The following is a 106,541-nucleotide window of genomic DNA, read 5'->3' on the forward strand; positions in this document are numbered from 1 at the left end:
ATAAATCAGAGGTGTCCAACCTGTGGCTTTCCAGCTGTTGCAAAACTACAACCCCCAGCGTCCCCTGTGTCTTTTCTGTCCATGAACTCTTGCTGTCACATCAACAATATCACTATATAATAAGGTGAAGCTACATTTACAGGGATTGATCCAGCTTGTGCTGAAATACCTACAAGACATGAGCTTCTCAGCAGAAACATTTGTCATTTTGGTCGGAAGTTATATAAAAGGTATCACGAGAATGAAGCAGTGAACTGAAGACAAGGGCAAGTGTCACCATTCAGGTGTGACAAAATGCCATATAAAAAGGTCGTATTCATTGCAAGTCAAACAAATATGGTGGCAGGGAGATAAATGCAATCTTAAGGCAGGATACGTCACAATAAGTTTATCATTTTAATACTGGAAAAACCCTATAGATAAGTTTTTCTAATTTTGTCCTCAGCCCATTGTCAATAGTAAACTAACTGGTCTCTCTGGAAGCACCAACATTCTTCTGTATGATCGTATTGGAAAATATAATCATCAATATTCCCAGCTCTTTAACCCCCTGTGAATACACAAAGACAGATACATGTATCCAAATGAGACCAACTGGCTGTAGAGTAGATGGGTCGAAGGTGAAAAACCCTTTACATTTTCTGCCATTAAACTATTTAGTAGTCGAAATTAATCATTTCATTATTCAGATAGGTAAAGAAGGAAGGTTAATGATTATCTAGAATAAAAGAGTAACCATGTCATACAGCTTAGATACACTAACTAAATAGACATATAGAAACAAAGTAGGACGTCGGTTGTAAAATGCAATATGTTGCAAAGTATCAAACTTGTATTTCCTGGGCTCTTCATACCTAGAGATTCAATGTAGACATTTCAGTCATGTACATGCATTTGATAAAAAAAGAAAAAAAGTCATTTTTAGTATCCCCCTCGTGTTAATGGTCATATGAGCCATCTCCCACCATTGGTAGAAGTACTGATGTTGAGTAATGATCTCTCGTCGACTTCTGCTGCCAACTCCATATGGTGTTAATATTTTTATTGCCCTAGACCAGCAGGAAATGTAAAATATACCCTGTCAACTACCTAGACCACCAGGGATTTGGAAATTCTGAGGAAAATTGGCCCTGCTGTAGAGCAGTTTTCAGAAATGTGGTCATCTTTGTGGCAAGCCCTGGTGGCAGTAAGATTTGGAGACTCTTTTGTTAGAGAATTCCCAGGGTGTGGTTCTCGAAATTACCTTTCAATGTGATACCTGAATACCTGAGATGAAGTATCAAATAAGAATTCAGAGGTCAGAAGTTAAAGGAGAAGTCAAAAGTTGTCAGTCACATATCATATTAAAATCCAAAGCCAGGAACAGTACAGCCGTCAGTTAGACTACATAGCTCAGGACTTGTATGTCATACCAACATATGCAAAGAGAATTGCCAAAGGCGATAGGAGCCCGTTTTTTTCCCCAACTACTTTTGACTGATAGAACTAGTTTAAATATATAAGATAACTTTATTGCTTAACAAAGGACATACAACATAAATTTTAAAATGACAATGCGCGCTAGCAAGTAAGGTAAGTGCACTGATAATCCTATGTATAATTGAGACTAGGCAAAAACCTGATTCAAGTGGTTTCTACTAGGTGTCAGCGACTAAGTTATGAAATGTTCAATTGTATTTGCCAGCTAAGATAGCATTGAGCTAAAAGAATTAATACAGCCCCCCTGACATGTTTCGCTACAGACGTAGCAACTTCAGAGGTTTTGGGGCCCTTAGAAAAAACGGGCTCCTATTGCCTTTGGCAATTCTATTTGCATTACTCTAGTTTTGTGCTCGCCAACTATTAGGGTCTCTTGTACAGTTTTTCAGTCATACCAACATATAACACCAAAAGATGTTAGGCAGGGGGTGGGAGCATGTATAGCTTTTGTATAATAGTCCAGGGGGACTCAAACTACACCCCTGGTCATGGGGAACAACAATGTATATGTCATTAGTGGCTCATATTTTGCCCTTCTTGACTGATACTGTGGTCTTTAAATTTGTGATTGGGGGAGTCTGACTAGGATACACTTACCGATCGGCAGGGACACCAAGGATCTTATCCATGTGGCTGTGTCTGGAATTGCAGCCCCAGATCAACCACATTCACTTGCTGTACTGAAGTAAAATAGTATGTGTGGCTAAAAAAAGACATACGTCCATCCAATTCAGCCTATTCTTCTGCAATGTTGATCCAGAGGAAGGCAAAATCCCCCACGAAGCAGATGACAATTTACCTCATCTTTAAGAAAAAAATCAAAATCTGGCAAATCAGAATAAATCCCTCGATCAACGACCCATCTTCAGTAATATAGTATCCATAATTTGTAATATTATTACACTCAGAAAAGGCATCCAGACCCTGTTGAACTCTTTCTGTAGATTTATCAGGAAAACGTCCTCTGGCACAGAGTTCCATAGTTTAACTGCTCTTACAGTAAAGAATCCCATTCTATGTTGGCATAGAAGCCTTCTTTCCTCTACATGTAGAGGATGCCCCTTTAAAATTACAGTCCAGGGTATAAATAGCTCATGAGAGAGACCTCTATATTGACCTTTGATATATTTATACATAATTATTAGGTCACCACTCAGCCGTCTTCATCTAAACTAAATAACCCTAATTTTGATCATCTTTCTATGTACTTTAGTGCACCTATTCCGTTTATTACTTTAGTTGGCAGCCTTTGAAACCGCTCAAGGTCTTTTATGTCTTTCTAGTGCACTGGTGCCCGAAACTGTATACAATAGTCTATATGCGGTCTTACTAGAGATTTATAAAGTGGTAGAACTACATTACTGTGAAAAAGTTTTAGACAGGTGTGGAAAAATGCTACAAAGTAAGAATTCTTTCAAAAATAGAAGTGTTAATAGGTTTTTGTTTAGCAATTAGCAAAATACAAAGTGAATGAAAAGAAGAGAAATCTAAATCAAATCAACCACCCTTTGCCTTCAAAACAGCATCAATTCTAGGTACACTTGTACAAAGTCATGGATTTTGTAGGATTATAGTCAGGTGTATGATTAACCAATTATACCAAACAGGTGATAATGATAATAATTTTCATATGTAGGTTAAAACACAGTCATTAACTGTAACAGAAACAGCCATCTAAGAGGCTTAAAACTGGGTGAGGAACAGCCAAACTCTGCTACAAAGGTGAGGATGTGGAAGACAGTTTCATGTTACAGCTCCACCATGGCAGGACTGAGCACAGCAACAAGACACAAAGTACTGCATCAGCAAGGTCTCTCCCAGGCAAAGATTTCAAAGCAGACTGGGGTATCAAGATCCGCTGTTCAAGCTCTTTTGAAGCACAAATAAATGGGCAATATTGAGGACTGTAGATGCAGTGGTCGGCCAAGGAAACTTAGTGCAGATCAAAGACACATCATACTTACTTCCCTTCGAAATCGGAAGATGTCCAGGTGTACCATCAGCTCAGAACTGGCAGAAACCAGTGGGAAGCAGGTACACACATCTGCAGTTCAGAGAAGTCTGACCAGAAGTGGTCTTCATGGAAGAATTACGCCCAAAAAGTCATACATTTGACGTGGAAACATGGCCAAGCGCCTCAACTATGCAAGAAAACATAGGAACTGTTTTTGTTGGCTCCAAACATACAGTCAATGTCCTTAAGAACTATCTTCAGGGTATAGAAGAACAAGGAGCCCTGGAAGTGATGATATGGCCCCCACAGAGCCCTGATCTCAACATCATCGAGTCTGTCCGGGACTGCATGAGGAGACAGAAGGATTTGAGGAAGAGACAGAAGGATTTGAGGAAGCCGACATCCGCAGAAGATCCGTGGTTAGTTCTCCAATATGTTTGAAACAACCTCCCTGGTAAGTTTCTTCAAAAACTGTGCGCAAGTGTACCTAGAAGAATTGATGCTCTTTTGAAGGCAAAGGGTGGTCGCACCAAATATTGATTTGATTTAGATTTATCTTCTGTTCATTGACTTTGTATTTTGTTGTTGAAAGCATTCTTTGCAGCATTTTTGCACAACTGCCTAAAAATGTTGCAGCAGCTGCCTGGCACTGGTTGCTACAGTTAAGTTTACTGTCAACTAAAATTCCCAAGTCCTTTTTCATGTTAGTTTTACCCAGTGATTGCCCATTTAGTATGTAAAAAAGACAAAACGATTAACCTATCAGTATGTTTTTGGGAGAAGGGAGGAAACTGTAGTACATGGGATTACCTAGCCGTCATCAGATCACTAAAAATAACTTTATTAGTGATATTTCATTTTTTAAAGGGGTTGTCCACTTGAAACAATTCTTTCTGGTTAAAAGAATCCACTAGTTATAAGCTAATCTCAAGGTGTCCCACTGCTGAGACCCCCAGCAATCAACTGTAATTTGTGGGGAAACCAGGCAACAAGTGTTCAATTTCCCTGCAGTGCCACCACAGGGGGAAAAAGGCATTACACAGTTCCAATTTAAATTAAAAGGGTGTTGATCAAAACTCTTAAAGACCTGCTCTTGTGTAATAAGACATACAGTTGGAAGATATATTAATGTACAATCCCTTTAAGGAGATTTATAGTTTTAGCAACCCAATTGGGCCACTGCAGTCACACGTGCCAGTGGAATCACTAGATGTCTATTGGTTTCAATGGACAATAGTGGTCTTCAGCTGCTTGAATTGGCTCTATGGCTAAATGAAGAAGGGGTCTTGATCAAGGAACCTCCCTTTAGTACCTCAAAATGCCCGACTAGTGCTATTTAATAGACCATAGAGCTGCTATAAACAGACTCTACGGATGAAGAAAAATAGTTCAACACCTACAAGGTGATTGACAGACACCACCATTGGTGTAGAGACAGAAGTGGAAGTGTCCTCTGAGTGGAAGAAGCTGGACCATAGACATCCGCCTCTATCTTCTATGCATTGTATTTTCTTTGGACGGGTATCAATGAAAGTAAGGCTGGGTTCACACGACCTATTTTCAGGCGTAAACGAGGCGTATTATGCCTCGATTTACGCCTGAAAATACGGCTCCAATACGTTGGCAAACATCTGCCCATTCAATTTGAATGGGTTTGCCGACGTACTGTGCCGATGACCTGTAATTTACGCGTCGTCGTTTGACAGCTGTCAAACGACGACGCGTAAAATGACTGCCTCGTCAAAGAAGTGCAGGACACTTCTATACATTATATGCAGGACACTTCTTTGGACGTAATTTGAGCCGTTTTTCATTGAATTCAATAAAGAACAGCTCTAAATTACGGCCGTCAATGACGCCTCGCATAATGTGAGGAGGAGCAATTACGTCTGAAACGACGGAGCTGTTCTCTCCAGAAAATAGCTCCGTAATTTCAGACGTAAATGCAGTTTACGTGTGCACATACCCTGAAAGAAACAGAAATATTGCCGTGGAGTTCAGATCAAAACCTCGTCACCTATAACATTTTAATCTTTTTGCCTCTCTCGTTCACGCCAGTGAATTTTCCAGCTGAATCAGCAAATGTTAATTATTAAATGCACATTAGCGAAAATCAATCCTTCATAATCTCCTGTGTGCTATAGCTCAATATCACAAGTAGAGGGGATTTGTCAGGTTGCTTTAAGCCGCAGGATTAGAAATATATTTTATCATGAAAGTAACCCAACAGAGGTGGACATACTGTATAGCCGGGGCAGCTTATTCAACTGCACAGGGGCTCGGAGGCACTAGGGGGCCCACTCTGCGTTCAGGGGTTTTTAAAACAAGTATTGCACTTCTCTCGTCCGCTTTATTGCCCATACTCTCGATGGGACTCTCATAAATTAGTTGCGGGTATGCAGGTGGTAGGTTGCCCACAGTTTGTCTGTGCCTCTGGGTCTCAGGGTCATTGTCATTTAGGTAGGACTTGGCTATAAACATTTGGGGCACATTCACACGTGGCGGAATTTCAGTGGAATTCTCCAGCGGACGTTTTTTTACATTTGTTTCTATAAATTTTTAGGAAAGTTAGTTCAGACGTTGCGGAAAACTCCGCTGCGGTCCATAGGCTGCGGTGCAGAATTTTTAGTCCGCAGCATCCACTGTCTGTTGCGGAGAAGAAGCGGAATTTCACTGCGTATTTCAGCCATTGCAATGCAAAAACTGAAATCTGTGGCAAGTCCGCTGTCTTTTCTGCAACGTCTGAATTACCTGTCAAATATGCAAATGTTGGTGCCGATTCGTTGCGTAATTGCCCCGAATCTGCACCAACATTTGCAGCGGAAAAACTCCGCCACGTCTGAACGTGCCCTTGCAGTGTACCTTCTATACTTGTAATGCATTCATATACAGGCAGCAATTATAGTGTAAACGCTAGCTGTCAGGTAGATGGAGCAGGATGTAGTGCATTGTACAGCGTACCATTGCTTAGAAGGGCGTGGGAAATCTGTACTATAATTACAGAATACATACAGCAAAAAAAAAATTCACTTCACAGTATACATGTATAGCAAGATGTGAAGTCTTTTTCTCCAAAAACGATTTTGCATATGGCATAGATATTATTTCATAGAATGCCGTCTGGTCTCCTGATCTCCTTCCTTTCAAGCCTACGGAATAACATTGTTACTTGGACTCTCCTCCCCACTTTCCATGTCCATATCCCCCAATGTCACTCCGAATGTGCTTCCTATGGTAAGTAGCCGTAAGGAGACAACATATATAAAGAGAGGGACTAACATAGGAGTCTGCACTGTGCAGGGATGATCTCTTCTACTCTACACTACGGAGTACAGGCTTATATATTTCTATGGTGATGTCATTGAGGAGGAAGGTCCTGGCAGGGCATTACCTCGACATCTCCTAATACAATGTCATCCGAAATCAGCAGAGCTCAAAGTCTAGAACAAAACTACTTAAAAACATACCCAGTGATTATATGGTCGGGAGTTACGGAGACAGCGTAACCCGCTGAGCTGTAACGCGTAGCATGCGAGCTATGCTGTTTCCGTAACTACCATTCAGTTCTATGGGGCTTACGGAAACAGCGTAGCTCAGCGAGCTACGCTGTTTTCTCCTTCATGGTCGGAAATTAGCCGGAACACAAAGAGGTAGAACAGGGTTTAGGGGGTGCCGTTCTGGAAATAAGTGTGGGTCTGATGATTGGATTGGCTGTACATTATGTAAAGAAAACGCAAGAAAGTTTATACTTAAACAGGTTTATTATATTTTGTAAAACAGTGAATGAGTTGTTTTTAGGCCACTTTCTTACTGGTCCTCTTGAAAGTAACACCGCCAGCATCCGAAATCTGAAATTTAGAATACAAGATATGAATATTAATATATCTATTATATATTTTTTTGTCTCTACTTCAATAGGGCATAGCTAAGATCAAGGATTTACAGCTTAGACTACATGCTGTCTTATCAGAGGCTGTGGCTGCTGCTCCCCCATACTTTACACTGAAGCTCTACTGTATAAGCAAAATTTCACTGCAAGCTCACCAAACAAACTGATTTTCATTACAATAAAGATAAAATAATTCTGAACTACAAATAAATAAAATTATTCTGAATTTGGCACATAAAATGTCTACATCCAACTACATATGAATATTGGATCCAAATAAGTTGGGCTTCCCTTCTAAAGCTGCCTAGGTGTGTGGCTATGCAGATTTTTATTTCAGCGTAAATACTATAGATCTGCTGCCACATGACTATAGAAAATTACATAAGGTCACACTCACTTCCACTAGTTTTCCTCCAACAATCTCGGATGAATGCTTGTATTTGCCAAAGTCAACGACTATCTTTGATCCATCACGGTTGACGGTCGCCTGTATAAAATTATTGCAGAATTAGTCATTGCTATTTAGAGAATTATAAAGGTTTGAAAGCCATTGGCAGGATAGTAATTGCAAATCTACGGAGTGAGCAATAGAATGACACCACACGAAGGATGTAAAAGGAACTGCATGCAATTAAAGCATGCTTTTTCCCACCTAGAATGGATGGTTTATCTGGGTCTATGCAGGGGCGTAACTAGGAAAGACTGGGCCCCATAGCAAACTTTTGACTGGGGCCCCCTCCCCTGGGTGTCACACAACCCCCCCCCCCTTGTAGATAGTGCCTTTTTTACAGCCCCCCCCTGTAGATAACGCCATACAGCCTCCCCTCTGTAGATAGCGCAATACATCCCCCTGTAGAGAACGCCATACAGCCCCCCTGTAGATAACGCCATACAGCCCCCCTGTAGATAACGCCATACAGCCCCCTGTAGATAACGCCATACAGCCCCCCTGCAGAGAACGCCATACAGCCCCCCCCCTGTAGAGAACGCCATACAGCCCCCCCCCTGTAGAGAACGCCATACAGCCCCCCCCTGTAGAGAACGCCATACAGCCCCCCCCTGTAGAGAACGCCATACAGCCCCCCCTGTAGAGAACGCCATACAGCTCCCCCCCTGTAGAGAACGCCATACAGCCACCCCCCCCTGTAGGGAACGCCATACAGCGTCCCCCCCCTGTAGGGAACGCCATACAGCGTCCCCTCTCCCAAAAAAATGCGACCTACAGTGTGTCCTACAAAATACATGTATCCCCTCTCCACAGGATCTCCACAGGACAGGGGATACATGTGTGATCGCTGGCATTGATAGGGAGAACGGGGGACTGAAAGTCCCCTGAACTTCTCCATGACAAACCTCTGACTTCCGGCGTCTGCGCAGCTCAATAAAAATGAAAGGAGCGCTGGTCACGCAAGCACGACCGGCGCTCCATTCAGTTCTACGGAGCTGCCGACACAGACCCCGGAAGTCCGAGGTTTGTCATGGAGAAGTTTAGGGGACTTTCAGTCCCCCGTTCTCCCTATCCCTGCCAGCGATCACACATGTATCCCCTATCCTGTGGAGATCCTGTGGAGAGGGGATACATGTCCTGTGGAGAGGGGGGGGGGGATACATGTCCTGTGGAGAGGGGATACATGTCCTGTGGAGATCCTGTGGAGAGGGGATACATGTCCTGTGGAGAGGGGGATACGTGTCATGTGGAGAGGGGATACATGTCCTGTGGAGAGGGGGATACGTGTCCTGTGGAGAGGGGATACATGTCCTGTGGAGAGGGGATACATGTCCTGTGGAGAGGGGGGGGGGGATACATGTCTTTTGCTCTATTTTGCGCCTTCAGGACCAGACACCGTTTAGCTATTTTTAGCACGTGTTAGTTAAATGGCTATAACTTTTTTATTTGTTGGGCTAACTACGTGATTTTTGCGACGTTTTTTCCGTAGACAATGCAGGTTTCATTTTTTATCGTTTTTATACACACCTTTTTTGCTATTTTCAAATTTTTATTCATAAAGTTTGAAATAATAGTAAAAAAATAAGCTTTTTTACATTTCAGCTGTTTTTTTTTTTTTTTGGTAATAACACTTTTACCCTAAAATAGACCTTTTATTTGTGATCGTCATTGTCTACCGTAAATTTTAATATATTACATGTCTATATTAGGGTGATTGGGTCAGCGCTAGCGTTACAACAATGATTGGCGGGGGGGAACGTTTTTGTTTTGGGGTGGGTATTTTATGTGTATTTATTATTTAAATTTTTTTTGCACTTTACTTTATTATTACTATGGTCTGTCCCCCAAAGGTCAAAGAAGACCTTTGGGGAACTTTATATATATTTTTTCTTTCTTTTACACCATGTTTTTCCACTGTAACTGGAGCTGCACAGCAGCCCCAGTTACAGGGGAAATCAGCCCTCTCATAGTGACGATTGTCACTAATAGGGCTGTGCTGGGTCTAGTAAGACCCAGCAACAGTCTGCCACTAACGGCACCCGGCGATCATGTGACCAGGAGGTCACCGGGAGGAATAGAGACAGCGCCGCTGCTGCTGTCTCTATTCCTGTACACAGCGCGCATTCAGCGCTGTGTACAAGTGATCAGAGAAGACAGAAGCAGCGAAAGCTGCTTCTATCCTCTCCTCGGGGTCCCCGGCAGTCACTGACAGCCGGAGACCCGACATTCAGCTGCCCGATCGCGCGGGCAGCAAGTTAAAACCCGAGCCGTAGAAAGTCTATGGCTCGGGTTTTAAGGACCCTGACCGCTGGCCGTAAAAATACAGCCAGCGGTCGGGAACCAGTTAATGGCAGAGCGGGGAGATACCTCCCTGCTCTGCCATAGTGTTCAGTGGCGTCCCGCTGTAGCGGCCATAGCGGCTGCTAGCGGAGCCTCCGGCCATGGCGGGGGCCCGTGCCGGCGGGCGACACGGGCCCCCTCATGCCGCGGGCCCCGTAGCAGCCGCTACTGCTGCTACGGCGGTAGTTACGCCACTGGGTCTATGTGTTATTAAGAGCTGTTTGATTTATTGCTTTATAGAACTAATATATAGCAAGGGAGTAAAATGCTGTACAAATAGCAGTAAACCATGATGCCTATAGGCTATGAGTGGTATTACATGCTATTACAGGGGCTATAGAATCAAGAATATGCATTATTAGAATATTATATAGCTACTATAGAGATTTGAGCATAGCGTAATAAAGTACAACGCCACCTGTAGGTTTTTAGAGGTACTGCATGGAATGAATTAAATTACGGAATCCTAGTGTCTTAAAGTGACAGTAGGATAAAGGGCCTGCTAAAATGAACTTATAACAAGAGTACTTTCTGCTTACCTTAAATTTCTTTCCACTCACGGTTTCCATGTCACACTCCTTTCCTATCGTGAATTTGTTGGTCATGGTGTGGCCGGGGAAGATTTGGGACCATGTGAAGTCATCACCATTTTGGACTACTTCAGTGGTGAATTGGAAGTCTTTTCCTCTTTGGATGGTATCTGCTGGGATTCCTGTAACCGAAAAAAAATGCATGAATTATATGTATACCTGTATATTACATAGGGCTGAAACAAATGCCAGCTTGCAGCAATGTAATGGTATCGGGCTAATGAATGAATGGATGGCATAGGTCATAACCTGAGTGCCCTACATCATTCGATGGCATCCTGTGCCTCACACGTTACTATTATAGATGCCATGGTTCATCTGACAGCTCTTTCATGCTGGAGAGCTTTACTCCTTCCACTATACAATTACACAGATTACCTCAGGGTCGTTCTATAATAATTGTGTAGACAAAACAATCTGATGTCAGAACCTGAGGATTATACAGAGATAAGCGGTGCTACAGAGGAGCTGCTTATCTCTTCAAGCAGAAGCAGTCTGTCGCAGATGGCTATGCAGGAAGTTCTCTTGTGTCAACCACTGACATGTTGTGCTCCTTCTCTCTTTAACAAGAGGTTCTTCAGCAGCTGAAGTATGTATTAGGTTTCTGTCCCACCTACTGCAGGGTTATGTTACACCTTCCCTCAGCTGCTAAAAAAACAACAATATTATAACACACACCTCAGCTGCTGCAGACCTTCTTTTTGAATAGGATAAGGATATCGATCAATGGAGGGGAATCCTCCCCATACCCTTTATAAAGATGTTCCGCAGCAGCTGAGAAATGTATTATAAGGAATAATGTACCACCTACTATAAATCATAGTTCAGTGACTTGTATGAATGTACCGATCCATCGATCTTGTCTTACCAATGGTCTGCATGAAGTTTTCATAGTTCTCCTGGCTTTCCACCTCGTACTTTCCAGTGAAGCTCATGGTTGTTTGGTTAGATGAGAATGAATAGACTAGGGGAGAAGGTGAGTAAAGAAGAGAGAAGATACTGAGATGAGGAGATCGTGGCTTTTTAAACCATCTTACCCCTGACCCCTCCCTGGTGTCATTTTGCAATGACCTCTGTGGTTGGTCCAGCTTGACCAATCCGAGCAGTGCAAAGTGGTGATTCACCCGCCCCGATGTTATTGAACTATAGATAAGCTCTGGAGTTTATTGCCCTGAAATTCTCCAGATATTCAGAGACGGTGGAAATTTCCTTTTTGTTGTAGTAAATCATAATGTGATTTCTCCGGAGTGACTGAAAGGAGTATAATGAATGATGTATCAGTCTGAGCAGCACAAAAATGGCGCAAATCCATCCAAAAATATAGGTCAGAAAGTGTACCTGAATAATCAATATATTGCTGCAATTTTTTTTCCATAAGCAAAACAATTCATTATTTTTTTTGCTAGGTCTCCCTCAAGTGCAAATTGTAATTGGCATGATATTTTCCTACATATGCTGCAGAATCGGGACATTGTAATTAAATTAAATATCCCATACAGACAACACCATGGATATATGACCCCCTACAAGTTTTCATTTGAACAATAATCACCAAGTGTCATGATTTCTGTTTTAAGAATTAAGATTTACTAAGAAAAATGCACCAAATATCATATCAGCCCGAGGCAGCTTCAGGGCGGTTCGCTCCTTGTTGGCTAGCTGCAGTGGATCGGCATTACGGGGGTCGGCAAGGCAGTGGACCATGTCTCTAGAACTGAGTAGTCCAGGAGGGGAAGGGGAGTAGCGCTAGTGTCGGGGAGGCGACGCTGTTAGTGTTGGTAGACCTGTTCAGCTTGGTCCTCAGATCCAGTCTTAACTCCACTTGGGATAAGGAGGGAAATTCTTCCTTTTAAGGGCCGATTAGTTAATGCCTTATGGGTATTTTTTTTCCCTCTGGATCAATAGGAGTAAAACAAAGTTGTTCTATAGTTTACCTATATCCCTTCCCTTTTTCCTATCCCTTGGTTGAAATTGATAGACATATGTTGTTGTTTTTTTAACCGTACTATGTAACTAAATTTATAATGTTTTGGACACTTTTTACATCCACCGCTGCAGTTTTGAAACAATCTAGGAATAGTGGCATGGCTAAAAAGTTATAAATTGCACCATTTTTTAGTGCAAAAAATTGTACGAGCCATGAGGAAGAGATTGTATATAATATGTTTATGTATCCTAAATTCAGGTTACCAACAACTAACATTATAATAATTTCCTCACATTATTTTGGTGGGGGGAGTTCTTGTTCCTTTCATCCGAACACATATTATTACTCCCCACTGCGTATAGACATGGTGTCCATATTCTGCACTGATGAGGGCCAGCCTGACCAACATTTGATTCCCAAATCTCAGGACATTGTAAATCTAGTCCACATGGAAATGCCCAAAAACTTGAATTTTTAAATACCAATTAGTATAATCCTGGCCCTTTTGTGGCCTGATTCACAGGACTGTCCTGCGTAAATTGGGACTGTTGGCAGTATGGAGGGCTGTAGAGCCTGAAACAGCTGAGCAGTGCGATACAGAGAGGTTCTGGATATTTTTGGAATTTGAGCAGCAAATACCATCTGTTTAAGTAATCAATGATATAATTTAGGGATGATATAAAATAAAATACTTTTACTAAAAAAGAAGCATTAATTGTAAATCTGTTAGAAGACCAAGAAACATTTTGAAAGGCACCCAATTAAAATCCCAATTAAAAATTATTACAAAGGAAACCAAAAAGGGGATGCTAAAATAATCACTGCTCCTGTGTCAAAGTAATGGGAAAATAAATTGAGATAAAATAAATAATCACATATCTCACATGGAAATCAGGGAATGACCAAAAATAGTTCCACTATTGAGTGTCCTGCAGGGGCAGGGCTGGGCCAATTCTCTCCAGATAACCCTTTTTATAATATCTATCCAGCCGCCTCAGGATCAGATGGCCTAAAAGCAGTCCTGTACGCCAGTGTCATATAAAGAAGAGAGGGGCCCTAAGGCAGTTATCAAAATAGGCCCTCCATAAAGGTGTAAGGTTTGGCCAGCTGGGACTGATGGGCCTGGTTTTTGTCTCCCCTCCCCACACTTTCCATGGCCCTTGGGCGAGTAACCCGCCCCCTTGTTTGCTAATAATATAGTTACTTTGGAGAGGTTAATCCCTCATATGTTCTCATGGTTGGGACCAACCAAGGCAGGGCCCCATCTCTCCAAGGGCCCCATAGCAGCTGCATTATTTGCTTCTATAGTATGTATGTCCTTGAAGAAACTGTAGCTCAGGATAAGTAATTACTCAAGTTACTCAACTTTTTATGTAGACTAATTCCATAGCTAACAGTAAAATGGTGTTCAAAGGTGAACATACTCTAGACGAGAGTCCTAAATTAGGGCATTGAACAACGGGTTATCTACAACCGACAACCCTTTTAATAGTCTGTTACACAGCATTGGTCCAAAATAGTAATGGGCCGTAATGGGACAAGCACATTTGACCCGGACACTTGATACAGACAGAATTTTCAGACATAAAAAATTCAAGCAAAGTTCAATCACTCCCTTGTGAGTGCTCGCACACAGCCGCTCCTACGTGTCAATAGCCTTTCTATGAAGTCCTGCCAAAATCCAACTGATAATAGGCGCCCATTAAAACTGGGTGTCTGAGAAGTGGGTGTGTGAGCCATAAACGCACTAAAAAGAATGGAGATCTATACGATAAAGTAAAGATAAAAAAAGTCAATAAATCTTCTACCAAAGATACACATATTGTTATTCCTTCCCTACACGCGCACCTCTATAGGGGACTGAATAAATAAAGGAAACAATGGGGAACATACACACTGAGAATAGGAACTTCCTACTGATATTGATTCGGATAGGTAAAACAGACACTATTATAGTCATTGCTGAATCTATCATTAACTCGTTCACGTCTCAGTGGCAAGAAATTGTTTTTGTTTATTGACAAAGCTGGCCTCACACGGGCCGACATTTCTACCGGGAAGTATAAGGGGGCGCTAAAGAGTGCTTTTGCCCATCAGATGTACTCGTTATTTCTCCATGAACATTTAGACCTTGTTCACACGGCGTTAAAAAAAACGATGTGTAAATGCATCAAAAACGCTAGTGCTTTTTAAAGTACAGGCGTTTTTGCTGTGTTTTTGGTGCGTTATTTGGGCGCGTAATTAGGACTCCCATTGACTATGAGAATGAGGCGCATTTTCAGTGCGATTTCCACACATTTTCCGTGCCAAGTATTAACCTGATGCTTCTTTTTTTACACTACGCGTTTTTTAAACATGCGAGCGTAAAAAACAAAACGCGTTGTATGCACTACAATGCGTTTTTTCATTGATGTTAATGGGAAGCTAAAAGCATGCGTTTTTGGCGCGTAAGACGTGGAAAAAATCCGGCGAATATATGCCGTGTAAACAAGGCCTTACAACATCTTTCCCTTTTATCATGGGGAAGGGAGCACCCCGTCGTGCTACCAGCGACACTGGCACAGCTGGCGTTCAAGGATCGGCTAATGTCTTCCGAATAGTTGGCATTGGTAAGACATCTGGCCAGCATAAAGGGGTGTTCCAATCTGGATGACCCCTACTTAGAATGAAGTAATCAATGATCGCTGCAGGTCGGACTTTTGTAATGCCCAGCAAAGGGAAAACACCGTTGTTACACCCAGACACTTCCACTTCACAATAATAGCACTTACAATTGACCGGGGCCGATCTAGCAGATCACAAATGTCACAATCTGACTTGAGTGAAAGGTGGCATCCTATGACGTGTAAAGTCACTGAGCTCTTCAGTATAACCAATACTAATAAAAAAATTCTCTATGGAGATTGCATGACTGTGTGCTTGATTTTATGCACCTGTTTGCAATGGGTGCGAACGAACACCTGAACCTTAAAGAGGACCTGTCACTAGGTCATATAAGTTGAACTGGTTTACTGACCTGAATAGCGCTGTCTCCCTAATTCCAGCGCTGTTGTTTTTTTACCTGGACCCCTCCTGTTCCCAGAGATATTGGCCACTGTTGTGTTGGCTCCCTAAATGCTAAATCTCTGTAGTTAGCTAACAGGGCTTGAACTACCCTCAAACTACCTCGTGCTGATTGCTCAGCATCAGAGGCAGGGAAACTAGCTCCACCCAATTGGCTAACTACAGCAAATTAGCATATAGGGAGCAGTGGGGCCCTTGGCGATCAGACAATTATTTTCTATCCTGTGGATAGGTTATAGTTGTCGCTTCTGGTACAACCCCTTTAATTGGTGGTGGGAACGGTGGTAAAGCTGGTCAATCAAGATTACACACGTGAAAGGAGTATAGGTACAGATAAAGGAGATCCTAAACCAAGAAGGATCTCCATTTATTATGGAGCCCTACTGCCTACTGTATGACACTGCACAGTATAACATACTGGATGTCATACAGATGTAGCCATTTTTATCTGGACTCTTAACGCATTAGGCTGAGTTCACACGTTGCGGATTTCACGCAGATTTCCAGCGCAGATTTTGCACTTTGCAATGCAAACGGGTGTGATCTGCGTCAAACCTGCAACAAAATCTGCGACAAATCCGCAACGTGTGAACTCAAATACACAGTGGCGAGAAACTTTATCTTGACTTTTTCAATGACTTTTTAATGGCCTTTGTTGTGTGATATCAAGTTATCAGAAGAGTCAAGATAAACTTGGCTACATCTGTAGCACAGTGGAATATTATATACCCAAAGCATTATTAAAGAGAAGACTAGCCACATCGATCCTAAATCCTGTTCCCACAGTGTTGTTTTTTTAATGTGGAAACCGAATTAGCATAAGCGCCAAAATATGCCCCAAATCTCCCTCCATTCATTTTAATGGGAGTTAGAGGCTTATTTTCCCGGGCAGTTTTTGCCTGCTCGCGAAAAAAAAAAACCTCATGCCCTATCTTGGAGTGGTTTCCACCAATGAACCTCTATTAAAATCAATGGGAGGTGGTAAAAAAAATGCACCGTTCGTTTAGAGCAGTCTTTGACCGTCAAAAAACGTTTGCATTTCAAAATCTGGCTTAAAAGTCCAGAAGGAGTTTTGAGAAAGATTTTTTCTGCTTAGCAAAAACCGCTGCGAGCACCTCCCCTCAGGCTATGTTCACACGGCTTATTTTCTGCCATTTTTCATGCCGTAAATGCCCCGAAAAACGGCTGAAAATATGGAAACTAAACATCTTCCCATTGATTTCAATGAGAAAAACTGCACTTTGTTCCGACGGGGTGTTTGAAAAAATGGCGCGTAAAAAAGCGCCTCGTAAAAAGAAGTGCATGTCACTTCTTGAGCCGTTTTTGAGCCATCTTTCATTGTCTCAGGGCATGTTCACACGGCTTATTTTCGGCAGAAAAACGGCAGAAAAATCGGAAGCAGAACGCCTCCAAACATCTGCCCATTGATTTCAATGAAAAAATTGGCGTTATATTCCGGCGGGCTGCTTTTTTACGCGGCTTATTTGAAAAATAATAAAACGCCCACGAAAAAGACGTGCATGTCATGTCATGGCATGGCAGATGTTTGTAGGTGTTCAGCTTCCGTTTCTTCAGGCGTTTTTTGAGGCGTATGCGCCCCGAAAAACGCCTGAAAACACAGCATGTGAAGGGGATGTTCACACGGCCTATTTTCAACCGTTTTTCTGGCCATAAACGCCCCGAAAAAGGCTAAAAATGCAGGGACTGAACGCCTACAAACATGTGCCTATTGATTTCAATGGGAAAAACTGCGTTCCGTTCCCACGGGGTGTTTTTTACGCGGTAATTTTTAAAAACGGCTGCGTAAAAAAACGCCTCATAAAAAGAAGTGCATGTCGTTTTTGGAGCCGTTTTCCATTGACTCAATACAAAAACAGCTCCAAAAACGGCTGTAAAAAACGCAGCAAAAAGCGCAAGTTGCTTAAAAACGTTTTTTATTAAGCGTGTGAACATACCCTAAAATTCTCCTCTCTGGGAAGTAGGCAGGTAGTGGTGCTCTGGCGCTCTGAAAACCGCCATGCTGAATCGTGTCGAGACAAAGAAAGAAAGCGTTAGTTTTCCGTAAAATAATCTAAAATTCTGATCGTCTAATATTTATTGCCGCATAAAGACTGTATAGCCGTGTTACAATCCTGATGAGAGAAGGGTCATTCACTTTGTTTTATGAGTTCATGAACTAGTGGTGGATGACAGGCTGCAATAATAAACTTTATTCTGGTAATTTCAGCAGTTGCAATGGGAGAAATGCACTAACCTGGTACCTCAGTGAGATTTACAGCTGTATAAGTCTACGCAGTCAGCCGTGATGTCATTTAACGCTAGGTCACCAGTCAGATAAGAAGCCAGTTTGCCTGTCCTCAACCATAAGATAATGAAATAATATCATTTATGTATTAGAGACAGGTTTGGTCATTAAAATGGTAAAACATATGGTCTGACAAATGTGATTTGATACAACTGTGTAGATCGCTCCTTGTCCCCATTGGTCACGCAACATTTCATATAAAATATCGTTTTGTTAAGTGTCTATATTAATAGGACCCGTCCTCTCCTGACATGTCTGTGTTAGTAAATACTTGAATTCCCCATGAAATAACAATTCTGGAACATCTTATGTTGGAACTTTGTATTGTGCAGTTCCTCTGTTATTCCTCCTAGAAATGTATGAATTTATTGACAATTGGGTGTTACCATTCCCCTTGACAAAGGAGCGTGTCCCTACAGTCTCAGTCTGTCAGCACTGATTGGACATTGTCAGTCAGTATAGGGACACATCCCCAATTGGTGACACCCAGTTGTCAATTTAAAACTCTGCATTATGTGAGGCCTCTGTTATTCCTCTTGGAAATATATTTTAAAAAAATTGATGACAGAGTGTTACCATTCCGCTCGTAAACGTTGTTCTACACAGTCTAACACCTCCAATCTGTGCTGACACAGTGAGACAATGTAGGGATACGCCCCATGGACAGTGGAATGGTAACACCCAGTTCTCAATATATTTATACATTTCCGGGAGGAATGAGAGAGGAATGGCCCGAAACATAGTTGTAAGAAATGCATCAGAATTGTTATTTTATGGGGAATACAAGTATTTACTAGAAAGGACATGTCGAGAGAGGTGACTCTATAAGGTCCTATATAAGGAGTTGTCTGAGACATGAAATATATTGGAATAATAGCAGGAACCTGCAGGAAGTCAAAATAGAAATACTGATTAATACAGGGGTGTACTCAGCAGTCACCCCAAATTATTCTGGAATATAGTGCCATACAATTCCCAGACATCACTGCACAATGCCCAGAGAAAAGACGTATACTGTGCCAAGAAGAATAGCACATGGAGCACATGTGATTTCATACAGCAACCTGATGAAGAGTGTAATACAGTGCTCATATAAACGATGCCCAACATGCCACCTTGGTGCCATACATTGCCCCTATAGGACCATACAGTGGCCAGAAGTACCCATATGTAAACACTGGGAGAACATACACACAGCATAAGGCTGACACCCTGGTTGGATTCCAACCCAGGACCCCCGTACTAACTACTGAGCAGGGGCGTACATGCCATTGAGACAGACCATGTGACTGGCATAGTCCTGTGCTGGTTGGTCCTGTGCTGGTTGGTCCTGTGCTGGTTGGTCCTATACCATTTGTCACTGGGTGGAAAGAAACTGTGCAGGAGCCCAAGAGGGTAGGAAATTGGCCCACAGGTCATAAAAAGGGCTCAGAAGCCCTTCTGTCCTAGATGGGAAAAATTGGCACCTAAATGGCGGAAGCATTTTAATCTTTGCTATGGGGCCCCCTCTTTACTATGTACGTCACTGCCACTCAGCCATCATACTGACCCCTTCCCCAGTAATTCCCCAGATATAAATAATGAAATCAGCCTCAAGATCAGCTGACATATTGCAATTAAGACATTGAGAAAGTAATTCAATTAATAAGGAGAAATGACAAATGACAAGTCAGACTGTGGAGATGTTACACCGCCACCGAACAAGAGGCTGTGACAGAGTGACGAGCAGCTGATCATAGTAACACGACATGTCATGCTACGAAGGTGTCAGCAAACAGTGTGGAAATTTGTCACGCTTACATATTAAAGTGACACGTATGAGGGATGATCTCACATTCAGTAAGAAAGGAGATGCGTATACATATAAATGCGTTACTTCTGTGTTGGAATTACGTCTGAATTTTTTAAAATGACTATCTAATACCTTGAGGACCGAGCTCGTTTTTTTTTTTTTAAATTATCTTCGCATTCCAGCGGTCTTAACTTTTTTTTCCCCCTTGTTTGATTTGTATGAGGCTTTTAAATTTAGTAGGTGCCATTTTTTGTTCCATTTGCATTACCAATTAATTTATTTTAACTTTTATTTTGATAAAAAATGCAAAAAAAGCTATTCTGCTGCAGTTATAATTTTTTATTATTATTACAGCATACGCCGATTCATATAAATGGTGCCATGGATGTATTGTCCAGATTGTTACAGTTGTGACGATACCAAATATGTGTATAATATTTTATGATTCGGGACTTATATTTATATAGTTTATTTATTGTAAAAATTCCTTTTTTTATTCATTTTACTTTTTTCTTTTTGTCCCATAGGGGTATTTTAGTTTAGATTTTTAACTATAATATACTGGCATATATCTTATACATTAGCCTGTGTACTGATAGTAAACAGGAAGTTGTTAGGGTATACCTAAGTATGGCCTAACAACAGGAAATATGGTGAGACAGCCCTGGGGTCCTTCAATGGACGCTGAGCTGTCTGCCCATACTAGGTATGAGTCTCGATCGCGTCACAGCATTGATCGCGTCATTAAAAGGATTAATTGGTGGCGATCAGAGGTTCCTCTGACATCTGCCGATGGGACTACATTTTCAGACGTACCACCCTCGCCAAATTAGTGCAGAATTAAAGGGGTTGTACCATAATTTACAATTGTCACCTATCCACAGAATCATTGATAATTTTCTGATTGCTGGGGACCCCAATGATCAAGAGATCTGGAGTCCCGAACCACCCTTCCCTTCCTCCTCCCTGCTCAACCGCAGTGAGGAGGGCTTTGAATGGAGTGGCGGTCAAGTATGAGCGCTGCTGCTCTCTTCAAATGGACTGACGGAAACAGCCGAGTACAGCGCTTGGTTGTTTCCGTCAGTCCCGTAAACAATGAATGAAGCGGCAGGCACATGCTCGACTGCAGCTCATTTCAAGCTCCTCCTCACTGGGGTTGAGCAGTGAGGAGGAACGGGGTTTCGGGGATCCCAGTTCTCGTGATTGGTGGGGGCCCCAGCGATCAGACACTTACTACCTACCCTACCTATCCAAAGGTTCCAAGTGTGATATTGGGGGGGCAAGCTTGGAGTGAACAAGTCATCCAGGCCAGTGGCGCCCCCTTTAGTAATGACAGGTGCACACTGCTAAGGCCGGCCCTGATCACACTGCTATGGAGACCGGAATTGGCAGGGGACTTTTGTCTACATAAAAAAGATCCTTTATGGTTCTAATACCCCCTCAAAGATGTTATTGTGTGTCGAATATTGATTTAAGAGAATGGTGAAGGTCTGGATCTTAACTAGTTGCCGATGCAGGACAAGAATACTCGTTCTGAGCGGCGGTTACTTCGCGCATTAGGACTTTGCGCATTAGGACGCGCTGTAATACACCGCCGCAGCCCCACTCTAACGTTGGAGAGAAGAGAAACCTCTTCTCTCCGCCGTTAACCCCTTGAATGCCGCGATCAAAGCGGATTGAGACATTAAAAGTAAATAAGAGGAGGGGAAACTGCACTTTGATCGTGTCACAGAAAATCCCTGTCACGCGATCAAAGCCCATAACTTGTATGGCCAGACAGCCTAGGGTCAATTGAAGGATCCCACGGCTGCCTGACCATATTTCCTCTTGTTAGGGCATACTGAGGTACGCCCTAACAACTGCCTATGTAGAATCAGTACACAGGCTAATGTACTGCCATATAGATATATGCCAGTACATTACAGTTAAAATCAAAAATCAAAATAAAAAATCCCCCCATGGGAGAAAAAAAAAAGTTAAGTTAATTAAAAACAAAATTATGGTAAATAAAAAAAATACACAGAAATACAAGTTTTTTACAATAAATAAACTTTTTACAATATAAGTCCCAAGACATGAAATAATAGAGACATATTTGGTATCGCCATGACCATAACAACCTGTACAACAAATGTATAACATTATTTATGATGAAAAAATGAATAATAAAACTGCGGCGGAACAGCTTTTTTTCTGCATTTTCGCCAAAATAAAAATGTATATAAATGAAGCGATAATATATTTGTACCAAAAAATGGTACCTACATAAAGTACAACTCGTCCCGCAAAAAATAAAGTGTCATACAACTACATCGTACAAAAAAATAAAAAAGTTATGAGCATCGGGATGCAAAGAGGGAAATATAAACAAATTGTTCTGTCCTCAAGGCCAAAATTGGCCGTGTCCTTAAGGGGTTAAAAGTAAAATCTGAGGCAGCATTCTAAGCAAAAGGCATTCATATTAATGTTCTCTGACGCTGACCCGTGCCTGAGCGCTCTTTCTTTCTGGAAATCAGTGATGACCGAGACCACAGACTTCACCAATATGATTTCTCATTTGTATCTGTCACATATCAGAAGATCATTTTGTCTGAATTTCCCTTCAATGAACATGAATTTGTAATAATAAAATAGAATTTCCCATTAGATTTGCTACTTATAAAACGAGAAATAACATCCTTCGATTATAGGTCATATTTTTGCCTCGTAATCTTCCCTGTGCAGAACCGGTTACTGACAATCTATTATATTCAGTATTTTATACTTTGCAGGAGAATAAAGTGAATGACAAAGTAATGCAGCAGATTTCATCCTCCTAAAAGTCAGATGTGTCATAACGGATACTTCCATCCCAGGTTCAAAGATTACTCCTCTAGACGTGGGGAGAGACGTGAATGAGCTGCTCTGTCTGGAGATGAAGGAAAATGCTTTTTAATAAAAAGTTTTTAATACTTTATGAAATGCCATAGAAATCCTGAGTCCTGCACACTGTGTTTATGGAAACGTCAATTACAGGGGGCCCCATAGATCACAATTGCGCATGTATCATTGCTGAGTGATGACAACTAGAATTTATTTCATTCATCTTGATATATACATTCACCTTTACCAGTTTTTTCCTGTGTATGCAGCACTCCCTCATCTGGAGGAGTCTATAGCTGTTTTCATCCTCATCCTTCCAATAAAATAGAACTATTGAACTGCTAAAACTATTGTGACATACAAGCAGAAAAAAGGAAGGAGGGTAGAAATGGGATAATGCAGCTCCATAGTGGGTAGGGGGCCCACAGGCCACCCAACCCCATATCTACCTTGTATGGGCCGAGATTACGTCATAGGGAATCCATGGGATGCTAAAAAAGGGACATCTACCCCTTTGATCTACCTCTTCTATGCCGCAGCCATCACTGAAGGGGTTAATTGACGGAGATCAGAAGTTTCTCTGATCTCCACTAGAGCGGGAGCCGCACTCTTTTTTCCAAAAAATGTTCAAGCCGCTGGCGCCGTACTAGTATGGGCTACGTGCCAACAGGTTAATGGAGCAATTTCTTGAACAGTGGGTGGCTGGGAGCGCTGTTGGACCTCCTCCAATCGTATTGTTGGGGCATATTCTAGTGATATGCCATAACATTATAAGATGGGAATTGCCCTTTAAGTTATTAGAGCAGAATACCGGTTTGGGTAATATTGCAATTTGTTTTTACCAGTGGTGGCTGCTTTTTAGTTCTCCTCTATTAGGGCACGGCTATGTACAGTGACTACAGCTTAGCTGCATGGTTTTCCAAACTGCAAGGGAAGTCTGTAGTAGTCTAAATCTTACTTCCTGTCTCAATTGAGGCTTAGGCTTCTGCTCTATCTAACACCATGCTTTACACTGCAGCTCACTCTGTTCAGGTTGGCTGCTGTGTATATGCACAAGCCCAGCTCCGTAGGAGGTTAGTATATGTTACAATGATTTCCATTACAGGAAGCATAGAATGATTATGAGCTACAAGCAACTAAAATACTACTGAGAAAATAAGGTAAACAGGTAAATGCAACTGATATAATGAGCCTCGATAAGGGATAAGTATGGAGTTGTTGTAATGACAGGGGGGTAGGGAAACAGACAGTGAGCCCTAATCTACCCACCACTCAGTCCCTGCCTACTTGCAACGACCCGCCCTAGGCGACGGGGTACAACTGGGCGATGGTCCCTACGCTCAGTAGGTGCACGACAGACAAACGGACAAGGGGACACAAGCAAAGGGAAATGGGGCAGTTGCCCACGGCAACACCGTGAGCAACAAGAGAGGTGAACGAGCCGAGTCAAACCAGGAATGTACGAGGTACCAAACGCAGAGCAGCAGAGTAGTCAGAAAGCCGGGGTCAGTATGAAGCAAGGTCAAATAGCTAGGAGCTGCAGCAAGGCCAGGAAACCACACGAGAAGAATCACAAGCAAAGGAGGAACAGGAAAGGCAGGTATAAATAGACAGAGGGCGGAACTAGCTCCGTCTGGCCAGGCTGCGATAGGCTCTCCCACTCCTAAGCCTGCCATCCTGAGTGGTGGAAGATGGAGTCAGTCTCAGAGACATAGAACCAGGTGCAGACTGATTACCCATGGGCGTATACACAGAAGTGCCTGGCAGATCCTTTACAGTACCCCCCCTTTTATGAGGGGCCACCGGACCCTTTCTAAGTGGACCTGGTTTATTGGGGAAACGAAGGTGGAACTTCCTGACCAATACCCCAGCGTGAACATCCCGGGCGGGTATCCAAGTCCTCTCCTCAGGCCCGTATCCTCTCCAATGGACCAGGTACTGGAGGGAGCCTTGGACCATCTTGCTGTCCACAATCTTGGCCACCTCGAATTCCACCCCCTCAGGGGTGAGAACGGGAACAGGAGGTTTCCTCGAGGGAGCCCAAGACGGGGAGCAGCGTTTAAGGAGGGAGGCATGAAACACGTCGTGTATACGAAAAGATGGGGGCAACTCCAGTCGGAAGGAGACAGGATTGAGGACTTCGATGACCTTATACGGCCCTATAAACCGGGGAGCAAACTTCTTGGACGGGACCTTAAGGTGCAAGTTCTTAGATGATAACCACACCAGATCCCCAACCATAAACAAGGGGTTAGCAGAACGTGTTCTATCAGCCTGAGTTTTTTGTATACTCTGGGACGCCTCTAGGTTCTTCTGAACCTGGGCCCAGACTGTGCACAGTTCCCGATGAATGACCTCTACCTCGGGATTGTTGGAACTACCAGGTGAAACGGAGGAGAACCGTGGATTAAACCCAAAATTACAGAAAAAGGGGGAGACCCCTGACGAGTTACTGACCCGGTTATTAAGGGAAAATTCGGCGAGGGGAATGAATGAGACCCAATCATATTGACAGTCAGAGATAAAACACCTCAAATATTGTTCTAGAGACTGATTAGTCCTCTCAGTTTGGCCATTAGTTTCAGGATGGAAGGCAGAGGAGAAGGACAGATCAATCTCCAACTTTTTACAGAAGGCTCTCCAAAACAATGAAACAAATTGTACCCCTCTGTCCGAAACAATATTGACAGGGACCCCATGGAGACGCAGGATGTGTTTGACAAACAAGGTAGCTAACGTCTTAGCATTGGGTAGTTTCTTGAGGGGCACAAAGTGGCACATCTCACTGAAGCGGTCTACTACCACCCACACCACCGACTTGCCTTGAGATGGAGGCAAATCGGTGATAAAATCCATGGAGATATGGGTCCAAGGTCTCTGGGGAATGGGCAAAGAACGTAGTAAGCCCACTGGTCGGGACCTGGGAGTCTTGGACCTGGCACAAACCTCACAAGCGGCGACGTAGGCCTTAACGTCTTTAGGCAACCCAGGCCACCAATAGTTTCTGGCAATGAGGTGCTTGGTACCCAGGATGCCTGGATGACCAGATAGTGCGGAGTCATGATTTTCCCTAAGTACCCTTAGCCGGAGTTGCAGGGGAACAAACAGCTTGTTCTCAGGAAGGTTCCCGGGAGCTGAACCTTGATCAGCCGCAATTTCAGAGACTAAATCAGAATCAATAGAAGAAACGACTATACCAGGAGGCAAAATACAAGCAGGATCTTCCTCCGAAGGCGGGCTGGCCATGAAGCTACGCGACAGTGCATCGGCCTTAATATTTTTAGACCCAGCCCTATAGGTAACCAAAAAGTTGAATCTGGTCAAAAATAGCGCCCATCGAGCTTGTCTCGGGTTTAGCCTCCGAGCAGATTCTAGGAAAACCAGATTCTTGTGATCGGTAAGGACCGTTACCTGGTGCCTAGCCCCCTCCAGGAAGTGGCGCCACTCTTCAAATGCCCATTTAATGGCTAAGAGTTCGCGGTTGCCAATATCATAGTTACTCTAAGTGGGCGAAAACTTCCTGGAGAAGTAGGCACAGGGACGGAGATGGGTGAGGGACCTGGTACCCTGGGACAAGACAGCCCCCACTCCCACCTCGGATGCGTCAACCTCCACGATAAATGGCTCCATTTGGTTGGGCTGGACCAGCACCGGGGCAGAGATAAAGCACTTCTTAAGGACCTCAAAAGCCTGGACAGCCTCAGGAGGCCAGTGGAGGAGATCAGCACCTTTGCGAGTGAGGTCCGTAAGAGGCTTAGCGATGACCGAGAAGTTAGCAATAAATCTCCTGTAATAATTAGCGAACCCCAAGAAACACTGTAACGCCTTCAGGGAGGCAGGTTGGACCCATTCTGCCACAGCCTGGACCTTGGCGGGGTCCATGCGGAATTCGTGAGGAGTGAGGATTTGACCCAAAAATGGTATCTCTTGCACCCCAAACACACATTTTTCGGTCTTAGCAAACAGTTTGTTTTCCCGAAGGGCCTGGAGCACCTTCCTGACATGCTCAATGTGGGAGGACCAGTCCTTGGAAAACACAAGTATGTCATCAAGGTACACTACAAGAAATACCCCCAGGTAATCTCTTAAAATCTCATTTATGAAATTCTGGAAGACCGCCGGGGCATTACACAACCCAAAGGGCATGACGAGGTATTCTAAATGACCTTCGGGCGTGTTAAACGCAGTCTTCCACTCATCCCCCTCTTTGATGCGGATAAGGTTATACGCCCCCCGTAGATCAAACTTAGAGAACCATTGGGCCCCCTGGACTTGATTAAAGAGATCAGGAATCAAAGGAAGGGGATACTGGTTCCTTACAGTGACCTTATTCAAGTTACGGTAGTCAATGCATGGCCTAAGACCACCATCCTTCTTCCCTACGAAGAAGAAGCCAGCACCTACCGGAGAAGTAGAGGGGCGAATGTAACCCTTGGACAGGCATTCCTGGATATACTCTCTCATGGCTTCACGTTCGGGACAAGAAAGGTTAAATATCCTACCCTTCGGGAGCTTAGCTCCTGGTACCAAATCGATAGCGCAATCGTATTCTCTATGAGGAGGTAACACTTCGGAGGCCTCCTTAGAGAAAACATCGGCAAAGTCCTGAACAAACTCAGGTAGCGTGTTCACCTCCTCAGGGGGAGAAATAGAATTAACAGAAAAACATGACGTCAAGCATTCATTACTCCATTTGGTAAGCTCCCCAGTATTCCAGTCAAACGTGGGATTATGCAACTGCAACCAGGGAAGGCCTAAAACCAAATCGGACGATAATCCCTGCATCAACAGTACAGAGCACTGCTCCAAATGCATGGAGCCAACAAGGAGTTCAAAAACAGGGGTATGCTGAGTAAAATAACCATTAGCAAGGGGAGTGGAGTCGATACCCACTACCGGGACAGGTTTAAGCAAATCAATCAAAGGCATAGCTAGAGACATAGCAAATTCCACAGACATGATATTAGCAGAAGACCCTGAATCCACGAAGGCACTGCCGGTAGCAGACCTACCACCAAAAGAGACCTGAAAGGGAAGCAAGATTTTATTAAGTTTCATATTTACGGGAAATACCTGTGCGCCCAAGTGACCTCCCCGATGATCACTTAGGCGCGGAAGTTTTCCGGCTGCTTATTCTTACGCCTAGGACAGGTGTTCACTTGATGTTTGTCATCCCCACAATAGAAGCAGAGACCATTCTTCCTGCGGAACTCTCTACGTTGACGGGGGGACACGGAGGCCCCGAGTTGCATAGGTAGGCATCATGGGGGAGTCAGAGGGGAAAACACAAAACCGTTCAAGTTGTCGTTCCCTGAGACGTCGGTCAAGTCGTACCGCTAAAGCCATAACCTGGTCTAAGGAGTCAGAACAGGGATAGCTAACTAGCAGGTCTTTCAGGGCGTTCGACAGACCCAACCTAAACTGGCACCTTAAGGCAGGGTCATTCCACCGAGAAGCTACGCACCACTTCCTAAAGTCAGAGCAATACTCCTCCACAGGTCTCTTACCCTGACATAAGGTCACCAGCTGACTCTCGGCAAAGGCAGTCCTGTCAGTCTCGTCATAAATGAGTCCGAGAGCAGAAAAGAAACGGTCAACGGAGGAAAGTTCAGGGGCGTCAGGGGCCAGGGAGAAGGCCCATTCTTGGGGCCCTTCCTGGAGCCGGGACATAATTATACCCACCCGCTGGCTCTCAGAACCTGAGGAGTGGGGCTTTAAGCAAAAGTAGAGCTTACAACTCTCCCGAAAGGAGAAAAAAGTCCTCCGGTCCCCTGAGAACCGGTCAGGCAACTTGAGGTGGGGTTCAAGAGGTGAGGTGAGAGGTACAACCATGGCAGCGTCAGGCTGGTTGACCCTCTGAGCCAGGGCCTGGACCTGTAGGGAGAGACCCTGCATTTGCTGAGCCAGGGTCTCAAGGGGGTCCATAATAGAGTGAGGGACCAGGGTAGCCTAGGTATATGGCTTGTGATTATGTAATGACAGGGGGGTAGGGAAACAGACAGTGAGCCCTAATCTACCCACCACTCAGTCCCTGCCTACTTGCAACGACCCGCCCTAGGCGACGGGATACAACTGGGCGACGGTCCCTACGCTCAGTAGGTGCACGACAGACAAACGGACAAGGGGACACAAGCAAAGTGAAATGGGGCAGTTGCCCACGGCAACACCGTGAGCAACAAGAGAGGTGAACGAGCCGAGTCAAACCAGGAATGTACGAGGTACCAAACGCAGAGCAGGAGAGTAGTCAGAAAGCCGGGGTCAGTATGAAGCAAGGTCAAATAGCTAGGAGCTGCAGCAAGGCCAGGAAACCACACGAGAAGAATCACAAGCAAAGGAGGAACAGGAAAGGCAGGTATAAATAGACAGAGGGCGGAATTAGCTCCGTCTGGCCAGGCTGCGATAGTCTCTCCCATTCCTAAGCCTGCCATCCTGAGTGGTGGAAGATGGAGTCAGTCTCAGAGATATAGAACCAGGTGCAGACTGATTACCCATGGGCGTATACACAGAAGTGCCTGGCAGATCCTTTACAGTAGTGCTTTAAAGAGGCTCTGTCACCAGATTATAAGTGCCCTATCTCCTACATAATCTGATCGGTGCTGTAATGTAGATAACAACAGTGACTTTTATTTTGAAAAACAATCAATTTTGAGCAAGTTATGAACAATTTTAGATTTATGCTAATTCGTTTCTTAATAGACAACTGGGCGTTTTTTAACTATTTACCAACTGGGCATTGTACAGAGAAGTGTATGACGCTGACCAATCAGTGACCAATCAGCATCATACACTTCTCATCGTTCCAACCCAGCTGGTTCCACTGCACACACAGCGTGATCTCGCTGTGAATGACAGCACAGCGTGATCTCGCGAGGTCACGCTGTGCTGTCACTTACTCACACATAAACTTTACCAAAGTGTCTTGAGAGTGAATAGACATTGCCTCCAGCCAGGATGCAATATATATTCACACTCCCGACACTTTGGTAAAGTTTCTATGGGACTTAATCACAGCACAGCGTGATCTCGCGAGATCACGCTGTGCTGTCATTCACAGCGAGATCATGCTGTGTATGCAGTGGAACCAGCTGGGCTGGAACGATGAGAAGTGTATGACGCTGATTGGTCACTGATTAGTCAGCGTCATACACTTCTCTTTACAATGCCCAGTTGGTAAAAAGTTAAAAAACGCCCAGTTGTCTATTAAGAAACGAACTAGAATAAGTCTAAAATTGTTCATAACTTGCTCAAAATTGATAGTTTTTTTAAATAAAAACCACGGTTATCTACATTACAGCGCCGATCAGATTATGTAGGAGATAGGGCACTTATAATCTGGTGACAGAGCCTCTTTAAATTGTGAGGTGGACTTTTAACTGAATGTTAAAGGGGCTGTCTTGTTTTTTTTAAATACCATATTAGGGAATTCTGAGTTAATAGGGGGGTGTCCACGGTTCAGGACCATCATACCATCATCTATAACCTAGAGTGAAGAGCAGCTACAAAGAGTGTCTCTCTCTATGGAGGACTTAACATGTCTGTGAATTACAAGGACAGCCCACTGATTTCAATGGGCACTGTGTAACGCTTTGTGTCACCTGTGGTGGTGCTGTGGGGAAATTAAATACTTGCTTTCGAATCCCCCCACAGATATCACCTGAATGCTGCAGGCCATCTGTAATTTTTTAACACTCTAAGGTTATATGGGATTTCTTATAATAACTAGCCTAAAACAGTTTACAATTTTCTGTACTTTGTGTCAGCAATCTTATTGAAAAATTGCATTCAACTGCACAGCAAATACAGACAAAGTAGCGTAGCATATGCCATAAATACACCTGTTGGTCTGGTAAGTGGTATAAATGAGATCTTTGTAAAGTCCCTTTTATATGTGCATGGCATGATTTGAGTGAAAGTAACCGAATATAACAATATTATCATTATCAATAATCACTTTGTGTAAACAGGGTGAATGACCGAACCATAAATTATTTGAAATTAATCACATTCATGAAAGTGATTGATCTCATTTAAGTGATATTCAATTACAACATGTAAATGGCGTCCTCCAACATGTTATTACTTTACTGTATCACTGCCATGAATATGTACAGAAAATAATTTGCAGTTCGTACAATTGTAGTAAAAATTTAGATTCCATCTTACAGTCCTAATTTTCAGAAGTCAATTTCTAATAACAATTGCTACTTGTAAACGAGCCTGTAAATGTCCACCTTTGAATACCATTTTATGAACAGTATGCAGAAAGCTCCCCCTAGTGGTGGCTACAGGTAGTAATAATTTTATCATTTAAAGAGGACCTGTCACCTCTCCTGACATATATTTGTTTTTAGTAAATACTTGTGTTCCCCATGAAATAACAATTCTGGAACATATTTTCTTAAAACTCTGTGTTGTGCTGTTCCTCTATTATTCCTCCTAGAAATGTATAAATAAATTGTCAACTAATGTTACCATTCCTCTTGTCAAAGGGGGTGTCCCTACACAGTCTGACTCTGTGAGCACTGATTGGACAGTGTCAGTCTGTGTAGGAACACACCTCTGACTGGTAACACCCAGTTGTCAATTTATTCATACATTTCTAGGAGGAATAACAGAGGAACAGCACAATGCAGAGTTCTAAGAAAAGTGGTTCCAGAATCGATATTCTATGGGGAATACAATTATAACAAATCCTCATTAATACTATGTCAATTACGGGGATATGTGGGGCTCTGTGTCTGAAAAACTGAGCATTAATTGTTATACAGATATATTAAGAAATGAATCAGCACAGAATATTGTACCTATTTAGTGAAGATTATCTATAGGTGTCTGATAGATAGTTGGGTGGTTTCTGAGTTTTGACTCATCCTGTGTATATATGGAGGTATTTTCACATCTGTTATTCTTAATGGAATTCAGGTTGCAGAAGGATCTGATTCTGTTTTTATCTTAATGGAAATGTTATTGTAAACCGTGTTAATTTGTGTTTACGTTAATGGTTCATAAGTCCCAATTTCATGCACGCGTTGATCAGCGATGACTAGAACAATTGTGAATGCGTTTTAATCCGCAGCTCTGCAATCAATCCATCAAAACAGAAGAGAATGAGATGCAATTTCTAAAAAAAAAAAAAAAAAACAGATGGCAAGATGAAATCTTTCCCTGACGGCTCTACGTGGAGACTTAAATGCCGCAATCAACCTTAACACTCTGTTTCTTACAGGTGGCCGCTTCTTGATTGCAAGCGCCGCGCGGCTTACAAAGTACAGACATTACTATGAAGATGAACGCCTTCAGGGACTAGTGACACAAGTCAATGTATCCTTGAAGAATGTGCACCTGTCAGACACACAGGATAGAACTGGCTCTCCAGAGGATCCGACATATTAATAGGGCCCATACACAGCAGGATACACAAGGTCTAATAACGGACAACTCCTCTAAGCGACACTTTTTCGTGTTTTCTTTTTTACTATGGTATAGGGATAGCCGTTTGGGCTAGCTGCCTTTCAGGACCCTCAATTAGAGAAGCAACGGGCATCATAGCACCTAAACACTAATGCCACATTGCAGATATACCACAATGCAGTGCCCATACAGTAGTCAAGGTCAGGTAGTAGCGCGCCAGTCACATAGCAGCGACGATAAAATAATAACATAGCAGTACCCACAAAGTAGTTACTGCTACAGAAGTGCCAAGGCATACATACCATAGAGGCAGCCCATGTTGCTGGTATGGGGCACTTGGAGAGAGGGGTGCCCAGCTATGGTTGGTTCCATCTTTTTTGGTATTGGGTGGCAAAAACTTGCGCAGGATTTTTCTTCTCAAGGATAATGGAATGAGCATGAGAGGAAAGTATATACCAGGCCCTTCTACCTCAGGTGGTAAAAGTTGGCATTATAACGGAGGGCCCATATTGAACTTTGCTATGTGGCTCCCTCTCTTATATGTATACCACTGAGCAGTGCCCATATAAATGTACCAGACAATGCCCTCCTTAATATAACATTCTCATCTCCTCCACGACCTTCCACTCCTCACCACTCCACTAAAGTTCTCACATCGTTTTTTCAAACACGAAATGCATGTGAAATCATCTCACAAACCGCCTCCTAATGATTCTTGAATGTTCTAGCCCAAGTTCAAAATCTACAACAATAAATAACCACATGAAGAAGCCAGTGAATGGAGAGAATCCATGCGCAGATTAGCGGCACATATACTGGAAATCTGCAAGCAATGTCGTGTGAACAAGGCTTTACACTTCAGCAGCAAATTAGTCGACAGCCATGATTTCAATGGGTCAGACTTTGCCTCAAGTGTTTTTTCTCTTTGACATAACCTCAAATCATGACATGTTGGTACTTGAGGACTGGAGTTCCGAAACACTGTTCTATTGGAGAATAGCTCTTGTAAAAAGTCCACTTTACCCATAAATGTTTGTGGCATTCAATATTACCACAAAAATCAGCCGACTATACAAAATGATTATGACTGAATAGAAATAAAGAATTTATTACTGCAAATTAGCTTATCCGTTCCAAAAGAAAATTTGGGTGACAAATAGGTACTGCCCCTCCAAAAAAGGAATTGGATAATCTTGTTTTGTTAGAAGTGTTCTATGATGTTACGCTAATTATTGGGTTACCTTCATCTGGAAACTCAGCGATCTACTGTAAACTGTAGGGGGACGTGGCAGCAAGTGTTCAATTTCCCTGCAGCGCCACCACAGGTGAAATTACGTACTTCTTATTAAAAACAATGGTCTGTCTGTGCATTGCACCAACATGCCTGGTCCTCCAGAGTGAGAGACTCTTTGTATCTGTCGTCCCCTCTGGCTAATCGATATGGGTCCAGAATTAGGGAGCCCCCCCTATTAACTTAGAATTGTCTAATAGGGTATTTGAAAATGGGTTGAAAACTGTTTCAAGGAAGTATTGTAACCTCTCTTTTCTAAGTATATTTAAATGGTCATATATAATATGGGTAAGTTTTCTGTTCAGGAGTCTAGGAAATCACCCTAAAGCTTCGTTAATATCTGCTGAACGCGTGCGTGTTTTTGTTGCTCTGCCCCGTCATAGAAGCAGAACAACTAATACTGGAAGTGCCGGATCCGTTGCATGACAGATACCATCAGCGGCCAACGGAACCAATTCACTTTAATGCGTCGCGTAAGGGTTTCCGTCATGGCGTCTGGCATTTTTGACCGGATCTGCGATGAAGGCTCCTAACGGAGCCTCCAACGGAGTTGTGATCGAAGCCTTAAACGTGCACTAAACTTTAAAAAAACTTTTGACATGTCATAGTGAGATGTCAGAAGTTTTGATCGGTGGTGGTCTGAGCACACAGACCCCCATCGATCGCTAAAACGAAGCGGCAGAAGTGCTCAGGTGAGCGATGTAACGCTTTATTTTCCACAGAAAGCTGGGTCGAGCGGTGTACGGACTCATAGACATTCTATTTAGCCTGTACACTACTTCGAGGAAAGCCGATCAGAAACTAAGCTGCACAGCGCTCATCTGAGGACTTCTGCCGCTTAGTTTTAGCGATCGGTAGGGGTCTCAGTGCACAGACCTCCACCGATCAAAACTTCTGACATGTCACTATGATATGTCACAAGTTTTTCAAAAGTTTAATTACCCTGTAAAGAGTTGGTGTCCATGTTGGTTGTCACCCAGAGTTCCCAACAAAGCGGAGCTTATAAGAGGCAAATATTCCCCCTGAAGCTACATTCACGACACTGAAAAAAAAATGTCCATTAAAAACTGATCAACTGTCAGTTTTTCATGGCCGTTTTGCATCAGTGTCTCCAAATTTTCATCCATTACCAGTCCGTCTGTCCATTTTTAATGGCCGCCTGTCATCCGTTTTTCATGGCCGTTAAAAAAAAAAGAATGGATTACATTTGTCAGGGTTTTTTTTGTCCCAACCCCCTGAAAACACCATAGTGCCCATGTAGATAGTGCTGCAATTTCCCTGTAGATAGTGCCACAGTGCCCACTGTAGATAATGCCCACATAAGGCCTGTGCCCACATATTACCACAGTGCCCACTGTAGATAGTGCAACAGCGCCCACATATAATGTGCCAATGCCCACATATAAAGTGCCACAGTGCCCACTATAGATAGTGCCACAGTGCCCACATATTACCACAGTGCCCACACAAAAAGTGACATAGTGCCCACATATAATGTGCTAGTGCCCATTGTAGATAGTGCCACAGTGCCCACATAGTACCACTGTGCCCAGATATAACGTGACATAGTGCCCACATATAAAGTGCCAGTGCCCACATTGTGGCACAGTGCCCATTGTAGATAGTGCCTTGAGCCCACATAGTGCCACAGTGCCCATGTAGATAGCGCCACAGTGCCCATGTAGATAGCGCCACACTGTCCCCCCAAAATAGCACCGCCCCTGTAGATAGCACACCGCCTGTAGATAGCACATCCGTGTAGATCGCAACGCCCTTGTAGATACCACCCACCTCCCCTGTAGACAGCGCCACTGTAGCTCACTGTAGGAGCGTTGAATCCCTCTGGCCGGGGATTCCTTATAGACGGAGCCCCTGACGTCCCTGTCCATATATGGACAGAGAAGTTAGGAGAGCAGAATCCCCTGCCAGAGCGGGCTGGGGATTCCGCTCATAGACGGAGCCCCTGGCGTCTCTGGCGATATATGGACACTGACGTCAGGAGAGCGGAATACCCCGCCCGAACGGGCCAGGAATTCCTCTCCTGGAGTAACCCCTTGACGTCACTGTCCGAATGTGGATAGTGACGCCGGTGGCTTCTTTTGAAGCGGAATCCCCCGCCAGAGCGGGCAGGGGAATCCGCTCCAGGAGTAACCCCTTGACGTCACTGTCCATATATGGATAGTGACGCCGGGGGCTTCTCCAGGAGCGGAATCCCCTGCCAGAGCGGGGTCTGGCCCCTGGGGATTCCGTTCCTACAGTGGAGTTATCTACGAGGGATAGGGGTGGGGTTTGCTATCTTCAGGCAGGGGAGGAGTTGCTATCTACAAGACTGGAGTCCCCGGCCAGAGATCTTGCAATGCTCTGGCTGGGGATTTCATTGTTGAAAGCCCTGACTTCACTGCCCTTATATGGACAGTAATGTCAAGGGCTTCCCCAGGCTCAGCGCTCAAAGTAGCGCTGTGTGCGGGGAGTCCTCGGCCAGGATCAGTTTTTACCGACCATTAGAAGGATTGTTTCCTGAAAAATGGCCGGCAAAAACGGATCCATTAACTTCTATGGGAGCCATCTGGCGGTGAAAACTGCCAAAAATAGGACATGTCCTATTTTTTGACGGCCAATATTCACGTGCCGTTAAAAAAAACACCATGGGAATACACCCATAGAACTTATTGTTTTGAAAACGGACGTGTGACAGCCGTTACAAAAACGTCCGTCACACGGCCTTTTTTCACTGTCGTGTGAATGTAGCCTTAGTCAGAGACTGATCATTTTCTGGCGTCCTTGGCATTTCTAATCTTCACTTATCTTAATCTTCTAGTAATCTAAAATCAGTATATCTTATCAAGGAAAATACTAGAAAATAATAAGGAAAGGCAGAACGGAGCAGAAACAAAGGTTATCCTTCGGTGTGTTATGTCGAGATCTTGATAAGATTTGATTACTCTGTATAGGAGGCCGAGATAAGATAATGACGATTTCATCATTCTGCTGAGATAGAAATCTCTGATAATATGAATATCCGCTGGTCAGATCTTCTTAATCTTCTGTGAAATCTTCACACGTGATGTGGTCTGATTGTCTCCGTTTTATGGATCACGTCCCATGTTAAATCAGTCATTCCTGAAAATAAATAGTAAAGTTTTTTTTACATAATTACTTTAAACTTTAATGTTTTTTCATCCGTCCCATTGGTAAACAGCATTTATTAGTTAACCCCTTCCACATATAACGCAGGGGAGTAGATAAAGAGGGTGCAGAGGTAGCAGTCAAACCCAAGTCCTGGTGCCTGAGGGGAACCATAGACACCTCTGCCCCCACTAGGTACATGGTCGGTCCTGTTACATATTTTGCATTGGGCCCAGGGGCTACACGTCGGATATAAACCATACTCTTCTGGATTGTCCAGTGGTATCCCAAAATAGAGAAGATTTCTAGAACGTAGAAATTTTAGCCACAAAAGCTTCGGGAGGATATTCTGTTGGTAGTATTGTTTATTGGTGGCACTCTGCTGGCACAGTTTATCAGGAGTGGAATCACTCTGCTGGAACTTTTTGTGGGGACACTCTGCTGGCACTATTATGGAGGGAACTCTGCTAACACTGCTTTGGGGGCATTCTCCTAGCACTGTTAATGTGGTAATTCTATTGCACTTTGGTTCTTGTTATGGAGGTGGTCTGTCCTTGTGGGTGGGATTTACATATTAAAAAAAAAAGAAATCTGTGGCTTATAACTTTTCCTAAGGGCTCATGCACTCGACCGTGTTTTTCATTTTGTGGATATGTTGCTAGGAAACACCTGGAAAAAATCCATGAAAAATCCAATCACGTGATCTATATTGATGATACACAGAAAGAGCACAGCCGTAATATATGGACAAATGGAACGGTTGCAAAAGCAACTGTAAAGGAATTATGAACCCAAGTACGGACAATAGGATCAGTAGTTTGAGGCCCGATCAACGGCAAGGGTCGTGTGCATGAGGCCTAAAAAAGAGAAACATTACATGATGAAACAATTGTAGAATGGAAATGAATAAATCCTTTAATTTTCTATTTGATAATTTAGGTTACACATTGCATTATTTACACCTGCTATTTTCTGTATCTTTTCTACACTGGGTGGAGCTGTCACATGACTGTGTGCGCCAGACAACTGACTCCTCTGTAGGAAAAAGTAATTAAAGGGTTATTTCCATCTCTTAAAGTGATGGCATCACTGGGATATGCACTTGAATGAGGCCGTGGCGCAGTACCCTGCACAGTAAGTGGCCAGGAGCGCCGCTGTGCCGAGAAAAACAGTGAAGGGCCTGCAACAGCGCTGTGGCTCCTTCATGCTCAGGATCGGTGGCGGTCCCCACAGTCAAATCCACACCGATTACACAGTGATTCTATATCCTAGCGATATGCCATCGCTTTATGACATGGGAATAACCCTTTAAAATATTGCTCACCAATATGTGATGACACAAGAAAAATTATAATGAGTGTAAACTCAGAAATGAAAAACAGGAGTTTTTCATGTCCGAGTCGCGCCCGTGCAGAACCTGTTTTCACGGATCTATTGAGGGATCCGTGAAAACGGCCAAAAATAGGGCATGTTTTATTTTTTCATTGGCCCTTCACACGGTCCGTTAAAACAACCCCATAGAAATACATGCGTCCGTGTAACGGCCATTAAAAAACCGTCTGTCGCATGGACTATATTTACGGTCGTCTGAATAAGCCCACACAGAGCTCAAACCCTTTACAATGTTAAAAAGTCTCTGTCACCACATTATAAGTGGCCTATCTTGTGCATAATGTGATCGGCGCTGTAATGTAGATTACAGCACTGTTTTTTATTTAGAAAAACGATCATTTTTGACGGAGTTATGACCTATATTAGCTTTATGCTAATGACTTTCTTAATGGACAACTGGGCGTGTTTTACTTTTTGGCCAAGTGGGCGTTGTGGAGAGAAGTGTATGACGCTGACCAATCAGTGACCAATCAGCGTCATACACTTCTCCCCATTCATTTATACAGCACATAGCGATATAGCTATATCGCTATGTGCAGCCACATAAACACACTATAACGTTACTGCAGTGTCCTGACAATGAATATACATTACCTCCAGCCAGGACGGGATCTCTATTCAGAATCCTGACACTTCTGTAGCGTCTGTGTGATATTTACAGCAAGGCAAGCGTAATCTCGTTTGAAATGACAGGTTACATCGTAATCTCGCGAGATTACGTTTACCTTGCTGTAAATCTCACAGAGACGCTACAGAAGTGTCAGGATTCTGAATACACATCACGTCCACCTACATGAGAAGCCAGCTCGGCAGTGACGGTCAGGTTGGACGACACATTATCAATCAGCTGTAAGGAGCTAAGGACCAAACTTGGAAAGGAGTCTCTGCAAAGCTTCGGGACCAGATCCTTGGAGGAGGCCCCAGGAGACAAGATGGAGACGTCCCAGAGTAACAGGACTGAGGATGTGTTCGTAGAGGATTGTCTACACTGGATACAACTGTAACAAACCCTCCGCTGTGAGAAGTATTAGGTCTATCCTGGCTTTGAGCCTCTAATCACAGACCTGCATGCTGGTACTTGTAGTCCCTCATGTGACATACAGGCTTTCCCTGCATGCTGGTACTTCATCTAATGTATTTAAATGTAAGAATACAAGCTAAATATCACTATATGAATGATGTAACGGCTCATAGGAAAGCACACAGCAGCTTTACAGGAAGTCAGACTGCAAGTTTCATATAGAAAGAGGAAAGAAGGAGCAGTTGTCTGTGAAAGCCAATCAAATCACTGATTAATTCTCCCTGTAAATATAAGCTGTGATTTGATTGGTTGCTGGAATCTGAACGGCTGCTATGAGAAACTTTTTGGTTATAGCAACCAATTAGCTCTTTTCTTGCATTGTCTAACCTATACTGGGGACAGTAAACTGAACTCTGATTGGATGCTATGGGCAACCAACACCGATCTTCAGAATTTCCTTTAACAGCGGCTCCTGACCATTTGTTGTGCAGATAGGGCCGACTTGGAGTGCAGAGTTGCCACCCTGGCACATTCCCAGCATCCTTTGCACTGGTGATGTGCTGTTATGTTGCCTCTTAGAGGAAAACCACCCCCTCATAGCAGTCACTTGTCCCCCATATCAGTGATAGCTATAGTGCCCGCCATAGCAATGCCCCCAATTAGTACCAGCCACAGTGCCCCAACATTAATGCCACCAGCCACACTGAACCTGCTAATGCCACCTGCCACAGATTAAGAGTATATTCAGACGTGGCGGTTTTGTTGCAGATTTGCAGCATAATACGAGTTAATGAGGTTTTATAAAATTCCATTTATGTGTTGCAGGTTTTTGCACTGCGGATTTGGGGGCATGCTGCAGATTTATAAATCCATAGCACGCCCATTAAGTTGCGGATTTGCAGTTAATTTTTTTAACTAATTTCATCCTTTCCAAAGCCGAAGCTGCTACCTACAATATGATGTGGGACCGGTAAGACTGCAGGTTTTATTTTAGTTCAACGCTGTTTTTATTACTGTTTTTTTTTTTGTTCACAGGTGTTAAAATAGTTTTTTTTTTAAATGTCTTATCCCTAAAATAGGCTATCAATAACTTGTCAGTGGGGGTCCGACCCCTGTCCCCTTCGTCGAACAATTGCATAAGGGATCCCCTTTACTGTTAACCCAGGCACAGTCCTGTACATTTGATTGTGGCTTTGCCTGGCAATGTAGCACAACCAAATGTACGGCAGTGTGCCTTGATTAACAATAAAGGAGACCCCTTATGCAGTTGATCGACGAAGGTTCTGGGAGTTGGACCCTAACGACCAGATATTGATGTCCTCTCCTAAGATGAAACGGAAAACCTCTTTACAGAGGCCCTGTCATCTCTCCTGACCTGTCTGTTTGTGTAATTATGTTCCCCATGAAATAACAATTCTAGAATAATATTTTTTTACGTTGTGCCGTTCCTCTGTTATTCCTCCTAGAAATCTATTCATAATTGCCAGCTGGGTGTTACCAGATGGGGTGTAGGGGTGTCCCTACACAGACTGTCAATGTCCAAACAGTGCTAACAGAGTGAGACTGTGTAGGGACACGCCCCATGAAAAGGGGAATTTATTAATACATTTCTAGGAGGAATAACAGAGGAACGGCACAACACAGAGTTTTTAGAAAATATGTTCCAGAATTGTTATTTCAAGGGGAATATAAGTATTTACTAAAACAGACATGTCAGGAGAGGAGACAGGTCCTCTTTAATATCTGCTGCCAAATCTCTGTTATTACTAATGGAAGATACCTTATAATGATGTCATCACACATATATTTGCGATACTCTGTATATTTTTGTATTTAATTCTATACCCAAATTAAAAATAAAGAATAACGGCACATAACATTTTTGGCAAAACCAAATCTTTCTGTACCATAGGAACACAGACAAGCATGTGTATGTCCCGATGGTTGCAGACCGCACAGAACGGCATCCATATTTCTACCTCCATTGTCTTATATGATGAAAATACGGCTCCATAATAAAAAATGTACCAGATGTGAAACGCTAACAAAACGGAGTGTCTGATTCGCTCGTCACTACGTGGAAGTATTAATATAAAAAAAGCTCACTTGGAATTTCTATGAAAATATCACCCAGTGCAGCGACAACTTGTACAGCGGTCATGCATAGGATGTGATTGAGGCCGTGTGTTCCCTATCAGATTATTGTAGAAATCATTTTGATCTTCGTTCTTTCCATGGAGACACAGCACCATCGACAATTAATCCTGCTTAATGCTCATGTTCCGTTTTGTTACTGACATTACAACCTTATAAATCAGTCTGCTGGCACGGCTCATCGGGTGACGGCACGGCCTGCATAAAATCACAATTCTTCACAGCATCTTTTCATAGAGCTCTGCGTTGTGCAGTTCCTCTGTTATTCCTCCTAGAAATGTATAAATAATTTGACAATTGGGTGTTACCATTCCCCTTGTTAAAGGTGTGTGTCCACACACATTCTGAGACTGTTAGCACTGATTGGATAGTGTCAGTCGACACTGTTGTAGGGACACGCCCCCAACTGGAAGCACTCAGTTGTCAATTTATTCATACATTTCTAGGAGGAATAACAGAGGGACCGTACTATGCAGAGTTATAAGAAAAGATGCTCCAGAGTCATTATTTTATGGAGAATAAAAGTATTTACTAAACTAGACATGTCAGAAGAGCTGACAGGTCCTCTTTAAAGAGATGGGCATATTAGATAACATCATGTAAAGATCGGGAAGGTTACACAAACACTTCTTTGGGGTCCCCTTTCTTCTATGTACACCACTGTAAACCTGGCCACCCTTTTGTTGGATAGTGCCCAGTGCCAGACCTTCCAATAATGCCCCTCTTTATGACGTACCATGATTCAGTATTTAAATAAACATACAAAACAGTACCCAAGTATAAGTGCCCAAGTATAAGACCCTATTGTAAGTCAATGGGGGCCACCGGGCTCCACTGGTATCTACGTGCGACGGATGCAGGCTTGCATCTTGGCTTCCATTATAAATGTAACCCACCACGCAGATGTAAACAGAGCCTTATACATTATGCAATGCAGTGCCACTACTACCATCCACGGCAAAACAAAATACTGTGCAGTGACACCAAGGAGATTAAAGCTGGGAAGAGGTTGGTACTGTATTTGGCAGAGGGTGGCTGTGTCTGGCACTTGAGACGAGTGGCTGGTACTATCAGTAGGTGGCATATATTTCACACTGTTTGTGGGTGGCACATTGCTTTACTGTATATGGTGTGAATGTAGCTGCACTGTATATAGAAGGTATATGGCCGGACTGTTTATGGAGACATGTGAATGGCACTGTATTTGGGAGCTATTGCAGTTTGAGGTACAGAGACCGAGGCCGGAGTCTGCCTCTTGATGCAGTAGAAACCACCATACACTTGTTCCAAGAATACATCTAGCTGCGGAAAGTCTGGTAAATGTTATATCAATGATGAGAACAAAGACCGAGCCCGGAATACGCCTCTTGGTGCAGCAGATAACACACTTGTTCCTTGAACACATCTTACTGCAGAAAGTCTATTATAGGTCATGTCCATTGGTGAGAACAGGGACCGAGCCCGGAATCTGTCTCTTAGTGCAGCAGATAACTCACTTGTTCCGTGAACACATCTGACTGCACAAAGACTGGTTAATGTCACGTCTATTATTGAGAACAGAGACCGAGCCCGGAATCTGACTCTTCTTGCTGAATTGCAGGTCATCTAATTCTAACATGGTGGCCACTGTGTCATTGACCTGTAGTAGAGTCTGGTGACATAGAGAGTCCTGGTCTGTCTGGTTGCGTCATATCTTGTTCTTGTCTAGGTCAGGGCGATCTCTTGGCCATCATAGACTCACATGTCCTCAAGGTTTAAAACAGAGACATCACCCTTCACTGCCGTTTCTTGTTTTGGACGATTCCTTTTATTGGTTCGTCACTTTCTGTTCTTTTGTCTTTTTTTTTTTAGGAGGTGGTGACTTGTGGACAAGAAATGGCTCCACAGCATCAATGTTCCGGGGTCTTTTTTGGGGGAGTTTTTCAAAATTTTTCTCCCAGGGGCAGGTTTTGTAGTATAAGTAGCCCCTCATGTGCATCATGTACACATCTTTGATCAGCAGTGAAATCTCCACTTTCTGCAATGGTGGAAATGGAATCAATGTCATCAACTATGTAGGTTGGTCTCTTCTCAGCTAGGTCTTGGCTGGTGATGTGGTCTTTATGTCTTTTCAGAGCAGCTAATCTGAAGAAGCTCCTGACCTGTGTGATGATAGGTAATTTCATGGCCAGGAAGCTGGAATTCCTAATCAGTGTTCTCCACTTTCGATAGAATTTCCTCAATCGGGTCAGAAGTAAGGAGCCAAGCGACATGCAGGGTGAGAGAGCGGTGACCGATATCGGGCGGTGTGATCCGTAGACCGGAGGCCATGGCACCTCCCTTCCCTCTGTGTACTAGCTTTATCTCCTAGACATAATACAAATGTAATATTGGTAACATAAGAGCACACAGCATGACGAATCGTATTTCTGGAATAATGCCAGAAATACAACACATGTATTGAGCTCTCTGATTGGCTGCAGCGATCACGTGCTACGTGCATGTATACAATCACCATGACTGCCGCTGCAGTGGCAGCGCTGGATCGCTGGGATGAAGGACAGGTAAGTACTACTTCTTTTGTTAATGTTTCTCATTGGCAGCCATTACAAAATAATTTTCAGAACCCGGATAACCCCCTTAATTGGGGGAGGTCTCCTGTTCAGGATTCTCATATCTTGCCCAGAATGGAGAGCGGTTACAAAGAGTGCTTCTCACTTTGGAGGGTCTGTCCTGTTCTGTATTACACAGACAACTTATTGCTATGAATGCACACTGTGTAATGCTTAATTTCCCCTATGGTGGCGCTGCAGGAAAATTGAATGTTTATTGCCAGGTTTCCCGACAGATTGCAGATGATCGCTGGGGGTCCCAGCAGGGGGAAATTTTATGATAAACCTATCGTCAAGAGGCCTTTTTTAACAAGTAGGGTTTGTTCATAGTGGAGAACTCCTTTATCTAAAAAATTACCTAACAGACTACCGCTTTAAACTATGGCGGAGATGCCAACTTGTTTGACTTATGATAGACTGAACATCTATATACTCTGTGTACATTCACTGTAAATTCTCTGAAATGCAAATAACAACAAGGAGGCCAAAAGACAGGAAATGACCCCGAGGCACTGGCGTAGCTATAGGGATCGCATCGGTCGCAATTGCGACCGGGCCCCGAAACCAGGGGGGCCCACGGCCCCCCGCACCACATCAATAAAAAGTTACTATAGTAACTCGGGCTGCGGGCCCCTTTTACTATAGTAACATACTTTACTTACCTTCCTGGTTCCGGATCGCAGCGGAGGTCCTGACGTCAAGCGCTGTGCGCAGCGCATGACGTCACAGCGCTATGCGCCGCGCACAGCATCGAGACGACAGAACTCCCGCCGCGGCCGAAGAGGAAGGTAAGTTTAGCCCTGACTGGCGGGGTCCGACTCCCGGGACCCGCCAATCAGCTGTTTTGAAGGGGCCGCAGCACTCGTACGAGAGCTGCTCCCCTTCATTCCGGTCACACTGTGAATCGGTGTCGGCGATTCACAGTGTGAGCGAGTAGTGAAATGAAGGGGAAGCAGCTCTCGTACGAGTGCTGCGGCCCCTTCAAAACAGCTGATTTGCGGGTCCCGAGAGACACATCAGCTATTGATGGCCTATCCTGAGGATAGGCCATCAATGTTTAGGGACTGCACAACCCCTAAGCCTACGATGTAGCAGGCTTAGGGGGCCCATGAGACAGGATCACAGATTGTGTGATCCTGTCTGCTGGGCCCTGTATCTAAGCCAATCACATGGTAGGCTTAGATACATGGCCCATGCGTGATCCAGTCTGCTGGTCCCTGTATCTAAGCCAATCACATGGTAGGCTTAGATACATGGCCCATGCGTGATCCGGTCTGCTGGGCCCTGTATCTAAGCCAATCACATGGTAGGCTTAGATACATGGCCCATGTGTGATCCTGTCTGATGGGCCCTGTATATAAGCCAATCACATGGTAGGCTTAGATACATGGCCCATGCGTGATCCTGTCTGCTGGGCCCTGTATATAAGCCTACCACACTGTAGGTTTAGATACAGGGCCCCAGCACACAGTAATCTTATACTGTATAAGATTACTGTCTGCTGGACCCTGTATCTAAGCCTACGTTGTGGTAGGCTTAGATACAGGGTCCCACAGACAGTATCACACATGGGCCCTGTATCTAAGCCTAACACATGTGTTACTAATAGTTTTTTGTGTGTTTTCTTACAGGTTCGGTCGTTGGACTACGTCGGATTCCAGGACTACTTCGGTGACAGCTTTTTTTTTATTATCAATAAAATGGTTAATGAGGGCTGTGTGAGTTTTTTTTATTTCAATGAAATATTTTTTCTATGTCTTTGTGGTTTTTTTTAAACTATATTACTTCCGCCTTAGTAATGGCCGCCGGCTGATTGACAGTATCCATTGCTAAGGCGGGGCTTAGTGTTAGCCGATGCAGAGGCGAATACTAACCGCCTTTATTACCCCGGTACCCACCGCCACCAGGGGTGCTGGGAAGAGCTGGGTATGAGCCAGTACCTGACCATCTGTAGTGATGGTCGGCCACTGGGGTGGCCGCAGGCTGGTATTATCAGGAGGGGAAAGGCCAAAAACAGTAGCCCTTCCCACCCTGGTGATGCTAGGCTGCTGCTGCTTTATTGGATCTGGCTGATTATGAAAAATGGGGACCCCACGTCATTTAAAAAAAAAAAAAAATAATAATAATTGGAAAGAACGATGTCTGGTCCCCCCCAATTTTCATAACCAGCCTGATACAACACAGCAGCAGCAGGCAGCATTACCAGGGTGGGAAGGGCCACTGTTTTTGGCCTTCCCCAGCCTAATACTACCAGCCTGCGGCCACCCTGGTGCCTGCCCGTCACTACAAATGGTCGGGTACTGGTTCGTACCCGGCTTTTCCCAGTACCCCTGGTTTTGGTGGGTACCGGGGTAATAATGGGGGTTAGTGTAGCCTCTGCACCGGCTAACATTAAGCCTCGCCTTAGTGATGGAGATTGTCAATCAGCCAGCGGCCATTACTAAGGCGGTGATAATAAAGTTTAAAAAGATACAAGCACATAGAAAAAATATTTTATTGAAATAAAAAAACAACCCTCATTAACCATTTTATTGAGAATAAAAAAAACGCCGTCATTGAAGTCCTCGTATCCGAAGTCCAACAACCGAACCTGTAAAAAAAACACAAACACACAAAAATAATCAGTAACATAAAGAAGCAAAATTATTATTCTTACCTATCCTGGGTCCAGCGCTGGAGACACAATGTCAGCGAGCTGGGCCCTGTATCTAACCGTATCTTGTGTGATACTGTCTGCTGAGCTGTGTATCTAATCCAATCATGTGTGATACTGTCTGCTGGGCCCTGTATCTAATCCTATCTTGTGTGATACTGTCTGCTGGGCCCTATATCTAATCCGATCATGTGTGATACTGTCTGCTGAGCCACTGTATCTAATCCTATCATGTGTGATACTGCCTTCTGAGCCACTGTATCTAATCCTATCATGTGTGATACTGTCTGCTGGGCCACTGTATCTAATCCTATCATGTGTGATACTGCCTTCTGAGCCACTGTATCTAATCCTATCATGTGTGATACTGTCTGCTGGGCCACTGTATCTAATCCTATCATGTGTGATACTGCCTTCTGAGCCACTGTATCTAATCCTATCATGTGTGATACTGTCTGCCGAGCCACTGTATCTAATCCTATCCATAGTTTATAGGGTCGTAGTGCTATAGATATGCTATGCTGTCTCCTATACACACATTTTTTTTTGGGGCGGACACATATGTATTGGGGCTATTTCCCCTGACATTTTAAGCCCTGAGGGTATGTTCACACGGCAGCGTCTGTTACGGCTGAAATTACGGTGCTGTTTTCAGGAGAAAACAGCACCGTAATTTCAGCCGTAATGGCATGTGCAGGCGTCTTTCGCTGCGTCCATTACGGACGTAATTGGAGCTGTTTTTCTATGGAGTCCATGGAAAACGGCTCCATTTACGTCTGAAGACGTGACAGGCACTTCTTTGACGCGGGCGTCTTTTTTACGCGCCGCCTTTTGACAGCGGCGCGTAAAAAAAAATGACCGTCGGCACAGAACATCGTAAGACCCATTCAAATGAATGGGCAGATGTTTGCCGACGCTTTTGAGCCGCATTTTCGGACGTAATTCAATGCTAAAACACCCGAATTACGTCCGTAAATAGGGTGTGAGAACCCAGCCTTAGTGACGCCCCGGCTGCTAGTGCTGCATTGTTGGGTCACTCAGGAGACCCAGCGATGCAGCTGAAAGCTGCGGACCGTCGGCCATGAGAAGTTTGCGGGGGGGGGGGCCCAGTAAGAATTTTCGCATCGGGGCCCATGAGCCTTTAGCTACGCCCCTGCCCCGAGGCCCCTCAGAGCTGACACTCATTGAGCACTAGATTAAAGGCAACAATTAAAAGCATCTTTGTATTACAATTTCACAGCTGAGCCTGTGTCAATAGAAGGAGTAATGAAGGAAATGCTTTTATTTTTCTTACATACACTGCACTGTAACCTTCTACCATGTAGGGCATTATGGGGTTTTCTACAGGAGTTAGAAACGGCAGCTATTAGTTTTGGCACTTAAAGGGAAGGTGTCATGAAATATTTTTTTTTTATCATATTGCTTTTAATATGATAATAACATAAATGTTATTTTTTTATATTCTCGTGTTCTACTTTTTACTTTGTTCTTACTTTTACTTCTCTATGGGGGCTGAAATTTTTTTTTTTATCTCTGTATACGTCGATTAACGACACATACAGAGATGGAATACGGCACATACAACCCCATAGAGAATGCGAACGGGAGCCGTTCCATTCACTATGGCGTACACCGTCTGTGTGGGAACGGCGCATGCGCCGCTCCCACACAGTCCAAAACTAAGCTCGTTCGCAGAGCGAAATCCGGCGCCATTTCCATGTGGACCAGAAGCTGCTGCCGGACAGTAAGATGACTACTTCTGACCGCGGCTTCTGGCCATATGTTCAAGGAAGCGAAGGCGCAAGGCATAGGAGCGGAGGCGGCAGCAGCGGCAGGAGCAGGTAATTTATGTTTGTGTATGTGATGTGTGTATTATGTTCATGTATGTTCGTGTTATACTGTCTGCTGAGCACTGTATCTAATCCTCCTACACTGTGCATTCGCTCAGAAAATGGCAGCACACAGTGTAGGAGGTTTGAAGGTTCAACCCCCTCCTTCTCCTGGCACTAGCCAGAATAAGGGAGGGGGGATTGTGTGAGGACACTGGAGAGAGTGTGTCTACCCCAAATTTGCAGCATAAATCAATGAGGTTGCTTTACCACATTGACCATGCTGCAATTTTGGGGACTGCTCCCTCTAGTGCTCAGCACATGGAAATGTTATAAATTAGAATCTAATTCATAATATTTCCCGACTTTTGAATAAATTAAAACAATGTGTAATCACTTGAATAAAAATTGTTTAACTAAATAAAAACAAAAAACATTTCTAGCGACACATTCCCTTTAAAATACTAGAACTTTCTAATGTATGGGGTATGGCAATCGGGTTATATAGTTAACATCTGTGTTTGCTTACATATGCTTGTGAATACAGCCAGGGTTTAGACAAAGTGTGGCCCTGGGCAAAGTTAAAAGTGGGGCCCCAAATGCTGAATTATTGTATGAATAATGCAGTCAATTCAGAAGGTGGTGTGCAGAGAACTGCATCACTGATTTCTAGTGCATCCAGGAGTGTTACAAGCCCCAAAGCAAATGTCCCCCCTCTCACACGAAAAAATTATCTACATATATCATACCACTATACCAGATTATATTACCTGCATACTGTTACTGAACACAACTCACTATTATAAGATCAATATTACCAATAATAATACAATATGAGGTCCAAATAATACCGCCACATTATAACCACATAGTGACTGAATAATACTGCCATGCTGTTACTGAATAATACCTCCACATCATAACCACATAGTGACTGAATAATACCCCCATACTGTTACTGAATAATACAGTCACACCATAACCACATAGTGACTGAATAATACCCCCATACTGTTACTGAATAATACCGCCACACCATAACCACATAGTGACTGAATAATACCCCCATACTGTTACTGAATAATACCCCCATACTGTTACTGAATAATACCGCCATACTGTTACTGAATAATATCGCCACACCATAACCACATAGTGACTGAATAATACCCCCATACTGTTACTGAATAATACCCCCATACTGTTACTGAATAATACCCCCATACTGTTACTGAATAATACCCCCATACTGTTACTGAATAATACCGCCATACTGTTACTGAATAATATCGCCACACCATAACCACATAGTGACTGAATAATTCCCCATACTGTTACTGAATAATACCCCCATACTGTTACTGAATAATACCCCCATACTGTTACTGAATAATACTGCCACACCATAACCACATAGTGACTGAATAATACCCCCATACTGTTACTGAATAATACCGCCACACCATAACCACATAGTGACTGAATAATACCCCATACTGTTACTGAATAATACCCCCATACTGTTACTGAATAATACCCCCATACTGTTACTGAATAATACCACCACACAATAACCAAATAATCACTGAATAATACCCCATACTGTTACTGAATAATACTGCCACACCATAACCACATAGTGACTGAATAATACCCCCATACTGTTACTGAATAATACCTCCACACCATAACCACTTAGTGACTGAATAATAACCCCATACTGTTACTGAATAATACCAGCACACCATAACCACATAGTGACTGAATAATAGCCCAATACTGTTACTGAATAATACCCCCATACTGTTACTGGATAATATCCCCATACTGTTACTGAATAATACCGCCACACCATAACCACATAGTGACTGAATAATACCCCCATACTGTTACTGAATAATATCGCCACACCATAACCACATAGTGACTGAATAATACCCCATACTGTTACTGAATAATACCCCCATACTGTTACTGAATAATACCCCCATACTGTTACTGAATAATACCACCACACAATAACCAAATAATCACTGAATAATACCCCCATACTGTTACTGAATAATACTGCCACACCATAACCACATAGTGACTGAATAATACTGCCATACTGTTACTGAATAATACCCCCATACTGTTACTGAATAATACCGCCACACCATAACCACATAGTGACTGAATAATACTGCCATACTGTTACTGAATAATACCCCCATACTGTTACTGAATAATACCGCCACACCATAACCACATAGTGACTGAATAATACCCCAATAATGTTACTGAATAATACCGCCACACCATAACCACATAGTGACTGAATAATAGCCCAATACTGTTACTGAATAATACCAGCACACCATAACCACTTAGTGACTGAATAATAACCCCATACTGTTACTGAATAATACCTCCACACCATAACCACTTAGTGACTGAATAACACCCCCATACTGTTACTGAATAATACCAGCACACCATAACCACATAGTGACTGAATAATAGCTCAATACTGTTACTGAATAATACCCCCATACTGTTACTGGATAATATCCCCATACTGTTACTGAATAATACCGCCACACCATAACCACATAGTGACTGAATAATACCCCCATACTGTTACTGAATAATATCGCCACACCATAACCACATAGTGACTGAATAATACCCCATACTGTTACTGAATAATACCCCCATACTGTTACTGAATAATACCCCCATACTGTTACTGAATAATACCACCACACAATAACCAAATAATCACTGAATAATACCCCCATACTGTTACTGAATAATACTGCCACACCATAACCACATAGTGACTGAATAATACTGCCATACTGTTACTGAATAATACCCCCATACTGTTACTGAATAATACCGCCACACCATAACCACATAGTGACTGAATAATACTGCCATACTGTTACTGAATAATACCCCCATACTGTTACTGAATAATACCGCCACACCATAACCACATAGTGACTGAATAATACCCCAATAATGTTACTGAATAATACCGCCACACCATAACCACATAGTGACTGAATAATACCCCCATACTGTTACTGAATAATACCCCCATACTGTTACTGAATAATACCCCCATACTGTTACTGAATAATACCGCCACACCATAACCACTTAGTGACTGAATAATAACCCCATACTGTTACTGAATAATACCAGCACACCATAACCACATAGTGACTGAATAATAGCCCCATACTGTTACTGAATAATACCCCCATACTGTTACTGGATAATATCCCCATACTGTTACTGAATAATACCGCCACACCATAACCACATAGTGACTGAATAATACCCCCATACTGTTACTGAATAATACCGCCACAACATAACCACATAGTAACTGAATAATATCCCATACTGTTACTGAATAATACCTCCATACTGTTACTGAATAATACCCCCATACTGTTACTGGATAATATCCCCATACTGTTACTGAATAATACCGCCACACCATAACCACATAGTGACTGAATAATACCCCCATACTGTTACTGAATAATACAGCCACACCATAACCACATAGTGACTGAATAATACCCCCATACTGTTACTGAATAATATCGCCACACCATAACCACATAGTGACTGAATAATACCCCCATACTGTTACTGAATAATACCCCCATACTGTTAGTGAATAATACCCCCATACTGTTACTGAATAATACCGCCACACCATAACCACATAGTAACTGAATAATAGCCCCATACTGTTACTGAATAATACCTCCATACTGTTACTGAATAATACCCCCATACTGTTACTGGATAATATCCCCATACTGTTACTGAATAATACCGCCACACCATAACCACATAGTGACTGAATAATACCCCCATACTGTTACTGAATAATACAGCCACACAGTGACTGAATAATACCCCCATACTGTTACTGAATAATATTGCCACACCATAACCACATAGTGACTGAATAATACCCCCATACTGTTACTGAATAATACCGCCACACCATAACTACATAGTGACTGAATAATACCCCCATACTGTTACTGAATAATACCGCCACACCATAACCACATAGTGACTGAATAATACCCCCATACTGTTACTGAATAATACCGCCACACCATAACCACATAGTGACTGAATAATACTCCCATACTGTTACTGAATAATACCCCCATACTGTTACTGAATAATACCACCACACCATAACCACATAGTGACTGAATAATATCCCATACTGTTACTGAATAATACCCCCATACTGTTACTGAATAATATCGCCACACCATAACCACATAGTGACTGAATAATACCCCCATACTGTTACTGAATAATACCCCCATACTGTTACTGAATAATACCTCCATACTGTTACTGAATAATACCCCCATACTGTTACTGGATAATATCCCCATACTGTTACTGAATAATACCGCCACACCATAACCACATAGTGACTGAATAATACCCCCATACTGTTACTGAATAATACAGCCACACAGTGACTGAATAATACCCCCATACTGTTACTGAATAATATTGCCACACCATAACCACATAGTGACTGAATAATACCCCCATACTGTTACTGAATAATACCGCCACACCATAACTACATAGTGACTGAATAATACCCCCATACTGTTACTGAATAATACCGCCACACCATAACCACATAGTGACTGAATAATACCCCCATACTGTTACTGAATAATACCGCCACACCATAACCACATAGTGACTGAATAATATCCCATACTGTTACTGAATAATACCCCCATACTGTTACTGAATAATATCGCCACACCATAACCACATAGTGACTGAATAATACCCTCATACTGTTACTGAATAATACCAGCACATCATAACCACATAGTGACTGAATAATACCCCATACTGTTACTGAATAATACCCCCATACTGTTACTGGATAATACCCCCATACTGTTACTGAATAATACCCCCATACTGTTACTGGATAATACCCCCATACTGTTACTGAATAATACCCCCATACTGTTACTGAATAATACCCCCATACTGTTACTGGATAATACCCCCATACTGTTACTGGATAATATCCCCATACTGTTACTGGACCATGGTGCGCTTGCTCACCCTGTGCATTTAGGACGACGCAATGGTGCATACAGTTCTTCAATGCTAATCTGTCATTTCAGACGATGCCATACCAAGGAACCTAAAGAAACTGGGCATGCACATCCTGCATGATGATAGCTACAGAACGTAGCTAGTGGCAACAGTATGTCAAAAATGGCAGGAGAAGGGGCATTTTACGCTTTTGTCAATCACGTTCAATGGCTGACATGGATAATTTTTTGAGTGCTTTGACATAAATTAGGATTATCATAGTGGGAATACCTGCTGCGAATCGCATATATGTGTCCCTCTATGGTTTTCAATAAATGTTGTTAGTGCAGACAATTCCGTTCCGCCACACATCAGAGAGAAGGAATGAAAAGGCTCCAAAAAATTTCACTGTGTAACATCATGGTCCTGTATCTTCTTTAGAGGTGATGGATAAAAACCCTAAGGAAACATCGCCATCTGGTGGACAGAGAATTCTTAACAGGATGAATAACATTCTAAAAGCACAGTTCTATGTCCGTGTTGTAGCCGGTTGGAAATAGAAATGTATACGCTGAGAGATACAATACATATAAAAGCCTCTATTCACAGCTGAGTTGTAGCTTCTGTTCATGACGGAAGACACAAAGCTGTGAAAGATCCACCGTACGATGGATCCAAATCATGGCGCCAGACGGACCATCACGACTTATAATGGGGTCCATGGGAGTTCCCGTTGCTTTGACATCAAGAATAGCGCTGCCTGCTGCAGATTTCTTGTGACAGATTTTCAGTTCCACCATATACTATGCATACTGCCCATCATCTTTGAAAAGACCACCTCCTACAAGACCACTTCTCAATGCAATTTTGGGCAGTTATCTTAAACAGGCCATATCTATTCATTCCTAAGTTTATTTGGGCATTTGTATCTTGCCATGTAAAGGGCAATTGTCTTATTCTGTTGGTGTAACAAAATCATAATACTATAAATGGTAACATACGGAATGAAGAACAGTGTCCCCATAATGGTGTAAGTCACAGTGTCCCCATAACAGTGCTGGACAAAGTGTACCCATAATAGTGTAAGCCACAGTGTCTCCATAACAGTGCCGGCCAAAGTGTCACCATAACAGTGTAAGCCACAGTGTCCCCATAACAGTACCAGCCAGTCACCAGAGCCGTAACTTAAAGCCCCTGGGCCCTAAAATCAACAGAGCGCCCAAATGATCACTCTTCATTTATTATGGCCCAGGAGCGACCGTAACTTCCGCACCCCCTAGTTATGCTCCTGACAGTACCCCCATAAAAGAGACAGCCACACTGCCTCATAACAGTGCCCCCCTGACAGCGTCATCTACACTACCTCCATAACATTACCAGCCACAGTGCCCGTAAAACATGGCAGTCACAGTATACCATAACAGTGTGCCCACAGTGCCTCCATAACAATGCCAGCCACAGTGCCCCAATAACAGTGTTAGACCCAGCGCCACAATGCAAGTGCCAGCCACAGTGTTACCATAACAGGTCCAGCTGAAGTGCCTAATTACAGTTCCTGCCACAATGTCCCAATAACAGTGCATGGTGCACCCATAATAATACTTATTACACAGTTTATACAATATAATACACTGCTTGCCACCTCCGCTAGTGGGAAGTCACATGTGAGTGGCCAAACAGAAACCACATAGAACTGCTCGAAAAGCCAAGTGTCCAGGGGCACTGAATTTAGTAGCACGTTTCTGAGCATGGTGGTGGTTCCCATTAGATTCTTTGCCTATTGCAAGGCCTTGCCCCCGACCCCCATTTCCACATCTGATACTCTATGCAAAGCTAATAATGAGCACTTATTACACTTCATATTTTCAGCCATATTGAATATTTTTGTAGTGAAAGGATTACTCCTGACCAAATCCAAAATAATATAGTCCTTTTTGTTTCCTTGTTGGAATTAGGTTTCAAAGATGGGCAAATGTTATTGGTGTTGATGAGACATCTACCCATGGCCTCTCCTATAGTTTTCCTGATATAAGTGAGGCCATATACGGACAGATGTCTCACCAATACATAGGCTGAATAAGGGCCCAAATCCTGAAAATGGGAGCCCCTGCTGGTACTGATTCATGCCATCACATCCCACCATCCCGACAGGATGGCCCAGCAGCTATTCGTTGTATGAATTAGCAGAATGACCTTGTGGACAATTCCCCGCACACTTGTTGGCTAATGTTGCAGCTACAAGAAAGAGGGATAGAGTAGCTTGGCATGTATGAGCCCGATCTGCACGGGATGCCCTTATGGTATGTGCGCCCAAAAGACTTAAAGGGTAAGGGCCCTATAACACGGGCCGATTTTGGCCGATGCAGCGAGCGCCGATCAACGAGACAGGTCGCTGATCGGCGTCCGTTTGCTACTGTCACAAGGAGCTATGTATGGCAACGAGCGTTCTATGAACGATCGTTTGCCCAATAATGGCCCAGTGTAAAACCCCTTTTATTCCAGTCAGAGCTCTGTCCTGTAACGAGCACCTGAGTGTCCATCACATGACCAAAACAGATTTCTATCCTCCCTAAATAAACAATAAAGCTTTCTATTAAATGACTGCAAGCAGAGATCTTCTAACCTGTGAGGAGTTGATATACATTGGAAAATATAGTATTATTTGCTGAAACTGTAATACCCCTTTAAAGCCTTTTCAATTAAATATTCATTACATCCGCGCCCCTAATCCCGAAGAGTAACAATAACGGAATTGTAGGTTGTGCCCCATATTTAGGAGTCTTGTGAATGCATGAATATAAATATATTTATGACAATACATTCAAATATTTGTATTATTTAGACATTTGTGTGTGCAAACTTATATTTAAAGGGGTTTTCCAATATTTATATTAATAAAAGTACAAATGTGCTAGAGCACACAAAACACCCAGCTTTCCCAGCTATCAAATAAATGGGTGAAAATAAGCTAAGATATAACTTTTAATTTGTCTAGCTAAAAGGATTTCCGTTGGGACATACAACATATAGGTTTAAATGTAACCAATGTTGGCTAGCAGAAAATGGTGGGTAGAGGAGCGTAACCGCAGTAAATAGAATTGAGATCACGCTGTGCTGTCGTTTACAGCATGATCTCACGAGATTACGTTTGCTGTGATGTAAGTCCCACACAAACGTTAGCGAAGTGTCGGGATTGTGAATAGACATCGCGTCCTGGCTGGTAGTGATGTCTATTTACTGTCAAGACGCTTCAGTAACGTTCGTGTGTGTGTATGTGGCTGCACATAGTGAACAACGCAGGATCACTATGTGCTGAATACATGAATGGGAAGAAGCATATGACGCTGATTGGTCACTGATTGGTCAGCGTCATACACTTCACTCCACAACGCCCACTTGGTCAAAAGTAAAAACACGCCCAGTTGGGCATTAAGAAAGTCATTAGAATAAAGCTAATATAGGTCATAACTTGGTGAAAATAGATAGTTTTTCTAAATAAAAAACACTGCTGTTACCTACATTACAGCGGCAATCACATTATGTAGAAGATAGGGCACTTATAATGTGGTGACAGAGTCTCTTTAAAGGCACTGCCATGGGCACCGTTTGTGCACCCACTTATGCCAATTTATGTTTAGGGTGGTGGGAAGACACTTTAGTTTTCACTGATGATTTGCTTTTTTTCACCTCTAACATTCTTTTTTGGGGAAGATATATCGACGATATTCTTATCTTTTGGGATGGTGACAAGAACCCTTTTTTTCGATTTTATGGATATTCTCAATACTAACAATATTGGGATGAAATTCACCTCTGAAATACATGACAAGGAAATTAATTTCCTTGACTTAAAATCTCCCTGGATCCTGGTGGCAGTGTCCATACAAATGGCCTACATCGGTTACTTTTAAACCTATATGTTGTACTGTATGTCCCAAATGAAATCCTTTTAGCTAGACCAGGGGTCTCAAACTCGGCCGTGTAAGTGGGCCACATATAGAAAAAATGGGAAGTTGAAGGGCCGCATTACTTTCAAATTTGATACAATACAAAATTATTGTTAATCAATTAGTTATTTGATCTACTATAACACTATATTACTATAATAATACTACATTACTATAACCCCTTAGTGACCAGCCCATTTTAGGCTCTAATGACCAAGCTATTTTATTTGTTTTTCTATAGTCGCATTCAAAGAGCTATAACTTTTTTATTTTTTCGTCTACATAGCTGTATGAGGACTTGTTTTTTGCGGGATTAGTTGTACTTTTTAATAGCACCATTTTTGGGTACATATAATTTTTTTATTAACTTTTAGCTACTTTTTTTGTGGGGATTATAAAAAAAAACCTGAAATTCCGCCATTGTTCTATGCGTTTTTAAATTGACGCCGTTCACTGTGCGGTGTAAATAACATGTTACCTTTATTCTATGGGTCGGTACGATTACGGCGATACCACATATGTAGAGTTTTTTTTATGTTTTACGACTTTTGCACAATAAAAACACTTTTGAACTAAAATTATTTGCTTTTGCATCGTCGCTTTGCAAGAGCCGTAACTTTTTTATTTTTCCATCAATGTAGTGATTTTTTGGGCTTGTTTTTTGCAAGGCGAGACGAGACGTAGTTTTGAATGGTACTGTTTTGGGGTGCATGGGACTTATTGATTCATTTTTATTATGACTTTTTTGGGAGGCAATGGAAAAAAATTGCAATTTCGCCATTGTTTTTTGCGTTTTTTTTTTACGGTGTTCACCTTGCGGTTTAAATTACATATTAACTTTATTAACAGAGTCATTACGGTCGCGGCGATACCATATATGTGTACTTTTATTTATTTTTTACACTTTTACTAAATAAAACCACTTGTTATGGAAAAAAATGTTTTTTTTGTTTTTTTTACTGTAATTTTTATTAATAATCTTTATTTCACATTTATTACTTATTTTATTAGTCCCACTGGGGGACTTTACTGTGCGATCTTCCGATCGCTGCTATAATGCTTTGGTATACTTTGTATACCAGAGCATTATTGCCTGTCAGTGTAAATCTGACAGGCAATCTGTTAGAACGTGCCTCCGGCGTGTCCTAATAGGCATATGTCCAGGGCAGACCTGGGGGCTTTTGTCAAGCCCCCGGCTGCCATGACACCCCATCGGAGACCCGCGATTGCATTTGCGGGCCGCCGATGGGTGACAGAGGGAGCTCACTACCTCTGTAAACAAGTTAAATGCCGCGGTCGCTATTGACGGCGGCATTTAACAGGTTAAACGGCCGCGATCGAAGTAAACTTCGATCGCGGGTGTTGGAGCAGGAGCCCAGCTGTCACCAGACAGCAGAGCCCCGGCTCCAGCCTGCACGGGAGACCCGTGCAGGACTTGGACTGGGCCAACGTGAAAAGGCGTCGGCCTAGCCTAAGGCCCCTTAGTGACCAACGTGAAAAGGCGTATTGGTGGTCACTAAGGGGAAAATAATACTGCTAGGTTTAAAATTTGAGAGATTTCTCCTTGTGCTTATTTCAACAATCCAGTTTTCCGGTTTAAGTGTTGCTAAATGCAGTCCGGCGGCTCAGATAGCAGCGTGTGGCAGACACACATGTCAAGATTTGGCAGCCCCTTTTTAGATAGTGCCACAGAGCGCTCTGTAGATGCTGTAACAGAGTCCTCTGTAGATAATGCCACAGTGCCCTCTGTAGATAATGCCACAGTGCCCTCTGCAGATAATGCCACAGTGCCCTCTGCAGATAATGCCACAGTGCCCTCTGCAGATAATGCCACAGTGCCCTCTGTAGATAATGCAACACACCCCTAGATAATGCCAGTGCCCTCTGTAGATAATGCCACAGTGCCCTCTATAGATGCTGCCACAGTGCCCTCTGTAGATGCTGCCACAGTGCCCTCTGTAGATGCTGCCACAGTGCCCTCTGTAGATGCTGCCACAGTGCCCTCTGTAGATGCTGCCACAGTGCCCTCTGTAGATGCTGCCACAGTCAGTGCCCTCCGTAGATGCTGCCACAGTGCCCTCTGTAGATGCTGCCACAGTGCCCTCTGTAGATGCTGCCACAGTCAGTGCCCTCCGTAGATGCTGCCACAGTGCCAAGCGCTCTGCCTGGGATTCCAGCTCTGCTCCTGACATCACTATCCATATATGGACAGGGATGTGAGGGGCAACCCCGGAGCTGGATTCCTGGGCAGAGCGCTAGTAGGCTCTTCCTGGGACTCCAGCTGTGCTCCTGACATCACTGGGACTCCTGCTCTGGAGAAGCCCCTGATATCACTGTCGATGTATGGACAGCGATGTCAGAGGCTTCCCCAGAGTCCCAAAGCAGGGACTATACTAGCGCTCTGCCCGGGACTCCAGCGATGTCAGAGAATTCCACAGAGTCCCGGAGCAGAGCCTATACTAGCGCTCTGCACGGGACTCCGGCTCTGGGGAAGCCCCAGACATCACTGTTCATATGTGGACAGCGATGTCAGGGAATTCCAGAGTCCCGGAGCAGAGTCTGTACTAGGGATGTCACGATACCAGAATTTGGACTTCGATACCGATACTTCGTTTAGTATTGCGATTTCGATACCAATTTCGATACTTTTGCCAACAGTAATAATAAAAAAAAAATTCTTCTGTTTTCTGATGTGAGGCGTGACGTGTGATGAATTTTGAACGCGCCTCACATTAATAGTAATTAATCCCATCATGTTTCTCAGTCATAATGGGTTAATGTGCGAGGTACATGATGGGGTTAATTACTATTAATGTGAGGCACATGGAGGTTAAATTCATCACACCTCGCGCCTCACATTAATAAGTGAATGAAAGCCGTGTTTATTTCATTTTTTTACAGCGCACACATCATAAATGATGCAAAAAAATTGTTGTCCGCGCCATTACTGAATGTGTGTATATTTTATGTATTGAGACTTATTTTAATGTTTATTGTAAAAAAGGTGAATGTGTATTTTTTTTAAATTTAACAATACTTTGTTTTTACTTTATTTTTAAACTTTAATGTACTGACATATATCAGATATGTGCCAGTACATTAGCCTGTGGACGGATAGCACACAGACATATATCAGATATGTACCAGTACATTAGCCTGTGGACAGATAGTACACAGGCAGTTGTTAGGACATACTTGGGTATGTCCTAACAACATGAAAAATGGTAAGACAGCCCTGGGGTCCGTCAATAGACCCTGGGCTGTCTGCCCATATATGGTATGGCCCTCGATCGCGTCACAGGAATTCCCTGTGACGCGATCCAGGGGCATCCCCCCTGCTCATTTTCTCCTGAATGCTGCATTCAGCTGTGATCGCAGCATTCAGGGGAATAACGGCGGAGATGAGCGGTTTCTCTGATGTCTGCTGTTATAGAGCGGGGCTGCGGCTGTGTAATACAGACATTGCCCCGCTCCTGACAGGAAGTGCGCGCGCGGTCAGCATGAGGAGATGCGGCCGGCGCTGCACTAATGAGCGGCGGTTCAGGCACTGAACACAGAACATGAGGGTGTTTTGCAGCGCGCCCGCCATGTTCTGTCTTCAGTGCCGCCGCTCATAAGTACAGCGCTGGCCACATCGCATCATCCTGACCGTGCGCACATGTTATCAGGACTCAGGAGCGGGGCTGTGGCTGAATTACACAGCCGCAGCCGCGCTCCCATACATTCATGTATTACTATACTGAGCTGTGCGGCTGCGCAGCGAAGTATCGAAATACAGGAAATAGCGGTATCGAACCGTTTAGGGATGCGCAGTATCGAAACAGTATCGAAGTTTCGATGCACCGTGCATCCCTAGTCTGTACTAGCGGCTCTGTGTCCCGCGGGCCGCGTGCTTGAGACCCCTGAGCTAGACTAATTAAAAGTTAAATCTTATCGTATTTTCACACATTTATTTGATAGCTGGAAAAGCTGGGTGTTTTGTGTGCTCTAGCACCTTTTTTGAATGTCTATTGCCAGCCTATCAGGGTCATTTCCTAGTCCTTGTGTTCCAATATTTATAAACTCCCAGCAGAGGCTGCACATGAGTAAATAACAAATAGGCCCAAACCTTTCACATTCCCTGCACTGACATTTCCGTTGTTCCCCGCTGTCTTTGTTTATTTGACTTCAGCAATGACGTGTCGTACTTGATCTGTGACCATGGCAACCAATTAGTGGCTAAAGTGGTGACGTCAGTATAGACAGCACATCACCACTGCGGCCAGTGATTGGCTACCACGGTCATGTGTCCAGTACGACAAAGTCATTGCTGCGGCCAAGTAAACAAACACTGTCGGAGTGGGTGGGATGTGAAAGGTTAGTATGGGCTCATTTGTTTTTGTTTTTTCCGAATACGCAGCTATTACAGATGTTTTACTTCATGTCGGTCATATATATTTCATATATATAACATTTTTTTTTTTTACTTATAATAATGCACATCATTTTTTTTACAATTTGACAGAAAATAGGAATTTGCAGCAATGACGAGAATGAGTTGACACTGCCTCATAAAAACAGCAAGGCCATGCTGCTTCCATCTGCTGCATTATTGGTAATAGCGGTTGGCTTGCTGCCTAGCAACAAGACTAAAAGAGAAAATGATTGATTTAAACTTCGACCAATAAACGTAGCATCTGTCTAATGATTGACACTGGTACCAACCAATGAGCTATGCAAAATCTTATCTCCTGACCCAATCGGTAGCCAGCTTTCTTTTTTACCTTGGGAAAGGTAGCTGGGTGGTCGCCTTGTAACAGCCAATGAGAAGTGCTCCTGTATTTATACCGTTTGATTGATGGCGGCTTGACCAATGACATATGAACGTTATTAGTCCGAGGGCGGGGTTGCCTCAGTCTCCCAGGACGAGGATCGATTTGCCCGTGTGGAGGAGAGGAGGAGGGGGGTTAGACGCGAAAGAGAAAATGGCGGCCGCTGCTGGTGCGCCTGGTTCGGGGGAGGGAGGAGAAGCCGAGCCAGACAGCGAGCCGATTTCTGGAGAAGATATGCCGCGCCAAGAGCATACGGAGGCCTCGACGCTTCACGGTCGTATAGTAGAGGAGCTCGGCTGGGAAAAAGCCCTGGGTTCGCAGGAGGCCGAACATGGCAAGACGGGGCTGCGGTTACCTGAGACGGAGGAGCTGCCGGAGTGTATAGGGCCTGAGGTAACTAATTGGGAAAGTGAAGTGGAAGAAGGGCCGTCTGTCGCCTTGGAGGCCGCGCCTGAGGCCTGCCCTCTAAGACGGGATAGTGAGGCCGAGGGTGTGGAGCCCTCAGTGGTGGATAAAGGAATGGTGGGAGATGTCTTCTCCCCACTGCAGGAAGAGGAACCTATGCACCTGGGGGAAGACTTTCATTGCCCTCCTGTCCCCTGTAATGTAGGGCCGGCCCCTGAGGCCATGGACACTGCACAGATGGACCTGGAAGGGGAGGACGAGCTGACCCCCTGCCTTGCTGAGTACCCCCTTGACACCCCACATACACCCCAGCCTCCGGTCATAGCAGAACCATTGCACAGTGTCCCTGAGCCAGTCCTACAAGACGTCCAGGAGCTCGAGGTCCCAGTCCCTGTAGAAGAAGTTGAAGTCTTTCAAGATGCCGTCCCTGAGGAGTTTTCATTAATACAAGAATGGCCAGAAGTCCTGCATGGAATGGAGACTGTCCCTGATCTTATTCACAACCAGGATCTAGACGCGCTGGAACTTACCGCTGTGGACGTGGCCAGTGCTCAAGATCCTCACCACGAGTCAAAGATGGAGACTGTTTTAGTTGAGGCGATTCACGTACCTGATCCAGTTCCTGATGTTTTCTTACAGCTACATGAGCCTACGTTGAAGGAGGTGCTGGAGCCAGAAGGACCCATCTCTCCAGTGACTGCTGACTTGTCTGATGAGGACCGAAAGCCCGTTCCGGAGATGGTGCCGTCCGAGCCAGAGGTGGTGTTGAACTTGCAAGATCCAATTCCATGTACAGTAGATCAGGAAACTATCCCTGAGATTACAGAGGCTGAAGAAGTCCCCAAATCTGTAGAGACTCGATCTAATTCGTTACAAGAACCTTGCAAGGATGGATTTGACCTAATAGAGGCTGATAGCGAATGTGTCCCTGAAGCGTCTCATGAGCAAGTTCAACAAGAAGAGGAAGATGATGAGCAAGGCCAAGTTATTGAGGTGGTAGAAAATAATAATGGGCCCCATTCTGACGCCATGCAATGTACGGAGGGGGTAGAAGTCAAGCTTTTCTTCCAGCCGGCCCTAGATGGAGGGTCACACAGTCAGGATATTCATGTTTTATCACTTGAGAGGGAGTGTCAATCGGAAAGTTCTCCTGGACAGACGTCTGTGCAATTAATCATGTCTGATTCAGTCCCCGAGGATGTCCGCTCCCTAAGTGAGCGGGCGCTCGACGATGCCGTATCTACAATGGACAGCGGGATCAGCTCAGATGTAACGTCCGTGGAAAAAGAGCTGGACTCTCAATCCACTCTTATAGAAACTGAGCCCAACGTAGACCATGATTCTGAATGCGCAAAGCTTGTGTCTTATTCTCAAGACATCGAATATGATCCTTTTTATAGGGACACTAAATTGGAGGCGGTTGCAGCCGATCAAATGGAGGACTTCTCTAATGCTAAGGTCAATGTACAGGAAGAACACGAGACATCAACGGCACTTATTGAGATTGTACAGACTAAAGACCTTGGTGAACGGTGCACGGAAGAGCCAATGATCGATGGAGATGCATGTATGGACCATACTAATCCGTCTCAAGATCTGTCGGCTACAGAGAGACTTATTACTGGTGGAATTGATGATCTCATTCCTGGTTCTGAAGTTCAGGTTACGCTCGATCACATCATTCAGGATGCGTTGGTGGTTTCCTTCCGCCACGGAGACAGAATCTTCTCAGGGGTTCTAATGGATCTGTCAAAAAGGTATGGAAAGAAGAAATGACCATTTTCTTTTTTTCTTTGCAGGGACTGTTGACATCGCTGCGAAGGTTATCTCTCTTATTCTTCCAGCACAAGGCAAGAAAATCCCCACCCAAAATCGGATCTTGTGTAGACATGTCATTGATAGATGGTCCACTTATCTGCAAAACCTATTATGTCTTTATATGCTATATACCTCGGTGGCATCTGGGATCAATGTTTGCTCCTGATGGGGCATTGGACCCACTAAAATCTGCAGCATTTGTGGGTCAGGTTGCTATCTAAGGCCTCACGCACACCACCGCATCTGTTTTGCGGTTCGCAAAATCACGGCTCCGTTGCGGTCCATAGGACCGCAAAAAACCTTTGTTGTGCATCCGTGTGTCATCAGGACTTGCGAATCCACAATAATTCACCAGTATTAGTAAAGCCAGATATCCGGACCGTAAAATTACTTGTCCTGAGTTTTTGCAGTCCGGATTCGCGGCCCCAGCACGGATCCGTAAAAACCACGGTTGTGTGCATGAGGCCGAAGCACGGATCCGTAAAAACCACGGTTGTGTGCGTGAGGCCTAACTAGTTTATTTTGTGATAAAAAAAGCGAGAGGCAAGGTTGTGTAGTGTTAGCTGTGACACTGGGTACGTCTGTAATTCCACCGATATTGCATATAAATGCAGCATATATACTGTCTTTTTTTTTCTTTCTCACACACCTTTAGAAAGTCCATCAAATTTATAGAGGGTTTGTCACCATGACGGTTATAACGCAAGCCATGATGCTGTGACCGTTCCTTCATGCGATGATTAGGCCTGACCGGACTGCATTGATTTCTAATGGGGTCTATTGTGTCTGTCATTTTGATACGAAGAATGACGCTTCGTGCTGCACTTCTTGCTATCAAAAGCGGTGGAATGCCCCGACAGGTTCGAAACACGTGTGATCATATACGTAATAAAAAGTTGCATTTGCCTCCTTTTTGGGAAAAAGGTTTACAATATAATGATTTTAGAGCAGTATACAATGTCACAAGATCTCCTGGTGCTGCTTGTAGGGTTAACGTGTTGGATTTATCTGATTATCCAGTGTTCTTGTTTTTGTCGTATACAGTCTAAATTTATCTTCTCTCGATGGGTATTTCTTAAAAGTTCTGTAATCTACAGATAAAAAGTATACAGTAAAAATAATTTGGAAACCTGGTTAAGACCTTTTTGCACTAAGCAATGATCAGGCAAACGAGCGTTTATATAAACGCTCGTTCCCAATCCTTGTCCTGTGTAAACTGGTCAACGATGAACGAGCAAACGCTCCCTCATCACATCTTCATATGGCGTCGTTTTTGTAAAACTTCCGATTTTTCTTAGTAGCAGTGCTCACATCGCGCTGTGTGCTGCTGCTCTCCCCACGCCCACTCACCACACTCCCGCTGCTGATTGACCGTTTTCTGTGCAAAGGTAGAAAGCTGCTAATATTCAGCGGCGGGCTGCGGCAGTTCTCCGAAATGCTCCTAGAATTGCTTTTACGGAAAAACGCCTTCCCTGTTTTGAATACAGACGTTTTTCTCTCGTGGTTTTGCTGCAGTTTTATGTGACTTCAGAGGGCTTTGATAAACCCCTAAAATAGTCTGCAGTGATTTGTATCTACTGAGTATCCCATACCATTTACTGCAGGCGCTAACCGCTCTTGTCTGTTGCCGGTGAACGCAATCTAAGGCCTCATGTACATGACCATGCTTTCGTGGCTGCAATCTATCCACATTTTTGCTGATAAATTGTGGACCCATTCTTTTCTATGGCCCCATGCACACGACTGGTTTACACGGATCAGTTCGTGGGCTGCAAATCCGGACTGAAAAACTCAGGACGTGTTTTACGGTCCAAATTTGTGGTTTCGCCAATACTGGCGAATTGTTGTGGAGCTGTAAGTCCTTGGCGCACGGAAGCCTTACCGAGGTTTTTTGCAGTCCGATGGACTGCAACGGACCCATATTGCGGACCGTAAAACCAATGCGTTCGTGTGCATTAAGCCTAAAATGTGGACTGTTCAAAGGGTCAAAAGGTGTTTAGGTTGACACATTGGAAGAATGGTTAGATGGATATTGAAGGCTGTTTGCCTGATCAGGTGTTTTGGAAGTAACAAAGCTGGTCATTTAGGGCAATTTTTCCCTGATATTTATGGATTTTAAGATCTTAACCTAGAAGCTGTTGTGGTGCCCTCTATATTGCTGGGATGTAGACACCATGGCGAGTTCATGGTGAATTTAGCCTTTTTTTTTTTAATTTTTTTTTTTTTTTAATGTTGGTGTAATTTGGCTGGGATGAATAAGGTAAAGTAGATCACGTCAGGAGCATTTTGAAGGTTTTTTGTTTTTTTTAATAGTCTTACATCTTGGACATGGCATATTCCCAGAATATGCTAAAAATATGCCTTTTCTTGCTCTCTGCTTTCCGGAAACAGCGTAGCGCGGCTGTTTTAGTACTTCGACCACCTTGTCAGTGCCCGGAGAGCAATAGCAGGTAGGACGGGTCACAGTGCCCTATTGTAGAGATAGGTGCGGGTCTCAGAGTTGGAATCCGCATTTATGGCATATCCTGTGGATATGCTATAAATATTCAAGATGGAGATAATCCCTTTTAATGCTAAATTTCATAAACATTAGCAGGGTATTCCCATCACTAAAATGTATGGCATAGCTAAATGATATGCCATAAATGTCTGATAGGTGCAGGTTTCACCTCTGGGACAGGCAACTGCGGCAGGATGGGGACCCCTGCTGGACAGATGAGGCAGCCACCAGCTGCCGCTTCCAGGCGGCGGATGAATAGAGGTGGATGTGCGTGTTTTTTTTTTACATTTCTATGGGAGGTGTGGAAGCAGCTGAGTAAGGCTATGTTCACACGGGGTATTTTGCAGAGTTTTTTGACGCGGAAACCGCGTCGCAAAACTCGGCAAAAACGGCCCGAGAACGCCTCCCATTGATTTCAATGGGAGGCGTCAGCGTCTTTTTCCCGCGAGCAGTAAAACTGCCTCGCGGGAAAAAGCGACATGCCCTATCTTCGGGCGCTTCCGCCTCTGACCTCCCATTGACTTCAATGGGAGGCAGGAGAAAGCGTATTTCTCGCTGTTTTATGCCCGCGGCGCTCAATGGCCGCGGGCGAAAAACGGCGCGATAATTGCCGTGAAAAATTGGCGTGCAGGGAGAGGAATATCTGCCTCAAAGTTCCAAACGGAATTTTGAGGCAGATATTCCTCCCCCAAAATACTCCGTGTGAACATAGCCTAAGGGTATGTTGACACGGCTTATTTTCGGGCCCAAAACATCTGGCCATTGATTACAATGGGGAAAACGGCGTTCTGTTCCGACTGGGCGTTTTTTTACGTAGCTGTTTTGAAGAACGCCCGCGAAAAAAGTGCATGTTACTACTTGAGCTGTTTTTCATTGACTATAGAAAAATTGCTCCAAAAACGGCCTTAAAAAATCTCGCGACATACGCGAGTTTGAATAAAAACGGCTGAAAATCGGGATCTGTTTTCCCTTGAAAACCGCTCTGTATTTCCAGACGTTTTTTGCTAAGTGTGTGAACATACCCTAAGCGTTCTCGACATGTTGATATATCATAAATGTCTGATCGGAATACCCCTTTAATAGAAAACCGCCCAAAAGTGAGGTGCTGGCAGCAAGCTTAGATGTATTTGATGTCTAGGATTTGTACAGCTGTCCTATGGAGACTTTATAACTTGTTGGAAAATGGCGGTTTATGGTTGACAGAACCCCATACTTGTTCTCATCCTCGCCTGATTTCAAGATTGAATTTCTCGATCACCGAAATGACAATCTGGTAATGTCCGTATTTGTCCACGTTCTATATATTTTCGCAGTGGTTTGCCTGTTTGGCGAAGGTTGTGTTTTCCTAATCAAAAATGTATAGTAACGTCTACTGTTAGACTATGTTCGCGGGTGGAATTTTAACAAATCTCATCCACACCCTGTGTAAAATTTACATGCAGAAATTGACATGTGGTGCGGATTTTCAAATCCTCCATGTCTTTTTCTGCTGCGGAAGGATTGTGTATTTGTCACATTTAATTGCAATCACCGGCTGCGGCGGTCTCGTGGGGCGTCCCGTCATCACAGGAGGTCAGCTGCGCAGAGACTAGCCGGGGCAGCACGGACATGTCCCTACAGGAGATTGGGGAGGTTAGTATGGGTCTTCTATCTGTTTTTCCTCTGCTCGCAGCAGCAGTAAATCTGGACCAAAATAAATACGATTGGGTGCAGACTAACGCCCGAAATTCCCTGTCGCATCTGGGTTTTATTTGCTGTGGAATTCTCCACAGTACGAACCGTGTGAACATACCTTAACTTTCCGATGGTTGCTTTTTTCTGAATAAATCGTGGAGGATGCTCTCTTCCTCCCTTATGTCAGAAAAAGCATGCGCAACGTCTCCTGTTAATAGTCAGTGAGCGTACGTTTGGATATTTTTGAAGAGCAGAAAACCAAATCTTTAAGGCCCTGTTCACACCGATTTTTGGTGCTGAAAATGCGTCAATCAGTGTGAAAAAACAGACTAAATCACCACCCCCCCCCCCCCAATGGGTGGCAGAGGCTGTCTTCGCCTGGGTGTCTTTTGGCTGCTCGTGGGGGGAAAAGAGCGTCATGTCCTTCCCCGCTGCGGTTTCTGCCTCTGACCTCCCGTTGTATTAATGGGAGGCAGAAAAAACCTGCGGCACTGGTTTCCGAGCGTTTTTTTTGCGGTGTTTCTTTGCCAGCAATCCTTTCACTAGCTATAATGGCCGCGGGCGAAAAAACGCAGTGAAAACTGTGGGCAAAATGTGCAGGCAGGTCAAAATTCCTGAAGGACTTCTGAGGCAGATTATTTTTTTTTTCTGCCTGCAAAAAACTGAACAGAGCCTTAGAAAAAATAATTGTATGTGTGTAGAACTTTTGTGCGTGGAAAAGTATGAAGGTCCCAGGGAATAATGTATCCGACATGTTTTCCAAATACCCGATCCTCTGTCTCTAGTAGATAAGCGGTCCCAGAGGTGTCTGGCAAAAGCTTATCTCCCCCCCCCCCCTCTATTGAAATAATCGGGCGCACTCAGCTGTTCAGAGTCTGCATGTTTATGTGGAGGACAGGAGAGATGGCTGTCGGCTGAATAAATGGCTATATTATGTGCTTGGTCAGCTTAAAGGGAATCTGCCACCAGGTTTATGCTGTCCTATCTGAGGCCAGCATAAAGTAGTGACGGAGGTCCTGATTCCGGTGCTGGGACACTTGCAATAATCTGTGGGATTAATAAAATTTCTACTGCAGCTGGTATTCATGAGCTGCGGCTACCTTGAAATCCTGCTGCTAATTGTCAGCTTTCTCGCTATGGCGGGCGTGCAAATCTAGTAGCAGCTCATGAATATGGCCTGCAAGAGAAAAACAGTGATTTTATGAAAGCTACAGATTGTCTCTCACTACTTTATCCTGCACTCAGAGCAGCATAAACCTGGTGACAGATTGGTAAAGCATTGTTTAGAGATTAACCCCTTTATGACGGACTGATCTATCGTCCTGTGTAGGAATTAGTTCCCGCAAATATATATCCGTCCTCTGATCGCGTGGGTACTGCCAGTGTACCCACGCGATCAGCGCCAGGAGCTCGACTGTTATATAAAGCCTGGCTCCTGCCGGAATCGACGCGCACTCCGGTTCCGGCAGTTTAACCCATTGGATGCCGCTATCAACAGCGACATCTAATGTGTTTGACAGAGGGAGAGCTCCCTCCGTCACCGGATCGGCAGCCCCGCAAAGAAATCTGAGGCATGGCCTAATAGATTGCCTGTCAGTTTTACTCTGACGGGCAATAATGCTTTGGTATACTAAGTATAACAAAGCATTATATATGCGATCAGCAGATCACATAGTGTAGACCCCTGGTGGGACTAAAAAAAAAAGAAAAGGAAAGCAGTTAAAGTTTGTGAAAAAAAAAAATAATTAACAGCCAAAATAAAACTACTTTTTTTGCCCAAAAAGTGGTTTTATTTAGGAAGTGTCAAAACAAATACCACATACATATATATGGTATCTCCGCGATGGTAACGACTTGAACAATAAAATGAACACATTAATTAAACCGCCGGATGAACGGCATCCAAAAAAAAAACAGAAAAAAACTGCAAAATTCTCTTCTCCCATTCCCCCCAATAAATTTTTTTTATAAAAATTCATCTAGAAGTCCTATCTACTCCACCTTGGCCCGCAAAAATCAAGCCCACATACGGCCACATTTACGGAAAAATAAAAGTTATGGCTCCTGGAATGCGGCGATGCAAAAACAAGTAATTTTTTTTCTCAAAGGGTTTTTAAAAATTGTGCAAACATAGGAAAACATATAAAACCTTTACATATTTGGTATCCCCTTAATCGTGCCGACCCATAGAATAAAGTTAATGTTATTTACGCTGCATATTAAACGGCGTAAATTTATAACGTGAAAATCAATGCTGGAATAGCTGCTTATTTTCAATTCTCTCCTAAAATTAAGTTCATAAAAGTGTGCCTCGCCCCTGCCCCCGCTGATGAGCTGTTTTGTAGGGGCTAATGTGTGGGAGAATGGAAGAAGTCTGTAATACTTTGTGCGTACTAAAGTGTGTTGGCGACTCACAGTACGAGCAGATAAGGAATGAAGGGGAATTAGCGCTCGCATTAACGTCGCGGCCCCTTCAAAACAGTCGGACCCCCACCGATCAGATATTGATAGCCTATCCTCAGGACAGGCTATCAAGTTCTTCTAATTAGTAAACCCCTTTTAAGGACTCGTACACATGGCTATTATATGGGGTCCTACTGTACCTCAGTATGCCTCAAATTTCAGACCGGGCCATACAGAGTTTCTCTTTTGCCAGATTCCGTACAAAAGAATCATGCCATTCACTATAAGGGTATGTGCACACGAGAACTGTCTTTTACGTCTGAAAATACACTGTTTTCAGGAGAAAACCGCGGCGTCGTTTCAGACATAAAAGCTCCTCCTCGTATTATGCGAAGGCGTCTTTGACGCTCGTAATCTTGAGCTGCTCTTCATTGACTTCAATGAAGAACGGCTCAAATTACGTTGCAAAAGTGCCCTGCACTTCTTTGCCGAGGCAGTCAATTTACGCGTCGTCGTTTGACAGCTGTCAAACGATGACGTGTAAATGACAGGTCGTCGGCACAGTATGTCGGCAAAACCAATTCAAATGAATGGGCAGATGTTTGCCGACGTATTGGAGCCGTATTTTCAGGCGTAAATCGAGGCATAATACGTCTGAAAATACGTTGTGTGAACCCAGCCTTACATTACTTGCAGTTCAGCCCCTTGCTTTAAGCTGTGGCTAAAAACAATTGTCTATTCACAATCCCGACACTTCGGTAACGTTTGTGTGGGACTTAATGACAGCAAGCGTGATCTTGAGATCACACTTGCTGTCATTAAGTCCCACACAAACGTTACCGAAGTGTCGGGATTGTGAATAGACATTGCGTCCTGGCTGGAAGCAATGTCTATTCGCTGTCAAGACACTTCAGTAACGTTAATGTGTGAGTAAGTGACCGCACATCATGATCTAGCAAAATCACTATGTGCGGAGTACATGAATGGAGGGCAGTGTATGACGCTGATTGGTCAGCAACATACACTTCTCTTTACAGCGCCCACTTGGTCAAAAGCTAAAAAACGCCCAGTTGGGCATTAAAGTCATTAGCATAAATCTAATATAGGTCATAACTCCATCAAAATTAATAGTTTTTCTAAATAAAAAACACTGCTTATAAGATGGTGACAGAGCCTCTTTAAGATGTATATTTTGGAGTAATAGGCTGGATTCACACGACCATGTTACGTCCGTAATTGACGGACGTATTTCAGCCGCAAGTCCCGCACCGAACACAGTGCAGGGAGCCGGGCTCCTAGCATCATAGTTATGTACGATGCTAGGAGTCCCTGCTTTGCTGCGAGACAACTGTCCCGTACTGAAAACATGATTACAGTACGGGACAGTTGTCCGGCAGGGACTCCTAGCATCGTACAGAAGTATGATGCTAGGAGCCTGGCTCCCTGCACTGTGTTCGGTCCGGGACTTGCGGCCGAAATACGTCAGTCAATTACGGACGTAACATGCTCGTGTGAATCCAGCCTTAGGCTGACCTGAACTGCCCTCTGTTTCTTCCTCCTTTGGCTCAAGAGTCGGCCCTGACTGTATCCGGTCATTTAGGAAATGGATTGAATAACCACATTGTGAGTGTGCAGGCGCTTGTTAGACTCTCTTGGCTCAGCAATGTAAGATTTTCCAGTTCATTGTAAAATCTTTTTAGACTGCCACTTGTATTAAGATTAAAGGGCCAGTATGCCAAATTTGCTAAAGGAGATGCTGTGAGCATTGAGAAGTGTCCCTGAGCTCCAAGACCAAGTGAAAGTATTTGGAATTAATTTGTTTATTTAGGGGAGTCCTGTACACATGAGTTGGAGAAAAAGCTGCAAATGTTGTTGACCCCTCATCGCAAATGGATGTAAATGTGTCCTAGCGGAAGAGGGTGGTGGCGTATGTAGCGGGATGAACCTGCTCCATATACTGGGTGTCAGCTGTATATTACAACTGACGTGTCATTGTAATGGCTGAGATCGGAGATAACTGATCCTTCCCATTTAACCACTTAGATGCTGCGGTCAATATCGACCATGGCATCTAATCCATTAGACAAAGGGCGGGGGGGCTCTGTCACCACATCACCTGCAATGTGATTACGGGTTGCTGATGGGTTATCATGACAGCCGAGGGGCCTAATATCTTGGTCCTTTTATTAGTGCTTAACAGGAGACTAGTAGCGGTTTACAGACTCCTAGACTTTATTGAGTATGTAGACCGCTCTGGGGAAAGCTGTTCAGAAACGAAGCAGTACATTGCTCACCCAAGTGCTTCTGCTTCTTCGTTTTTACGATCGGTGGAGGTCTCCGTGCTCTGAACTCCACCAATCAAAACTTTGGACATGTCACTATGAGGTGTCAAAAGTTTTTTGTTTTTTTTTAAATTTAGTCACCCTTTAAAGAATTACTAGACCGTAATTAAAATATGGACTTGTGTATGGTGCCCTTAAGCCGTGTTTATATGTCCACCTAAATCCTGACAGAATCTGTTAACATTGTCCCTGTAATGCATGTCAATACAGTACTTAATACCCACACGATCATGAAAATATATATAGTACGGGGATAATGAACATGCTGCAGATTTAAAATTCCTCAGCACGTTCATTATTGCTGCAAATTCCGCTTCATCCATAGCCTAAGGGCGGATTTACACAAATGCGATATATGTCCGTGCGACACGTGTGTCGCACGGTCCTATGCAAGTCTATGGGGCAGTGCAGACTGTCAGTGATTTTTACGCTGCGTGAGTCCGCTGCGGAAAACTCAAAACAGGTCCTATATTTCTGCGATTTTCGCGCATCACGCACCCATTGAAGTCTATGGGTGCGTGAAAATCACGCGCAGCACACGGAAGCCCTTCCTTGGGATGCGTGTTATTCGCGCAACAGCAGTAAAAAGTATGTTTGGAAACAAAAGCACCACGTGCTTTTCTGTTTACAAACCGTGTCATAATGATGGCGGCTGCGCGAAAATCACGCAGCCGCACATCCTATGTGATGACACACGGAGCTGTTAAGTGCCTTTTGCGCACGCAAAACTCTGTTTTTTGCGTGCGCAAAAACGCACACGCTCATGTAAATTCGCCCTTAAAGTTATTCTAGTGGGTACAATTACACCAACTAAACAGCAGCCCAAAGTGCCAAATGCAGCTCTAAAAGGATCAGAAGATGTAGTCTAAAGCAGGTTTCTGGAGAAACGGGGAGCTTATTTCATATGATCCTTTTTAGAGCTTTTGACAGGCCGCAAGGGATCATGTGATATACTGTGTGACTCCATAGGAACAGGAAGTACTTTCTTTTCAGCCCTCCCCCACTTGTATGCGCCGGCGGTTGAGCCTGAGCTCTGCTCCTACATACAATCTTCTCTATGGGTGTGTTAGAAACAGCTGAGCGTTCTTTTGGTAACTCCATAGAATTTGAACACCGCTACATATAATTCCTCCTTACTGTGGTCGTGCTGAAGAGGAGGAACGGCGGGCTGGGGTCTCCTGTACTAGTGATCTGTGGTGAGCCCCTAGCGATCGGACATTCATCACCTATCCTGTCGCTAGAATCTTAGATTTTTCTTAATATAACGCTGTTCCTATGGTCCATGTAATTCAATTCTGCAGGAAGTGGATTTCCATCATTTCAATTATTTCTCTCGGTTGGAATTATGGGGTTGTCCAGACATTTTTTTTTTTTATTGATGGCCTATCCTTCGCATTGGTCATCAATATAAGATCCGTGAGGGTATGACTTCCGGTACCCCTCCAATCAGCTCACTGAAGGGGCTGCAGCATTTATCGCCGGAGCCTCTTCAGAGTTTGCCGGGCACAGCGCCGCACACGGTGCTGTGCTTGTAAACTGTGGAAGGGCAGTGAGTCGGGCCCCCACCGATCTTATATTGATGACCTATCTTAAGGATACTGTCAATAAAAACAATGTCCAGACAACCCCTTTATTGGTTTTGTTAACCCCTTCCCTCTTTAGCCACTTTTGACCTTCCTGACAGAGCCTCATTTTTCAAATCTGACATGTGTCACTTTATGTGGTAATAACTCCGGAATGCTTTCACCTATCCAAGCGATTCTGAGATTGTTTTCTCGTGACACATTGGACTTTATGTTACTGGCAAAATTTGCTCGATATGTTCAGTATTTAATTGTGAAAAACACCAAAAATTAGCGAAAAATTGCAAAAATTAGCATTTTTCTCAATTTAAATGTATCTGCTTGTAAGACAGATAGTAATACCACACAAAATTGTTGCTAATTAACATCACCCATATGTCTACTTTAGATTGGCATCGTTTTTTGAACATCCTTTTATTTTTCTATGACCTCACAAGGCTTAGAACTTTAGCAGCAATTTCTCACATTTTCAAGAAAATTTCAAAAGGCTATTTTTACAGGGGGCAGTTCAGTTGTGAAGTGGTTTTGAGGGCCTTATATATTAGAAACCCCAAAAAAGTCACCCCATTTTAAAAACTTCACCCCTCAAAGTATTCAAAACAGCATTTAGAAAATGTCTTAACCCTTTACACATTTCACAGGAATTAAAGCAAAGTAGAGGTGAAATTTACAAATTTCATATTTTTCTGCAGAAATACATTTTTAATACAATTTTTTTTATAAAACAGAAGGTTTTACCAGAGAAATGCAACTCAATATTTGTTGCCCAGTTTCTGCAGTTTTAGGAAATATCCCACATGTGGCCGTAGCATGCTACTGGAATGAAGCATCGGCCTCAGAAGCAAAGGAGCACCTAGTGGATTTTGGGGCCTTATTTTTGTTAGAATATATTTTAGGCACCATGTCAGGTTTGAAGGGCTCTTGCGGTGCCAAAACAGTCAAAATCAACCAAAAGTGACCCCATCTGGGAAACTAGACACCTCAAGGAAATTATCTAGGGGTGTAGTGAGCATTTTGACCGCACAGGTTTTTTACAGAAATTATTGGAAGTAGGCCGTGAAAATTAAAATCAACATTTCTTCAAAGAAAATGTAGGTTTAGCTATTTTTTTTCTCATTTCCACAAGGACTAAAGGAGAAAAAGCACCACAAAATTTGTAAAGCAATTTCTCCCGAGTAAAACAATACCCCACATGTGGTAATAAACGGTTGTTTGGAGACACGGCGTGGCTGAGAAGGGAAAGAGCGCTATTTGGCTTTTGGAGTTCACATTTAGCAGGAATGGTTTTCGGAGGCCATGTCACATTTACAAAGCCCCTGAGGGGATAAAACAGTGGAAACCCCCCACAAGTGACCCCATTTTGGAAACTACACCCATTGAGGAAATTATCTAGGGGTATAGTGAGCGATTTGACACCACAGTTTTTTTGCAGAAATTATTGGAAGTAGGCCCTGAAAATAATAATCTACATTTTTTCAAAGAAAATGTAGGTTTAGCTAATTTTTTCTCATTTCCAGAAGGACTGAAGGAGAAAAAGCACCACAAAATATGTAAAGCAATTTCTCCCGAGTAAAACAATACCCCACATGTGGTAATAAACGGCTGTTTAGACACACGGCAGGGCTTAGAAGGGAAAGAGCACTATTTGGCTTTTTGAGATCACATTTAGCAGGAATGATTTGCGGAGGCCAGGTCACATTTGCAAAGCCCCTGAGGAGACAAAACAATGAAAACGCCCAAAAAGGGACTCCATTTAGGAAACTACACCTCTTGAGGAATGCATCTAGGGGTGTAGTGAGCATTTTGACCCCACAGATGTTTCATAGAATTTATTAGAATTAGGCAGTGAAAATAAAAACAGTCCTTTTTCTTCAATAAGACGTAGCTTTAGCGCAAATTTTTTCATTTTCTCAACAAATGAAGGAAAAAAAGAACCCAACATTTGTAAAGCTATTTCTCCCGAGTACGGCAATACCCCATATGTGGTCATAAACTGCTGTTTGGGCAAACGGCAGGGCTCAGATGGGAAGGACCGCCATTTGGAGTGCAGATGTTGCTGGATTGGTTTCTGGGCACCTGTGGGCCCAAAACAGTGGAAACCCCCCAGAAGTGACCCCATTTTGGAAACTACACCCCTCAATGCATTTACCAAGGGGTGTAGTAAGCATTTTAACACTGCAGGTGTTTTGTAGAAATTAGTGTGCGCTCAATGTTGCAGAGTGAAAATGGGATTTTTTTCCATAGATATGCCAATATGTGGTGCCCGGCTTGTGCCACCATAACAAGACAGCTCTCTAATTATTATGCGGTGTTTCCCGGTTTTAGAAACACCCTACATGGGGCACTAATCTTTTGTCTGGACATATGACAGGGCTCAGAAGTGAAGAGTACCATGCGGAGTGGAAGCCTAATTTGGCGATTTACAAAGTATTGGTTCACAACTGCAGAGGCTCAGATGTGAAATAATAAAAAGAAACCCCTGATAAGTGACCCCCACTATGGAACTGCACCCCTCAAGGCATTTATTAAGGGGTGTAGTGAGCATTTTCACCCCACAGGTCTTTTCCATAAATGAATGCGCTGTGGATGGTGCAAATTAAAAATTTATATTTTTCCCTAGATATGCCATTCAGTGGCAAATATGTCATGCCCAGCTTTTGACGCTGGAGACACAACCCAAAAATTGTTAAAAGGGTTCTCCCGGGTATGACTGTGCCATATATGTGGAAGGAAACTGCTGTTTGGGCACGCTGTAGGGTTCAGGGCCGAGGGAGCACCATTTGGCTTTTGGAGAGCGGATTTTGCTTGGCACTATATTTGTTTGAGTATTGCTGGTGTTTTATAATGTGGGGGTACATGTAAGCGGGGCGGAGTATATAAGGGGCATAGTCAGGTGGTATAAAAAAATAAAAATAATCCATAGATGTGTGTTACGCTGTGAAGCAATCCTTTCTGCACAGGCCGGTGTCGCACTGATAAATGGTGTCATTTCTTATCCCCCTTTTGGTCCACACTCCGCGCCTTTGTAGTTTGGGGAATTTTGCTAGGAAGTGTTCCTGGTATAATACGGGCACCGTCGCTTCCAGCGGATATGTTTGGGCCCTCCCCTTCCTGGTTCCCTAATTTTAGGTCCTTGATAAATCGCCTCTTGAAACTGAAGAAATGTTCCCCTCGGGCACAACTGCATATTTTTTTATTTCCTGACTTATTGGAGCCATAACTAATTTTATTTTTTCATAGACGTAGCGGTATGAGGGCTGGTTTGTTGCGGGACGAGCTGTAGTTATTATTGGTACCATTTTGGGGTACATGTGACTTTTTGATCACCTTTTATCCTATTTTTTGGGATGCCAGGTAAACAAAAAAACGCAATTCTGGCACAGCTTTTTTCGGTTTTTTTATACAGCGTTCACCATGCGTTATAAATTACATGTTAACTTTATTCTGCGGGTCAGTACGATTCCGGCGATACCTCATTTATAGAACTTTTTTATGTTTTACAACTTTTTGCACAATTACATTCTTTTTACAAAAGTAATTTTTTTTTTCTGTCGCCAAGTTGTGAGAACCATAACTTTTTAATTTTTTTGTCGACGGAGGTGTATGAGGGCTTGTTTTTTGCGGGACGAGCTATAGTTTTTATAGGTACAATTTTTGGATACGTGCGACTTTTTGATCACTTTTTATTGTAATATTTGTAGGGCAAAGTGACCAAAAAACAGAAACTCTGGTAACGTTTTTTACGGGGTTTTTTTACGCTGTTCACCGCGTGCAATAAATAATCTAATATTTTGATACCTCCGGTCGTTACGGTCGTGGCGATACCAAATACATATGGTTTATTATTATTTTTCAATAATAAAGGACTTGATAAGAGTAAAAGGGGGATTGTGTTTTATTTGATTACTTGAAACTTTTATTGTTTTCAAACTTTTATTTTTTGCACTTTTTTTTACACTTTTTTATACTTTTTTTACACTTTTTCTCAAGTCCCACTAGGGGACTTGAAGGTCCAACGGTCAGATATTTTTTTTTCTAATACATTGCACTACCTATGTAGTGCAATGTATTAGATCTGTCAGTCATTCACTGACAGCAAGCCGTTTAGGCTTCGCCTCCCGGCGGGGCCTAAATCGGCTTCCGTAATGGCAGAGCAGGAGACCATTGTGTCTCCTGTTGCCATAACAGCAGTCGCCAGTCCCGATTGCCTGTCAGGGCTGGCGATCTGCTAGTAACCGCTACGATGCAGCAATCGCTTTCGATTGCTGCATCGAAGGGGTTAATGGCAGGGATCGGAGCTAGCTCCGGTTCCTGCCGTTACAGGTGGATGTCAGCTGTACAGTACAGCTGACCTCCACCGCTGATGACGCCGGATCAGCTCCTGACCCGGCGCCATCTTGCCGGCAGCTACGGAAGCCGATCAGGCTCCGCCGCCGGGCGGATCTTGACCGGCTTCGGTGCTAGGCAGACCGGGAGGCCAGTATTAGGCCTCCGGTTGCCATTGCAGCCACCGGAACCCCGGCAATTTCATTGCTGGGGCTCCGATGAGCTGCAAACACCTTAAGTGCAGCGATCGCGTTTGAGCGCTGCACTTAAGGGGTTAATGGCGGGGATCGAAGCTAATTTCGGTCCCCGCCGTTAGTCGGATGTCAGCTGTAAGATACAGCTGAGATCCGACGATGATGGCACCGACTCAGCTTCTGAGCCGGTGCCAAACGTTTGACGTACATGTACGGCATTTTGCGGGAAGTCCATGCTTTCCATGACGTACATGTACGTCAAATGTCGGGAAGGGGTTAATGCACCCTTTTTTGGCAGAAATTCAATTATCAGCAGTTTTCTATGGAAGCGGTTATAAGTGCGGTGTTGAATGTATCTTGGCACCTGTCTAGTGTTTGTCTAGAGCTCTTTGACACCGTTTCATTGCTGGGTTTTGCACCTGTCTGACTGGTAAAGGATTTACAGGGCAGGTCTTAGATGAGATTATTATATTCTCTTGGTTTGATTACATAGGGTCAGACAGCTATTCTTCCCAACCTTCCCATACACATGCATGTTCGGTTTAGCCGAGCGTGTGTGTGTGTGTGGTTTCAATTGGAAGAGGTAAATAAGCCGCTGTCAGACTCCTCTTGCGGCTTCTCTATCTTGAGAACGAAGGATCGGGCATGGGTCCTTTTTTCCCCCCGACCTTCCTGACAATCGTTGGCAGAACATCTAATAAATGTTAGATTGTCGGCCGGTCGTGCCAAAATTGGTGGGTTCGGCCGACAATCTAATGTGTATGCCCACCTTAAGCACATGGACTCAAATTTGTGACTTTTTCCAGCTGTGGTAAAATGTCAACTGCCTTCATGCCCTGACGGCCACTGTTCCAGGGTGTGCTGGGAGTTGTAGTTTCATCACAGCTGGAAAACCGCAGTTTGGAAATTACTGGTCTTAGTTTTGTGGTTACTCTTAGGGTATGTGCACACACACTAATTACGTCCGTAATTGACGGACGTATTTCAGCCGCAAGTAGTGGACCGAACACAGTGCAGGGAGCCGGGCTCCTAGCATCATACTTATGTACGACGCTAGGAGTCCCTGCCTCTCCGTGGAACTGCTGTCCCGTACTGAAAACATGATTACAGTACGGGACAGTTGTCCTGCAGAGAGGCAGGGACTCCTAGCATCGTATATAACTATGATGCTAGGAGCCCGGCTCCCTGCACTGTGTTCGGTCCGGTACTTGCGGCCGAAATACGTCCGTCCATTACGGACGTAATTAGTGTGTGTGCACATACCCTTAGGCCTCGTGCACGGCTGTGATTTTCGGGTCGGCCAGCCGCAGAGTGTCACCCGTGGGCCATGCACATGGCCGCGTCCAAAATTTTCTATGAGCCTGGACCATGCACGGAACGTGGAAACCACGGTCGTGTGCATGGGCCCATAGAAATGAATGGGACCACAATTCTCCTGTGGATTTTCGGGGGAATTGCGGCCGCAAATGCACGTTCATGTGCATGGGGCCTTAGGCCTCATGCACACAAACGTGTTTTTGCATCCACAATTCTTCCGCAATAATGTGGAAGTATTGCGGACCTGTTCATTTCTATGGGCCCATGCACACGACCGTGCGGTCTGGTCCCATTGAAATAAATGCACATCTTCTGTGTGCACGATCAGTGATTGCGGACGGCACGTGGGTGACGCTACGTCCGTCCGTGCCGTAATCGCGAACCGTGCAGGCGTGTGCATGAGGCCTTATAGAATAGTAGAAATGTTTCCTCTGCTGCAGGATGTCACAATGATGTTGGATAACTGCACAATAAAACAGGCTAAAAATTTTCTCATCCCATTTGTTTAACCCCTTAACGACCACCCACCGTCTTTTGACAGCAGGCGGTGCATGTGCTTAGTTTACAGCAACGACTTTTGGCATTGCTGTAGAAGAGGCTGATGAGCGCTCATCCTCTACGCAGGAGCTGTAACTAATCGCTCCTGATCTTAGAGAAGCCTGCTGAATACAGCTGGGGTCGTAAAACATTTGAACCCCAGCTGATTAACCCGTTCATCGCTGCGGTCCGTGGCAAGATCAAAGGGAACTCCCCTCTTTAATCGCGTCACTGGAAACCCGGTGAGGTGATCAAATAGCAGGGGTTCCCTCTGCACTCAGCCCTGGGGACCTACAAATGACCTCAGGGCTGTCTGTTCAGTTTGCCTGCTGTTAGGGCACACTATGTGCTGCCGTAATAGCAGCCTGTGTCATAGTGACACAGTATGATGTATTAGCATAGAGGAGTATGCTAATACATTACGAGTAAAAAAAATAAATTTATAAATAGTTATCCCTTAATGAGATGAAATAAAAGTTATACAATTTTTTAAAAAAGGTTGTTATTTTGCGTCAAATATTGTATTGCCCCTACATTAAATAAAAACCCTACACGTATTAGATATATAAATGGCCGTAATAACCTCAAGAATTAATCTCGTGTTATTTAGCGTGAAACATGAACAGCATAAAAAATAAACAAGAAAAATCTGACTAGAATTGCTTTTTCCTATATTCATGCCGTGAAAAAAAAAATTCTACCGCCAACTGTGAAAATAAATACAATTTCTCCCGCATAAAACAAGGCCTCATCATTGACCAAGTCAATTAAATAAATAAAACCGTTCTGGCTGAGAGGTGAAAACTCAAAAACGTAGCTGGTCATTTAGGCCTCATTCACACGGCAGGGTTTCCCGGCCGGGTGCCGGCCGTTCATAAATCGGCCGGCACCCGGCTGCATTAGGAATAATAGACCCCTAATGGGGCTATTCACACGACCGATTTTTTGACGGCCGGGAAATCCGGCCGTCAAAAAATAGGACATGCTCTATCTTTGCCCGGGTACCCGGCCGCCCGGCTCCCATAGAAGTCTATGGGGCCGGGTATTACACGGCCATCACCGGAATGTGTTCCGAGTGATGGCCGGGTTTCCCGGCGCTTGCGCTCTATCTCCTCCTCCTCACAGCGCAGAGTGCATGTGAGGAGGAGGAGTTGATGCCATTCTGACGAATGGCATCCCTGTACACTGTGTGGCAGGGCCGGGGTGTACAGCAGGTGGAAGGGAGCGCTGCGCTGGCTCCCGTCCCCTGCTTGTTTTCCTGGCCCGGCGACACCTTCGATGGCGCCGCTAGTAGTAGTAGTAGTAGTAGTAGCAGCAGCAGCTGCTGCTGCGGCTGCTACTACTGTAGCGACGCCACTATAGCAGAGCAGGGAGGTATCTCCCCGCTCTGCTATGTGCTAGCCGCACTTTAGCTCCTTGAAGGAGCGGAATCCCCGTGTTTTCGGGGATTCCGCTCCTGGACAGAGCGCTTGATGTCTCTGTCCATATCTGGGCAGTGACATCAGGGGAAACTCCTGAAGTGGAATCCCCAAACACATGGGGATTCCCCTTCAGGAGTTGCCGCTGATGTCACTGTCCGGATCTGCCCGGCCCGGCATGGATGCAAAACTTTATGCAAACCGGCCGGGCAGAATGGCCGATTTTACCGGCCGGCACTCGGGCGCGACCCGTTCGTGTGAATCCCGCCTAAGGGGTTAGAGGCAAATTTACCCATAAGTGACCGATTGGCATGTCACACACACTAGTAGTGTGTGAGTTCAGACCCCTGGAGATAAAATATATATATTTTTTTACTACTTCCCCTTTTAAAGGGGTTGTTCGGGCACGGTGCGGTATTTCATACTGATGACCTATCCACAGGACAGGTCTTCAGTATATGAAGGGCATCCTGAACCCGCATTGATCCGCATTATGGCTGCCTCCGGCACCGTAAGTTATGCAACGATCAATTCCAGAAGCAGACAGCTCCGTCTACTGTATAACAGTCGTGCTGTATTGCTGCAGCTCTGCTCCTATTCACGTGATACACTGGTCGGGGCTGTCTGCTGCCGGCATTGATCGTTGTATAACTTACGGTGCCGGAGGCAGCTAAAACAGTTGATTGGTGCATGGTCTGGGTGTTGGATCTCCAGCGATCATTTACTGAAGGCCTGTCCTGTGGATAGGTCATCAGGATGAAAAACTGCTCAATGCCGAGACAAACCCTTTAAACCTATAGAGCATCTAAACCCCTTCCGTGCTGCCCAAAGATTTACACATTGTAAGAAAAGTGTTTTGTACAAGTCTGAAGTGAAACCATTTCATATAAATGTGTCGAAAATATTAATTTACTTTGGCTTATTCTGCTGGATTCTTTGAATTTTTTTTGTAGTTTTCACCTGGTCAATTTGAGATGATTGAATACCAGTAAGGCCCTGTTCACGTGATGTTTTTTCTTTACGTTTAGGCTACATGCACACGTTGCATAATTTGGTGCAGAAAAGCAACATCAAAACTGCAGATAAACGCAAGTAATTCCGCAGGTAAAATCCGCACTTAATAGTGTGGTGTTTTAAAAAAAATAAATAATAATAATAATAATAATTATTTGCGCGTTTTTAGGTGCAGTTTTTACATTTTGATGTGGAAATAGGTGCGTTTTTTTTCTTAAACTTCTCAGATATAATTCTGAGATGGAAACGCAGGATAAATTGACATGCTGCAGATTTTAAAATACGCATCGCAGGTCAATTTGTGTGCGGAAAAATTCTGCACAGTGTAGATGAGTTACTTGAATTCTCATTTACTTTGCTGGCACTGTATTACAATTTAAAATGCATTGTGTGCATTTGGTCTTCGTGTGTACTAGGGCTGGGTAATTGAATTCATTAGATTAATTCGCCCCTGTTTTTTAACAGAATGGTGGAATCGATTCTTTAGTGGCGCTGTTGCGCCATGCTGCTGGAAGAAGCTCTGCCCCGCCGCCTTGTCACTTCCTGGTCCACCCCGTTCTGTCTCTGCTTCCCCGCGGAACTGCTGTTCTGAACAAAATGATACCGTACGGAACAGCAGTTTCGCGGGGAAGCAGAGACTCCTCATATATCGTGATACCACCTCACCCCTCTTGCAGATCGCACCACCACCTCCCCCCTCTCTTGCAGATCGCACCACCACACCCCCCCCCCCCCTTGCCGATTGCACCACAGTAGCACCGACTAGGAGCTGAATCCTTGGCCAAAGCGTCGTCAACCTCTGGCCGGGGATTCCGCTCCTAGTGGCAGCTACAGCGGTGCGATCTACAAGGGAGTGGGGGTTGTGCTGTGATCTAAATGTGGGGGTGCTATCTGCAAGGGTTTGTGGCACTGTGGGCTCTGACTATATGTCCCTATATGTGGCACTGTGGGCACTGCTGTTTTCAGGGGATTAATACAAAAAACCTGACAAATGAAATCCACGGCCATGATAAACAGAGGCGGACTGGAAATTGATGCGAATTTGGAGACACTGATGCAAAATGTAAATAGAAAAACTGACATTTGAACAGTTTTTAACCCCTTCAGGACCAAGCTCATTTTGGCCTTCAGGACCAGACCCATTTTTTTCAAATCTGACATATTTCACTTTATGTGGTAATAACACTGGAATGCTTTTACCTATCAAAGCGATTGAGATTGTTTTCTCGTGACACATTGGACTTTATGATAGTGGAAAAATTTGGTCTATAAATTCAATATTTATCAGTGAAAAACACAAATTTTGTGAAAAATTGCAAAAATTAGCATTTTTGTAAATGTATCTGCTTGTAAGACAGGCAGTTATACCACACAAAATTGTTGCTCATTAATATCCCCCATATGTCTACTTTATATTTGCATCGTTTTTTGAACATCCTTTTATTTTTCTATGACATCACAAGGCTTAGAACTTTAGCAGCAATTTCTCACATTTTCAAGAAAATTTCAAAAGGCTATTTTTACAGGGGCCAGTTCAGTTGTGAAGTGGCTTTTAGTACCTTATATATTAGAAACCTCCAAAAAGTCACCCCATTTTAAAATCTTCACACCTCAAAGTATTCAAAACAGCATTTAGAAAGTTTCTTAACCCTTTAAATGTTTCACAGAAATTAAATCAACGTGGAGGTGAAATTTTCAAATTCAATTTTTTTTTTTTTTGCAGAAATTCATTTTTAATCTATTTTTTTTTTTGTAACAAGTTTTTACCAGAGAAACGCAACTCAATATCTATTGCCCAGATTCTGCCGTTTTTAGAAATACCCCACATGTGGCCCTAGTGTGGTAATGGACTGAAGTACAGGCCTCAGAAGCAAAGGAGCACCCAGTGGATTTTGGGCCTCCTTTTTATTAGAAACTATTTTAGGCACCATGTCAGGTTTGAAGGGCTCTTTCGGTGCTAAAACAGTGGAAATCCACCAAAAGTTACCCTATTTGGGAAACTACACCCCTTGAGGAAATTATCTAGGGGTATAGTGAGCATTTTGACCCCGCAGGTTTTTTGCAGAAATTATTGGAAGTAGGCCGTGAAAATTAAAATCTACATTCTTTCAAAGAAAATGTAGGTTTAGCTAATTTTTTTTCTAATTTCCACAAGGGCTAAAAGACAAAAAGCACCGCAACATTTGTAAAGCAATTTCTCCCGAGTAAAACAATACCCCACATGTGGTAATAAATGGCTGTTTGGACCCACGGCAGGGCTTAGAAGGGAAAGAGCGCCATTTGGCTTTTGGAGCTCAAATTTAGCAGGAATGGTTTGCGGAGACCACGTCGCATTTGCAAAGCCCCTAAGGGACCAAAACGGTGAAAACACCAAAAAAGTGACTCCATTGAGAAAACTACACCCCTTGAGGAATCCATCTAGGGGTGTAGTGAGCATTTTGACCCCACAGGTGTTTCATAGATTTTATTAGAATTGGGCAGTGAAAATAAAAAAAATCCTTTTTCTTCAATAAGACGTAGCTTTAGCTCAAAATTTTTAATTTTCTCAACAAATAAAGGAAAAAAAGAACCCCAACATTTGTAAAGCAACTTCTCTGGAGTACGGCAATACCCCACACGTGGTCATAAACTGCTGTTTAGACACACGGCAGGGCTCAGAAGGGAAGGAGCGCCATTTGCTTTTGGTGTACAGATTTTGCTGCATTTGGTTTCTGGTCACTATGTTGCATTTGCAAAGTCCCTGTGGGACCAAAACAGTCGTCCCCGTCCCCGTCCCCCCCGTCCCCCCAGAAGTGACCCCATTTTGGAAACAACACCCTCAAGGTATTCACCTAGGGGTGTAGTGAGCATGTTAACCCCACAGGTGTTTTGCAGAAATTCGTGTGCACACGATGTGGGAGAGTGAAAATGGGAATTTTTCCTTAGATACGCCAATATGTGGTGCCCGGCTTGTGCCACCATAACAAGACAGCTCTCAATTTTTATGCGGTGTTTCCCGGTTTTAGAAGCACCCTACGTGTGGCCCTAATCTTTTGCCTGGACATTCGACAGGGCTCAGGAGTGAAAGAGTACCATGTAAAATTGAGGCCTAATTTGGAGACATATAAAGTATTGGTTCACAATTGCAGAGGCAATTTTGCCGGGAAAGTGTTGTCCTGGTATAATACGGGCGCCCTCGCTTCCAGCAGATATGTTTCGGCCCTCCCCTTCCTGGTTCCCTAATTTTAGTGCCTTGATACATCGCCTTTTGAAACAGAGGAAACGTTCCCCTCGGGCCTTCACAACTGGATATTTTTCTTTCCTGGATTATTGGAGCCTTAACTTATTTTATTTTTTCATAGACGTAGTGGTATGATGGTTCTTTTTTTTTACGGGACGAGCTGTAGCTTTTATTGGTACCATATTGGGGTACATGCAACTTTTTGATCACTTGTTATCCTTTTTTTGTGAGGCAAGGTGACAAAAAACAGCAATTCTGCCATAGCTTGTTTTTTTTATATATAGCGTTCACCACGCGTTATAAACTACATGTTGCCTTTATTCTGCGGGTCAATACGATTTCGGCGATACCTAATTTATAGAACTTTTTTAACTTTTTGCGCAATAAAATTACTTTTGGAAAGAGAATGTATTTTTTCTGTCACCATATTGTGAGAGCCATAACTTTTACATTTTTTCGTCGATGGAGCGGTGTGAGGGTTTGTTTTTTGCGAGACGAGGTATAGATTTTATAGGTACCGTTTTTGGATACATGCGACTTTTTGATCACTTTTTATTTCAATTTTTGGAAGACGGTGACCAAAAAAACAGTAATTATGGCAGTGTTTTTGAGTTGTTTTTTTTATGGCGTTCACTGCGCTGGATAAATAACATAATATTTTTATAGTTTAGGTCGTTACGGTCGCAGCGATACCAAATATGTATGGCTTTATTATTTTTGAAGGGGCCTCTGTGCTCTGAAAGCTCGCATATAGAACTTTTATGGTTAGCCAATAAAGGTATCATACCTATTATACTTTTGTCTTTTTTGACACAAAAGTATTTAACATTTCCTAGTGTTATTATTTGAAACTTTTATTGTATGTTTTACAACTTTTATTTTTACTTTTATTACACTTTTTTTTTAGTCCCACTAGGGGACTTGAAGGTCCAACTGTTTGTTTGATGTTCTAATACATTGCACTACCTATGTAGTGCAATGTATTGGAACTGTCAGTTCACTGACAGCAAGCCGATCAGGCTCCGCCTCTGGGTGGGGCCTAATCAGCTTACGTAATGGCAGACAGGAGTCCATTGTTAGGGCTCCTGTTGCCATAGTAGCAGTCGCCAGCCTTGCCATCGCGTGGCAAGGCTGCCAATTTGCTACAAACCTCTAGGATGCAGCGATCACAATGGATCGCTGCATCGAAGGGGTTAATGCCAGGAATCGGAGCTAGCTCCGGTTCCTGGCGATAGATCGGGGTGTCCACTGTAACATACAGCGGACACCCACTGCTGACGCCAGCTCAGCTTCTGAGCCGGAAGCTGAGCCGGCGCCATCTTGCCGGTGGTACCGGAAGCCTCCTGGGCCCCGCCGACGACGGGGCATAGGAGGATTCCGTTACAGGCTGATCGGGAGGTAAGTATTAGCCCTCCGATCGCCTTTGCAGCCACCGGCAACCCAGCGAACACGTTGCTGGGGTGCCGGTGGCTATAAACTCCTCACATGCTGCGATCTCTATTGAACGCAGCACGTGAGGGGTTAATCGGCCGGATCGGATGCTAGTTCCGGTCCTGGCCGATACCTCAGGGTGACAGCTGTAACATACAGCTGTCACCCGGCGGTGATGTCGCTGGCTCAGCTCCTGAGCCAGCTTCATCTCCATGACGTACAGTTACGTGAAAAGGCGGTAAGCCACCAGCTTTAATCACGTAACTGTACGTGTTTGGGCGGGAAGGGGTTAATGGATGTTTTATTTTTGTTTTACTGTCATGTGACTGCAGACTAAATGTCATTTATTTAAAACCCCATGGTGGGGCCGGTACTGCACAGGGTCCTGCTCACATTTCAGACACTATAATGTAATCTCGCCCCAGAGTGCCCGCTTGGCACTAGCGGGAAAAAATAGGAAAATCTAGATTCAAATGGAAAATCAGCCAAAGTGCTGAAGAAAAATTCAGCCTTAGTGTGTATATCGAGACGGCACCCAACGTTCCTGCGAAGTGTCCGTAAGGCCACATTGTCAGACAGAGGCTAAAAGAATTGGCCTCCGTCTGGCCGGTATACATCCGTATACTGAAAAAAAAACCAGAGTATGGAATTGCGTAATAAACTACAGAAAAGGGTCATGAGTGTTCATGATGTATTTATTAAATGGATACCATTGTCATCTAGGGGGTCACAGCTTTTTCCGGCATAATCACCAAACGTAGGACAAAAATTGTGATGTGAACATGGCCTAAGGGTCCTCTTACACGGCCCGACGTGGGACGTGTAAACAAGCGCAGATCAGCCGGAGCTCATAAATCACAAGGAGCTATGTACGGGGACGAGCGCTCATTACTACGATTGTTCGTCTCCATACGTTTCTATCATGTTGGCAGCACGTCTCCCTGCTGCCGACCACTAGATTATTTTCGGCTGCATAGACGATACAATCAGCCGATGAACAAGCATCTGCTTACACAGGGCGATGATCAGGAATAGGCCTTCATAGAACGCTCATTTGCCAAATAATTAACCCGTGTAAAAGGGCCTAAGGTGATTTTGATTTCACCACTAATAGTGAATAGTAAAATTCAAGGTTGGATTAATGTCAGGAAGACAATGTGCTTAAAAATTGGTTGTCAAGATCTTTCTTTTTTTTTGGGGGGGGGGGGGGGGGAGGGGTTGATTTCTTTAACTGGCTCTTATATTGCATTGATTCCTGGATTTTGCATTAAAGGGGTTTTCCCACAAACACGTGTATCCCCTATTTACAGGATAGAGGATATATGTGTGATCGCTGGCGGCCTGACAGCTTGGACCCCCCAGCGATGAGAACGGGGGACCAAAAGTTCCCTGCAGCGCTCCGTGAGAATAGTGTTTGTGCGCTCCATTCATTTCTTTGGGACTTCTGGGACCGCTGTCCATTCTCATGGAGCACTTCAGGGGACTCTTGGTCCCCCGTTTTCCTCATCATTGGGGGTCCCAGTAGTCAGACCCCCAGTGATCACACATGTATCCCCTATCCTGTGGATAAGGGTATACATGTATTTTGTGGGAAAACCCCTCTAATGCTTCAATTTCTCTGATAAACAGGCAGATGTCCCCCCTGTGCGCTGCTTGTTGTTCTTACTGGCAGCACGTGAGTGCCAGATGAGATCATTCCCGGAAATATATAGTGTCATGTTCATCATTTAGATCATGTCTGCAATGTGGAGCCCTGATGGTCCGGCCTGACTATTGTAAAGTTGTAAATTCTGGCAGCCTCTTCCTCCACTGATCGGTCTTCACCTTTGTACCCGGGTCCCATTCACCTGAATTGAGGCTATACATCACATAGTGAAAGGGGATTATGGTCCTATTTACAGCAGTCTATATAGCAGCTCCAGTGTAATGTTTAGAAGACCTACTACAAATGTCACTTTTAGACAACCAGTGTAATGATAGGCCACAGATACAACACTGTAACAGGGCGAGATCCGCAATACCGTCATAAATACAAGTTTAACACAATGTAAAAAGTTATTAACTTGAGCAATGTCTGCAGAATATTTATTGTGACGTTGCACATCTCCTCATCATATAAATCTGCTATTATTGTAACGTTATGAAACGGGCCTGTTCTCTGCCAGGACTGACACGGGCTCCATTTACTGTGCGATTCTGTCTTTAAATGTGTCTCCCGGCTACCACACCCCTTACTACTGATAAATTGTATGTGATATCTGGATGAGTTGCACCATATAACTTTATTGCTACACCTCTATAAAGGCTTTGTGTGTACCAAATTGTAAGGCCCCCTGCACACGACCGTGCCCGTAATCTGTCGTGATTACGGGCACGGCCGGCCGCGGACAGCCACCCGCATTTGCGAGCTGTGCTTCCATATAAAGTATGGGAGCAGTCCGTAAAAAGCAAAAAATAATTTCTATGGCCGACGGACACCTTCTCATATTTACGGAAAGGTGTCCGTGAATATGAGAAGGTGTCCGTCGGCCATAGAAATTAGCGTGTCCGTAATAATGGACAAAATCTACGGCCGTGTGCATGGGGTCTAAATGGCCCCAAAAATTACGTAATTTAACCCTGTTTTAGAAACTAATCTGCTCCGGCTGTCCTTTTTAGCCTGGAGCATTTGAGTTCTATTGAGGGCATATATCAAGTTGAGGCTCTGTTCACACAAGTCATGGCTTCCATTTATAATAAAGCCATGACTGCTATGCTGGATTGGTTTCCAAACAGTTTTCAGCTAATTAGATGGCCCCTATTGACTTTAAGGGTCTCCCGGGATTCCGAAATATATATATTTTTTTCCTTATGGCAGAAATAACCCTGCAGACCGCACTACTCGTACTGTAAAAAATACTGGAAACCTGACTGAATGCTAGCGCACATTAATGCCGGTGTGAACCACGCCTTAGTTTGAGGCCTCTGGTATCTTTGTTAGATATAGCTGTGATAGTCCTATCGACCGTGGTTGCCGTTTTTGTTAGACATTTTCTTTTGAATTGCGTCCATCTAAAACAGATTGGTGCCGCATGTAAAAATGCAATCTGTTGTCAATGATTTTCTCCATTGAAGACAATAGGAAAAACCCCAGGCTTAGGTGTCGTTGTTTTAGAAATGCTATTCATATACATGTTACATCTAATTGTTTATAGTTTAAATAAAAAATATATCTATTTTTATTTAATCACTTGTGTAATCTTCTCTTTTTTTCGTTTCAAGGTTTGGACCTCATGGGATCCCTGTAACCATTCACCCTAAACGAGAGTATAAAAATAAACCAGAGGAACCTATTCAGCCTCAAAGCACATCATTCCAAGAAGAAGAAGAATCACTGAAAAAAGAGAACGGAACCGGTTCCTTGGATGTTACCCCCATCCAGTCCACCGAGCCCTGTGGAGTTAATAATAACCTGTGGACTTCAAAGCCACCTCCTCTTTTCCATGAAGGCGCTCCGTACCCGCCGCCTTTGTTTATCAGGGACACCTATAACCAGTCAATACCTCAACCCCCTCCACGTAAAATTAAAAGACTCAAAAAGAAAATATACAGGGAAGAACCCACTTCGATAATGAACGCTATCAAACTACGGCCCAGGCAGGTATTGTGTGATAAGTGTAAAAATGTTGTGACTGATAAGAGGGAGGTCAGGAAGACCGGTAATGACTCTTTTAAGCTAGAAGAAGGAAAACGCAGGAGGCATGAAAGTTTAACTACTGTGAATAAGAAACTTAAAACCGATCATAAAGTAAATGGAAAAAGTGAGAGTCAGAAAAAAAATCCAGTATCCAAGGTTACAAACCTTGGTCATGGGCGAGGTAAAGTGGTGAAAGTGGCTTCCCATACAAATGCCCCGAAAGCTCAACTGCACACGAAGAAGGTGCTACAGAGTAAAAATATGGATCATGCAAAGGCTCGGGTAGTATTAAAAATGGCCAAAGTAAAGGCCCAAAAAAAGCAAAAGGATACATCGTCCTCGAAGAGCGCTCACGGTAAAGTCCACTTTACAAGACGCCTTCAGAACACGACCTCAGGGACCCTTCCACCGAGATTACGTATTAAACCTCAAAGGTACCGCAATGAGGAGAACGACTCTTCCCTCAAGATCGGACTTGAGAGCCTGCGCAGCAGTAAGATTGATATCAAGCCCCAGACTCGCTACACTGCCACCCGTTCAGCAGGTGAGGCACCCTCCGAAATAGAGACCCCTTCCAATGGCCCTGAGGAGGTCAGCCATGCTATTGAGAACACAAGTGTCTGTGTCCCGCCTGACGAGCAGGAGGAGCAGCAAGCCCTGAGCACGCAAGGCAGCAAAAGCAATATCACAGTTTACATGACCTTAAATCAAAATCAAGCCGACTCTTCCAGTGCATCAGTGTGTAGTAGTGATAGTACAGATGATTTGAAATCCACCCATTCTGAGTGTAGTTTCACGGAAAACTTTGATTTCCCCCCAGGCAGCGTGCATACACCTTCTTCATCATCGTCCTCCTCTTCAAAAGAAGATAAAAAGTTGAGCAATGCCTTGAAAATAAAGGTGTTTTCCAAAAATGTCTCTAAGTGCATGACCCTCGATGGCAGGACCATATGTGTTGGGGATATTGTTTGGGCCAAGATATATGGCTTCCCATGGTGGCCCGCCCGTATACTTGCCATAACGATCAGTCGAAAAGATAACGGCCTGCTTGTCCGGCAGGAGGCCAACATATCCTGGTTTGGTTCCCCAACCACTTCCTTCCTTGCTTTGTCACAATTGTCCCCCTTTTTAGAAAACTTCCAGTCCCGATTTAACAAGAAGAGAAAGGGTCTTTATCGCAAGGCCATCACAGAGGCAGCGAAGGCTGCCAAACAGCTCACCCCAGAAGTGCGAGCCCTCCTGACTCAATTTGAAACGTGATCCCACCCACATGTAAGGTAGGCAAGATTAGAGGTTGTACGTCATAGTTTTTTTTTTCTTCCTAGATTAGACGCAACCACAAAGTATTTTAGAAAGTGTTTTCTCTTTTTTTTTTTTTTTGTTCCCACCCCCCAACCCCCCAGGCTGGTACGGGCCTCTGCTCATTTCTCATTTTCTTAACTGGGTTTTCTGGGTCTTTTAATTGATGGCCTGGAGAGAGCCTGAGCTGCACTACTAGGCACAGCCACGCCTGAATACACGCTGCCGAGCTGGAAAAACCATGAAGGAGCACGGGCCTAGGGGCTGAGCTCCTACCATTTATAAGTTGATGGCCTATTCTAAGGATAGGCCATCAATGAAACGTCACAGACAACCCCATTAAGATGACAATACATTTTTTGTAGTTAACATTTCACTTCATCTGATACGAAGTATTCAGTGTTTCAGGAACGAGCCCCCAGATAGCCCCCACCGGCCATAGGCCACCACATAGTCCACTGCTACTTTACGGGCTTGCCAGTTTTCTATAGATTAAGACGTGTCCATTTTCACTGCCCCAATGATGATGGATCAGTAATGTGAAGAGGAGAGGGGCATGTACATAGATTCAATCTGAAGTGTAAAAGGTGGATTTTATTTTAATTTTATTTTGCCTTTGTTTCCAGGAAGGAAGGTTCTAGATAAAAATTCAGACAAATGTGGCCATCTTGACGTGTTAAATATGAATATATATATATACAGATTCTTAAGAAAAGACGATCTCCTGGCTTTCTTTAGAATATGTTCTGGCTAAGACATGTTGTGATTTGTCAGTGTCTCACTGTTACATTATTTTGGATGTACTTTATCAGAATTTTTTTTTATTTTTTTTGTTAAAATTTAAGGTATCTGTTTGCAGGTCAGAAAGTATGAAACAAATGTAATTGTGTATTGCTCTAAAATGTACAAAAATTGTAAATAAAATCGACTAAATCTGATTTTGTTGTGTGTTACTGGAAAAAAACGGCAGAGCATCGGCTTCTTAATTTATCACTCGACGGAAACGGCTGGCCAATACAAAATGGAAACGTTTTTTGGAGAAACAATGGGATACTTAAGGACAATTTACGGTTTGTGTGTAGACAAATAATTTGGGCACCCACATGAACGTGCCATAAATGATAAAAAAATATATTCATGGCAACGTTCTACTAAACCGTGAACATAATATTTTAATTATTTCATCTCTTTGAAGGATCTCCTGATGAGCTGGTCACAGGGTGTCCTACTGCTTAGAATCACTGATCGCTGGAATTTGTTGGGAAACTCAGCAGCAGGTGTTTTATTTCCCTGCAGCGCCACCACAGGGGAAATGAAGAATTACACACATTTAAATCCATGGACTGTCTGTGTAATGCATGGACATGCCGGATACTACAGAGCACGGGACGCTTATGTAGTTCTGGCTAATAGATGCGGGAGATACCCCTATATTAAATCAATTCCTTAATCGGGGTATTTCACACTGGCTTTTGTAAACCAGATAACCCCTTTAAGTCCTGCGTTTTAGGAGTGGGGATGTGAGATGGATCAGGTTCAGGCAACTTCCCCGAAAACCACAATGAGAGATGTTTGTGGATAATAATATACTTTTTCCATTCAGGGCAATGCCATGTGTTCTATAACAAGCCGTCTAATCTGACATTTTTGAGGCTGAAGTTTTTGGAATTTTATGCACTTACAGAATGATCTTCAGTTTTGTATCCCTTAATTGGATTCCACACATTTCAAAGGGACTATCCAGTATTGGTTTATTCTAATTCTGTTGGAGCATTTCTTCATAACCGTACTGGATTGGTTAAGTATACAGACTTTTTTTTTTTTTTTTTTAAATTCTTCCATCCTTCAACATGCATATTTTAATAATTACACATTAATCACTCTTGCAGGATTAAGTTATCCCTTTCTTGCCCTAGTAACAATGTACACTTCAGGTACATTGATGCATTGCGTTATTCCTAGTGCTCAGACAAAGGGGGTGGAGCATGACACAGATTCTCTTTGGTGTTCTTTGAATCCACGTGTCAAGCCCCGCCCTCACAGGCCTTGCACTAGGCCTAACCGTGTATCAGTGTTGCTTGGAGTGTTTCTTTAAGTAGGCAGGATATGAAAATAGCTGGACATACCGTAATGCTTCCCATGTTTATATGAGGCTCCTTTTTTCAGTTTACAAAATGTATGGATATTGGATGTCATCATTGGCTTGCTGGTAATATGGGTGGTGATAGTCATGAGGCAGTAGCATTGCGTATACTTTATATCTATGAAGCTGCTCGTCTACTGATACGTGGATGTGTAGGAGAATAAAAAGGCGAACGTCCAATAGTTATTTTACATATTAATTGGTAACTATTTTCAGCATGAATTGAATGATCCTTTGTTTTCATTAATTCTATCCTGCAAACAGAAACCGACATTTTAGGGTTTCATCAATTTTTTATTTTTTTTCAGAAATGTTCCTTTTGTATTTTTTGTCATTTTCATCTAGAAGTGTGCTGTCCTGTACACCTTTTATAGTACTGACATCCTGTATTTCATTTTTCTTTTCAATGTTGACCATGCAAAGTATATCTAATGTAACCACTAACACTATACATTATATTAATAGAATTCCACTGCTATGCCAGATCCATCCATATATATATATGTGTGTGTGTGTGTGTCCCAATTTGGATTACGAACCCAAAGCCCATAGACACATGGTTCAAAGAACGCCAAAGAGGGAATCTGTCACGCTCCGCCCCCTGTGGCCTTGCACTGATGTAGCGATCTGTTCCTTTAAATATTCTTATCCTATACAGTTGTGGATAGTGAGGACAAATAAGCGTTTTTAATGGAGCAACTTTGTTCTTCTACTATTCAGTATAACCAGGCTTGGCAATAATCACTTAGTGAGTTAAAATGATGGACAAATTCCGTCAACTCCATAATGGATGTCTGAAAGACACCTGTAGTAGTGAGGTGCACCCGGTATACAGATCAGGTTAGGGCACCCCACTTTCCCAGCTGGTTTGGGCTAGTATTTCAGCGTGGGAGTGCACATACTGTCTTCTTGGTCCTCATGAATCCACATCTCTTCAGCCTGTAATCCAACGGTTGATTCCCCAAAAGCAGTGTTCCCCCAACCGGTGGCTCTCCAGCCACTGGCTGTCAGGGCATGCTGGGAGTTGTAGTTTTGCAACAGCTGGAGAGCCACAGGTTGCAGAACACTGCCCAAAAGGAAGGGGCTGTTAGTTCTCTATCCCACCTACTACATGGATTTATAGGATTGGTCCACCCTCATGTCTGATTTGGCCTATGCTCGGAGAGGGGAAATTTAGCCATGTTTGTTTTTTGCGATTAACTTTAAAAAGGTTGTCCAATCCGGCCAATCCCTGTCAATATGCCCTGCTTCAGTATATGGACTGCAAAGGGGAGGGACTGAGTGCGAACGTGTATTACATTGTCGCCCATTCTTTTAAATAGGTGCCATGTAATACCACCTCAATCCTGCAGTGGCATTAAAGGAGTTTTCCCATAATTGAAATTGATCACCTATCCACAGGATAAATATGTGATGGAGGGGGGGGGGGATCCCAACTGCTGGGCCCCCCACCAATCACGAGAATGGGCTGCCATTCCTCTGAGCCCTATAGCAATGAATGGAGCGGTGGCTGAGCACGTGCAGTTCAGCTCCAATCCTATGGGGCTCCCAGGAACAGCAAGGCAAGCCCATTCTCAATATTGGTGGGGGTCCCAGCAGTCAGACCCCCACTGAACAGATATTTATAACCTACCTTGTGGATAGGTTATAAATATGGACTATGGTAAAGCCCCTTTAATATAATCTTTTAGGAGCACAAATCCTAAAATATCTACAATCCAATTCAATGTATTGTTCATTGGAAGCAGCCATTGAAGGCTGGGAGAGGCTGTGACTATAGGCTGACAGTCCAGTAAGGTCCCCGTCCCATGATCACTTCTTGCTGCTACAGTAATGACATTTTTTTTTTTCTCCCCATTTTTGTCTTTGTAGCCAATACCCCGTAGGAGCTGCGGCCGGTGGAGTCCCACGATGGTGCAACCCGGTGGAGGTTTTTTTTTTTTTTTCTTCTCCTGATGGTATATTAAAGAAAAAGGCCTTGTCTTGTGTACGTTTTGAGGACGTGTTAAATCCCGAGCTGTGAAAATAATGTATAACTTATGCAGATTGTTATATCTATTGTACATTTTATTTATAAAGGCAGAAAAAATAGCGTTCAAAATATTGAAAAAATGAACGCACGAATCTCTAAATAGAGGGGGAAAAAAATCACAGTAGAGTGAAACGGACATTTTCAGGTTTGCTTTGAAACTTTTCATTGAAGGAATTTATTGCTACCGTTTTTCTCCTGACGTGACTGCAGTTTCTTTATATTTAATTTGTGATGTAATGTATGTGTTATATTGTGTGAACGATCCCACCAGTGTTACCTGCAGGTCAAAGCAACTGGATCAGTGACCGCCATCTGCGGAGGAAGGACCGACATATATTTATGGCCTGGTCTGAAGACTTGAGCCGCCTGTATTTACGGATGTCTCTTCATATCGATTTCACGGGTTTCCAGACTCATTCCAGACTCTCTTACTGTGCTTACCCGCTGCTTACAGTCTCTACCTGTCATGGTTGCATATTGTTCTTGTATGGTAAAGGGGTTCTCCGGGGTTATAGAAATGGAGGTGAGATAAACGCTCAAACTCACTAATATATCTTTTGCTTAAAGGGAACCTGTCACATTGAACATGGTGTTACTAGGAGCTGAGCACATTGTCGTTTTAGGCCTTAGGCTGTGTTCACACGCAAACTCAAAAACGTCTGAAAATACGAAGCTGTGTTCAAGCGAAAGCAGCTCCTGATTTTCAGACGTTTTTGTAGCAACTCGTGTTTTTCGCGGCGTATTTTACGGCCGTTATTGGAGTTGTTTTTCAATGGAGTTAATTAAAAACGGCTCCAAAAAACGTCCCAAGAAATGACCTGCACTTCTTTGTACGCGCCGTATTTTGAAAACGATGCGTAAAATTGCGCCTCGTGGGAACAGAACACCGTAAATCCCATTGAAAGCAATGGGCAGATGTTTGGAGGCGTAATGGTGCAGTTTTTTCAGGCGTAATTCGAGGCGTAAACGGCCCGCATTACGTCTGAAACCACTGCGTGTGAACATACCCTAATTCAAACGAGCGAGTCTGTAAAAAAAAGTCTTATGTATTTCAGTTGCGTGTGGCATCCGTATTTCACGTCCATGTTTCTGCGCTTCCTGTTTTCTTTTTCGTCAGCATTTTTTCACGCACCCATAGACCTCATGGTTCAGAGGTGGCGTTCCCTTTAAAAGCCTGTAGCTCTTAGGCCTCATATCGATCAGTAGTCATCCACATATCAGCCACGTAATCCATAGTGCAAATTATGTCACCGACATGTCCCAACCCCTTGAAAGAGTCACATGATCACTCAGGCGCCATTTTCTTGGGGAATCCTCTATCCGCAATTACAGACCGCTACGAATGCCCATTCGTAGCCGTCTGCAATTTTGCACGCGCCCATAGACTTCTATGGGCGAGTCCGTGCCACAATTGCAGACGAATCGAACCTGGTCTATATTTTGCGGATCATTTCTACAGTACGGACACACATCCGTAAATATACTAAAAGGTGTTCGCGGAAAATAGAAATGAATGGGTGTGCAATTTCATCCGTAATTATCAATAAAAACTACAGTTGTGTGCATGGGGCCTTGGACAGTGTAGCTTTAGGACCAGCCTGTCTCAAATGACTGCTGCTTTAGTCTGAAAATATTCATGAGACCACAGCTGAATTATTTGTCCAACCTGCAGTGCTCCAGTTGTGAAACTACACCTCCCAGCGTGCTCTGGCAGCGTTCATGCTGTGAGTTGTACTTTTGCAACAGTTAGGGTATGTTCACACGCACTATTTACGGACGTAATTCAGGCGTTTTACGCCTGGAATTACGGACGAAAATACTGCTTGAAAGCGTCGGCAAACATCTGCCCATTCATTTGAATGGGCTTTAGGCTGGGTACACACGAGCACATTAACGTCCGTAATTGACGGACGTATTTCGGCTGGAAGTCCCGGACCGAACTCAGTGCAGGGAGCCGGGCTCCTAGCATCATACTTATGTACGACGCTAGGAGTCCCTGCCTCTCCGTGGAACTGCTGTCCCGTACTGAAAACATGATTACAGTACGGGACAGTTGTCCTGCAGCGAGGCAGGGACTCTTAGCATCGTACATAACTATGATGCTAGGAGCCCGGCTCCCTGCACTGAGTTCGGTCCGGGACTTCCGGCCGAAATACGTCCGTCCATTACGGACGTTAATGTGCTTGTGTGAACCCAGCCTGACGATGTTCTGTGCAGACGGTCATTTTTTTTACGCGCCGCTGTCAAAAGACGGAGCGTAAAAAAGATGCCCGCGTCAAAGAAGTGCCTGTCAATTTTTGGGACGTAATTGGAGCCGTTTTCCATTGACTCCATAGAAAAACAGCTCCAATTACGTCCGTAATGGACGCTGCGAAAAACGCCTGCACTTGCCATTACGTCTGAAATTCAGGAGCTGTTTTCGCCTGAAAACTGCTCCGTAATTTCAGCCGTAACGGACGTGCACGTGTGAACATACCCTTAGGGTATGTTCACACGCAGTGCTTTCAGATTTAATTTGTCCGTTTTACGCCTCGAATTACGCCTGAAAAAACGCCCCTAATACGCCTACAAACATCTGCCCATTGCTTGCAATGGGATTTACCGTGTTCTGTTCCCACGAGGTGTAATTTTACGCGTTGCTGTCAAAATACGGCGCGTAAAAAGACCCCTTCGAAAAAGAAGTGCATGTCACTTCTTGGGACGTTTTTGGAGGCATTTTTCATTGACTCCATTGAAAAACAGCTCCAATAACGGCCGTAAAATACGCAGCGAAAAACGCAAATTGCTACAAAAACGTCTGAAAATCAGGAGCTGTTTTCGCTTTCGTATTTTCAGACGTTTTTGGTCACGGCGTGTGAACATACCCTTAGAGAGCCTCAGGTTTGAGTTCACTGCTCTATGGACATATCCTGCCCGTAGAGCGGAAACTCACCAAATGTTGGGAGCCCACGCAAGCATCCATGATCCCTGAGTGAGGGGTTAGAAGATTTACTGGGTAAGCTCTAGATGAGTGGGGGGTGCCGTCACCTCCAGTTTTAAAATTTTGAGAACCCTTTAAGATTATCAGCAGAGGGATGAGTGCAAATTGAGAAAATACTCAGGAATATTTAAAAATGAAGAGAAGCTATTATGTATAAAAAAAAAAACAAAACCTGCTAGAATCACGTATAAAACCTCCACAGATAATAGGCCACGTTTCTCAATAAATATACACCTTTTTTTTTTGGGTGCATTTTACTCTAAAATAGTGTGTAATCTGCTATGCGACATATATACTAACCATTCACACCAGAATTTAGTGCCATTTGTCGCCATACACGCCTGTTTGTAAAAGTAGGTTTGGCTTACTACTCGGCTTCAGGGAAATGTATAAAGTTAGAATTTTTTTTTTTTTTTTTTTAAATAGGTGCAAATCCGAAAAAAAAAAAAGTTGGATCTGTTCTCCACATAGACCCTGGCGTAGAAAAAGTGCCGTCATTTTAGCCAGTGTGAAAATTAATGGAAGTGATGCACGTCGTGACAGATTTATTAAAACGGTCGTAAATTTGTCTAAATAAATGTTGGTAAAGTAGTCTAGATTTAAAAGGGATTGGACAGGATTAGAAAAACATGACAACTTTCCTCCAGACAAAGTGCCACACCTGTCCATGGGTTGTGCCTGGTATTGGAGTTTAGCTCCATTGCAGTGAATAGGGTTGATCTGCAATACCACACACAACCTGTGGACATGTGTGGTGCTGTTTTTTGGAAGAAAGCCGTGTTTTTGTTTTTTTAAAATTTTGGACAACCCCTTTAACTTAGACATTGTCAGAAATGATGTCACATTTGATAAATGTGTGCCTACATGCTTAGTCTAAAGAAACAGGAACTCTAACCTGGTAGGTATACTGGGTGCAGGTATATCCACTGTGTAGGTGTTGGGGTTCTGCTGAGTATACAGGTCTACATAGAGGAGTGGATGCCCCTCCCTTGGTTCTGGTTCACTCCATCACACCTGCCCATGCCAGGATAGGAGGATTGAGTGGAGCACCACCTCCTCATGGGCCATATATATATATAGTAGTTGAATCTATGGGTTGTACGCCTTTGCAGGTGCTTCCAACGCTTCTTTAACATAGCCCTCACATGCAGACCAAAGATCATATTGTGGCAGAACAATGACTACATGGATATACAAGGGCACTTTTTTGCTTTCTTCAAAGTGAATCTCCACCTTTTAGCATCAGGTTGTTCTTAGGCGCATCATCCGGTGCTGATTCATTTTATAATATATCTTTATAATGGCCAGAGCTTGGTATTTCTTACAAAGCTCCAAATTTCCATGCATAGCTAAAGAGTTAAATGACAAATTTCTGACTGTCTACAGCCACCACTAGGGGGAGATTACTGCATACTGTTTCATTATTAAAGGGGTCTTCCAGACTTTTTAAAATCATCAGCAGGGCAGAGGATGGTGTAATGTGACCTCATTCAGTTCTGTAGAACTACACATCAAATTATGAAGGTGAAATGAGGATGGTGCACGCTGCAGCTCCCTGCCCCCTCCATGTGTGCGGTCAGCCAGCCTTTCCTGCACGTCTTAGATGCTATCAGTGCTTTTGACAAGCGTTCTTGGCCTTTTGCTACTTCTGCATGGCTGAGGATAGTGGGTCATGAACACTTGGCCTCCAATTGAGACTTTGAAGGCCATTGTCGGCAGTTGCACCCATCAGCTAAACTGTTTAGGGCATCTATTCGATACTCCTATTGAAATAACTCAAATATCTGTATTTACGCCTTGTTACCATGTTTTAAAAATGTGATTTTTCTTTCTTTAATATCTTTTGTCCCCATGACAGCACCCCTTGTGTGCTAGCAGCTCAGTGTTGTCATAGGGACTATGAGCCTTGTAGCAATCTATCAAATATTTTATTTTCTTACCTTTGCTAGGAAGGCGAAAGAGGAATTCTGATAAGTTGCTGTGTGGCACAATGTCGCCATGATAACACTGAGCTGCCAGGGCACGGGGGGAGGAAGTGTTGTCGTGGGTCCGTAGGAACAGAAGCTCAAATCATGGGAGACTTTTAATTTCAAATACTAAAAAACTTGGCACCTTATGTTAAAAAAACACTCGAGCCTTTTATGCTCCGTGAAAGGGACTTGCCCTAGTTGAATACTTATGGTTAAAATGTTTTAAAATAATAAAAATCTAAATATTTTTAAGGAAAAATTAAACTTCCACATATTTGTTCACGATAAGATATATGTATAATCGAGGTACCAGGTAGAAATTTTTCACAAAGGTTGTGACTTGCTGGGTTACGAGGAGCACGGAATCCTAAAGTTTATCAAAATGTGTCCCTTAACTTAAAAATGTATTTTATTTTTTTTGCCTTAAAGGGTAACTAAACATTTGACAAGCTTCTGACATGATATAGTGACATATCATAAGTTTGGATTGGTGGGGGTCCCAGCGTCGAGACCCCCACCAATCGCTAGAACGAAGCAGCAGAAGTCCTCGTGTGACCGCTCAGCCGCTACGTGTCTGTTTGGCTTTCTCTGGAAAGCCGATGTATCGGAATACGGGCCCAGACTTTGTATTGAGCCCATCCTCCGATACATCGATTTCCAGAAAAAGCCGAACAGACACGAAGCAGCTGAGCGCTCACACGAGGACTTCCGCCGCTTCGTTTGAGCGATTGGTGGGGGTCTCAGTGCTCGGACCCCCACCAATCCAAACTTCTGACATGTCACTATGACATGTTAGAAGTTTATCAAACGTTTAGTTACCCTTTGACTTATAATTTTTTTTTTATATACATTCCGATTTTTGCTTAGAAATGATTGTGTCTCTTGTAAATAAACTACATTTCACTTTTATTTTGCTGTTGGTTAAACTTATGCAGTTGGGAATAAGGTTAGGCAAGAGTTAGGTCACTATTGAGGCCGGCTACCTCCGTACATTAAAGGGGTTATCAGGAGAGGCCATCAAAATCTGATTGGTGGGGGTCGACTCCCAGCACCCCCCACAGATCAGCTGTTGTGAAGGGGCCGTGGCGCTCATACGAGCGCTGCTGCCTCCTCATTCCTTATCTGCTTGTTCTGTGAACCCTCAACACACTTGTAGCGGGGGGTTCACAATATTACAGCATTCTCCTATTCACTTCAATGGCAGAAGACTGTAATACTGTGAACCGCTGCTACAAGTGTCGGGGATTCACAGTACAGCCCAGAAAGGAAAGAAGCGCTCACAAGAGCTCCACAGTCCCTTCAAAATAACCAACGGGGGTGCCAGGAGTCAGATCCCCACAGATCAGATATTGATGGCCGATCCGGAGGACTTATGACTGGACAACCCCTTTCACTGAACCAGACTTAGATGAGCTAGGTTCCCGCAAGATCCAAATCCTACAGTTCTGCTAAACCAAACTTAGATTCTAGAACTCTAGGGGGATCAAAGTTTAGCCCAGTAGAACCACAGGGGTTCAGATTTTTGGAGATTACTGATTGCCAATAAGTAAGATTCTTAGGACTGGTTATAACGGAATTACTGAGAAAATCTCTGCGGCCAGTCCATTGAAACTAGCAGGAATTCCTCTGCAGGAAAAACACACCCTTTCCTGTGTTTTTTTTTGTACTGACAAAAATGGTGCAGATTTTGCCGCGTTTTTCTCAATGTTGGGAGACGGTGACGACATCTCTGAAAAACGCAGCAATTCAGTCCACTTTCCGCAGCAGGAACTGACCTGCTGCGGTACAAACAATACGCACCGCAGGTCCATTTCTGATCTGAAATTTTATGCAGCGTGTGGATGAGATGTTACATCTCACGCACTTTGCTCCTACATTTTTCTGCTGCGTATTTTCCATCTGCAATTCGAGACGGAAAATACGCAGCAATTCCGCTTCGTGTGGACGAGCCCTTACAGTTCTCTTAGTTCAAAACCGAAGCTTCAGCCATAAAACCAAGGCATAGGTGTAGTAATAAAATAATGTTAGTCACTGTACCACTATGGCTATTATTTAAACAAAACTAAAGAAAGGGGATGTATCAGAGAAGGTTCCTCTCTTCTGGATCTGAAGGATATACCAACCAAGGTGTGTAAACCAGTCCACCCCCGCATTACATGGGCTAGGCTAGACCTAAGCCAACCAGACCATATAAAACTCAGCCTATTATGAGCCAGCCATTCCTTCATTCATTCCCAGCTGTAAGATGTCTGATAGATAAATCTATAGATTATGTGACAGTCATCGTAGGACTTCTAATACCGTCACTTTACATGCAGTTCACTATTATTACAGTGAAATGTCTAATCCATTATGGCCTCATGCACACGACCGTAAAAACTCCCGTTATTACGGGTCGTAATTACGACCCGTAATAATGGGCTCATAGACTTCTATTGGCGACGGGTGCCTTCCCGTTTTCTCACGGGAAGGTGCCCGTGCCGTTGAAAAAGATAGAACATGTCCTATTTCAGGCCGTAATAACGGCACGGACAGTCCATAGAAGTCTATGGAGCTCTCGTAATAACGGGTGGCTACATGTGTGCACCCGTCATTACGGCAGCGTTGCTAAGAGACGTCAGTAAATAGTCACTGTCCAGGGAGCTGAAAGAGTTAACTGATCGGCAGTAACTCTTTCAGCACCCTGGACAGTGACTACTGATCAGTATAAACCTGTAAAAAATAAAAATAAAAGACTTTCATACTTACCGACAACTTCCTGCTTCCTCCAGTCCGGTCTCCCGCCCGTTGCCTTGGTGACACGTCCCTCTCGACATCCGGCCCGACGTCCTGGATGACATTTCAGGCCATGTGACCGCTGCAGCCAATCACAGGTCAATCACAGGCTGCAGCGGTCACATGGACTGCCGCGTCATCCAGGGATGTCGGGCTGGATGTGAAGAGAGGGACGCGTCACCAAGACAACGGCCGGGTAAGTATGAATTTCTTTAACTTTTATTACAGAAAAGGCTGTCCCTTCTCTCTATCCTGCACTGATAGAGAGAAGGGGCTGCCGATTAGTGCAGTGCTATTTTGCCGCCAAAAACGTGCCCGTAAATACGGGTGGAATACGGGTGACACCGGACCCATATTTACGGGCACGGGTTCGTAAATACTGGTGCAAAACGGGTGGAATACGTGTGACACCGGACCCGTATTTACGCCAGTATTTACGGGTGGGAAAAAATACGGTCGTGTGCATGAGGCCTATATGTGAGTCTGTTGATCTTGAGCAGTAAACATTACGTATAAAGTGGAGCACTTACCCCCAATCTAAATATCAGATCCATCACTGCAGCCTAAACCACATCTCTGGAAACATCTGGAACGCTTTTCTGGGGACTTTACTTTCTAGTCTTATTTTTTTTTTTTTATCTTAATATTTATTCTGTTTGTGTGCGGCTTGAAAGACTCCCATGTTGTATTTTTTCTTTCATGCCATTCCTGTGTCCATGCAAGAAACTGTTGTGTGGCATTAATAGAAATCTCAATAAAGACGAACATTTTGTACATTTTTTGGGAGTAGATTTTCATAAGCTTTGAAGCCTTTGATGGCTGTACATGATGGCAGCTTTTGTTAAATACATTATCAGATGACTGTGCAGCGTATGTTATACAGCAAAAACTTCAAATAAAGAAACTGACTGTCCCACTGCGTTATAGGTTCACGGATAAACCGTTAGGAAACACGTCTGACAACAAGCACGTTGACCGTTTCCAATGGTAACAAGCAGAATTGTGAATGCAGCTCTGGGTTAAAATACAAGATCAGTATAAATTAGGTCAAGATCTGTAAGGTGAACATTCCTTAAGCTTATTCTTCATAATCTAGGCAATATTCGTGGGGAGACCGTACAATTTTAATCTCTAGTAAAGTACAAAAAAAAAAAAAAAAAAAAAAAAAAAGGGAAAATATCTGCCCCTTGATTAGAGCAACAAAGTCTGATATCACCCTCTCTACAAAACATGGAGGTAATTTAAAAAAAAAAAAAATGCCTGTCAAATAACATACATTAAGACGTTGAAGGATGCACTCAAGCACTACACTTGCGTTTCTGAGCAATGTATTAGGCTGGATTCACACGAGCATGTTCGGTCAGTAAAGGACGGAACGTATTTCGGCTGCAAGTCCCGGACCAAAGACAGTGCAGGGAGCCGGGCTCCTAGCATCATAGTTATGTACGACGCTGGGAGTCCCTGCCTCTCCGTGGAACTACAGTCCCGTACTGAAAACAT

The 106,541-nt window shown here is 43.6% G+C and overlaps 2 protein-coding genes across 3 annotated transcripts; one reads left to right on the forward strand and one right to left on the reverse strand.

Moving 5' to 3' along the window:
- Positions 1 to 7,175: 7,175 nt before the first annotated feature.
- Positions 7,176 to 61,426, reverse strand: LOC142748806 (gastrotropin-like). 2 transcript variants are annotated; one of them, XM_075856084.1, is made up of 7 exons: positions 61,282 to 61,426; positions 36,294 to 36,471; positions 17,646 to 17,710; positions 11,569 to 11,664; positions 10,650 to 10,822; positions 7,720 to 7,809; positions 7,176 to 7,281 (listed from the first exon to the last, which is right to left on the reverse strand). In XM_075856084.1, exons 4-7 carry the CDS (start codon positions 11,633 to 11,635, stop codon positions 7,228 to 7,230), a joined length of 384 nt encoding a protein of 127 aa, XP_075712199.1. In that variant the 5' UTR covers positions 11,636 to 11,664; positions 17,646 to 17,710; positions 36,294 to 36,471; positions 61,282 to 61,426; the 3' UTR covers positions 7,176 to 7,227. The 2 variants fall into 2 exon arrangements, with proteins under 2 accessions (XP_075712199.1, XP_075712198.1); XM_075856083.1 differs by lacking the exon at positions 17,646 to 17,710 and having other exon boundaries at positions 61,282 to 61,425.
- A 564-nt stretch (positions 61,427 to 61,990) lies between these two features.
- PWWP2A (PWWP domain containing 2A) lies at positions 61,991 to 94,062 on the forward strand. The gene is made up of 2 exons (XM_075856082.1): positions 61,991 to 64,146; positions 91,428 to 94,062. Exons 1-2 carry the CDS (start codon positions 62,033 to 62,035, stop codon positions 93,100 to 93,102), a joined length of 3,789 nt encoding a protein of 1,262 aa, XP_075712197.1. The 5' UTR covers positions 61,991 to 62,032; the 3' UTR covers positions 93,103 to 94,062.
- The last annotated feature ends 12,479 nt before the right edge of the window (positions 94,063 to 106,541 follow it).

The sequence above is a fragment of the Rhinoderma darwinii genome, chromosome 3 (genome assembly GCF_050947455.1).
Source record: "Rhinoderma darwinii isolate aRhiDar2 chromosome 3, aRhiDar2.hap1, whole genome shotgun sequence".
NCBI lineage: Eukaryota > Metazoa > Chordata > Amphibia > Anura > Rhinodermatidae > Rhinoderma > Rhinoderma darwinii.

Excerpts from the sequence above, each read along its gene's own strand:
- LOC142748806 (XM_075856084.1), bottom strand. The coding sequence starts at position 11,635 with ATGAGCTTCACTGGAAAGTACGAGGTGGAAAGCCAGGAGAACTATGAA. Across the intron at positions 7,810-10,649 it reads TGAGTGGAAAGAAATTTAAG|GCGACCGTCAACCGTGATGG; the intron begins GTAAGCAGAAAG and ends AATTTTATACAG. Across the intron at positions 7,282-7,719 it reads TTGGAGGAAAACTAGTGGAA|ATTTCGGATGCTGGCGGTGT; the intron begins GTGAGTGTGACC and ends TCTAAATTTCAG.
- PWWP2A (XM_075856082.1), top strand. The coding sequence starts at position 62,033 with ATGAACGTTATTAGTCCGAGGGCGGGGTTGCCTCAGTCTCCCAGGACG. Across the intron at positions 64,147-91,427 it reads CTAATGGATCTGTCAAAAAG|GTTTGGACCTCATGGGATCC; the intron begins GTATGGAAAGAA and ends TTTCGTTTCAAG.